The 121,896-nt window shown below is 37.1% G+C and overlaps 1 long non-coding RNA gene across 1 annotated transcript; it reads right to left on the reverse strand.

The window, feature by feature from the left end:
• Positions 1 to 50,801: 50,801 nt before the first annotated feature.
• Positions 50,802 to 118,631, reverse strand: LOC140523712 (uncharacterized). The gene is made up of 3 exons (XR_011973448.1): positions 118,538 to 118,631; positions 118,295 to 118,447; positions 50,802 to 51,275 (listed from the first exon to the last, which is right to left on the reverse strand). It is a non-coding gene; the product is annotated as an uncharacterized lncRNA (long non-coding RNA).
• Positions 118,632 to 121,896: the final 3,265 nt, after the last annotated feature.

Genomic DNA, 121,896 nt, shown 5'->3' on the forward strand with positions numbered 1-121,896 from the left:
AAAATAATCTTTTGAAACAAGTTTATATAATTGCACACATAGAACTACTAAATGTCCTGTGGAAAATGTTACATGAAGACTGTACAGAGAACCCTTTGATGCACAAATGAAATGAAACAAATTATGCTAAAATATAGATTTTAAAAATTACAAAGCAAACAACATGGGAGATAATTATATTCTCTGAGTACTGGAATTCATCCTGGAATGTAGGGGGAAAAAGTGATAATGCCTAATGAAGCTGCATGTTCACAAAATATTGCTCTGAGTTGTCCTCCAACCAAATTCTTGCTTTGTCATGTGTCTTCAGGCAAATCATGACTCTCTCTGATTTAATTTTGTGTCAACTAAGGACAGTGAATACCTCGCAAAGATTATGAAATGCTTTAAAAACATAGAAGAATATATAGAAACCCAATGGCTTCATTGTACTTGCTCCTCTAAGTAAGACCTGCTATTTGGGATAAACAGTGATCCCCTAGAGCATATGAAAGGTGGAAGAGACATTTTCCTCTTAATTTATCTTTATTGTTTCCCCTGGTGAAGAAATGAATGTCCACTTTAATCACAAAGCTCTTAAATCAACATCTGTCATAATTGCAATTTAACATCAGTCATCATACCCAAATATTAATTTCTGATAATTCAGAGAAGTAGCATAGCACAAAGGTTAGAGGAAAGAATTTGATGTCATGAAGACCTGGATTCAAGTCCTGCTTCTGACATATATTAACTATATGACCATAAATAATTTATTTAACCCCCTTCTGCTACCCAGTTCCCTGAACTATCAAGAGCACTGTTACAAATGAATCACTAGTCTGTATTATTGAAGGAGTTTTCATATTGGGAATTCCCCCATACCAATGAAATCACAAATCTGAAGCAGAATCATAGAATCTCAAAGCAGAAAGAGAACTCAGAAGTTATCTAATGTAATCTATACCTGAACATGAAAACATATTTCCATCTGGTTTTTATCTCTTTTATATATCTCTTCATTCTAGCATCTAGCATACTCAGGTTCTTCTTGTCCCATTATCCCATACTTGTTGCACTATTGATGTATATATGCATTATTGGAAGTATTACATGAAATGAGAATAATAAAACAGGACTTTGGACTGCAGACTTTCTGCCTCACATACATATTTGCTTAATCAACAGAAATGAAGGATCTAGACCCACTTTAATTTCTGGAAATCCACTTAGATGGTGAAAAATAGAATGAGGGAATCTGTGAGACAATGAAAAAATTTAATCTGTCCTATTTCTTTTCTCTAGTCCCATGACTCTCAGGAATATAGAAAGCCTAGTCCAGCATCTAGGTTCATCAATTTGGTAATTTGGGATTCTTCTGGGATATAGTACCCAAGCTTTCAGTTTATAAAGTTAGGTAATAAAAGTCATCTCCAGGGTTTGATGCTCTAGCCCTCCCTACAGTTGAAAGCTCCTTATGGTGGGTCTCAGAGTAAATATATTTGTCAATAGTTGTACCCTTGAATCCCAGATTAATGATGGCTGTGTTGATGTAGGTGTCAATCAATCAATTTACTAACCAAATGTTCAGAACCACTGTAGGACTAGAGTAGTAGGGAACATATAATGAAATCCTCTTATAGGGTACTTTTAATGCTGCAGTCCTAAAGACCCCTTTGAATGTGATCCAAGAGATATTTAACTATTAGTTAAATATCTCTCTAAGGAGAGTTTAGCTCATAAACTTCATTCTATAGTCAATCATGTTACGGAAAGACTCTCATGATTGGCTCAATGCCACTTATCTGCAGATACAGCATAAAGCAAAGCAAGTTGACCTCAGACTGGAGAGACTTTCTTTACTATCCACAAGGACTTCAGAATTGCCTGAGTTGCTGAAAATTTCCAGCCTGGATTAATAAATCAATGATTATATAGACATGACTTGAGTTGTTAGATGGTTTTATGGAGGAAATGGTTTTGAAAATGACCAGAGCATGACATGTAGCCCAACCATTCATTTGAAGGTGAAACATTGAGGTTAAAAAATGAGGGCAATGTTTAAAACAAAATGCCATTTATAGAGAATAAAAAGCAGGAGAATTTGCAGAGACAGACACAACTAAAGAAAGAATCGTGACCTAAAAGAAAAAAATCTGGGGCTAAATAAAATAATGGCCTACATAAATAATAAAAATAAGAGTGAAAAGTCCTTATCCATGAGCCAGGAATACACCAATCAGCCAGTAAGGCAAGAATCAGAATTAACAGAAGGATGTCCAAAGCCAAGCATCTAAACTCTTTACAACATTTTAATGAGTAGGTTCAACATATTGGATTGGGAAGAGCAGAGCTAAAGAGGACAAATTCATAGGCATCTCACAGATGGTGTTAGGAAGTAGAAAACTCAGTGGGAGATACCTCAAACAGTCTCTTGCAGCTTTCAAGCTACTGGAGAGGTTCAGTTCACCTTATGTTTGTGCTGAAGTATATTTGGCAAGTAGGTATGCAGTAGTTACTGAGTGGATGTCAATCAGTCAGTTGACTGGTATTGATTAGGAAATGAAATGTCCTCAGAACTGGTTAAATCCAAGGGACAAAAGGCCAAAGTGGAATAGCTTCTGCCATCAGAGAGCTTATATTTCCTGGCTGTCCCTCAATCCTGGAATTCTCTCCTTCCTTATCTATACTTCTCACCTTCTTTTGCTTTTTAAATCTCAACTAAAATCCCTGCTATAATAAAGTCTTTCCCAACTCCCCTTAATTCTGAAGCCTCCATTTTGTTGATTATCTGCAATTTATCCTGTAGGTATTTTGTCTGTGTATAGTTGTTTTCATGTTTTCTCCATTAGATTGTGAGCTCAAGCTAAATCCTTGCATGAGACTTCTAATTCTCACTTAGCCTGGAAGAGTTTAATAGCTAATCCCTTTGGATTTGTACTATACCCTTTCCTATCATACTTATTTCTTTTTATACCCCCTCTCCCCATCATAAGCTGAAAATGTTCAGGCAAGTAATCACAGTAGTTTTCCCTAAGGTGATGGCAACAAGAATAGGAAAGAGAGGTAATGTTGTCTTAAGTATATCTTATGTATACAGGAAGAAGAGTAGGTGAGCAAGAAACTGGGGTACTAGAGAGAAGGAAAATCAAGAAGCTCCCTCTTCTAAAGCCTTCACTGAGTCCTCTTCTCAAAACAAACTTTGCTTTCTCTGATCATGAATCACACTTTGGGATTCTCTTGGGATACTTTTCATCATTTATTCCCCTACTCCTTAGGACAGTTATGCCATTCAGGTTTCCTACCCTGGAAATGAGGTCTTCAATGGATGAGCATTAACGAAGTACAAACGCACCTAATTTATCTATCTAACTAACTCTAGACCACACTTCATATCTCATTGAGCTATCCACCATGAAAACAAGACCTATTAAAAAATCTGATTAGCCATCCTGTTGCTTTCCAACTCTTGTTCTAGGAATAGGAATTAAAGTCCTACTGCATTTGCAATTAGAAAGGTCACGATAATGTATTGCTCAAGAGCTCCATTCACAATCCCTGTGACACCCTAGTCACTAAACTCTTACTTTATTTGTGCTGTCTCCTTTTAGAATATAAACTTCTTGAAATCAAAGACTACCTCACCTTTGTATTTCTGTCTTCAGTGCTCCTTCTCTGACACATATATTCTATATGACCCTGAGCAAATCATTTAATTTTCTTATACCCAGACAACTCTCTAAGACCATAAATTGCAGAGCTGACATGAATCTGCATTGTAGAGAAAGTTTCCTCCCTGCGATTCCTTACAATAAAACAGATCTAAGGGGGGAAAAATCCCATCAGCTAGCACAGTTCCCAGAACACAGAAGGCACTTAATAATTTCTCTTGCATTCATTCAACTACTATCTATTATTGTGCACTATCAATTTTTGTGACTATACATCTCCTCCTGGAATATAAGGTGCAGGAGGAAAGGGACCATGTTTAAAGTGAAAGCACAGAGGTCTGAAGAATGATAATTCAGAAGAAGGAAGTAGGTAAAAGGAGTGAATACCATTATTAGATAACACTCAACTATCTGTCTCTCTGTAGATTAGAAGATGCAAAGAATGAAGAGACAAAAGCATTAGAGGTTCCAAGGTTATTAGAGACACACTTCTACTTTCCATTGTTATCCTTTATTCTACATACCTGAAAATTCTTTCTGGAATGTGCCCATCAGAGAAGGTCAGGGCCTCCACTGCCAGGGACCACGATGCTTTCCTTCTGCACTAGAATTTAATAGAACGAAAAAAAAGCATGGTGAGGTGAAAGGGAGAAGGACTGGAGGGGGCGGATAAGAAGGGTTGTTAAGGATCTCCAGGCTAAGAAAGCAACAAAGCAAAATTGGCCAGTATGGGTGCCATGGAATATTACCCAGGCATCCTTAGTTCTTGTCTGACATAGAGGGTATCTTCAGGATACCTTAGCTGATACTTCTAACATTTCACTTTTTTCCCTATCTTGTTGAGAAAACTTCAGCCACCTCCTAGTGTCTCTAAAATATGAAAATGAAAACCAACAACCAAAAAAAGCGTTCTGTTTCTCATTTAAGCACTTTTATGGTCAAAGTCTACCTTTACTGAAATCTCCCATTATTTCCTTATGGAACTCCATATTCCAGCTACAGAATCTTGCTTTGATATTTCCATGTATAAGATACCATCTCTTGCCTTTCCACAGATTGTCCTCTCCGCTCCTCCACCCCCTGACTAGAATGCTTTTTCTCCTCACCTTTAGCTCTTGGAATTCCTGGCTCTAATCAAGACTCAACCAAAGTAAAACAATTCAGGTGTCTGGATAGCATATTGGACAGAATGTTGCACTTAGAAATCAGGAAAACACAAGCTTAAATACTGCCTCTGATGATTCCCAGCTGTGCAACCCTAGGCAAGTTACTTGATGTCTCTCATTTTATTTCCTTATCTGTAAAATGGGGATAATAATAGTACCATCTATGAGAAATAATTCATTTAGACCTTTACTCTATTCCAATCAGTATTAATTAGTTTGATATCCTACACAAAACATATGGGAATAGGTAGTGGGCCTCAAACTTTAATGTAATGTTCACTACTTATTTACCAAGTTATGACACTCAAGTTTATCAAGTTATACACAATCACAAGAATGGTAACAAAAATATCTCCATCCTGTTTTGGTCAAATTCCATGCCCAAATCCAACAAAGATGGAATACCTTGATACTTTGGAAAATCTCCCAATTTATTTTTGTACCTCTGGACCAGTCTCTCTTATTCAACACAAGCAGGTGACCATCTTATGACTATTTAATCAGTGCAGAGGATCCATGCTTCACCCAACCTGTCTCACACACACACACCGCACACACACACACACACACACACACACACACACACATACACACTGCTAATATGTCATTTTTGGCTCTCAAGAGCAAGGTCTATCGACCAATGAGATTCTATATTTTTCCTTGGGTATCAAATTCTATAGAAACAAACCTTATAGATACCATAAGAAGGAGTCATTTCAGATCATGAGAAAGATCTACTTGATTAGAGGGGACCTTGGAAGTTTTAATAAAATACCATTGGCTCAGAACTCTGCCTCAGTCTCTTTTATTGTAGGTTGGACAATTTTAACCCCCATAGTACCACACAGAGTTGTAATCAAAAGAGAAAAATAAATAAGGCTCTTTGCAAATCTTATGGTGTTATATAAATATTAATTATTATTACTCTTAATCCCTTCAGGCCCCAATTGTTAACACTTCCCTCCCCGGAAAGTTGTTTTTTATATGTTTTGTGTTAATTTATTTGTATCCAGCTTGTTTCTTCTCCACCCTCTTCCCAAGAGACTATAAATTCCTTAAGCCTGGAGATTGTCTTATTTTTGATTTGTCCCCAGTGACTAGAACATAGTAGATGCTTAATAAATGCTTATTTAATTGAATGTGTCCACACTGAATTAAATGACATATTTAGATTTTTGAGCTCCAAGATTCTGTATCTAGAATTAGATAATTTTAGCGCTCAATGTGACCCTATACCACTTCCATCAGTACTCTCATTCTAGAGTCTTGCCTAAGACTTGTGGTAGAGCTGGGTCAAGAACCAGGTCTCCTGAATTTTAACCCATTGCACTTCCAGATGAAATCTTAGAATTTTAAAGTTCAAAGGAATCCCAATAGAAAAGTAGCCCTGCCCTATCTGAAAGCAATCCTACTCTTTACCTGAAGACCTCTGAAGGAGACAAACTCATTGCTCCTCAAGGCCACATATTCCTTTTTGGTCTCTAATTTGCCTCTTTACATCGGCTGCCCATTGTTTCTGGTTTGTTCTCTGGGGCTAAGCTGAGTGATTCTAATCCACGTTCCACATAACAAGCCTTCAAATACTTGAAGACATATTACCATGTCCCCTCTGAATTTTCTTCTCCAGGCTTAATCGCCTCTTTTCTTTCAACTGAGCCTAAGATGATATGGACTCCAGACCTTTCACTATTCTGGTTTATATCTCTAACTGCTTTCCATTATATAAACATCTTTCCTATGCTATGATGCCCGAATCTAACTACAACATTCTAGCTATTCTCTGAGAATATAGTAGACTACAGCAAAACTACTACTTCCTTTTTCTAGAAGCTATGCCTCTCCATGAAGCCAGATATCACATTCAATTTTTTGTCTATTAACTCAGACTTTTGATTCTTAGAGTATATTTTTCACTAAAACTCCCAGAACTTTTTCAGACAAACTGGTATCAAATGATGCCTCCCCCACTCTCCACTACACTAAGCTAAATCCACTTCCAGATGCTTCCAGCAAATAGGATCTCTGTGACCATGGGGTTGGTAGGTATTTCTTAGAGGTTGGCTCTGGTAAACCTCTCAAGTATCTCCTGGTAACCCCGTATAATTTGACTAGTTCAAAACTATTCAACAAACATTATTTGAGTTCCTACTACAAAATAATACCATAAAAAAAATCTAACACAGGTCCAGCCCTCCTACAAATCATTTGCAGAGGAGATAGCAAGTAGTCTGTGTGTGTTCGTCCTTCTTTGCTGAAGAAGACCATGCCATTAGAGAAATAATGACATAACTTGCACTTGACTTTGAGTGAGGGAGGACTGTGCAGGTCAACAACCTCATGGTTTCACCAGAGAATCAGAAACAGATACACTGGGGTTCTTTGTGGTTTTGTACTTGACTCTCCAGGAGCTATCCACACCAATTTCCTGTTCCACGTCTGAGGAATCCTGGTATTGAAGTCACAGATCATGTAAGTATTTTGAGGTTGTCAGTTGATGAGCTTTCTCAGGCAACCCTATGATGATTCAGACTTGTTTGCAGGAAACCTTCCTGTATATATTTCACCAATGATTGCCATCCACATTGATAAAAATGAAATAAAATAAATTCTGGATACTTACATGACCTTCCCTTTAACTCACTCTGCAGGGGTACTCTCTGAATTTCCTGGGTAGCTTTAGAAAGTCAAACAGAAATCTTTAGTACCAGTTTCTGGCTTATTAGGAATAATGTTCTAATTAAAATCCACTATTAGTCTTATCCCTATGGTACATTTTTCATATGTCACTGCTGCTCTCCCCTCATTATTGTAAGCACTTATTACCTTCCATTTATTACTTTACTATATGTCAAAACATGGTACTTTAAATATGTCTAATGTATATCATGACAGAACACTGGCACCTTAATTGAATATTAAAATGCAAATTAGTGGCTTTATTCTATCTCTGATCTTTGTAACTTTACTTAAATTTTATATGTGTGTATGTACACACCACACAATCTACACACACATGTATGTATATGTATATATGTGTGTACTTGTCCAATGCTTTGGACAAATTTCAACTTATTCCATAATCAGCAACCTTACTTTAAATTCACAACTAATCACCCACTTGTGAAGTCATGGTACCGACCTCTAGGTCCATCTACTTTCAAAAGGTAGCTACAATTGATTCTTGTTTTTCCCTTGAGGAGGGAATATCATAGGAATTCATGAAGCTCATAAGAATGGCCTCCAAGATGTTGCAGTTGGTTTTTTTTCCCCCAGCAGTTAAAGAAGGATGTCATAAATGGATACTGGTGGATTTTCTCTCCACCTTGGGAGGTGTGCTCTTTCTATCTGATGACTTTTCATCTCTCTGAGCCACAAAGAAGTATACACAATCCCATAAAGCTCTGTTTGTCCTGTTATTATTTTATCCTGAGGGCTGACATTGACAAGGAAAGTCAGAGGAAATCCCTAGGATTTAAAAGAGCACAGAGAACTTGCTCTTTCTTTTCTACCCTCGTAATTCTTTTTGCCTTAAACATATATCTCACAAAGGGAGGGAAGGCCAAAGATCATACTGTAAAAGGAAACATTAGATAACCTTACCTCTCCCTGCCCGTCTATAAACACCCATCCCACATGGAGCAGGAACTTGGGATTTAGCGTTGTTCTGTTCATTCTTCTTTCTCTGGTGGGGGAACTCTGACAGAGGACTCATTATTTGTAGTACAGGAAAACCATTCACCTTCTCACTCTTTCACTGATCTGATCTTTTTCCATCTCCAAAGATCTAGAGATAGTGCAATTATCCCTAGTCCCTTTAAGTCCCAGGATCTTATGCACAGAATTTCCCTCTTGTTGCTACATCCCATCACTTCCCCTTGTATGTAATTCCTTTTTCATCCCTTATGTATTCCTGCACATATATGTATATACATATATGTAGAGATATAATATATATATATGTTGCACATATACATATTTCCACATCTACGTATGTACATGCACGTATTTATATGTATTTTAAGTGTGTATCAGTCACCAATTCCTAATAAAATATGTGCTCATCTGTGTGCAGAGTGCCTAGAGGATGAGGAGTTCAATTTACCTTCTTACAGTTCACCATATTTCTATCAACTCTAGTCCCAGGCCAGACATCTGAAAACCTTACCCAGCTTGCAGTCCAATACCTGTTAACTTGATGCAGAGCTGCAGCTCACAAAATTTAAGTACCAACATTTGCACAAAATTAATATTATGCTATCTCCTGTCTTACTGACAATATTGTGCTTGCTACCTCTTTGTTTAAAGGTTCCAATATCAATTTTACAGCCCAGACAAGGATTAATTGGCAGTGGTTCCTATTTCTGCTAACAGGTACTATCCCCAAGATTGCCTCTTTTGAGTACATAGAGTGAATATAATCAAATGGATCATTTGGCTGGAATTGTCTAAAGCATCATGTTATATCACATATTTTTCATGGAGTTCCTCTTAACTGTTTTTCTATTCCCATCTCTTTTTTTTCTTGTTTATCTAAATCTGTAATATCAACTGGGTAGAGAATACTTTGTGTAAACTTCCTCCCTTCACATGTCAGCAATTAATTTGCAATTTATAATGGTAGACAGTTACCTGGGGACACTGATTGGTGAAATTACTTTCATAAAGTTACAGAGCTTTTATGCATTAGAGGCAGGGCTTGAATCTCAGTTATTTTATTGATAAGACTGATACTCACCTACTAGGTCACACTGCGTCTCACATCGGTTATTGAGTCATTATGTATTTAGGAATTTAGAAATCATATGTACTGCTTCTCATATTTAGGCAGAAGGGGAAAAGGATCAGGAGTCATACAATTATAAAACCTCAGGGATGGAAGGACCTACTGAACAAGGATACCTTGTTCAACCTGTACCTGAATAAAAATCTCATGTGTAAGATATTCAGTAAGTGATCATCTTATTTATGCTTGAAAACCAAACACGGGAGTATCACTACTTCCCAAGGCATCCCATTACATTTTTATATGGCTTCAATTCATAGCAAGGTAATTTGTAGCACTTCTTCTTGTCATATTATTCTCTAGGAATCACCAACATTGAGGTTATACACCATATAATTCATATTTCATCCCAAGAACAAAGTAATTGTTCTTTCTTAAAGGAATACATCCCAGAAAATATGTTCTGTAGCAAGGATTCTTAATCTGGAGTCAGTGAATTTCTATTTGAAAATATTTTGATAAATACATTTCAATATGTGTTTATTTTTGCAATCATTTGTAATTCTATATACTTTTTATGTGCTCAAAAACATTATTTTAAGAAAGATTCCATAAGTTTCACTGGGCTGCCAAAGTTGTCCATAACACAAAAAGTCTGAATCTGTGTTCTACATCCTGGCCATTAGATCACTGCTGTTGGTCCTTAGCTCATTCCTTTCTGGGCAAAAGACACATTATGGAAATTAGGTATACTGTACAAAGAAACAAATTAAAATCCCCAATAATTACTATGTTTTAAATATAAAAATACTGTGATTTGGATCTGGAAAAGACCTTAGGTGTTATTTTATCCAACTTCTTTACCAGGATAAAACTGAAAGCCCACAGAGGATTAATGACTTACCTAAGATAATAAATAATAGAGCTGAAATATGAACCTAGGTCCTTCTGTTCAAAATCCATCTTTTCAACAAACCTGCTGCCTCTCTTACACATCTTCCCAAAATAATGTTTTATCCCAGCCTTCAAAAACAGAATGCAGTCCAAATGATGCAAAATTCTGGCTGTGATATTCCAGTATGTATGGAATATTACTTTTTTTGGGAAAAAAATTACAATTAACCTAATTAGCCAGAAAAGTCATAGAAATATGTCAGCATTACAGTGAGAATAAACTTGTAAAGATTCTTCAATTTTCTTCTGACCACATATAACTTTAATAAGAAACAAAGAATCTACCTGTAAATCCAACTGGTCTTGATTTTTACCCCCTAGGGGAATTCATTTATGGCTTCTTTAATTTATTTTTTGAGATGGAGATTTGCTTTAAAAATTCTATTATTATTTTAATCAAGATATTTTATATTATTGTAAATGTTCATCTATTTCTTACATTTAAATTGTTTGATTTATTGGCATAGAGTTGGGCAGAATAGTTTCTAATAATTTCCTTTGTTTCCTCTTTATTTGTTATGAATTCTTTTTCCATTTCTGATACTAGCATACTAGTAACTTGGTTTCCCTCTTATTTTTAATCAAGTTAGCTAATGGTCTACCTTGGTGGGTTTTTTTTTTTTAACAGCACCTACTCTTTTGATTTGTTTTGTTTTACTAACTGAAACTGGGGTTTTTGAATTTTATTAATCCCTTTGATTTTTAGAATCTCTAATTTGAAATTTAATTGGGGTTTAGAAATTTTTTAAAAAGAGTATAAAATCCTATCTGCACAACAATATTTTAGCAACATTTTTTGAAGTGACAAGGAACTGAAAACTAAGGGTGTACCCATCATTTGGGGAATGGCTCAATAAAATTTACTAAATTAATGTAAGAGGATGCAGTAGTATTTTTTAATAGTATGCTTTAAGAAATCATGCAAGTGATAGTTTCAGCTTCAGTGAACAGAACAAGGAGAAATATTTATATTATAATATCACTGTTATAAAGATAAACAACTTTGAAAAATTTAAGAACTCTGATTCCAATCATGATTCCTGAGGACTGATGATGAAGAATGTTACCCATTTCATGACAGGGAAGTGATGAGCTAATGTGCAGATTGAGAAAAGGAAAACATTTTTGAACATGACTAATATGAGAATTTGTTTTGCTTGGCTATGCTCACCTGATAGGTTTTATATCTCTTCCTTTCTTTTCCTTTCTTAATTATTTTTAATCAATGTGTGGGAGGAAGTATGAGGGAGAAAAAAAAATGTTTGACATTTGGGGGAAAAAAGAAACTAAAGCTAAGAGACAGTGTATACACACACACACACACACACACACACATACACAAAAACAAACAAAAAGAAACAAAGAATGAGTATTTCATTATTCTAAGTTTGAACAAAACATGTTGGAGGAAGTGAAAAGAAATAAGTGTGACCTAAGTGCGTTTAAAATAACTTAAATCAGAAGAAACAACAGATTTTGAGAAGCTTTTTTTTTTTAATCATCATGTTGACTTTTCCCTAGAGGTCTAAATATGTATTTTAACTGCATTCAGGCTTTATTTGAAACTATAAGGTTTTCTTTACATTCATTTTCTTGAGGTTTCAAGATAAGATTCTCTTTCTTGAATGATTTCCCATATATAATATCTCAGCTCTTAAGAGGTTAAGGTTAGCTAAGTACAGCAAAACTGTACTTAGTGCTAAGTTTAGCTCTGCTGTTAGCTAATGTTAGCATGAAATGCTGTATTAGATTTTCTGGGCTATTTGTCCTTCCAGGAGGTGAAACAGCCTGTCATAATACATTATCACTTGGCCACTAAGTGACATTTGATGGAATATTTGAAAGGTGTTCAGCATGGTACTCACCATAGTTTAGCAGAAAGATTACTGGATCTTGAATGAGAGGAACCTCTATTTACTGTGTAGGTGACCTTAGACAGGTCACTCAATCAGACGAGTCAACTTATTCATCTATAAAATGGAAGATCCTTTTTTTACTAGCTTTCAATTCTATATTACTCCAAGAGATATAGCTATATAAGACAGGTTTCTGCCCTTACTGCATTTATAGTCAGCACTCTACAAGTTGTAAAGTGTTTTGACATAAATAATTTTATTTTATCCTCACATTAATCCAGTGAAATAGGTAAAGAAGAGACTTCATTTTCTTATATTTTTAGATGAAGAAATAGCATAACAAAGGTTGACATTCAAGATCACACAGTGTTAGCTTAGTAACCAGCTGATGAGCTACATAAGAAAGGGGAACCAGCAAACCCTTTTCTGAGTCCGTAATTCCTACAGCAAGTCAGAATTTATCTGGAAATTCTGTGAAGAAAAGAAGATCACTACTATTGTGAGCAGACACACAATATTGTTACCTTTGGACAGAATTGATTTTAACAGTGGAGAAGTGAACTAAAAAACCCTTGTTTGGGAAAGACGAGCACAAAACAACTGTTCAGGTAACTCATAGTCTTCCCTTTATTATTACTAAAATAAATAAATAACTGACATTTAAAGATTACAAATTGTTTTGCATTTCTTTCCTCTTTTGAATCTTACAACAACCCTATGAAGTTGATATCACAGACATTACTGAGTTTACAGAAAATAAAACTGAGACTGAGAGATGAAATGATTTACCCATAGTCCTACAGCTACTAAGTATGAGAGGTAGAATTTTACCCCAGGTCTTCTTGACTCCCAATCTAGTACTCTATCCACCTTTCTATAGTGTATTCCATTTTACCCTGAACCTCATAAAAGAAAGACAGATAGAAGGATAGAGGATACAATGTTGGTATTTCTGTCACTTCACACTCCTGGTGTCTTATGTACTGGGTCTGTATTTGGCATGCATTTGTACTTGGAAGTCAATTCACCATAGGGCAAGTATATGATAGGATTGTGTGTCCCCTTTTCAGATTTTGTCAATTTTGCCATGCAAAAAGGACCAAGATAAAGACAAATGTGAGCCTTGCATATAAAAAACACTAAGAAACTAAGAAACCAAGACAAAGCACTTGCCTGAGGCAAAGACTACTCAAGTACCTTTATTTCTGAGCTGTTTACTTATATAAGACCAACAGGAGAACTTTAAAATTAAAAATTACTGAACCCTGAATCCCAAAGCTGCTCTTGGATAACTGACAAATATCTGTTATTTGGTTATGGGCTAACCTTCAGAGATAAAGGTTTGTTTATTATACTAGGGGATTACCACAAGTCAGAGTAAGGTCTCTTTACTGAGAGGTCTTAGTTCTAAACCAGGAAAGGTGATCAAAGAAAAGACCTCAGAGAACAGTAAAAGAAAAAAGGTGCTATACCTTTCTGCACCATCATTTGCTTCCTGGAAGAGTCTGATTAGCAAAAGAAAGGCTATGCCATTATACTGCAGAGACATCTGCTTCCTAGATGGTGAAAATCCTTCAATCTAGCCAGTAGAACTGTATTGGAGGAACTTCTGTAAACCTCAGGCTAAATTAATATGCTCTTTTTAAAAGAGGGTAGGACTACTCTCTCAGAGAATAAGGCCAGTCCAACCAAGAAGAGTGACCCAGCTGCAGAGCAATCTGTCCCAGCACAAAAGTGGTCCAGTTCATCCCAGTTGAGGAGCATCCTATCCCTTCAGCATCAGAGTGGTCTAGCATTGGAGAAATCCAACCCATAAGTGGAGCAACCGGTCCCAGCATGAAGCAGCCCAATTTAATGATAGAACTAGTCCAACAGAGATACCATGCCCATCAGTCAACTTGTAAGATCAGTCTCTAAAAAAGAAAAAAAATACTTCCAGACCCTTAGTTCCAGGGTTATGATTTGTCTTTGCTACATGTACTTTACACATATGACTTACTAATAAGGTATGTTGTTTTGACTCATTCTACCCATCTATTGTTTTTTAAAGAGGGAGGCAGGCAAGTCCCACGTTTATGGGTGAAATGTTATTTCATTTTTTTTCTTATTTTGTCCATTTTAAGAGTTGAGTCAGCAAGCTTATGTTTGTGGATGGGAAACACCAGTGAGGGCTCAGGAGCAACAAGGTAATCCCTAGGATCCTGAGAGGAGTAAAATCCTGTACAAATACCCTGCCAGAGTGGATACTAGAGTGGGGAGTAAGCACAGAACATATGTGTGCTTTACAATATAATTCAGATTCAATACAGCTGGCATATTTGTGAAAGTGAGCTGACATTTCCTGAGAGACCTAGATATTACATATGATTAGTAACGCAGATCCAGCATTTAAGTCAAATATTCCTTCTGCTCAGCATCCCTACGTCTCTAGATGCATAAGAAATGATTGGAGTCTAGTCAATCAACAGGCATAAATTAAACACTTACTATATGTTAGGTTCAGTGTTCAGGAGAGGGGATACAAAAAATAAATAAATAAAAACAGTTCCTGTCCTCAAAGAATTTACAATCTAATGAGAGGGGCAGCATAACAATAAATAGGTATATAACCAACCCAAGTAGTATTTAATTAAAGGCTAAGTTGTATGGTAGAGACTAGAAGTTCCATTAGAGTTTATGAGAGAAAGAGTTTAAAGAAAGCTGAAAAAAACCCTCCTAGAAGAAGCAGTATTTGAATTGGCTCTGGGAGAATAGGGGCAATTGTGAATAGTTGGAGAGAAGAAAAAAGAATGTTTCAGGTAAGAGAAACAGTATGAGCCAAAGTTCAGAGATGGTGATAGTTCAGAGGCAACTAAGTTCAGAGACAACTAAGGCAACTGATTTGACTACAGTGGATATCATATAGTTGAGATAAATTAAAAATAAGCCTGTATTGGTAGGGTGGTTGGCAGCATTTTTCTCCCATAATTCAAAAGGTGGTTAATGGACTGAATAAAAGTGTATATCTATTCTTTTTTTCCAAAGCCAAATAAATATCATTATCCTTCCTTTAGCCAACAAATCCACCTGTTCATGTTTGGATCACTCAGACTGAACAGTCTGTTGGTGCCTTGATTGCATGTAAAATGTTGTAAATTCATGCAAATGTCAAATAAATATAGCATTTCCTTTTCAAAAGCTGACGGTCCAGCTACATAGTGCATAGCTGTCTGAAGTTTTGGGCCAAAGATAGAGTGGTAATAGAAAAGTCACATCGTCTCCACATCAGATTTGCCCTTTGTTCTACCAAGAAAGAAAAATTACAGATTTTCCCATGCATTTCAATTTTCATCTGCACTGGCTCCAAAATTTTGAGGATGTATAGTTTTCATAAGAGTCCAGAAAGTTGCCTTCTACACAATGATGAATCCCAGATTTTACCATATGCTGCCTATATGACTCTGGGCAAGTCATATGTTTCTCAGTATCCCTGCACCCCTCCCTGTTGAAGTCTGAGGGGTGCTGAGAATCCCAAAATACTGACATGCCAGGTTCTACTCAAATAAATTCGACATAAGCCTTCTTAAAGCTAAAGAAAAACAAAGTTTATTAAAGATTTCACCATATTGGGTTGACTCTTAAGGAGTCTAAGCATCTGTAATGCTCATATTCACAAGTGGGACAGATAGAATCTCAGCTAGACAGAGTGTGAGCTGGATTGAATCTGAGCACCTTCATGGAGGCGAGATGGGACTTAAATACAGAAAAGACTGAGGGAAGCATCCAGGTGTCACCAGATAGTCTGGGGTACCAGAGGTGGTCTAGATAGATCAAATCCAGGGAGTATCCCGATGGGAGTGGCTGGTAATAGGATCAAAAGGAGGAATATCAAAAGAATGCTAAATAGAAGATAGGGAGTATCTGTCCTGGAAGAAATGGAAGGGGAATCCAAGGAGCCCTACCCCAAGGCCAGACTTTCTGGGGGCCCTTCAGACAAATGGGACAAAAGCCCTCCCGATCCAAGGGAAAAAGTTCTTGGCTTGGTCTTGTACCTCATCATTCCCCCTTCAACCAGATGGGACCCAAATTCTTTTGTGATAAGGGGCGAAGATCTCAGCTTCTAAAACTGCCTCCTGAAGGCAAGGGTCATAAAGTTGTCCTTGCCTCTCCAGGTCCGGTTCAAAGGGTCAGACTTCAGAACCTGGGCAGTGCCAGGTCCCATGGGCTGGAGACCTTGGATTCAGTTGGAGGCTGGTATATAGCCTGGGCTGTCATCTGGAAGTTGATGACTTGCACTCTGGAAAAGACAAATCTGGCAAGGATGTTAAGCAAACAAATCAAACAGGTACAAAAGGGTTATAGCCAGTAGAGGAATAAAAATAGGGGCAAGTATAGAAAGAAGCCAGGATTCCCATGAAGAAGATGATTTGAGGGCAATAAGTTATCATGATCTGAGTTTGGGTGCCCCAAGGATCAGAATGGTTGCATATTAAGCTCCCAGTTGAGAGGGGTATCTTTAAGAGATCAATAAGAGTGTTGTAACTAGAAGGAGCTGTGGCATTGTGCCTTAAACCTACTAGGAGAGTAGGGGGAAGGATGGGTCAAAGGTGTAAGTAGGAAATACTCCCTTGGAACAATTAGTACAACTGGCCACTGTCAAGTTCCAGATACACTTGTAAGCAAGGTGTTGAGATGGAAAGAGTAGACCATAGAAGAGTGGCCGACATAAAAAGAGTGGCATACACCTCTGAGGAAGTCGTATTGGGGAGGGGTACTTGCACAAAAATTGACTCCCCCCCCCCCACCACCTAATGAGTTTCCCAGTTTGACCAAGGAGTTCTCCTCCCACTTTTGGAGGCCAAGTGTATTTAAAGTATCAGGGAGGAGGAGAAAAAGGGTTAACACTATCATTGCCAATTCAAAAGGAGAGAGTTTCACAAGAAAGAGAGAAGTAAAAAGAAAAAAATATTTTCCCTGGAGGGAATTAAAGAAGACTATGTCAAGGCCAGAACATAGAAGGGCATGTTTGAAAGGGGAGATTTTTTCTGTCAGGTATCCCCTTTCTTTCCAGATTGTTCCATGGGCTTATAGAACAAGAAAAACATATTTTGAGTAAATAAATACATCAGCTGGCCTAGGGCCAGGTACTAAGGAATGGGTTAAGACTCCCAAAGCCTGTCCTCTCCTTTCATTAACATACAGAGTGAAAGGTTTTTCTCCATTGGGTAGGGCTAGTGTTGGGATGATGGTCAAATTAGTTTTCACAGAGTCAAAAGCTTTAGCCTTATCCCTAGACCCTATTCTAGAGGGAGTAAGTCAGGGTCTTGAGTACAGCCATAAAGGAGCTTAGCAATAAAACCAAAATTAGGAATCCAGAATCTACAAAATCCAGTCATGCCTAAAAAGACTGGAACTTGTTTCTTAGTGTTTTTGATTTCAGAGGTTAAGGGGAGAGAGGTGGGCATGAGTTCATGGGCCAGATACTTTATGGACTGGCATGCTATCTGACTTTATTCAAAGAGACCCTATAGCCTCAAAGTGCCCAAGAAATTAAGGGCTTCTGTGACAGCAGCTAAAGAAGCTGCTTGGGTGGGGCTATGAATAAGAATATCATGTACATACTGAATTAAGCCACTGTCTGCTAGTTTCAGGTCCCTTAAATCCCTTCCTAAAGTCTGGGCAAATAAATGAGGGTTATCTCAAAACCCTTGGGGAAAGACTGTCCATGTTAGCTGACATGGACTTGATTCCCCAGGAAGAGTCCATTCAAAGGCAAAAATAAATTGTGAGTCTTTTCCATTAGGCTTTTTTTCTGGGAAGGATTGTAGTGTTGCATGGAGATGAACACAGAACATGGATTTTCTACTTAAGGAATTTTTCAATTAAAGGTTGCAATTCTTCCCAGGTCTCAGGTTTAATCAGATACTGGCTGAGATGGGGGAGCACTTTAGGGTCTGGGAGGCTAACAACAGCTGGGGTGGCAGAAGTACCTCTCCCTGGAATTCCCAGATCCCAAACAATTGACTCAACTGTCTCCCACACTTTCAAGCAAGCATGAAGAGACCTGGTGAACAGAGGCAAAAGGGAGATTAGAGAAAATTGACCACCCAATTTCACCATCAGGTCCCTTCCCAACAAGGGGGCAGAGTCAGAAGAGGGCATAAGGAAGGAGGATTTAAACAACAGATCCTCAAGTAGGCTGGGGAGGGGGTATGTCTGGAGACATTCCTTACTTTCCCTTTCAATGCCTATGACCCCAGGGGTCAAGAGGCAGGTAGGGACAGAGTAATTAGTTAAAACAGAGGATTTAGCCATGTTAAAGTGGGTAACGTTAACTTCAGTCTCAATTTTTGCCCCATGCTTGGTGAGAGAAGTGGAGAAAGTGGGGACCTTGCCAGCACCCAGGCTTTCTTGTCGTTCTGAGTCTTGAGAAGACTGGAGGACAGGTTACTGGGGGGCGGCTCCACCACTTTTCCAACCTGAGGGACAATCTTTCCTCCAACGTCCTTCTCCTAGTTACATGGGCATGGTTCCACAGGCATCGATTCCTGGGGTTCTATCTGGGGAGGTGCCCTGGAGGGCCACTCCTTGGACCAGTGACCCTCCTTGTGGCACTGAAAGGTTTCCCCACTGTCCAAGTAGCTGAGCTTCCTCGAAGGGGGAGCTCTGGAGGAGTACTTCCTGGGTCTTTTCCTGGCCATGGCAGCAACGAAGAATTGAACATGCTCCCTATCTCTTGCCCTTGCCAGGCATTCTCTTTCCTCTACTGCAAGGAGATCTCTGTTATTAAAGACTCCACAAGCCGTCTCTAGTAATTGGGCCTAAGGTGTTTGGGGTCCCATTGCCAATTTCTGCAGTTTCCTCCTAATATCTGAGGTAGACTGATTAAAAAAATACATGCTAAGGACTGTTGCCCCTTCTATGGAATCAGGATCCAAATTTGTACGCTTTTTAATAGCTTCTACTAGCCAGTCTTGAAAAGTGGCAGTTTTCCTTTTCTTCCTGAGTAATTTCCCTAACTTTTTGAAAATTTACTTATTTTTGAAATGCAGTTTGTAGACCTTCTAACAGGCAAATTACCATATAGTCTCTCTTTCCTCTATCCTCACTTTTGATAATCCCATCCTGGGTCACTAGTGGAAACAGCAGCTGCTCCTGGGGGATATTTTGTGGGATCATTGCTAGCCAATCGATCCTCAGACTTTTCGGAGTGTTCCCATATAGTTCTCTTCTCCTCAATAGTACAGCAGTCAGAGAAAAAAATATGCAGATCATTCCAAGAAAGTTCAAATTGTAGGGAAATGTCCCTAAAACCCTCAGTAAACAGTGAGGTCTTCTGAGTGTCTCCCCAGTTTCTCTTTAACCTGAACGAGGTCTGAGATGGAGAACAGGACATGAGGTACTTTGGGGTACTTTGGTTAGAGAGATAGGAAGTCTCAGTTTTCATGAGAAAGAGGTTGGGGAATGCTGACTGAAATGGATTGGGGTGCAAGGTCAAGGGATCGGGCTGGCAGGGGGAAAGATCAGCTGATACCTGAGGAAGGGAAGGGATCAGAGGGGAAGATACCTCAGAGAGTGTGGTGGGAGCGGCATCTGAGGCCTGAGTCGATGTTGCCTCAGGGAGAGGGTCTGCTGAGGGAGACACCTCAGCAAGACCTGTGGCTGGGAACTGAGTAGGGGTAGCCAAGGGGGGAGGGGCCATGGAAGGAGATAGAGGATAGGAGAGGAAAAGGGAAGAGAAATTAAAGGAAAGAAGGGATGCCCAGGGTTGGGGAAGGTAAGGGAGCAACAGGAGGGCCTGGGGGAGATTGGGGTAGGGATAGGAGTTGGGATGGTGGGAACGGAGACAGGGAAGGAGGTGAGGCTGAGGCCCCAATGTCCAGTTCACTCCCATTGCCCTTTGGTGGGCAGCTCCAGCTACAAGCATCTTATAATCATTTCTGAGAATGGGGTTCTCAGAGAGCTTGACGAAGGTCATTATGTAGAGTATTTCTATCCATTTTCCTTTTTGACAACAATATAACTCTAACTGTAAAAGAGTATTACATTGTAAGGTCCCCAAAATGGGCCATACTTCATGATCCTCCAGGTGATACTGAGGTCAAATTGTGTTGCAAAATAACACCAACTTTTTCTCTTTAAGTTCTTTAGAGAAGCCATTTTTTTTTCTAATTTTGTAAGAGACAACCCAAAGGCGAGTTTTTGGAGATTGAAGAGGACTGATCCATTACAGGTGTGGGGCTGGAAGTCCCTCTCTCCATAAAGGAGGATGTGGGAGTAAGCCTTGAAAAAAAATACAAGAGAAAAGAGGTAACTGACGTTTCCCTAATTCCCTAGAGATGAGAGGAATTCAGAGAGTTGGGCACACACTTCCCAGTAGGGCTTCCATCCTTGTCTATGCTTTGGAGGGTGTGCCCAGGTCCACAGCCTCAAACACAGCCACTAGACCGAAAACCTGAGTGCAAGACAGCCTTCTAGCTGACCTACTGGGACCTGGGGTCAGGTCCAAAAATCACTTCCAATGTGCTTGGAGAGTAAGAAGGGGATAGAGAGAGGGGAGGCTTACATACCTTCTGGTCTTGGCAGAAGAATCTGAGATTAGCAATTATTCCCAGTCAGGGAACTATAATGTTGAGGTCTGAGGGGTGCTGAGAATCCCAAAATACCAACACACTGGGTCCTGCTCAAATGAATTCAACTTAAGTCTTTTTAAAGCCAAAGAAAAGCAAAGTTTATTAAAGATTTGCCATATTAGGTTTACTCTTAAGGAGCCTAAGCATTTGTAATGCTCATATTCAAAAGCGGGTCAGATAGAATCTCAGCTAGACAGGGTCTGAGCTGGATTGAATCTGAGCACCTTTGTGCAGGTAAGATGGAACTTAAATACAGAAAAGACTGAAGGAAGAATCCAGGAGTCACCAAGTAGTCTGGGGTCCCAGGGATGGTCTAGATAGATCAAACCCTGGGAAGATCCTGATGGGAGTGGCTGGTCATAGGATCAAAGGGAGGAATATCAAAAGAATGTAAATAGAAGGTAGGAAGTATCTGGCCTGGGAGAAATGGAAGGGGAATCTAAGATGCCCTCCCCGCCCAAGGCCAGACTTTCTGGGGGCCCTTCAGACATATGGGACAAAAGCCCTCCTGATACAAGGGAAAAAGGTTTTAGCTTGGGCTTGTACCTCATCATCCCCAGGCAACCCCCTAAGACTATAAGTAATAGAGACATGAATCAGCATTGAAGGAGAAAGTACCTTCCCCAGAGGTTACCAATACCAATGAAATCCCAATTCCAATTGCTGTCCCAATTCTTATCCCTACAGTATTAGGTACTACCCTTATCAGTGATGATCACAGCTCATTTACACTTAAACAGATGCTTTCCTCAGATGTAATACTACAAAATTCATCATGCAGGTGATAGCCTTCTGAGAACGAGCCTGCATGAATTTAACTAAGCTCAAACTCTGATGAAAAACACATAGTCCCAAACTGGTGCTATACTCCAAATTCTTCCCATTTGGAATGACTTTCTGTTGCTTATAACTCACTGTCATAGTTATTAGGGAACTCACAGTCAGATCCATACCACAATAAGGACTTTGGTATAGACATTCCCCATTATCTTAGCACATTAAAGGCAGCAAGGTGGTATAATTGTCAGAGTATTGGACTTGGAGTTAGGAGGCCCCCAATTAAAATCCTGCATCTGAGGCTTGCTAGCTGTGCAACCTTGAGCAAGTCACAACTTATCTCAGACTTCTCATGTGTAAAATGATGATAATAAGAACAACTACCTCTCAAGGTTGTTGTGAAGATCAAATGGGGTACATACACATGTAAAGTGCTTTGCAAACCTTAAAATATTGTATTAATGCTTGCTATTAGCATTCATTACTCCTGCCTATGTTTTTGAATGGATAGCTGACTTCCTCTTCAGAACCCCTCATGTATCAAAGTAAAATGTTGTTTTTGTTCAGTCTTGTCTGGTTCTTCATGATTCCATTTGGGATTTTCTTGGCAAAGATACTAAGTGGTTTGACATTTCCTTCTCCAGCTCATTTTACAGATGAGGAGACTGAGGCAAACAGGATTAAGTGACTTGTCAGGGTCATACAGCTAAAAAATATCTGAGGCTAGATTTGATTCTGGGAAGACCCAGAATTCTATCCACTATACCACTTAGCTGGGTTTAATTTGAGAAATTTTCATGATAGACAATAGAAAATATAAATATTAAGAGGTAGTGAGGTAGCAAAAAGCATTCTTTGGTGGACAGATTATGATGCATGAGAAGAATTAGCAGAAGGATTACTGCACAAAATAGTTCCATCTAAAGAAAGTGTTTAAGTCTGGTCAGAAATAGATGAGGCAGATGTGGCATATAGGACATTCACTGTTTCACTTCCTTTTTTTTTTTTTTTTTTTTTTGCCAAATTTAAAAAAAAAAAATGTTTCTGCAGTCTGAATATTTGCGACTTGGATAGCAGAGTTTCTGCTTTATCTCGTTTTTTGATCTCCTGGTGAATTCAGTTAAAAGCATTCACCTGAAAGCTCATGGTTGTTATTTTCTCTGGATCCTGTAATTTCAGTAAAAAATACTGAAAACTTGAGCTGCTTAAGTCTAGACAGCTGTCATATTTATTTAATTTAGCTTTTTCTAATGCTTCTCCAGGTAGACTATTAGAGTTAGCAAAAAGGTTTAGTGGCACAATTATACTTGCTATTTAAAAAGGATTTGACTTTTTTATAGATCAGCTCCTTATATACTATAGCAGTTCAAGATATAACAGAAAATTACACAATTTGATAACTCTTATAGGTAATGGCATAAAGAGGGGGGGTTTAAGTTTATATCCATATTTTAGTTATTACTTGTACCTTAAAAACTAAGAAAAGCAATAATGTGTTATGAGTCTAATCTTTCCATATTCCTTAATGCTCATAAGATAATCTCAGAGAAGACCTTTTCAGAGTTTAAAGTTATTTGGCAGAAGCTATTATTCCAAAGATAAGTATGAATATGACATGATGAATAAGCTGCTGAAATCCCATATACTATTTTCTGTTAAAGAAGAGAAGTCCAAATTTATTCCTGATTTCTTTGATATGTGAAACAACTTTCTGGCATATACTTCTTATCCTGGAAAACAGCTGGATCATTCTCATCTAAGTACTCATTCTCCTTGACCTCTTTCCTTTCTGTTGCTGGGTACTTCTGTCTTCTCAGATGGTTAAATTTTATCCATGAAAATATTCCTCTCCTGTTATCCAAAACTGAGAGGTCCTTTCCTTGCTATTAATCTGTTTTAAAAACGTCTTTTATAAACAGAACATAGACCCAAGGATACTTCCCAAAGCTGACTTTCTTCTCTGGCTCCCTACCTGCAAATATCAGAAGTGACTGCACACAAAACTAAACTGCCCCCACCACCACCACCACAACATACAACTTTTTATCTATTAAGCTCCAGAATAACACCTGCAAGATTTCTTCAGTGTATTTGTGCTCAAATTTTGAAATATGACAATTTTACTACTCTTTTGAAATTGATGTTAGTCATTCTTGAAAATGGTTTCAGAATTTTTGAAAATTTATGCAGTTTTGTGTAAATAACACAATCATAATTTAAATTTCACTTCTCAATAGAGTACCTTTAATGAATGTTGGGGGAAAATTGATCTTAGTGGTAGTAGTCAACATTTGAAATTATTTACTCAAAGCTTTAGAAATTCAAATCAAAGGAAATTTTTATATGTGTTAGAATATACTAATATACTTTAGGCAACTCAGTTAACTCCCCTGGATCTTCATTTCCTCATCTAGAATTGAGGTTAGAGTAGATGACCTCTGAGGTGTTTTGTAGTTTGGGATTTTTGATCTTATGAGCCCACTGTTCGATCTTTCTATTATCTTCTTTCCTTCTCTCCTCTTGGTTGTTCTTTCTTTTTCCTTCCTTTGTCTCAGCTATTATATATCTACTCTTTTATATGCCTGTTTATCTATCTATCTAAGCTGTTCCTAATAATGTTTCATAAGCACATTTATGATGGATCATCATGTGTAATGTTCAGCTACGTACAACTGATTCTCCAGTAACTGTGGTGTACTGTGATTTATAGGCATAAGACATCACTGGAAAATTATTTTTGATTTGATTGTATTTATGATTTATGATTGCAGAGCGCTCCCACTGTGGAAATTACCTCTAACACTGCAGATAGGCAACTCTTCTATAATTTCTAATCTTAAAGGATTCCCTGCAGCCATTAATGGGCTTGCCCATTAAGAGAAGTTTAATTAGGGGAGGCCCATACCCTTTGTTAATGAGGGACTGGTTCTCAAGGGTTGTGATGCTCTGTGGCTTTGAAAAGTGTATAAATACTCTGAGATAAAGTTTTACTTTGGGACTTATTGGAAGTGTTTGTTTGGCCAGATGAGACTCTGGGCATCTGCTAAGGAGCCCTCTGGCTTTGAAAACCAAGATTTGGTGCTTCTTTCTCTGGTGACTGTATATATGTAATGGTCAGACAATTGGATCTGTCTGTTGATCTGTGATGTATGCATTGCTCACAATCAGACTAGTTGAATACCCTGTCCATTGGTTGATCTTTTTTCTCTGTTTATATTTTCTCTGAAGTTCAGGGTGCTGACTTTTTCCCCTGAGCTAAATGAATGATATATGTGCTTGCTTTAAGTGATTTGTTGAGCATATATATAATATATATTATATATATATGTATGTATGTATGTATATACACACACACACATACACATATACATACACACATATATATATATACATATATATATATATAATGAATCTAAAACCTTCTATTTATTCTCTATAATATGATACTCTTTCACTAGAAGAATGTTAGTGTTAAAATATGGAATTTCTTTGTAGGGAGAAGCTATGAATTTTTGGTGTTACTGTATAATTTCCCAAATATAATCCAATTCACTCTTTTTATATTTAATTCCAGATTCATCTCCTTGTCCATTTTCATTGCTTACCCAATATCATACATTGATGGACTTTACTCTTTATCTAATTTCCCGTCAAAATTTGTATAATATTCATTGCTCAACCACTTCAGTTTTCCTGAACAGATTACGAGAGATATTTTTAACCATAAAATTTGCATTTGCTTGAAATTTCCCAATAATTTAAATAGTGCCACTTAATGCAACACAGTTACTTCCAGCATGAATCCATTCATTCAAACAGCTCTTTCAAAATTTTCATCTCACACAAGATTAATTTCCTTGAGAAAAACAAGCAAAATGTATATTTCAAAAGTTGAAAACAGCACTACAAGAATAAGAGAAAGGGATGGTCAAAATTAGATATAAAAATAATTTTACAGGTGTCATAATAAAAAAGATCCTTTAAAATATCTAATCAGCCATAAACTACAAAATATTGAAGAACTAAGCCATGAACCTTTAGGCTTACCTCAATTTATTATTCAACAGCTGATATGTTTCATACAACCAGAGTAGACAGAATGCAATTGATTTAAATCTATTATTTACTGAGGTTAGCTCAGCACTAGCTGTAACAGTACATTAAGTACAGTTCACTGAAAGGAGGCCTTATCAGGAAACTAAGTGTGGGACAAAATAAAGCTGTTGTTACAATGATAATGCATTTTTTCATGGCATCAATATGCTGAATTAAATAAATGCTTCCAAAAGAACCCCTCCTTTGTTAGATAAGAATCCTATTCCTTCAAACAGAGCCTTTGGATTTGATAACATCAGACTGTTTAAAGTAGGAGGTTGGTGTTATAGGAGGAGGTCCAAGGCAGTGCTCAATTCTTTTGCTATGTTGGATATTTAGGTCTTGACAACTAGGATGTTACCTCTCAGATTCAAAGACTGCCTGCTATGTGCAGCAGAAGAGAGCTGAACTGCCTTGCAGTTTGAAAAAGCACTTTCATTCTACTGTATCACCTTGAATCCAACTTTTATCGCAAAATCTCATTGTATCTATTAGCAAATCATTTGTTAAAGTGTTGTTTCCTTCCTTAGACTGCCATAATTTTTATATCTGTAGCCAAGTCCCTTCCTAAAAGACTGATTTCACACCTAAACTCCTTCCTGCTCCTTTATTCTCTCGCTAAGCATCCTTTGGTATACATCTCAAGTAATTTTCTCCTGATACTACCATTCTTCTCTTCCTATTCCACCACTGATTTCCCCTTACCCTTCCAATTAAAGACTGGCTTTTCCTTCAAGGTACTAACCCCTATGAATAAAATATCTGCTTTCTCCTATTTCTCTCTCAAAAACACATTCTAAAATTTCTTTAAATTGCAGGTGCTACTGACCAACAGAAAGATTTCTGGTATAGTCTCCTGTTGTTATGTTTCAGTTTAGAATCACAGAATAAGCTGACCATTAATTCTCAAAACTGGAAAGAATCTTAGAAATCACCTACTTTGTCCTTTTCCCTTTATAGATCAGGAAAGAAAGGTGAAGGGACTTTTCAAAGATTATATGTCTATCTATACATAAATGATGTTACCTTAAAGTTCTCTCTAGTTCTAGCATTTGATCAATCAACCAGCAAGCATTTATTAAGTGCCTGATTTGTATCAGATACTATGCTAGGTTTCAGGAATACAAAAACAAAAATAAAAAAATCCCTGCTCCTAAGTAATTTATAACTGACTAAGGAGAGAAAATATGTGCATGTGCAGGTGTATAGAAAATGGATTTAAAATAGATACCTAATAATTTTGAAGAAAAAGCAATAGGAGGTACGGGTAAAGGCTTCAAGTAGAAGGTAGCATTTGAGCTGAATTTTAAAGGAAGAGGGATTTTGAGAGCAAAAGATGAGACAGGAATGCATTCCAGATGTGTGCTATAGTCAGTACAAAAGCAACACAATGAAGATGGAATGCTATTTGATTAGTCTATTGTAATGCTCATTGTTATCTATTTCCCTCAAGACACTTTTATAATCATTCCTTCTAAGTAGGCCTTCTGATTCTGTGTTTTCTCATTATCCTCAATTTAATATGAATTCCTGGAGACTAGGGACCATGCCTCAATAAAAATCACAGGATTTAGATTTGGAAGGAAACTTAGAAGACACAAAATCCAAATCTCTCATTTAAAATATGAAGAAACCAAGTCTTTGGGAGAAGAAATAATTTGACCAAGGTCAATCTCCAAGCCAGAATTAGAACCTAGATCCTCTAATTCCAAATTCAGTGTTTTTTCCATTATATTAATCTTCTTTAAGTCAACATTCTGTGTATCTTGGTTGGTTGGTTGGTTGTTGTCCATTTTCCAAGAGGACCAAAATGACATCACCATGATAAAGTGAAGTTTTGGTGTGTCCAGCTGTGGCTGATCAGAACAATATGAGCATGAACGCTCTACCACAGGTTGGCACAGATAGTCCCAGTGAATATTTGGGATGGAAATTCCAAATTTGCACATCCTATGTTTACTTTGTGCTGTCTCAATTCTGCTTTGCTCATAGAGTACATCACCCTTTCTGATGTGAGCATGCCATGCTGAGTAGTCCTTTGCCAATGTCTCCTATGTTGCACAGTCAAATCCAAAGTTCTTGAGAGAGACCTTGAGAGTGTCCTTGTATCACTTCTTCTGACCACCATGTGATCACCTGCCCCATGCGAGTTCTCCATAACACAGTTTTTTTGGCAAGTGTACATTTTGCATTTGAGCAACGTGGCCAACCTATCAGTTGCACTCTCTGAAGCATAGTTTGAATGTTTGGCAGTTCGGCACAAGCAAGGTCTTCAGTGTCTGGTACCTTATCCTGCCAGGTGATCCTCAGAATCTTCCTAAGATAGTTCAAATGGAAGTGATTCAGTTTCCTCACATGGCACTGGTAGACTGTCCATGTTTCACAGGCATACAACGAGGTCAGCACAACAGCTCTGTAGACCTTCAGTTTGGTAGTCAGTCTAATACCTCTTCTCTCCCAAACTTTTCTCTGGAGCCTCCCAAACACTGAGCTAACTCTGGCAATGCATGTGTCAACCTCATTGTCAATATGTGCATTCCTGGAAAGTACACTACTAAGATAAATGAACTTATCCACAGCATTCAAAACTTCTCCATTTGTGGTAACTGATGGTTTCATGTATGGATCGTGTGGTGGTGGCTGATGGAGCACCTATGTTTTCCTGGTGTTAATTATTAAGCCAAAATTAGCACAGTCAGCAGAGAATTGATCCATATTTTATTACATCTCAGCTTCAGAGGAAGCATTGAGTGCACAATCATCTGCAAACAGAAAATCATGCACCAACACTCCCTCCACTTTGGTCTTGGCTTGTAGCCTTTTCAGATTGAAGAACTTACCATCAGCATGGTAGTTGACGTTGACACTGTGTTCATCTTCCCTGAAAGCATTTGACAACATAGCTGAAAGCATCATGCTAAAAAGCATGGGTGCAAGCACACAACTCTGTTTCACTCTATTGATGCCTGGGAAGGCACGAGAGTATTGTCCATTATCCCCCACCCCAGGCAAACATGCCATCATGAAATTGACGTACAATACTGAGCAACCAAATTTTGACATAATTTTCCATAAACCCTCATAACTAACAGTATCAAAGGCCTTGGTCAGATCTACAAAGGCTGTGTATAGACCTCTGTTCTGCTCCTGGCATTTCTCCTGGAGTTGTTGGGCAGCAAATACCATATCGACAATTTCTTGGCCCTTTCTGAAGCCACACTATCTCTCAGGCATATGACTATCTTTCAGGTGAAGGATCAGCCTATTAAGTATCTTGACAGCAATGACTAAAAGAGAGATCCCCCATGTTTGTCACAGGACAATCTATTCCCTTTACCTTTATAGAGATGGACAATGGAGGCATCCTTGAACTCCTGGGGGATAACTTCCTCTTGCCATGTAACCTGGAAAATTTCAGTCAGCTTCTGTGTGAGCAGTGGTCCCCCTACCTTATAAATCTCAACTGAAATAGAATCAGCGCCAGGTGCTTTGCCACATGAAAAGAGCCTAATGATCCTTTTTCAGCTGGAAGTACATCTAAGGAGGGATTGACTTCAACCTGGGGTAAATAGTCAATGGCCTCATCATTGATTGATGATAGTCTGTTGAGAAAACTATGGAAGTGTTCAGCCCATCTCTCTAGGATCATGTCCTTATCATTATTCAATGTGGCTCCATCAGCACTGAGTAGATTTGATGCACCATAGGTTTTAGGTCCTTAAATAGCTTTCAGGGAATCATAAAAGCACTTTGGATTATTACTAGCAGCATAAAACAGAATTTCATCTGCCTTTTTACTGAGCCAGGAATCCCGCATCTCTCTAAACTTTACTTGTACTTTGCTTTTGATAGAATTAAATTCTGCCTTCTTAGAGGTAGATGAACTATCCTGTGGGTATATCCTGTGGAGTTCTCGTTTTTCATTTAGCAGTCTCTGAATTTCCCCATCATTTTCATCAAATCAGTCTTGGTGTTTGCAAGTGTTCTGACCCAGATGAGCAAATGCAGTGCTGTACACCAAATCCCTGACAGCTGCCCACTCCTTTTCTGTTCCACTCTTGCCATCTGTGTGTTGGCTCAATTTTCCCTCAAAGTTAACAACAAACTGTTCACGCTCAGAGAAGGGATCTAATTTGTTTACATTCATTCTTCTGGTAGTCATTTTGCCTTGGGGGCAGCGCTTTTGATGAATGAGAATATTTAGCTTGGAAAGGATAAGTCTATGATCAGTCCAGCACTCTGCACCACACATTGCCTTTGTCACTCTCACATCTCGTCTATCTCTTCTCCTTACGATCACATAATCTATTAGATGTCAGTGTTTGCTGTGAGGATGAATCCATGAAGTTTTATTGCATTTAGGTAAACAGAAGACAGTGTTGGTGATAAGGTCATGTGATGCACAAGTCTTCAGCAGGAAATGACTATTGCTGCTGCTGTTTCCAACTCCATTCCTCCCTAGGATCCCCTGCCAAGTCTCATAGTCTGAGCCTACTCTAGCATTAAAGTCTCCCAGAATTATAAACTTGTCCTCTTTGGGTGATTGATGACAAGGGTCTCTAGGTCATAAAATTTTTCTTTGACCTCATCAGAGTTTGCATAGGCACTGATGATGGTGGCATGGCATTTTCCTGCAAATGGCAATTGCATTGCCATGAGCCTGTCATTCACTCCTTTTAGCAGGCATATCAGCTTACTGACTAGATTAGTTTTGATTGCAAAACACACTCCAGCTTCACGGTGCTCCCCTTCACTACATCTACTCCAGAAAAAGATGTATCCAGCTCCAACTTCAGTAAGCTGGCCTTCATTTGCCAACCTTGTTTCACTCAGGGCTGCTATTTGGATGTGATACCTGTTGAGTTCTCTTGCAACAAGGGCAGTTCTTTCAGGTCTACTGGATTTTGTGCTGTCTATAAGTGTGTGCATGTTTCATGTACTGATAGTGAGTGGAATCATTTCTGCAGATGTTTTTGTACATTTTATACATTTTTTCTGGTTCAATCGCATAGTGGGATTCCCCACCTGCTGCAGTAATCAGGCCAGGGTTGGGTAAGCCGACAATGTTTAAGGCACCTTTCTACCTCCTTAAAAGGCTGCTCAGACACCCAAGGGGGTGCCAAGTCCCACTCCTGCTTCCAGCAATGCCAGGCCTAGAGGCCTGTGTGGGCTACCCGAGTCTTCTTACCTCACCTCCGAGGTCTTCGGTTGGCCAAAACCGGATGCTCATATGAGAGAAAGGACGTTCCAGAGTCGAACAAGGGTTGAGCTTTATTTCAGGGTCTTGGTTACAAGTGCAGGGGGGTCTTCCTTAGGAGGAAGAGGGGGAGATTTCCTAAGGAGGCTAAGATCTTAAGGGATTGGAAGTAGAAGTACAAGCGGGGAGAGAGGGGGAGGGGAGAGAGGAAAGAAGAAAAGCCGAGCCTACTGTCCTCTTGGCTCCTCACGTGCTAAGAGAGCTTTCAGGCTTCCTCAATCCTACTTAACCTTCAGCCGCATAGTTTGCATCTGAATACCGTGCTTTTAGGTAACTAGGTGTGCCCAGATCCGGGACAATCTCGAGGGCGGGGAGATCTCTCTCCCATCACGTTTCTCACGGGAAGAGGCAGAATTACTCGAGATAGCTCGGTTCACCTCGATCCCCTGCCGTTTCCTGGGGGGGTCTCGTGAGAACTCTAAGATTTAGAAGCTCCCACCTTTACCCGCCCGAGACTGTCCACACGGAATTGAGCTTCCAATCCCAACACAGCAAGAAATGACCCTATGGCCTGGACTGCCAGTGTTCAGGGTTGTGATTACAGCTCCCTGGGTATCCGCACCTGCTGCCTCATCACTTGCCTATTGCCACAGGACTTTGAGACTTAATAGCAAAATGGTTTGGGTGATGTCTTTCTATTTGTGGGTAAGTTGGATTTAAGTGAGACAGAGTTGCACAAAGTTGTCAGCCTCACTCTCTTCTCTAGAGTCAACATAGTCCATGACAGCACAGAGTCAAGAAGCCTGGTAATGACTCAGGATGCAGTGGATGACCTTGGTGTCTAACCAAGCTCTAAGTGCTCCACATGGCCTGCTTCAGCTGACTTCATGGCCATTACAAATTATTCTCATTCACCCATTCCACCAGAGAAAGTCTTCACATGCTTGAGGTAGACACCCCCCTTACCCACCAATGGGTATGAGACCCCTTGGTTACCCTCAAACTGGTTTAACGTACCTGCTGAAATGACTTACTGGGGTGTGGCTTTTGTGCATGCTGCAGCTTCTTAGAGCTACAGGTGGGAGTTGGGTGGAACCAGTGAACACCAAAGGTGGAAAAAGCCCCAAAGAGAGTGCTTGGCAGCCATCACACCAAAGGTACTGATCCTCCCTGAACACACCCTACACCCTTCTGTGTATTTATTACAAAACTGAAGATACTACATATCTTTTTCATCCTCCAACTGAACTAGAATTTTCTCCATTTCATTAGCCAGGATTGTGAACTCACTCCAGCAAGGCAGATGGCAAATTTTTTCTACCTTATTAGATCCGCACTAAGGAATTGCTTAAGATACTCTCAGGATCCCCAAATCAAGACCACTTCTCTCTTTTTTCCTATTTCTTTCTTTATATTCTTAGGAGACACCCTGTTTTCTAGAGCTAAGGGCCAGTAAGCAAGCTGTGCCCTGAGCTTGGCATAGCAGCAACATGTTGCACTCACCCTCCAGATGAACTCAGCTGCATCTAAATCAGAGAATTGGCTCAAGCCAGCCCCAAGTGGTCCCTGAGCTCAGTCAAGTCCTGCAGGAACCATGTTCTGGTCATTAAGCTTCTGCTATGAATAGTCTTTTTTCCATTAGGCAAATATGTCTCATTGTTACTGTTAATCCTTCATTACTATGGCTGCACCTTACTGCCTGGCTCTTTGTCTAGCCATGACTATATGTATCAAGGCTTAGCTTCACTGCCTAGGATTTCCTTGGTTCTAGAGAAGACTTTAGTACATGTATCTAGTTCCCTTCCTCCAACAGAATAAAGGCAAATTTTTTGCCTACAACTTCTGTGAGCTCTTTGGTATTTTCACATAACCTCTGAGGCTCTTTGGTCATTAATTTTCAGTTTGATAATACATACAATTGAAATGATTGCTCAGAATTACACAGCTAATGTCACAAGCTGAATTTGAATTCAGGTCTTCCTAACTTATAGCCCAACATATTGTCTACTATACCTTACTGACTCTCAAAAGGCTAGAAAGATAGGTGATGTGAGTTTAGGGAATATACTGCTGGGATTAGAGCCAGAAACACCTGAGTTGAAATCCTTCCTCAGACACTTATTAGTTATATGACCCTGGGTAAGTCAGTTTAACCTCAGGTTTCTCATGTGTAAAATGGGAATAATATTGTCACCTGCCTCATAAGGTTGTTGTGAGGATCTAATGAGATGTTGTTTGTCAAGGGATTTGTAAATGTTAAAGTTGTACATAAGTGCTAGCTAACAAAGGAACACAGCGGCATCAATCCAGCCAACTCCAGATTTCCCAATATTCTATGCTGTGTACATTCTAGGCAGCAGAAAAGAATGATTAAGATTTTATTTCCTTGAAGGCTTATATTTTCATTTCAGTAAGTAATGAAAAATCTGATCCTGTATAATGGGCCTTTTTAATACCAAACCAAGTCGCCCAGTTGTAATTTATGAGCAAAACAGTTGGTGGCACCTTTGAAGCAATCTTTCTTTCCACAGGGTCTGTGCTACCTGCAAATTGACAGACAATTACATTACTATACAAAACCTGCATATTTGCATTTATTTAGACAAATCTCCAGGTATCCAAATGACTCCTTCTTTACATAGTTTTCAAATACGCATTCCTAAAGTTGTTTATTGTATCTTCAGGGGAGAAAGCAACTCTATGACAGATAACTTAGCAAATGACATACAATCCTCATTCCCTGAGAATAGCTGTATTAATAACAGTTCACTTTTCTCTAGAATGTTATGGTTTATAAAAAGCCCTTCCTGTCACAGCTACCCTATGCAGAAGCTAGTATAATATTATTATCCCCATTTTATAGATGAAAAGACCTAGACTCAAGGACTTTCTGAGTCTTGTTCAATTACGTATACCATAAGCTTTATGATGGCTCTTTTTTTTTTTTTTTTTTTATAATCATATACATCCAAAAGTAGAATGAGCTGCCTTAGGAAGTGCTGAGTTTCCCCTTAAAGGACATTGGGAGGCATAGGCTTGATGATCATTTTTCTTGAATTTATTTTTTACTTACTTTTATTGATAACTTTTATTTCTGCATCACCTTCTCTATCAAATAGTCCCTTTACCCTCCTTTACTCAGAAAGTCACTTATTGTTACAAAGGGGGAAAAAAATGAAAGTTTTTTTTAAAGCAGTTTATCAAAATCAGTTCATCAATTGAGTCTAATGCTATATGTAATCCACATCTACAGTCACCTACCTCTAAGAAGAAGGGCAGGAGGTATGTTTTCTCATCTCTTCAAAGGCCTATTGGATCATTATAATTACACTGTATTCAGTTTCACTTTTCTTGTCCTTTTTCTTTTTAAGTCTATTTTCAAAGAAATTCCTATGCAGGTATAGGTTGGACTTAGTGGATGACTTCTGAAATTCCTTCCAATTATTCATCAATCAGTAAGCATTTATTAAGCACTTACTATATGCCAAGCACTGTGCTAAGTGCTGGGAATACAAAAAGAGACAGAATACAGTCCTGCCCTTAAGGAGCTTACATTCCATTTGGGGAGATACCATGCAAATAAACATACACACACACATATACGTATGTACATATACATATATACATATATGTATATACAAATACGTATATATGTGTATATATGTATGTATATACATATATATATGTACTTCATAAATAAGAAGTGATTAACAGAGGAAAGGTACAAGAATTAAGAGTGGTTGGGGAAAGGGTTTCTGTAAAATATAGATTTTAATTTGACTTAAAGGAACCCAGAAATATCAATAGGTAAAGCTGAAGATTCTGAGATTCTCTAACTAACCCTGATCCTCAGACTCCAGGTCAAGTTCTCATTCTTCTACCCCATGCTATCTCTCTTTCAATGTGTTTTGTAGCAGTCAGTCAATCAACCGAATATATATTAATGTGTTAAACCCTTTTATAGGCCCAGCATTATGCTAAGCACTGAGAAAAGGACAGTTGTCTTCAATTCAAGACCAAGAGAAGCAACCAGATGTTCAGGACTTAGGAATATTCCAGACTCTGTCCTCAGCTATGTAGATATGACAAAAGGTAAAAGCATAGTTCCTTATTTCAAGTAGCTCACATTCTTATGGGAGAAATAACACAAAATAAATACAGTGCACATGAAAGGTACTCTTGCTGTTGTCTTCATCCTTCATTGCCAAAGAAAACCGTGCTATCAGAGAAATGATGACATGACTTGTACTTGACTTCTCGATTTCATTAGCCGGGATTGTGAACTCACTCCAGCAAGGCAGATGGCAAATTTTTTCTACCTTATTAGATCTGCACTAAGGAATTGCTAAGGAGGGCTATGCAGGTCAATAGCCTCACTTGTCCTCCAGAGCCATCTGAATCCAGTGACCTGATATTCATCAGGATGACTGAAGATGACCCAGGATTCACTGGGAGATCTTACCCCCTTAAGGCTCTTAGAGAGAAAGGACTAGCCATTGGGGGAGGAGAGTTAAAATGGCCTCCTGAGGAAAGATTTGTGCTGAGACTTGAAGGAAGCCAGTAGGTGGACACAAGGGGAATGAGCATTCTAGGCATGGTGGACAACCAGTGAAAAGTCATGGAGTTGGGAGATGGAGTGCTTTTGCTAGATTTAGCAAGGTCAGTCATGCTGGGTTGTAGCACCCCTGGAGGGGAATCAAGTAGAAGAAGACAGGAAAGACACAAAGGGCCTAGGTTGTGAAGAGTTTTAAATGCCAAACAGGAAACTTTAGGTTTGATCCTGGAAGTAACAAGCAATTATTGGATTTTATTGAGTCAGACTTTTGATTTAGGAAAATTATTTTGGCAGCTTAGTGAAATTTGGTTTGGGAGTGGAGGGGAACTTGAGGTAGGGAGATCAATTAGAAGACCATTGCAAAAGTTCAGTATGGGATGAGGGTCTGTGCAAGATTGGCAGCTGTGTGAGTGGGGAGAAGGGGATATATGTGTATGTGCATATATACATGTACATATACATACATATGTATGTATGTGTGTGTGTGTGTGTATATTTGAAGAGAGTATGAGAGACAAGCTGAGAATGATTCTGAGGCTGCATGTATTGACTTACTGTTGATGCCTTTGACAGTAATAAGGGGCTAAACAAAGTTTCACCATTATGAGGCATGCCTAAAACAGCTGGTTATTTAGTTAAATTCAACATTTATTAAATGCCTACTGTATTCAAGGACCTATGATAAGTACAGAAATATAATGGGGATTGGCAAATTGCAGCACACTTCAGTGTGTTTAACAGGAGCAAATTCCCTATGTGGAAAGCCTATGCTTGAGACAGTCATAATGAAGTTAAATGGTTGTATTCTAGAGAGATTCTGGAGCATGAGTAGATAGCCTATAACTCCTTCTAGTCTGCTAACCATATGGTTAGGTGGAGAAATTATCTGCATGGCCAGAGCTTGTGATTTTTTCCAAAAGTCCTTAGTCAGTCAAATCTCTTTGTCATTTTTTCTCTTCAGTCTCACACTACATGAATCTTTTGGACTCTTTCACTGATGGTATTAGAGGAGAGAATATGTTATAGACAGAAACTTCTCCACAAAGGCTGTCATGTGGTCCTGAGAATATAGGTTCTGGGTTCTTTGCCTACTTTGGCATTAATTCGTTTTAGGTGAAGGGAGACTATTGTCTCTGTTTCCCAGAATCCAGGTTTTTGCAGGCAGTTGAGCAATGATGTCCCAAGAAACAAGCATCCTTCAGGAACTAGTTCAGGGTGACAGTAATGCTCTATCTGGACATGAACTTGATGGAACCAATTTTATTAGATGAAGTCTGCAATCGCTGGAGACTAATGGGATAAGGGCAAATGAATCCCTAAGGTGTTATGGGTCAATGTTTGTATGTTTGCTTTTGGTATGACTTCAAAGTAAAATCTTCATTTTAAAAAGCTAATTAATGTTAAGTTTTTAAAGGAAACTGGAGTCCTATTCACTGTAAGGTGACAGCTAACTAAGGTGTGTGTGTGGACAGATGGGGACTGGAGCTGATAGAAATAAAGGAGATATGTTCTGACATTACTTTTGTAACCTTGGCAAGTCACTTAACTTCTCTGAGCCTCAGCTTCCTCATATGTAAGAAGAGGGCATTGCTTGAGCTCTTCCTTGTTAAAAGAAATACTAAGAGGACATAAAAACCTCATAGTCCGATGCAGAAAGGCAGAAATATTAAATGCACCCTTTTCAAATCATGATGCAATAAAAATTACATGCAATAAAGGGCCGTGGAAATATAGACTAAAAATTGATTGGAAACTATATAATCTAATCCTAAAGAATGAGTGGGTCAAACAACAAGTCATGAAAACAATCAATAGCTTCATCCAAGAGAATGACAATAATGAGACAACATATATAAACTTATGGGATGCAGCAAAAGAGATTCTTAGGGTAAGTTTTATACCTCTAAATGCTTACATGAATAAAATTTAAAAAAAAAAGATCAATGAATTGGGCTACATAAAAAAGCTAGAAAAGGAAGAAATTAAAAAGCCCCAATTAAATACCAAGTTAGAAATTCTGAAAACCAAGGGAGAGATTGATAAAGTTGAAATTAAGAAAACTATTGAACTAATAAAAATTAAGTGGGTGAAGTATGATGTAATTTACATAGCAGTCAGCAAATTTCAATCTATATTAATAATTACTTGCATAACATTTGTAGTACCTACCTCCCAGAATTATTGTATCAAATGAAAGAATATATCTAACATATACAGACCTTAGACCGATAGACCTTAAAGTGTTATGTAAATATACATTACGCTATATATTATAGTAAGCTCAAAGTAGGTAAATGTCCTGAATCCTAAAATTTATGCCATTGAAAAATAGAACAGGATAAGATGAAGTACTTTTGAAGTGAAAATTTTTGTATTTTGTATTTTACAATTACATGTAAGAACTTTTAACATTCTTTCTTTTAAATTTTTAGTTCCAATTTCTCTCCCTCTCCACCTTCTTCCTTGAGAAGGCAAACAATTTGATACAGATTATACATATGCAGTCATACGAAACACATTTCCATATTAGTTATGTTATGGAAGAAGACACAAAGAAAAAATAGAGTTTTTAAAAGTATGCTTTGATTTGTATCTGATCCTTTGAGAGATCCTTTTTATTTTGTTTTATTTTTATTGTGTTTTCTTAAATCTCTTTGGGATATAGACTGAGTAATGGTATTACTGGGTCAAAAGGTATGTAGAATGTTTCAGCCCTTGGAAATGGTTCCAAATGGCTCTCTAGAATGTTTGAATTATTCACAACTTCACCAACATTGCATTAGTGTTTCAATTTTTTTCCATGTCCCCTCCCCAGCATTTGTCATTTTTGTTTTCTGTCATATTAGCTAATCTAATTGTTATAAAGTGATACCTCAGATATTTTTTAATTTGTCTTTAATTAATAGTGATTTAGAGCATATTCTTATTTAACTCAGTTCTTTATACATTTGAGAAATTAGAACTTTATCAGAGATATTTGCTGTAGCTTGATTGGTATGGCACTGAAAAAGTAAATAATGAAGGAAGAATTGTCATTTTATTATATTGGTTTTATTTTTTATATATTTATATATAAAAATGTATATATTTATATTTATTATTACATATAATATTGTTTTAATATTTAATATTAGATTATATAATATGATATATTTATATAATTACGTATGTTATATAAATATATATTTATATAAATATATACAAATATATATTATATCAATTTGACCTAGCCATGAGCAATTAATATTCCTCCAGTTCTTTAGATTTGACTTTATTTGTGTAAGAAGTGTTCTGTAATTGTGTTCACGTAATTCCTGAATTTGTCTTGTCAGGCAGATTACCAAGTATTTTATATATTTAAATGGAATTCTCTTTCTCACCCTGCTGGACTTTGTTAGTAATGTGTAGAAATGGTGATGATTTATTTGGGTTTATTTTATATCCTTCAACTTTACCAAGCTTGTTAATTATTTCCACTAGTTTTTTAGTCTCTTATTGTTATAGCTTGCCTTTCTAGTATAATGAGGAATAATAGTGATAATGATCGACATCTGATAAGGTACTTTCACAGCTATGGTCAGAGGGAGGATTCTTAAGTTAAACAAAGAATAGAAGAGATCACAAAAGATAACATAGTTCATTTTAGTTACTTGAAAGTGCAACACTTTTGCATAAACAAAATCAATAATAAGAAGGAAAGTTGTTGATTGGTTTAAAAAAAATCTTTGTATCAAATAACTCAAATGTGGTCCATTATCCAAGAAACTAGCACAAGTATATGAGACCAAAATCCATTTCCTAATGGATATGTGGTCTGAAAGTATAAAGTTTTCAAAAGTCCTTCAATTTACAACTTAAGATATGAATAATTGTTCCAAGTTACTAATAATAAAAGATGCAAATTAAAACTCTAAAGTTTCACCTCACATCCCGAAAACTGACCATACATTTTTGGTAGGACTCTAAAATGGTCCAAACATTTTTGCAAATCACTTTGGAATTATGTGGGGGAAAAAGCACATAGAATACCAATATTATTTGTATTGGGAAGATAGGTGGTACAATGGATAGAGTGTTAGGCCTGGTGTGAGAAAGACTCATTATGAGTTCAAATCCAGCCTTAGGCTCTTAATGTGCGATCCTGGATAAGAAGTCACTTAACTCTGCTTGCATCAGTTCCTCCTCTTTAAAATTAGCTGGAGATGGAAATGGCAAATGATTCCAGTATCTTTGACAAGAAAACTTCAAATTGTTTCACAAAGATTAAGACTTGACTAAAAAGTGACTGAACAAAAACAACAAAATCATATGAATCAGCGATCCCACTGCTAAGTATGTAAAAAATGGACATAATGGTCCCACATAAAACAAAATATCTATAGAAGCATTATTGGTAGTAGTACACAACTAAAAACAAAGTAGATACCTATTAATTGTGAAATGACTAGATAAATTTTAGTTCATAAGAATGGAGCAATACTCAACCCAAAGAAAATATGGATATGACTGATGCAAAATGAAGTACATATACAGAACAAGAAAAAAAATCCATACAATGATGTCAACAATGTAAATGAAAAGAATAACACAAACTTAAACTAAAATTTTTAATTATAATCATCAATCTTGGCTTAGAAGAAGAGAGAGAAAATGAATGTTCCTCCTTCCTTTTCATAGGTGGCAAACTGTGGGAGTAGAATGTTGTGTATACTACTAGACTTATTTGACATGTTGGTTGATTTTGCTGAAATGGTTTTTTAATCTCTTTTTTTAACCTTAGTTAAAAGGGAGAAGGTAATGATATATTTGGATAGAAGAGTGATCTAAAAACAAAAGACATGAATAATTTTTATGTGACAGTGTTATACAAATGTTATCTGCTAATGTTATTGTTATTATCATGTTCTTATTTATATGCAGTTCACATAGTAATTGGCCTGAAACAAGTTGCTATTTCACTATTATTCTTTTAAAAATATGAATGTTCTTTGAACTTTTAGGAAAATAAGATGTCCATTTTTTTTATAATGAAATAAAAAAATATTGTAAAATCATCTTCTGTAGGCTCATTGAAAGCATCCTTGGTATAAGGCCTGTAACCAATATAAAAATGGGAAAGATATGAATCTCATTCTCTTTCCAAATATTTAAAATTTCCTTTGGCTAGATCTCTACTTATTGAAAGTTTTTCATTCCACATAGTTTAGAAGTTATGAGTGTTTGGTATTATTATATACCTCTATTAAAACATTTTTCTTAATTTTTTAATTGTACTTGTGATTGTTTCAAAAATATTGTCTATTATAATGCTCTGGTTCTAAAATAATTTATCTGTAAAATTTTGAAGAATATTTAGAAATCTGTTTTTGTAGTATGGAGATCTTTTTTTTTCTGTTAGTTCTTAAATGATAGCAAGTTTCTGGTTTATCATTATCACCATCTGAATATGTTTTTCAATAAGTGCTAATTTTTGCAATCTATTGAAGTTTCCACCATTTTCATATACAACCTGCATCAATTAAAAAGTCTAGATTCCTTAAGGATAATCTTTCTGTAATTTCTGATAGTAATCACCTGATCTCAAATGACTATCATAAGGTATTCCATTTCTATAAATAAATTTATTTGACAACTTTATGTTCAACATTTCTCTCTGGACATATGGTTATTACTTAGACATCATGACTTTCCCCAGAATTATTTCAATACATCATAGGTAGTCATAAGAAATTAAACGGGAATTTGGGGGGGAGTTTTGTGGAAGCTGGGGATGACATACAAAGACTAGCAGATGACATAGAAAAGCTTAGAAACTCAGAAATGCATAACACACACACACATATATGTATATATATATAGATAGATAGATAGATAGATAGATAGATAGATAGATAGATAGATAGATAATTATATAACATCAATACATTTTATCTTTTAATTCCATAATAATTCAAACTTCTCTGTTGTCAAGGACAGGCCAAAAAATTTTACACAGATTTTCCAGAGCATGGGGGCACCATACTACTAACTCTGATGATGCTGTAGGGATAACTATATTTTTGCTTGAATTCATTTGGATGTTATCTAAGGTGAGCCATTTAGTTCCATGCTTGAATTTTTGCTTGCTTCTTTGTTTCATAGACTCCATTTGGAAATACTCCATTTTCACGAACATTAGACAAATCCAGTAGAAAATACCCCTTGTCTATTTTTACTATTGCTTAGTGACACAATGGTAATTTGTTCCAGAAGTATTTCTAAAAGTTTTTAAGCTATTTCTCATGAATCCAAATCATGGAAGACTTCGAGAGCTCAGCAAAAGAATTTAATTGTAATGTAATGGGAAACAGCACAATTCACAACAATAAGACAATCCTCCAAAAGGGAGTCTGTATAATAAAAGCAGTGTTTGAGGTATCTTAGGCAGTTAAGGGTGGACTGGAGAAAAATATCTCTGGGTAGAGGATTCTGGAAAGATGGTGGAGTAGGTCAGAAAATTCCAAGCTCTCAGAGCAAACATAGAGCAGTAAAAATAAGAGTAGAGGCAGGACAAAAGTCTTCCTGTAACAGTCAGATATCTGAAGAAAAATCCCAGGACAAGCTTTTGTCCCTTTGAAGAGTAAATATCTCCAGGCTAAATCCTAGGTCTGTTTAAATAGCAAGTAGCAAGCCCTGGAGTTAACTGGGTTGGGAGGCTTCCTAAACCCAAGTCACAGGAACTTCCACTCCTGTGACAGTGAGGGGAGTTGAGCATCTGAGCTGGGGAAGGTCAAGGGAACCTCTGCTGACAAGGAAGGGCAGACCCATCTGTGTTGCAGAGATGCAGCTGAAGTGAGAAGAAACCAGCACATAGCTGGTGAGTGCAGAAACAGTGGGGTGAGGATGCCACTGACTGTAAGCACTTATAGGAAGGTGAAGGTCTTGGTTTCATTTCCAGGCCAGAGGAGAGAACTGAAGGAGAATCTGAGGCCTGAGGCACCATCCCCAACTAGCAGAGGTGAAAAGTACAAAAACTACAAAAACTAAGCTACAACAACAACAGCAAAAAGCACAGGCAAAGGAGAAAGAATCCAACCACAGAGAGTTACTATGGGAATAGAGAATTCTGAGATTCATCTTCAGAGGAGGATACTAAAGTAAAGAAACCTTCTTTTGTCCCAAAGACTAACATCAAGTGGTCACCTGCCCCCCAAAAAAATTAATAGAAGAACTCTGAAAAGACTTTAAAAATCAAATGAGAGAAATTGAAGAAAAAAACTAAAAAAAAAAAATAAGAACAATCCAAGAAAAACAAGATGATTATGAAAAAAGTCAACCAATTAGAAAAGGAGATTCAGAATCTTAAGGAAGACAACAACTTCTTAAAAATCAAAATTGAGTAAAGGAAAACCAGTGAAGTTATAAGAGATAACAAAAGAAAATACAAAGAATGATGAAATAGAAGAGAATATGAAACATCTCAAAAGGAAAACAACTAATTTGGAGAACAGATCAAGAAGAGAAAACATAAGAATGACTCAACTACATGAAAGCTATCACCACCAAGAGAATCTTGATACAATAGTACAAGAAATAATTAAAGAAAACTGTCCCAAAGCACTAGAATAAGAGGGGAAAGTAGAAATAGAAAAAAAAATCCACTGATTACCACCTGAAAGAGATCTTATAAGGGAAATCCACAGCAATATTATAGTCAAATTGTGAAACCTCTAGTAAGGATAAATATTATGAACAATAAGAAAAAAATCTGTTTAAATATGACAGTACCACAATTAGGTTAAGCAGGAGAAGGTCAAGGTAGCTGGTAGAAGTAAAGCAGAGGATTTAGTAGGGATAGGACATAAGAGATATGTCCAAACATAAAAACAAAGATCAGGAGTAGAATTTGCTAGGGAAGATATATGTACCTATGTATGTATATATGTGTATATATGTATGCGCGTATGTATATATGCATAAGTATATATGCTATATATATATATTCTACAAGTAGGAAGTGCACAGCAGAGAACAAAAGAAAATTTACAAGGAAGCAAAGAAAAACTGAACAGCTCTCAAGATAATGCATAATATTTATGTATATAAATTGAAATGGAAATTTCTTTCTGTTTATTTGAATCTGGCCTTATATTCTACTGTGCATGACATGTTTTCTTTTCTCTTTCTTTGTTTTGTATTTAAGTTTCAATATTTTAAGTTTAAAATATGTTTCTTTTCCTTTCTTATTGTGTATTTAGGTTTTAGTTATAAAAAAAAATTTTTTTTGAAAAAGAGAAAAATACCTCTCATATATAACAGAGTCACCATTTGAGTAAAACAGGAATAAAGACATAGAATAGGATGACAACAGCAAGATTCTAGAAAAAGACACAAATAAAAGAGACCTTTCGAGAAAAAAAAAAGCTAACAGATGACTGTGACTAATTGGATATGGAGGATGAAAGAAAAAAGGGAGGCAAAAGTCACCCCAAGGTATTAAACTTGGATGACAGGGGAAGTGGCTATAGTTTGAACATAAAGATGGTTTAGTAAAGACAATGATAAGTTTTATTTCAAACATTATGTGTGAGGTGATGTCAAGACCTCTAAATCACTAGAAATAGATATGAGATACAATATAAAGAAATTCACTAGAGCAGATGCAAGAGTATCTTACAGCATGTGTTACATAAATTCACTTTAATAATCCTGTTTTGACATTAGAATGGTGAAGGGTTTTTTGTTGTCTTTCAGTCATTTTTACTTGTGTCCAACTTTTATTTTTCTGAATATAGGAAGTATTCAACTCTTCATGACCACATTTGGGGTTTTCTTGGCAAAAATACTGGAGTGGTTTGCCATTTTTTTCTCTAGTTCATTTTAAAGATGAGGAAACTGAGGCAAATAGGGTGAAATGAATTACCCTGTCATAGAGAAAGTAAGTGTTTGAGGACAGATTTGAACTCAGGAAGATTCCTGACCCCCAAGCCTGCCACTCTATCCACTGCACCACCTAGAAAGAGAGGTAAACAAATATCATTCCTGTCCAGAAATGTCCTGCTATGAATTAAATAAATACTAGAGGAATAAACAAAGCCTGGAAAAAAATGAAATGCTTGTTATCTACTCCACATAGTACTTAAATACCATTTATACTCCAAGTAATTGCTGTCATAACTCAAAGTAAAGTTGAGCTGATCTGATGAACCCTAATATCCTTCAGTAGGAAACTAGTACTGATTGCTGAGTTTACTTGCCATGATTTTAATGGTAAAATTTAATTAATTTTAAAAACACAGAATTTGAAGAGATTCCCTTTTCCAGGAATTTTCAAAACCTTCTGTTGTCTACTTGTAAACTTAGAGAACCTTGAAGTTCAGCTCATGGATTATCGAAGTCCCTGACTTTTTTCAACCAAGATCTTTTCCTGACACCTACAAAAAATGGAAGTTATGAAATTAGAGAAAGAAAGACTGTGATGGGTTTAAGAGCATATGAATTCCACCTGATTATAATGCTGCTGCTAATTATTGAGCTTTCAGAATATTATCTTTTGAGATTAAACACAAGGATACTCATCTAATGTAATTAGCCTCTCAAATGTTCTCCAAAACCCCCTCTAGAATTTTCCTCTTCTTTTCATTACGTTACCTAAGTAATTTACTTTATGTGGTCTGACCACATCACTACTTTGCTCACCAACCATCCGTGACTCCCTATTCCTCACAGAATAAAATTGACTGGTTGTTGTCTTTCCTTCTCCAAGAGGACCAAAATGACATTGCTACGTTAGAGACAAGTTACAATGTGTCTGATTGTGTCTGATCTGAGCAATTCGAACTTGGAACATTTGGGGTGGATTCTCCAAATTTATGCATCCCACATTTCTTTTGAGCTACTTCAATTCTCCTTTGCTTATAGAACACAGCACCTTTTCTGATGAGGGCATGCTATGCTGGGCAGTCCTGTAACAGTGTCTCCCATGTCACACAATCAATTACAAAGTTCTTGAGAGTATTCTTGTACCACTTTTTCTGACCACCTTGTGAGTGCTACAAAATCGTTGGTCTTCAATTTAAATCCTCTATCATCTATCTCTAACCTACCTTTCTACACTTCTTTCGAATTAATGCCCTCACTGTCTTATGTTTATCTTTGCATCTCTAGTACCTGACTGTTCTATGCATATAATAGACACTTAGTAAATGTGTGTTGAATTGACTCAGTTACTGAATTCCATGCTTCCACTAATTCAGACTATTTGCCTTTACCAATCTTGCCTTGTTATAAGCCCTGGCAAAATGACTAGCACATACTTAGCACTTAATAAATATTTGTTGACTTAGGATCATGGAATCATCCATTTTGAACTAGAATCATGCCTTTAGAAACCATCTAGCCTAATTTTCTTGCTTATAGACAAGACCTATGAAGGTTAAGTAACTTTCCCAACATTGTGCTGGTTGTGTCAGAAGCAGAATTTCCACCTAGATCTTCTCATTCCAAAGTCAAGGTTCTCTGCTCTATCCCATTCTGCCTCCATAACTGAAGCAGATTCCATCTACATTTTGTTAACATGTGCTACTGAATAAAGCCATGCCCAAACTGTCCCTGGAAAAGGAAAGCAAGACATCCATGTATCTGCTGCAGTTGTTATGTTTGAAATAGTGGCTGTTTGTGATGTAACTGCAGCTTCAGAATCCAATGCAGACTTTGCCTTTAATGAGCAAGTTAGGATGTCTTCCACCACTATTGTGCTCCTAGAGGTAGAAACCCCTCCTATCCCCAAGGGCAGTCAGCTTTCGTCCCAGTAGGCTAGAAGATAACACCAGGGGCTATGAAGAGATTATAATTGTAAGTACTTAGCTCAGTGCCTGACACATAGCAAGAACTACATAAATGTTATCATCGTCATCATCATCATCATCATCATGATCATCATCATCATCATCATCATCACCATCATCATCTGTTTTGTTTTTTTCAAGGCAAGCAGAAAAGGAGGACTGATAAAGACTTTCATGCCACCCCTAGAAACCATATCTGGCTCCATAGAATGCATTTTTCCCAACATGCTTCGTGAATGCCACCTAGCTTTGGTTCTAGAATTCCACAGCTGTTTGAAGTTGTGCTCTGTGTATTTACAAAACATTTCATCTACTCGTTGTAGAAATATCTTTATAGAACTAGAACAAAAAGGACCTTGGTGAACAAAAATTTGAATTTCCTCATAAGCGTAAACAGACTTGGGAGGGAAAAGTCTGCTATTAAATCAGGCTAACATCTGCCAAAAGTTTTATACTAACTGAAAGGTTGCCTTACTGAAAGGAAGGCAACTACTGTCATCAACTTCCAGATAATTAATTTAAGTAGGCAAGGAGCAGTTAGTCATACAATTAGCAACAGCATGGGAATTTTTGCTATATCTGCTAGTTACTGCCAAGAGAGCCCAGTTTTCTTTACAAAACACAGTAAGCTCAAAGATCAAATGTTCCTTAAGAAAGTATCAAGAGACACAGTAGAAATGCTCAGTGTTCCTTAACGCAGTGACTATCACATATAAGGCTGGTGATTCTGGCTTCTTATTAATTCATTTACTTGTTTAATTCAAACATTTATTAATATTCTTGCTTTATGTGAAGTACAGCTGTGGGGAGGAGGGATAGAAGGGTGAGGAGGAGTTGATACAAAAATATTAGACATACTCCTTGTCTACAATCTAACAGGGTTGATAAGACATCTACACAGATAAATATAATGCACATTGAGATATGATGATTACAAAAGAGAACTACAAAGTGCTATGTGATCCAGTGAGGGAGAGTTTGCTTTCTTAACTCATATTAATACTGTTATTTTCCAAGGCAAAAGTAATATAATATCTAAGAGTCTTTTGCTCTTCTGACATTTTCAAATATGATCACACAATTTACTGTTATTGTCTACATCATAGAGACAGCCACTGAGTTATGGAGAAAAGACTACTACAAAAGGGAGGAAGATTTGGTTTAAGTCCCATATCTGATACATACTGTTTGTATGACTCTGGGACTCTTTTAGAGTCCCAGCCAAATCTCTAAGACTATAAGATAGATTAAAGGTACTGTCCTGCAGTGGTAAAGGGATTTCTCTCATCCTGGAGGGAGCTACCTATACCAACTAAATCACAAGTCTAGAGTGCAGCTGGAGTATAATGTCCAAAATCAACATTCATAAAGTCATAGATGCTCAGATTTGGAAGGGTCCTCAGAAGATTTTCATAAAACACAATACTGAGTCTATGTCTTCTACCTCCACTCTCCTCCAGACATGTTCAATATTTTTGATATCCTCTCTAAACTACTCAGAACTGAACACAATGATGTACTTGGACCAAGGACTTCGGTAATTCACTTAACACACATTTATTAAGTACATACTTGTTGAAGGCAGAGTACTATGTTAGGGGAGATACAAAGATGATAAGACAAAATTATGCCCTTTATAAAGCATACAGTCTGGAGGAATAAGAAAGATAACTATATACCATATTATGTTAAATCCCTTGGTGAATTATGAAGTAAAAGACTTTGTGTAAGGAAAGGCATTATTTATGGTCGTATCAGCCATAGCTACAGTGAGCAGATATCATTTAAATGGGGCTTTAAAAAATTAGTACGAACTTTCTAAGACAGAAAAAAAGGAGGGTATTCCAGTTATTTGCAACTATCAAATTTGAGATTCCCAATGTTTTCAAAAGGACCTCAGATTCAATTTTACCCAACTCTCACCCAAAGTATAAGTCTCCTCTAGCACATATGTGAAAAATGGTTGCCCTGCCTCTGCTTGGACACTTTCAATACAAGCCAGTTCACTTTACTTTTGGAAAATTATAAAGGGAAATAATAACAAAAATAAAATAATCCATCATTGTTCCAAGAATAAATGCATAATGCATTATTAAAATAAGATCTTTTTCAGTCCCACTCCAATTGTCATCAATTAAGCCCACAGAGGGGTTTGTCATTCTTTTATTCTTTAGAGATGCCTACTAGCTATAAAGCAACAAGTCCACCACCAGATTAGATATCGCTCTTAAATTTCAAAAGTTGTTATTCCTTGTCATAGTATAACATAGGGTCATTTTATAGAATGCTATCAAATGCTTCAAGGCAGACATAATTTGCAAAAGTGAAACAGATACATGGTAATGTATTGAACTTGAGAAGTCCAAGAAACTCATCCTGACAATTCATTTTGGCCTAAATACACTGTATATTTTTTTCTACCAAGAAGGTTGTGAATGACAGTCCCTGACAACCTGATTAGTTTTAGTGATATTTTTTTTTCCTATTTGAGTCTTCTTGCTTTTGATAATAAAAGATTCCTCTGAAGAGTAGGTGAGTTTTAGTGAGTCCTCTGGAAAGGAGAAATAAACTTTTAGGACTTTGTTGGACCTTTAATTTCACTGGGATAATAAATAATCCCTTCTGCAATACAGATCATAACTCCTCTATACCTTTAATCCTATATAATTCTCACACATATCTTTCCATAAATCCTCCCTTGAGAATCCATCCAATGCATTGGAAACTTTCCACTGGTTCTTTTAATATCCCGGAAATAAACTACCCAACTATTGTCTCCCATTTTTTGATACATAATGGATAGCTAATTTTTTCTGGTCATATATGTTCCTGATATGATATGATATGATATGATAGGTTATCTCTTTTATTTTGCATGCAATTCATTGTTGATAATATGCTACACCTACTTACACCCACTATTCATCTTTACATCATTCTTTGGATTATTTATAATCATTCATGTTCCATTCAATATGTCATATTGGGGGAATATTAATATTAAAATAACTTTTGCAACAGCATGCAGTTCAAAATCATGGAGCACACTACATTATATCTCAAAAGCAATGCAAAGCAATCTTTTTCTATTCAATTCTGGATCTGGTTTATTGTCCATCTGTATTGTCTTTTTACATTGGTGATAAACTCACCTGAATAATTGTCCATCTAGCTCATTAATCTTTCCTTTTTTTTTTTTTGAGCCATTTGGAGTTAAGTGACTTACCCAGGGTCATATAGAAGCAAGCGTCTGAAGTCAAGTCCTCCTGACTCCATGGACAATGCTCTATCCACTGTGCCACCTAACTGCCCTTTAGATCATGGATTCTTAATCTTTTTTATGTCAAAGACTCCTGTTCTGGCCAGAAACTCTGAGGGTCTTCTCTTGCCAGACTGATTCTTTTATGAATGAAAATTAGACCATCATTTGCCTCAATTCTTACTTAGCCTTTAGCTACTGAATGGGTGCTGCCTCAGACAAACTGAGACCTTGGAAAGATTTTAGCTTAAAAAGGCCAGATTCTCCCACTGCATCCAGGGCCATCACCAGTTGTCCTGACCCATGTCTTGACATTCGAATGACTGGAGGAGAGAGTAAGGTTGATGACTTTGCACAGCTGTGCCTCACTTAAATCCAATTCACTTGCAAGTCAAAACATCACCCTCCTGAAGTCATTGGTCCTCTTCAAAATGAAAGATCAACAACAAAAGTAACAACAATGAAATCTATAGATTGCTTCTCACAATAATGTTTTTAAAGCATAAAATAAAATGCAGAGCATTACAAAGGAAATTAATTCTATTGAAGTAATCAAAATATTGGAAGAAAATGAATGTGTTGATTTCAAGTTGTTATTTTTTTCTGACTTTTTTTTCATTGTGGAAACTAGATCAATGTTTTTAGCACTGCTGTGAATTTTGCTAAGGTTTTCAAACAAGTTATGTTCCAGACCTCTATGAAATTACAATGTCATCTGAGAAAAGGAGAAAACCTCAGTACCTGGAAGGAATCTTGCTTTTGTTTCTACCCTATGAAGGATATTATCTAATATTTGGTAACATATTTTTGTTTCATTTGATCTCACTTTGATTCACTTGATACTCCAAAAGCACTTAGAAAAAGAGATTTTTAACAAAATGGACTAGGTTAACTGACTTTATATTAGGTAATACAAGAACCTCAGCTATTGTTGGTTGATTCATTTTTAAAAGTAGCTGGACTAAATTTTGTTGTTTTGTTTTGTTTTTTTTTAATGAATTGACACTTAAGGGAATTATTGCAACCAATCTAAAGCCAGAAACTAAAGCCCAAAGGTTGATAAGTCTTGACAAAGATTGTACTAAGAATACTGACACTATGATGAAAAGGAAGATACATAGACATGAATGATTAAAAGAATGAAAAAAACATTTATTAAGTGCGTACTATGTGCCTAGCAATGTGCTAACCATTGGGAATAAAACTAGAAAAGTTAAGCCATCCCTGGTTCTCAAGGAGCTCCTACTGTGATTGGGGGAGGTAACACATAAGAGAAAGTTAAGCTCAAGAGCAGATGAACAGTCCCAGAACTCCTAAAGATTCAGCATCAGGACATATAGCAAGACAGTCCTGGGGGATTGCAGGGTGTAGAAGTTGGGTAGATTGTAAGGCATGAAGGATTTTAGGAGATAGTGGTGGGACATATAGTGAGGCCTGACGGTCTTCTCTCTCACCAAAGGGAAGAGAGTTGTTGATTCCCATCTCATCCAATCTGTACAAGTAGTCAAACAGTAAGAAGACAGGGCAACTTGAGTGGTATTAGATTTTCCTGTTTTCTGGACATCCAGGAAGGGTTTCTGAGTTGTCTCAGGGCCAGGCAAGAGTCTGAGGAGAGAAAGAAAAGGAGGTAAGATGCCTCCAGTGGTGGTAACAAAAAATTAAGGTTAGAGACACTCAAATATGTACATACATGTGTGTATGTATGTATGTATATGTACATGTATTTTTAAAGATTTTTTTTCCTTCCTTACACCATTGAGAATTTTGGTAGAGAATCAGTAAGAAATAGACTCAATTGTTAGAAAGCTTGGAAGATTATATTACACAAGGCAAATAACCCTTTGAGAATGGAATAAGATAATAAAGATGAATCACATAATCTATAGAATCCTAGTCAGGAGGGAAATCTCTTGTTTTTCACTAACTGTTTATTAGATACATTAATTCAAGTATTGAATATTAATTCTAAATTATTTCTGAGAATTTAGGCTTTCCTAAACAGTGAAAGTAAATAAATCTTAATAGCCTTTATTTCTGACATACACCAATTTTCTTAACTGACTTTCAGAAAAGCATGCTCTTCAAAAATTTCCCATAGGAGACATCATGCTGTTATGGATCATTATAGAGATCGTTACATTGATCAGATTATGCAACATGAAAATCCTGGGAAAATGCAGATATTCTCATGAAACCCAAGGCTATGTGTCATTCAAAAAAACTGAAATAAAGAAATATATATACATTCTAGGTCATGGGAAAGAGTATTTCTTTTTTGCTGACAGCTTTGAATACTCTTTTCTGGCACACAGTAACCTCATAGGAATTCAAAGCAAGAGTCATTCTTAGATTTGGAAAGCCCTAATTTCAAAGAGGTTTAAGTTTGGCAGTGTCAAGAATCAGACTAAGAAAAATCACTCTTGCCCCTTAAAGGTCAACTAATCCAACTCTTTCGTTTTACAGAAGAAGAAATCGAACTCAACAAAAATTACATTGCTAGTAGTAGAAGAGCCAGTTTTTGAAGCTCAGGTCTCTGAATCCAGAACCAGAACTTTCTCTTTCAACCTTCCCTGTCATGTACTATTTTCACCTAGCACCCTTCCCAGAACAAGAAGGACTTCAGGAAACACTAAACAGATAATCATCTTCTGCTGAACATGAGTGCACAGATTCACCCAACCAGTCTAGCAAAGCCAGTTTCAGATGAAGGAGTGGTATCAGGGGAATGCCAGTAGGGCACATTCTGTTATTTTCCTTCCCAGGGGGAGGAGTCTCAGCAGAACACAAGAAATTACACACTGGGGAAAATTTCAAACTGCTACAGCTTTTCTTGTGTGAAGCCTTCAAATGAATCCCCCTTTTACTCATCTCACATGTTCATGATCTGTGTTCTCAGTATCATAAAACACCTGCCTAACGAACCAGAATAGCAATAATTATATTGACTTTCCTGAGGAGTGTAGTAGCCCCCTGTGGGTGTGTAATGAGGGTGGTCCTCCTAGTCACACACTTTTGAGCAAGTGCAGTTATCTTCTTACTGCTTACTTTTCATCATGAGGATTCTTTTAGCTAGCTGAAACTTCATGGGAACTCTATTGCTCTCCCTGCAGGCTATGTCCTTCCTACTTGCCTCAAGGAGTAAACGAGATTTTCTAAGGGTGAGTGAAGAGTGCCTTTCCCCTCACTCAGCAACAAACTATGAGCTCATGGTCTTCTGGACAAGTCTGTATCTGAGTTAGAATCATCTCTTCCTCTCCGCCTCTTTTTTTGGGGGGTAGAGGGAAGGTTTGGAAGATTCTAAAAAGCCAAAAATAGTGGCAAAGATTAAGGCTAGAGACACTTAAGGAGTCACCTGTGAAAAGAAGAACCATTGAAATATAAGCATTTGGTTTTCAATAAGCCATCCTCAGTGAAGAGGAAATATCAAATAGTTCCTCTCTATCAAAGGAATTATTTGCAAATATCCCAGAAAAGCTTAAATAGCCTCTCAACTGATTATATTTTTTCTATGATTCCTTATTGCTTAGAATTCTCTTTTTTAAGTGAGGGGATAAAATTTCCTGTTCAACACCTGAAACATGTTTGTATTCTAGGTAGCTAGGTGACCCACTGGTTAGAACCCAATGGTTAGAATGATTGGGCCCAGAAAGACATGAGTTCAAATATGATCTCAGACATTTACTAGCTGTATGAACCTAGGCAAGTCACTTAATCCCTGCATGTCTCAGATTCCTACTGTGTAAAATGGGGATGATAAAATAACACCTACTTTCCAGAGATGTTGTGATAATCAAATGAGAAAATAATTATAAAGCACAGTGCCTTGCACATAGTAAGCACAATTCAAGCGTTAGTTATTGTTATTATTTTTGTACTTTCCCTGACCACAACTTACTTTGTTGAGAGAAATTCATTAGACCTGAGCCCAAAATAGAATTGTTCCTCAGGACAATCAGGAATCTGATGTTAGAGTGAGATTGGAATACTGGATATCTCATTCCCCCAGTTGAAGAGACATATCCCTAAAGCAAAGAACCCAAGGAAAACTTCAAGGACAAGGAAAAATCAAGGATTGGCAAAACATTTCATATCCCATGACCTCATTCTAATAGTGCCTAGCTAGTCTCTCTGCCAGGTTAGGACTACAGGATCAAAGAGCTTGAGATGGAAAGAACTACAAAGTTTAACTGATCCAACTCTCTCATCCTGAATATAGCTGTAAAAATTTACTCATTTTTGTTGATTTGTAAAGTCTTCCTGTAGTATGACATGACATCAGGGAAGAGCTAAATGAAGCAGAGTCTGAGATCCTCTTTTGAGAAATAGTTATATCCCTATGGATTTACTAATCCTTTAGGGCTTTTTTAATTTTTTAATATTATTTTCTTTTTCCAATTGTCATTTTTTCTCCCTTCTACTTCCCTCTCCCACAGAGAAAAAAAAGAGAAAAACCTTTGAAATTAATATGTATAGTCAAATAAAACAAATTTCTATGTTGGCCATGCCCAAAATTGTGTGTTTCATTCTGCATATTAGTCTATCACCTTGTTGTCAAGAAGCAGGTTATGCTAATCTCTTTGTCAGGAAAGGCTTAGTTCTATTTCACTGTCTCTATCTCACTGGGACTTCAGGGACTGAATGTCTATTGGTGCTATTGATTTGTAAAGGTTTCCCCCAATTGGTCAAGGCAATTGTCAGTGAATTGACAAAATTTCTAGTCCTTAAAATGTATGTACTCATTATGTATGTACCTTCAGTACCCATTTGAGAAATTTATTTTCAAATACCTTTTTTCCTCATACCGTTCCCAAAATATTTTAATTAAAGAGAGTCCATTTAAATCACAGGTTCACAAGATGGTCAACACCACTCCCTGGGGAGGGCTGAAAAGTTCAGGGAGTGTCGTCGTAGCTTCAGATGCCATTGAAAGGTGTAGGATAACAATAAGTGGGAGGTGAAAGCATAAGAACAAAGAAGAATAGAGAAGAAAATTTTGAAAAATCATATGTTTCATCTGTTGTGTAACAGAGTTAAAGTCATAGTGATTACATTATTTTCCAAATAAACACACAAAATGCAAATTATAACCTATCATTGGTCAAGTCCACCAACAGGTCTTAACAAGCAAGTGTTGCCAGACAAGCCTGTCCTGCATTGTCTGGAAGGCCAGCATGCATCAGCAGAAATATGTGCTTGTAATGACTTGTTAAAATATTATACTGTCAGTTACATGACACAATATTGCATTATCAAAATTTTAATGAAGGAAAAAACTGCACAAATTTACAATAAATTATTAAATTTAAGATTCATCATTTTTTTTTAATATATTTTTTTTGAAATGATGCAATTAAAAAAACCCACTAAAGGAAAGTAGATTTCCAGGGTCTTCTGAGTAAATTTTTTTAAAGGTGGTATAAGGCCAAATAAGTTTGGGAACCTCTGATTTAAACAAATACTTGCTTGACAGTGTTTCTATTTCTCCTCATTCTTCCCTCTTGCTCCTCTTCCAGTATTCTAGGCACATCAAGAATCTATTTCAGTAGCTGCTTCATCTTCTTTTATGTACTCAGGATCTTGTGAATCCTGTTACTTTTCCTGCCCCTCAATTATTAGTACAAACCAAAGTTAGAAACTAAATTTCATGATCTTCCCAGTCACTGGAAGCCCCTCAAATTAGTAATAAAGGAGTTTTGGATCAATGAACTCCTGGGGAGAGGAGAATTGATTGGCTCCCTGATTACTAGAGCCATTCCTATATTTTTCCCTGATACTCTGGGGACCTCTTGGCCCAAATAACCCTGCCACAACAGAGAGGCAACCAATGCTATGGCAAATTCTTTGTAGTGCTAAAGTTGAGCCCTAATGAGGGTATGTGTATATGCCTACACACATGTATGTGTTTGTATGTATGTATACATACATATGCACATGTGTATGTATATACACATGCATGCATATATATGGAGACAGTAATTGTATATATGTGTATATATCTGTATATGTATATATTTGTACATATATAGTATGTTTTGAGCCAAGACTCAAACGTTGAAAGGGATTTGCTGCCTTAATATCTGCAACCCAAACATCATTCCTGCCACAGTCTTGCTGCCAGGATACTCTGAGTGATCAGTTAGGGAAGACTGTTCCTGATCAAGTCAACTTCCTCTCCAGATTTCTGTTCCCTACCACCACAGTCAGCTCTGTAATACAGTAATTGCTCTTCCATTTTCACTGCTATATTAAGAATAATGTAGTTACCTAGAACTCTCAAAATGATTACTACCTAGAACCATTCTCTTTGCCCTTGATCTTGGTCCACACTTAAGTTCAATCATGGAAGACACTTTATTCAGAGCAAGGGATCTACACACACACACACACACACACACACACACATACATATCTGGAGGACTTCCTTCCTCTGATTGGGTGTTATCTACATCACTGAATAAAGTGACTAGTGCCATTGATGTAAACACACAGCTCATGATAAAATAGTATTCCCATTCCTTGTAAGACTAAAGTCTCCAGCAAACCCCAAAATGGGATTCACTCAGGGTCCCTTGCAGTGCTCAACAGTTCTTCCTCATCTGCCAAGATGCAAATATCCCTTCTTCTACATGGTCATTCTCTTGGACTAACACATCTATTAGAACTGCTAATTTATCCAGAAAGAGTCATTTTACTAGTTAGCACTTCATTTCCTCACTTAACTGTAAAAAAAATCACTCTTAACCCTGTTCCCATCCTACCTAGGAGGGCTCCTAATTAGTGAAATTCAGTTAAAAACTCTTTCAAGAAATATCTTCTCTTCGATCTACTGTATGGTTGGGGTCATATTCCACTTAATAGTGGAAAAAAAATCATCCAACTAATAGAAATTCTCCTTTAGAGAGCTCATAGTGCTCCAGCAGAAAATTCTTTGCTTTCCACCATCAAAGGAAGAAGCAATTCCAAATTTATTCCTAATTCATCAGAAACAATGGATACACTAGACTGGTATGTTTAAAAAGCAAATTGTTGGATCTGAAATGGCCATTTTCACTGACACCAAGGACTGATGTCCTTGGAACATAGGATGGCTCAAACAGTGAGTTAGGGAGACAATATGGCATAGTGAAAAGAGTGCTGGGCTTGGAATCAGAAAATCTGGGTTCAAATTCTGGCTCTGCCATTTATTATTTATTGACCTTGTGCAATTGTTGTTGTTGTGTTTGTCCTTCACTGCCAAGGAAGACAACACCATCAGAGAAATGATGACATGACTTATACTTGACTTTGTTTTGAATGAGGGAGGGCTGTTCAAAGTCACCAGCCTCACTTCTCTTCCAGAGCCAACTGCATCCAGTGACCAGATATTCATCAGGATGACTGGAGATGACCCAGGATGCACTGGGAGACCAGTCAAATATTTATTAAAAATATTTACTATGAGCCAAAAATTGTATTAAGCCCCACAGATATTTTTAAATATATATATATATGTTCTTGGCTTCAAGGAGATGAGATTTTTATTGAAGGAAATAGAATGTACATAAATGGATATATAACAGATTAGTATCAATGGAAATGTTACCTTTTTTTGAGACATGGATACCTTTGGCAATCTGGTGAAACTGGTAAAAGCTTTCTTATAATAATGCTAAATCACTTAACCCTGATTGCCTCAGTTTCCTTATCTGTACAATGATTTGGAGAGGGAAATAGCCAATGACTCCAGTATCTTTGCCAAGAAAACCCCAAATGCCATCATAAAGAGTCAGCCATGAATGTATTGCCAAGGCAATATTCACAGCACCAAGGGTGACTATGAATATGCTGGCATAGTTCTGAATCCAAAGTATAGTAGACTCTCCATATAGAAGGCAGAAGAAAAACATTTACAAAAACATTTAATAAAAAGCCAAATCCCAACACCAGAAGGCCAAATTGATCATAGTAATCAAGAAGTCAATATACTTTAGCACTACAGAGGACAAAACCATTCCCAAGCCTCCCCCACCACTGCTGGGGCCTTCCCACAAACCAACACTCACAAGCCTAGCTGTGCCTGCCTGTGTCCTCTCCTCTACCCTCACTGCTCTCACCAGCTTCCTCTCAGTTCTACTCCACCCTTCCTGTTCCACCCATTCAGAAAGTTCCTCCTACCACATGTGACTTAGACTTACGCATGATTTAAGCAGGTCACATGGGCCTATTAATGAATGGGAAAGATCTTCCCATTTAAATTACCATTACAATGACTGAAATGATTGAACAATAACAACAAGAAGAAAATACAGAGGATTATAACGGCAACCAAACACATTAGGAAACAGTGGATACAGTTCTGTGAGTGCGTGAGTGTGTGTATATGTGTGTGTGTATGAGTGTGTGTGTGTGTGTGTGTGTGTGTATGTATTTAAATATATAGACTCCAGGTTAAGTATCTCTACCTTCAAAGAACAGATAGTAATAGCTAACAGAGATGGAATGGCATAAGAGCTTCATCTTGAAGAAAGTTACAAATTCCAATAGGCAGCAGAGAGGGAAAAAGAACATTGCAAGATTGGGGGACAGCTAATACGAAGACACAAAGGAAAGATGGAAGATGAAGTGTCATGTATAAGGAAGTACAAGTAAGCCAGTATTAATGGACCACAGCATATGTGAAGGGGAGCAATCAAGAATGGAAAGGTAGCTCAAGTGGCAGAAAACTTTGAATGTCAAACAAAGGAGTTTATATTTTTATCCTAGAGTTTCTAGGGAACCATTGGAGTTGACTAAGTAGGGAGTAGCATGGTTATAATTATTCTCTAAGAAAATTACTTTAGCATCTAAATGGAGGATGAATTAGAATTGTGTGTTGAGGCAAGGAGACCAATTAGAAACCTATTTCAACATAACAGATGAGGGGTGATAGATGCCTGAACTATAATAGTTGTTGTGTAACTACAAGGAAGTTACAACAGATGCTGTGGTGATGGAAGTGACAAGGTTTGTCAACTGATTAGATATGTGGGGGAAAGAAACTTGGGAGATGGAGATTCCATTAAAATGATCACTCATAATAAACTAATAATAATATTACATGACAATCATTATAATAACTAACACATTAAGGTTTGAAAAGTATTTTATATAAAATACTTCATTTGATCCACCCAACAATTCTATCAGGTAAGTACTAAAGTGGGTATTAACATTCCCATTTTTCAAATAAGGAAACAAAATCTCATAGAGATGAAATGTCTTGCTTATGGTCACACAACTAGAAATATCAGAAATGGTATCTGAATCTACTACTGTCTTAATGCCTAGCTCGATGCTATTTCTACTATTATCAGGCTGTTTTTTTTCTTGGCACTCTTTTAAATATGAATGTGGTTCAACAAGGTACTAGTTAGCTCTGTAGAAGCTGAAGCTGAATGCGCAGGTTCATCATAGCTCATTTTCTAGGGTGCCAAATATACCTAGACCTTTGGTAATTGGGCAAACATAGACAAAGACTTATGAAATACAAGAGAAAATAGATAACATGTTACTTGGTTTCCCTGCTTAAAGTGGAAGTGTCCTGGTAGAGCATAAGGGAAAATGCTCCTGTGACACACAAAGTGTCATGACTACACTTTTTTCCTATCTCTACCATTCCATTCCTGTATGTGTTGTTGACAGTCTGACCATAAGATCAACATTAACATTAGGTTCATTGTGTCTTTGCTTAAACAGGCATTTAAAATGCACTGGGCCCAGATAGGACATGAGTGGAAATGATGGTGAACCCTCCAAAAGGCTGAATTTGCTCTCTTCCTTCTCCACTGTGTCTTCCCAAAAGTTTTAACATCTCTAAGGCTGAATATTTCTACAACTGTGGAGACAACAATTATTTGTAAAGTGATTAGTACAGTACCTGGTCTATTACTGGTGTTTAATAAATGCTTGTTCCCCATCTACATGCATAACAGACATTGCTTCTACCTGCTAACTTCTTTTCCATCCATTAATAGGCCCATGTGACCTGTCTGAGTCACATGAATATGTGGTGAGAAGAGCTTGCCAAAGGGTTGCAGCAGAGCTGAGAGGAAGTTGATCACAGCAGTTAAAGCTGAGGGAGAGAGAGAAAGTAAGCAGCGAGCTATGAATGTTTGTCTATGAGAAGGCCCTAGCAGGGGGGATTGGGGATGGTGATACCCAGTGCATTGTTACTGTGTTTAGATTTCTTTGTTGCTACTATGGATTTGGCTTTCTGATGTGGGGATTCACCTGTAGGCACTGTGAATATCATGTTGGTGCTACACCTTCTAGTAATAATAAAAATCTGTGATAATGAGAAACTGAGGCATAAAGTTCCCAGCATGATCAATTTATTGGCAAGGCTAGCAAATGACAGTGAAAGAGGTGCAAGGCTCACCAATAGCCAACTATCCATTCAACAATCAGATCAGCTCTTTTATACAGTAGAAAGAATAATAGTGTACCAAAAATAGTTCAGTGATGCAAACTAAAGTAAGACTGCAACTGGTCTGACACAGACATGAAGAGTAAGTTTACACTCATTTGACTCAGAGAGGTGATTTCCATAGCCCATGGCAATGGAAAAAACAAAGAGCTAACTAACATTTTCTGGAGAGTTCCATGGTAGGCACCACTTATCACCAGATTGACTCATGATCAACAAATTCAAAGATTTGAGTTAGAGGCATAAGGAAGCTCAAACTCACCTAATGAGGAAGCCAACCAATACATAGTGGATTCATCATTAATACAGAATACACTGATTAAGCCTAGGCAGGAAACCTAGCCAAAGTCAGAATCAAAATGAAACTAGATATGAATGCCAAAGTGCATTCCTTTGAAGATACTTTTTACTGGTTCCTTATGATAGTGCCTGGTGGTGTTACTTCTCTGCCTGTCTCTCCAGTCATTAATGACCATGCCTTCAGAACTCACATAGCACTTTGTTTTCCCCTGTTGGTAAATGTAAGGGCAAGCAAAGTAGGGTCTTTTCTGTTTTTGTTTTAGTATAATAAAGAAATACAATGTCTCTGATTGAAACCTGCCTTTATCAACCAAGGGTCTTTACTAGGAGTAAAGTACAGTAACAAGAGTTTCTTTCACTAGAAACAATACATGTATTTGTATTGTTAATGTGATTAATGATCTTCCCCACCTATTAATGGGCCTGCCATTAGGGCCCATTCAAGTTTGATGAGGGAAGATTTGTAGGAAGTCCCACACCTTTTGTTAATGAAGCACTGGTTCTCAAGATGCCCTCTGGCTCTAAAAAGAGTTATAAATACTCTGAGGGTGAAGTTTTACTTTGGGGTTTAGTTTTTGGAAGAAGGTTTGTGTGCCAGATGAGACTCTGGGAAGCCAATAAACAGACCCCAGGCTTTGAAAACCCACATGTTGGTGCTTCCCTCTCTGACGACTGTGATCAGACAATTAGACCTGTGTGCTGATTTGTGATATATGTATTGCTTATGTCAGACAGTTTGGAAGCACTGGCTGTTGATTTTCTGAACTAAGTGAATGATATATGTGCTTGATTAAAGGAGATTGCTAACCCCTCAAAAGTTGCCTTTCATTTTAGAAAAGCAGATCAAAGAATCTGTGATAGCAGGCCCCCCCTATGTATGTTGGGGAGCTTATTATTACAGTAAAATACAAAGACAGCCAGTGGAATAATAAGGACAAAGCCCACTGACTCAGACTTTGCAGAGGCAAAAGTATGTTTGACTATAGTTCTCAGAGAAAGAAGCAGAAAAGTGAGAGACAGCAGGACCAAAGTGGCAGCTCTGTGTGTGCTATGGAAAATTGTCATGGTGACATCTTTAGTAAATTACTTTGTTGGAATGCAAGTGTTCTGTTTGATTTGTACTTCTGAGGTTGTATTCCATCCTACTTTTCCTATAATATTCATCACTAAGAAATGTTTGCCTAACCATTATCCATTGTAGCTTACTGACCTTTGAAATTCTGAAGGATTCAAATCCTCAAATGAAATTCCATTCCCTGTATGCCAAGAACAGCTGTGCAGATGGTAAATAAAATTCCCTGATGAAAAAGATATCTGTGGTGTTAAGGTCCTTGAACTGAAGCTCAAAACAGAAATATCACCTAAATTAAATATATCAAAATTCTCTTCCAAGGTTAAAAAAATCCCAGAGGATTGACTATCTTATGAGGAATACTTGACTAAGAAGAAATTGTATTATTTGTTTTCTAAAGATTTTCCCTAGGAAATATCCTTCAGGGAAGAATTCTGATGTGTGGCTCCTGAAATTGTATTCTAAAGATAAATAGAAGGTTCTCACTGAGATCATAACAATACTGCATGAACTGACCAGACCTTTAATCACATAGGAAAACATAAAGGTCAGAAAGACACAGAAAGGAAGAAGATACTATTCAAGGTAACAAGTCTGGAGAAAATTCTATAAATTCTCTATTTACTTACGGTTCATTTTGATGTACAGATTGAACAGATGAGTTATTCAAATGAACAAGATCTTTGCTAATAGAGTGGAGAAAAAAATGGAAATGATAGTTGGGAAGGAGGTATTGAATTTTATCAAATGAGAATTAGTATTTCTAGTGAATTAGCTGCTTTAGGGACAGAAATGGAGTAATCCATCATCTTTTGGTTTATAGAAAATCAAATTACCAGGCAGCAATGGTGCTACCTAATTTTTTCCATATATGGAAGTAAAATGTTGGGATCTCAGATCTATAGACAATTGAAATTAAGTAATACATGAGGCTTAGCTCAAGTTGATTGGGCCTTTATATTTAAAAGCTACTGGCATTGAAAAAATCAAAAAGTCTATATGAAGTAATTAGCATTTCATTGATTGGGGAATGACTAAAGAAATTAAGGTACATGAATATAATTAAATAATCCTATGCTATAAGATGAAATAAATAAGATGAATATAGAGAAGCATGGAAATATTTACACAATAAAACATAGTAAGCAGAGTCCAGAAAACAACATATAGAATAAATACAGCCAGGTAAATAACAGGAACTAAAAAACAATCAAAAGAGAATGTTGCAAAATTACAAAGAATAAGCAATGAGTGTAGCTAAATATGTTTTTAGTGCCATAAGCAATCTCTCTTCACCTGGAAAGGAGAGAGAGAAGGAACCAGAGCCAAGGATCAGCAAGAACATCATGTCTTACAAGAACTCTGTAGGAGATAAGCAGAGTTTTGAGGATCAGTCTTTCCCTTTTGGATTCAAAGCAGCAATCCTCCCCAGCCAGACTCTATCATGCATTGTGACCTCTGCTGGTTATATTTTTATGATGATTTCTACAAAAGTATACCAGACCCAGAATTCTTTTGTCTTTTGGAATGCTTAGTTGATAGAGATAGATCTCTTTGTCTAACTAGCCAATCAATAAATATCTACTACAGTAAGGGTCTACTATGTGCCAGACACTGTGTTAAGTGCTGGCGATATAAATAAGAAAAAGCTCCCACCCTCAAGTAGCTCACAATATAATAGGGAAACAATAAATAGATACAACCTACATATGGGATAAATAGGAAATAAGAGAAGGAAGTCACGAGAATTAAGAGGGGTTGGGAAAAGTTTACTGTAGAAAATGGAATTTTAGTTAGAAGTATAAGGAAGCCAGGAAAGGCAATAGGCAGAGAGTATCCCAGGCATGGAGCAGTAGACAGAGAAAAGTCTGAAACTGAGAGATGGAGGGTTTGTGGAACCAAAAGGAGGTCAGTGTCACTGGATCAAGAGTACATGACAGAGAATAAGGTATAAGAAACATTTCAAACTAAGAAAGGGACAAGGTTATGAAAGTCTTTGAATATCAAGAAGGGAATTTTATATTTGCTCCTAGAAGCAATTGGAAGCCAGTAGAGTTTATTGAATAAGGGATATGGGTGACGTGGTCAAACTTTCACTTTGGGAAAATCACATTGTGGTCAAAAGGAGCACGGCTGAGAGTGGGATGAGACTTGTGTCAGGTAGACCCACCAGCAGCTGTTGTAATATTGTAGGCATGATGTGATGAAGGCCTGTACCAAAGTGGTAGCACTGTCAGGGGAGAAACTGGAGTGCATTTGAGAGATGTTGCAAAAATGAAATTAACAGGCTTTGGAAACAGATTGTATATGGGAGGTGACAAAGGGACTGGGCTGCCAACTGGTGTTATCCTCTACAGTAACAGGAAAGGTGAGAAGAAAGCAGAGGGTTTAGAGGAAAAGATAGTTCCACTTTAGACAACTTGAGTTTAAATTATCCACTGGACATCCAGTTTGAGATGTCTAAGACTCTGAAAGGCAATTGGACATATGAGACTGGAGGTCAGCAGAAAGGTTAGGGTAGATTTGAGAATTTTCAGCATAGAAATGGTATTTAAATCCTTGGGAGATGGTAAGATCAAGCAATCAAGTAATATAGGAGAAAAAAAAGAGAGCTTACTAGAGAAATCTGAGAAAGATCTATAGTAAGAGGTCATGATCTAGATGAGGATCCACCAAAGGACACTGAGAAGGAGCAGTCAGTTACAACAGAAGAAAACCAAGAGAGAGCAGTGTCCTGAAAATCTAAAGAGAATAGGAGGAAAGGGTGATCAACAGGCTGCAGAGACATTGAGGAAAATAATTGAGAAGGGGTCCCTGGATTTGGCAACTAAGAGATCATTGGTACCTTTGGAGAGAATAGTTTCAGTGGAATGATTGGTTTGGAAACTAGATTTTAAGGGCTTAGGAAGAGAGTAGGAGAAGAGAAGGTGGTGGTTCCAATTGTAAAGAGCCTTTTCAAGGAGTTTAGCTGCAAAAGGCAGAAGAGATTATAAAATGTAGCTGGAATAGAGGGATATGAAGTGAGGGTGTATTAAAGGTGGGGGGATTATGGGCATGTTTGTAAGCAGTAGAGAATGACAAAGAGAATTTGAAAATAAGTAATAAAGTAGGGATGACAGAGGAGACAATCTGTTGGAGGAGATCAGAAGGAATAAGATTATTGAACAGAGAGAAGGAATAAATAGTCTTGGTTAGGAGAAAGGCTATTTCATCATATGAGACATATCAGTGAAAAAAGAAATGGTGGCAGAAGGAATGAGTAATATGAGATGTGAAGAGGGGGAAAAGGAAACTTATAGCAAGTGAGCTCAATTTATTTCTGTAACATACAACTAAGGTTCTCAGCTGAGAAGGTGGAGGAAGGGAGAGCCATTGGAAGTTTGAGGAGAGAAAAAAGCCACTGTGGAAAGTGGGATAATGAGTTGAAAAGGATTGCCTAGTAGCAGTGAGAGCTCAATTGAGGTTCTGTAAATATAGTCAGAATGGATGTATGATTTTCTCCATCTTCTTTCAGCAGTATGTATGTAAGAAAAATAGAAATGGATGGTGGGTGTTCTAAGACTGAATATTGGCAGGAAGTAATTGGCAAACTCTTAAGGGGTATAGGATTTCAAGAGAGGTGGACACCACAGAGTTGAATTGGTTCACCACGGAATCAAGATGGGGAAAAGAGGAGAAAATTGCTAGTACATATAAGATAACCTAGTAGAGAACTCAGGTCAAGAGATTGGAGGTCACAGTGCAGACATGTTATAGTTTTGTAAGTGAAGGCATAGGGAAAGGTAAAAGCCCCAACTGCCCTCCAAACAGCTATTTGGTATGATGTAAACATAATATCTAATAATTTAATCACCCAAAACAAAGCTGAGTAATTCAGTTTATTTGCTTCAGTATGGGGGATTGCCAAATGAAATATAATTTTGAGAGGAAACATCATCTTAATTGACACCAAGGACACTGTCTGCGTAAGAGATGACATACAAATGTTCACATTATTTGCACAGAACTGAAGAAGAGTTTTCTTTTTTTTTTTAACATATTTTTTATTTATTTCATTAAGTATTTCTCAATTTTATTTTAATTGTTTGGGGAGTGGTTTTTTGTTTCTATTTATTCTATTTTTAATTTATGGAGTAAAACAAACATTTCTGATGCAGTTTAGGGAAGCTGGGAACCCCAAAATGTCAGAGGACAGGTTGGCATCTCCTGGAACAAATTCACACACTCAAACTGCCTGCCAGTCAAGTGGTAAAATTTATTGTAGTGCCAATCAAGCAGACAAAGTTCTTAGGGAACCAGCAAGCTAAGGAGGATGATGCTGATGCTTATATGCAAAAGGGATAATGAAAGAAATGTCAAGTAGGTTAATTTGGTGATCTGGGTGGGATTAAGGAGAGGTCAGTTTATGCAAGTAGTCTGGGGAGGGCCAGGTGCTTTGAGTGGAGGCACCAGTGGTCTGAGCTGCAGGAATGTATAGGAAAATTCATGGAGTCATCAGAGATAGCTTTGTTAAAGGGACAGAATAGTTCTTTTTATACATAGCTTTGCCAGAGGCATGGTCCTTGGGCGGGCAATCTATGCCTGCACTGATAGATTTTATCTGAGTAATTACAAGGGCAGGCCCACTGTAGGTAAATGGGTTTCTTCCAGAGACATGATCTTTCCCTTTATGGAGGTCCTGGTCCCATCACCTCATCATTTCCATAACATAGTAAAATAAAAAAGATGATTGCATATGAAACTGCAAATCTACTAAGCACAACTTGCTATTCCTTTCAAATATACAACAAAATTTATCATGCAAATTTCTTTCTTTTTTTCTTCACCCTCCCCCTTCTGCCTTAGAGATGGCTACCATTAGACACAGAGAGGTATATGTGCGTGTATGTGTATGTGTACACATACACATACACATACATACACACATATTTATATACATATATAGAGAGATGCATACATATATAAAATTGTTCTTTTCATGCTTCTAGTTATCAGCTCTTTCTCTGGATGAAGATATTGTCTTTCTTCATATGTGTTTTGTAGTTAATTTGGGCATTTATAGTAGACAAAATAACTTATTCACTCAAAGTCATTCTTAAAACAGTATTGTTACTATATACAATGTTCTCTTGTTCTGCTCATTTCGATCTTTATTATTTCCTGTTGGTCTTTCCACGTTTTTCTAAAATCATATATAGATATACATACATATATATATACACAAATATATGTATATATGTATATACACATACATACTCACACATGTATATAAATCATTGCATTTTTCACATTTATTTCTTAAAATTTTGAGTTTCAACTTCTCTTTTTCCCCTCACCCCTCTCCCATTCATTGAGAAGATGAGCACTATATCAATTACATTTGTGAAGTTATGCGAAATTTATGTCTATATTAGTTATGTTACAAAAGAGAACACACAAAATAGCCACAACAACAAAAGAAAAGGAAAGTAGAATGTCTGTTTCAGTCCTCATTCAGTTTATCAGCTTTCTCTCTGGAGGTGGATAGTATTTTTCACCATGGGTTGTTGGGGGTGGAAGCTCAATTCCATGTGGACAGTCTCGGGCAGGTAAAGGTGGGAACTTCTAAATCTTAGAGTTCTCATGAGGCCCCCCATAAACACCAGGGAATCGAGGAGTGAGACCGAGCAATCTCGTGTATTTCCTCCTCTTCCCGTGAGAAACGTGATGGGAGGAGCATCCCCCTCGAGACTGTCCCGGATCTGGGCACACCTATTGTTATCTAACAGGCACGGTATTCAGGTGCAAACTATGTGGCCGGAGAGCTTAATTAGGATCAGGAAAGCCTGAAGGCGCTCTTAGCTCGGGAGGGGTCATTACAGGACAGAAGGCTCCGTTTTTCCTCTCTTCGCTCTCCCCTCCCCCTCTCTCCCCACTTACACTTCTACTTCCAATCTCTTATTATAAGATCTTTGCCTCCTTGGGAGATTCCTTGCTCCCTCCTAAGGAAGAATTCCCCCTGCACTTGTAACCAGGACCCTGAATAAAAGCTTAACCCTTGTTCGACTCTGGGAGGTCTCTTCTCTCATACGATTATCCAGTTTGGCCAGCCGAAGACCTGCGAGAGGTAAGGTAAGAAGACTCGGGTAGCCCTCAGGCCTCTAGGCCTGGCAATGGGTCCTTTAGAACTGTCTTGGATCAGTCTTGATCACAGTAGCTAAGTCTTTCCCAGTTGATCATTCTTACAATATTGCTATCACTCTATACAGTGTTCTCCTGGTTCTGCTCACTTCACTTTGCATAAATTCAAATGAGTCTCAGATTTTTCTGAAACCATCCTGTTCATCATGTCTTATAGCACAATAGTATCACAGTCATATACCACTTCGTGTTTAGCCATTCATCCCGTGATGGGCGTCCCCTCAATTTCTAATTCTTTTCTACCACAAAAGGAGGTGTTGTAAATATTTTTGTTCAAATGGGTCCTTTCCCCTTTCCTTTCATCTCTTTGGGCTACAGACCTACTAGTATTATTGCTGGGGCAAAAGATGTGCACAGTTATGTTTGTCTATTTAATTGCTAATGATTCCAAAGACACTGTGCTAAGTACTGGGTATTTATTTTTTTATGGTAGAAACCTCACCCTCAAAAAGATTACATTTTACTGGAAAAGAATTTGATAAGTAAACAGATAAGTGTATCACAAGGCAGAATACAATAAGGGAAAAGTCAAGAATGAACTTGACCTGGTGCCAAGGGTGTGAATCAGGAAAAGTTTCATAGAGGATATGATACCTAAATTGAGCCTTTAAGAAATGGAAAATTCTTCATATGTAGAGATCAGAGAGGGGAAAAAAATGAATTCTAGGTATGGACATTTCAGGCCTGTATAAAAACCCAAGTATTTCTTATTCAGAAAACTGGAAATAAACATTCCTAGAATTATATGTCATGCAGAATGGAGGAAAAAAAAAATAACCTTAGTCGAGAGAGAAAGAAAGCACTGAAAAATGCTTGTGAAATGTCAGACTAAAGCAAAGAGATAAATTGTTACAGGTAATAGAGGAATATGGGCTACTGTCACATGGTTTTAGAGAAACAAAAATAAGCTGAATTTTACTAACTATACCCTAGGAAGCATGAGAAAAATAGAAATATTCATCATCCACAAAAGAATACTGAAAAATGTGTATATGTATGTATATGATTTGTGTATGTATATATGTTATATATGATATGTTCATATATTATATGTAATTGCATTACAGCCATTATATACATATATTATATGCTCATATGTACACATATATAGATTATAATGTATACCCACTCCTCAAGATTCATATATATTACATATATATTATATAGCTATACATATATATGTATGTCTATAGTGAGATCACAATATATATATATGTATATATATAACATATATATGTCACATGTATATAATCTGAAAAGATATTGCCAAAGACACAAAGTTTATTTGTTAGAAGGTGAGAACATTCCTAATGGAAGATTTGCTATGCTTAAAAAAAAATCTGCATATGTTAGAAACAATTTTTTTAGCTCCTTGCTAAAAGGAGCTCTGAAAATAATAATCTTCAGATACAATCAGTTAAGTCTGATGTTAAGGTTTTATTCATCAGAAATGAGTCCCATGACAGAAATTTCCTTCAAAAAAACAGCACCCAGAAGAGTCAGACCTCCTTTGGGGCAGAAGTGTTTATTCTATACATAATCCTCTTCAAATTGCCTATTGTGTTTTTGCCTCTTTGATTCTTAATAGCTCTGGGACTACTACTTGAAAGGTTAAATTTGAGTCTGATACATTTAATGAAATTATTCAGAATTTTTTCTAAAGGTGCTATACCACCTTAGCTATTTTTCTGTCAAGCCATCCTGATTTTTTTTCCTTCTTTCACTTCCAGTCCAGTCCCCTAACTCCCACTGTGGAGTCAGGCTACTGACTGGTACAAGATCACCACATCTAGTCAGACTCAGTCCCAGGGTGCTGCACTCTATCTTCTGTCTTTGCCACTCGATCCCCTTACATATTGTTCTGACAACAGTAATCAAATTTACACTCTTTCCTAAAAGATTTCTCAATTGAATGCCCAAAGACTATACTCACTAATCTCATCAGCTCCTAGACAGCAGGAAATAATTTTTGTATTTGTACCCTAAGCAATTAGCATAGTGCTTGGCACAAAATGACTCTTAATAAATGCTTTTTGATCCATTTGATTCATTCAACAACACATTTTATAGCAATTTATATTTGTAGTAATTTTACCAATTTACAGTTGGAGAATTGAAATTTGAATAATATGTACTTTACATAATTTATCACATTTAATCCTCATACCCATTCTAAGATAGAACCTTAATTTCCAATCTCACCTTTCAGCAGGGATGCAACTAGAAATCAGCAAACCAGTCCTAGTCCAGAAAAATAAACATAGTTTGGGAGTCAATGCCTTTCCCACACACATAAACTACATACATGTATAATTCTAATTTGCATTGCATTATATTGCATTATGCTGTACTTTCACCTCCTTCAGGAGTGATTTAAAGTTTTAATGTTAAGATAAAGGAGAGTATGTTGATACAAGTGTCAGGTAGGTCCTATTATTTTCTATTCCCCTTGCATTTTAGCTTTTGGAATGGTACACAGAATTTATTTGGAATTAGAATTTTGAACCAAGACAACAGTCAAACTAAAAGAAAAACTTAGCTCAGTGACTTTTCAGTCTTTCAGACTTTCCCTTCTGAAAAACAAATATGCAATAGGGTCTTTGGAGCATACCCGGATTACTAACATGAAGGCTCCCAGCTTCTAGGAGAAGACCTCGAGAGTTTCCTTATCATGTGAATAGGAGTCTCTTTCAATGGGCTACATAGCCAGAATAGGATGTGTCTATAAAACTGCTAGACTGGCACAGTTCCACTCTCTTTCTTATAGCTCTTTAGCAGAGAAGCTCAGTGTCTGGAGAAACCAAAGATCAAGTTCATTCACAATGAGCTGACTGGGTGGGGAAGAGCTTCCTTCCTCTCCTCCTTTCTATTACCTGTAACCCTGAGAGTCAGACTGGTGATTGGGTTTGGTTTGTTTCATTTATCCTTTTTGGTTTCAAGTGCAGTATAGAGGCCCCATGGATACAGAATTTTCAACCATAGTAATCTTAGAGTCAGGATTCTGGCCAACACAGCAGCGAAGTCCTGAGAAGCCAAGGTGCCTGAGATTTGAGCCCAAGGGAACTTTGCACTTGGATTTGGGGACTATGCTGAATAGGAGCTGAGCTAAACTGTGTACCTAATCCATTTTAATTCCTCATAAAATCCTCATTCAGAGTAGGATTAGAATCCCATGTATTGAGGAAATGTTTGTTTAGTCCTTATTATATACCTCTGCAGAAAATATTCTTTTATAAAAGTTGTTTATTAGTGGTTCAATAGAATTAAGGTACAGGAAAACCCCTACAATGGAGGGAATGCTGTAGGCGGGGGCTGGAACCAATAGCAGAGAGCCTTAGAGGTAGATATTGGAGAAACCTAGAGAAGGGACAAAATGTAACATACCTGGCCTTCAGGCAGTGGGGACCAAGGTAGTCACTGCTACACATTGTTATTGTTGTTCAGTCATTCAGTCATATCCATGGAGTTTCCTTGGCAAAGATACTGGAATGACTTGAAATTTCTTTCTTTGGTGGATTAAAGGCAAACAGAGGTTAAATGGCTTACCCAAAGTCACACAGCTAGAGTATCTGAGGCTGAATCTGAAGTCAGGTTTTTCTGACTTCAGGCTCAGTACTCTATCCACTGAGCCACCTAGCTGTCTACTGTTGTTACATATCGATTCATAATTGATTTAAAAAAAAAAAACTTTTTTATGTACTTATTATATACCAGTCATTGTATTAAACACTGAAGACATAAACTTTTTTTTTCTTAAAGTAGTCTCTCTCTTCAAGAAGTTTACATAGTGATAGGGAGAGAGAAGTCTATAAAGGTAGAAATTGACCAGGGATGGGAGTTTCATTCCAAGAAAGTAGAAATGGAGAAAAGAAGAGGTATAAGGGTGCTTAGACAGATTATGGGATGGCCTTTGTAGAAGGTTAAATAACTGGATTGGATGGGGAAATAATTGGTCTGGGGTCAGTCAGTAGATATAGTGGGCTAAATGGGCTACTTTCCAATTTCTCAGTCACCAATCTTTTGGGCTGGGCCATATGGCAGGAGTTCCAAAGATGAGTGGATTCATTTCTCTAGGGCCCTGGGCATGGCTTCTAGAAAATCTGGATAAGAAGGCAAGTTCTCAGGTCTGGTGAGCAGGTTACTACCCAAGAAGCAAGAGTGAGAGGATGGGAAGATAAGAGGAGCAGATCAGCTGTGGCAGGCAGATGATGATATGACCTGTGTGCATGACTGGATGGGATACAAAACTGAAGAGTAAAGAAATATTTTTTATTTCTATTTATTGTAGATACAATATAGGATAAAACCAATCTTACAGGTTTTGGGGACCATTTCATGCTAAAATAAAGATAATGATGGGGATGAAAAATTTATTTGGATCATTTTGTTTCTTCTGCAACTTACTTTTTCCCAATCCTCCCTCAAAGAATCATAAGAATTAAATTCAAGAGATCATCTGATTCAGTGCCCTTCCTTAAGAAAGATAAGGAATTTTTATCTCAGTGTCTGAGTAAGACAACATATGCAAGGTCGCATAGCTGAAAAGTGATGGATGGTGGGAACAGTCCTCCTTCCTCCTAGTGAATTTTATTTTTCTAGGTTTCAAGGGGAATTTGATAGGAACAATAAGTCACCAAAAAATGGGATACTGGCAACAAGGTGACAACACATGCAGCCAGAGATTTCCTCAAAGGGGACTCATGTCCATGACCATTTACCCATCTTTTATGACCTGGTCACTGTTCACTCTGATTCAATTTTTACCATAATGAGGACTGGTAATATTTCAGAGCCACAGCACTATCACATTCTTTATAATCTGAGTGGTGATGGCTAGGCTAAAACCAGTCCAATGATTGACAGTGAACAGGAATCTTTCCCCACCCATCAGAGTATATTTTTCTTAGCCAGTATGTCATTCTGGGTAGTCCCTGACAGGTGGAAAATATGTGCCACTTAGGGAGTTGGTTGGCCTAGGAAACCCAAGCACTCAGCTCTGGCCTGGCATTTAATGATTGCTTCTGATGGAGAGCCAAGAGAGGATGTGAGGGTTTCATGTGTTGGCTGGCAGCCTTCCTTACAGGATAAATTTATTAATAAAGCTGAGGTCAGCAACACTGAAAGCACTTCTACTGTGAAGTCTATTTGTAACGTCCCAAAGGTGGCACTTGGCAAGAAACACATCTTTCCAGTACAAAATAAAGGTATTGTATGTATAACCATACAAGTCCACTCCAGGGATTCTATTTGCTCTGGCATCTCATTTAAAAGTGTTTAGTATTCCATATTTTAAAGATCTACTTTTAGTGCAAAAAAGAATACTCTAAGTATCTTTAAAATATTTATTGAGATGTTTTTGTATCACCTACGTTTCCCTTTGTATTTTTCTCCTCCCACCTCCAAAGTCGTTTCTTATAACACTAAAAAGGAGAGTACAACACAGTAAAACTAAAAAATATATCCAAAAAAATGACATTATAAACAATGTTCCACAACTAGAATCCCCCTCCAATATCTCCCAAGAAATGGAGTGAAGTATCTTCTCCTATCTCTTCTTTGGGGCTAAACTTGGTCATTATAATTTCCCAACATTCAGTTTCAGTTCTTTTGCTAGCTACTGTTATTCTTCCCATTTACATTGTGACAGTCATTGCATGTATTATTTTCCTGGATTTCCTTACTTCACTTTGAATTATATATCTACTATTCCTTCTCTGCCTTCATTACATTCATAATTTTTAAAAGCATTACATTCATGTATCACAGTTTGTTCAGCCATTCCTCAATCAATGGGTATCTACTTTATTTCCAGTACTTTGGCACTACAAAAAGTTCTGCTATAAATATTGTGATGTAAATTTGACTTTCTCCTTGTCTTCCATGGAGCACATATTTAGCAGTGGAATTTTTGACTTAAGGAATATGGAAATTTTATTCCATCTTTGCATAATTCTAGATTTTTATAGAAATGAGAGGACCACATCACAACTCCATCAACAATACATTAGTGTGCCTTCCCAAACATCACCAACATTGACTATCCCCATCTTTTCTCCTCTTTGCTAATGTGTTTAATGTGAAGTAAAATGTCAGAGTTATTTGGATTTGTATTTTTCTTATTATCAATTATTTGGAGCATTCTTTTATGTGTCTTGTTTACTTTTTCATGCTTGTTTTGAAAATGTTGTTCTTATCTTTTATCTAGAGGGAATCTAAATTTTTTTGTGTTTTTTTAAAGTCTGAGAAATATGTTTTCTTTAATAAAGTTGATAAGGCCTCTATTTATAGCTTCCAATACCATCATGGAAAGATTACCTCATGAATGTGTGCACAGACAACCCTTTCATATCTACCAATCCTGTGCAACTTCAAAGCAACAGATTCTATTTATAAAATACCTAAAAATATCAAAACACTTGAAAGGCTTGTTTTTTTATAAATCACTTCAATCCTCATTAAAACTGGAGATGACATGATGAATTAATTGGATCCTTAAGTAAATTATGAAATTTTTCTGAGGGCAAAGAATTGGCTCCCTAATTTTTTCAATATTCAATGTTTTCAGAGTAGATTTAAAGTCAGGAGGAGGAATTGGTATTGATGGCAATTATTTTTTGCTCCATAATACTCCAGGTCATATTGCTTATAATCTTGCATCATCTTTTTCTATCATGTTTTGCAAATTAATTTATGATCTAAACTTGTGTTGTCCTTGGCTTCCAAGTCTCTCCATTTGGCAAGGAAATTCAGTTTTGTTGGCTGACTTGGTTTCTAGACTGTTTGAGTACTCTCAGTTGTGATGATGATCTCACATTAAACTTTTATAAGAAAACTTAATTGGAAAAATAAATTTTATTTATCTTTATATATTTTCCATTTTTTGGCCAATAGCTTATTTAAAATAGCTTAGGTTGCAGCTACTATTGTTATTATTATATAGTGTCCTCTCATCTTTACCCTGTCTCCTATGACATCAATTTTTACCTTTACCCTAGCTAGTCTATGACCTCACAATGATTTTGGAATGTTTCCCTTAAAAGTTGTGAGTCATTTCCTATCTATTAAGATACAACTAGCTTCATTTTTTGTGATATCTTTTGATGTACACCATGTCCAGTGTCTTCTAAATCTTTTATTATAAACAGCATTTGTACCAGACTATAAATATAAGATTTCCGAGTATCTTATAATCCTCTGTCTTCTTTCCTTTATTAATCCTGAATGATATTTTCCAACATGTGGTTTTTGGCTACCCTCTCCCCATGTGTCATCTTTTACAGTGGAATGATTCATTATCAAGATACATACATACATATCATGTGTGTTTATGTATATATACATATGTATGTGTGTGTATATATGTATGTATGTATTTATACATATATATACTGGTGAAATTGTATTCTTTTTACCCTCTACAATAGAAGTTGGTGGATAACCTGCACCCATACTCATGGTAATCTCTTTGCCTGTCCTTATCATGGGCACTGCAAGGCAATAGTAGTTAATCACCATAAAACTATGTTTCTAGTTGCCCTTAGGTGTGTAATGAAATTAGCTCCCCAAACTCACAGTATGTCACTGGTATGCACAAAATAGCAAAAGACCCAGAAGAAGGCTTCCAACGAACTAAGTAGATCCTTTAAGACGTTTCTCTGGAAAGACATCATATTCAAGAATCACAGAGGACAATAGGGCAAACATGTCATTTCAAGGAGAGAAGTGGAATCATAGATCTGGAGCTGACAGAGACCTCAAAGTCCCCCTAGTCCAAAGTCTTTATTTTTACAGAGGAGGAAACTGAGTCCAGAGAAGATGTGCCTTGTCCCAAGTCACCCAGGCAGTAAGAGTCAAGGGAGCGATTTGAAGTCAAGTCTTCCAAATCCAGGTATAATAAAAGTTGTATTTCTCCCTGTTACAAATAGAAACACTTTTATATTCTTTTTTTCACAGTTGTATGCAAAAAGAGAAAGGCTGATAGGAGTGTCCTGGGATAATTCTTGGGAAATTGGCTATATTCTTTATGAATTTTATTTTTCATTGAATTCAAAATTGTTTCAACTTCCCGGCTCTTCTTCCTCTTCCACAGGCAATGTAACAGGAGGAGATTTCATTAGAGACTGAAGGAAAACCTATTCCTGAAGCATAAGTTATGAAACTTTGTTTTCAGGTATGAAACTGTCCATTAGGGATGGCAAGCAAAAATCCAACTAGTTTCTCCGAGCTTTGAGAGGCTAGATTTGTGGTCAGAGGACCCGGGTTTGAATGCCACTTCTACTACTTGATACCTGTGTGATCTTGGACAATTCACTTAAACTTCTCTGGGCCATCTATAAAATGAAGCAGTCTAAGGTCCCTTTCAGCTGTAGGTCTATGATCCTATGATAGGTTTCTTTATATTTGACAGCTCAAAGGTGAAAAAGTGGTCATGCCCTATCATCAATGACATATGGGAATAAGGCCTAGCCCTAGACTCAATATTTCACTGGCATAAGGAGCTATCAGATGAGGTAACTCTACCAATGCAGGTTGGCATATTCTCTGGAACTTATAGTCTTAGAGGCTATTTATAGCACTTAACTGTTAATTGACTTGCCTATGGTCAGAGAGCCAGCATGTTCAATAATGGAACTTAAACCCAGGTCTTCCTAGTTCTCAGACCAATTCTCTATTGACTATGCTAATACGCTAGTACATATTAACTACAAAATTGGCATAGTTCTCCTGAAAATACTGCCATCTCCATTCTTCTCCAAAAGACAGACTTCAACAACATCAGTCTGGAAAAAGCAAAAGCAGAGAGGGATGTGATATCTTGTATTCTAGTATCATAAGAGCTGGAAATTTAAAGTTATAGGCCTGATATAGAAGTGTGTGTATCATATGCATGAGAATTATATGGCACTGAAGATTATCATGGTTCTCTATTGCTATATATTTTGCCTCACAATTTCAATATCCCTGCAGAAAGTCCTCAGGAAACAAGGTATGGGAGTTACTGCAGAAAGCATATTTTAGCCAATTAAAATGGTATATATTTAATGATGGAAATTCTTTGTGTACTTGTTTATTATGCAATCAAATGATCTGTGGTTTGTGATTAGCAATGAAGCATGCTTATTATGCTGTATGATGCCCAGATGAACATTTGGAGTGCAATGGCTGATTTACAGCTTGTGTGTAAAATCAGAGGGTATGTGCTGATTATGCTAATTTTGTGATTTGAAGGTTAGAGAATGGAAGACTCCAGCCCTATTTTTCCATGGTGGAACTGGAGGGGTAAGGCATCATTATTTACAGTATATCCATGTCACGAGGCACTATGCAACAAGGCCTGATAGTAGGGAGAAGCTTTTTAACCAGGGAGTGTCTAACAGGAGAGACATTTTCAAATGATCAATTTCTAATATTTGTATATCGAGTTCTAAATGGACAGACTTTATCTACAACTAAACTTTTTGGGGAGATTAGATCCGTAATGTCATTAGTATAAAAAACCTGTCTCTAAGCATTTAGATGCCTACCTGTTCTGTGACTTAAATCTTTGAGAACTGCTTATGGCCACAAGAAGTTAAGTGAATTTTCCCTGGCTCTTACCAAACTACGTTTTAGTAACATTTACATGTGATATGTAACAAGGGCCAGGGCATTCCTATCTGTGACCTGCAGGGACCAAAGGAGATAAATATGAAAGGCTTAAATCTTCCATCCCCATCACTTGTTTTTCCTACCCTAAGTTTTAAATCAGTGAATGAAAAAGAATTTAAGCACTTAAAAGGTGCTAGGCATTGACTAGATGTTGCAATACAAATACAAAAGCAATATGGTCCTTGCCCTTAAAGATATTATATTTCAGCTTGGGGGTGGAGAGAAACTATATATTGGAAGAGACTATATATATATGGAATATGTGGTCTGAGAAGGGACTGGAAAGTCATAGGGACAATTAGTAGGGCTGGGAATGATGATTGCTACAGTTTTTCCAAAAGAAAAATTATAACATAAATTTTATTATTCTTCCCAGAAAAAAAGATGGACTGGGGAGAGGGGAAAAACAATACGATACGGTTGGTAGAGCGCATATCAAGATGCCTGGGGCAGATGGATTGATGGGACAGATGTGAAACATTATCTAGGGGCTGCAAAATAGAGTGTGTTATCCTTTTGTCTGATATTCAAAGCCCTCCCCAAACTGATACTATCCTTCCTTTCTAGTTTTAACTCTCATAACTCCCTTGAACCTCCTTTATAATCTAGGTACACTGAAATAACTTCTCTCCTAATATGCCCAGCCTTTTATCTCCTTCTCTGCTCCTGCCCTGCTCCATATTTTGAGTTGCATTGTTTTTTGTAGCTGAAGTGAACTTCTCTCTCTCTTTATCTGTTGGTTCCCTATCCTTCCTTAAAAGTTGATCTCATGTGCTACAAGCTTCATGAAATCTTCCCTGATGATCCCAGTTACTTACGACCATCTTCCTCTGACCTCACATAGCACTTTGCTTTATAGCTAATGCACTCAATCATATGTCCTCAGATGTCAGTATAATTCTTTCTCCTTTAATCTTAATAGACTGTAAGGTCAATCGGATCAGGGACTATCAATTTTTTTTTCTAAGTTGTTGCTCTTTCTATTTATTTTTACGTAACTCTTATTTTATTTTTAAAATTAACAAACATTTATTTTCTTTCTTTCCCTCTCAACCCCTCCCATAAAAATAAAAGTATAAGCAAAATCTTTGTAACAAAGCAAAGCAAATTCCATATTAGCTATTTCCAAAAATGTTCATTTCATACTGCATCTCAATTCCATCCCTTCCCTGTTAAGAAGTGGATAGCATGATTCATCATTTGTCCTCTGGAATCATGGCTGATCATTGGAGGGATTAGTGTTCCTAAGTCTTTCAAAATTGTATTTAAAACGCTATTATTTCTTCCTCTCATTATGCTTGCTTCACTCCATCAAATCTTACAAGTCTTCCCAGTTCTATCTGAAAGTGTTCCTTTTGCCATTTCTCGTGGTAAAATAACATTTAATCATATTCATATTCTATCATTTGTTCTCCAAATTATAGTTACCCCCTTAGTTTTGAACTCTTTGCCACCACAAAAAAGAATTGTAAGAAATCTGATTATACACGTGTGTCATTTTCCTCTTTCTTTTATCTCTTCAGGGTATAGACTTGGCAGTGGTTTCACTCAGTCAAAAGGTATTCACAGCTTAGTAAACTTGTAGGGCTAGTTCAAATTGCTTTTTAGAACATCTGTGCCAATTCATAGATTCATCAACAATGCATTTCACGTGCCAGCTTTTCCATAGCCCCTGTAACATTTGACATTTGCCCTCTTTATCACCATCACCGATAAGGTGGATTTAAAGTGGTACCTCAGGGTTGCTTTAATTTTTGTTTCTTTAATTATTAGTGATTTGAACCAATTTTTCTGTAGGATATATGATATCTTGTAATTTTTTTCCTTTTCTTTATTAAATTTTATAACACCCCAATGCTTAGCATGGTGCTTTGCAACCAGTAGACACTTAAGTCTTTGTTACACTGACTTAAATGCAATAAGTGTTCAATAAGATTGCTAATAAAATCATGTAATTCACAGTATCATGTGGTATCTGTAGGAGCAGAGATATAATTAGTATTTTTTTTCACCCTAGGAAAGCAACAGTAAAGATACCTAAAAATCTACCATGTAGAAGAAAGACCCTGAACACTAGATCCATGGCATGTGGGGAAAATAGGAAAAGACCAGAGCAGAACCCCTATGAGGGAAGAACTCACAACATAATCAGGTTGGGAGTTCACTTAATATAAAATTTTGTACCCTCTAAGTATCAGTGCCTTTGAGTAAAGCTCCAATTGTCCTGCCATAGTTATAGCTCTGCTTTGGATCTTAATGAACCTTTTTGGTCAACTGCAAGTTTGCCATTGACAGAATATAGACCTACAGATGATATTAAATACTCCTAGGAGGTCAGAGAATGACTTACTTTGCGCACAATTATGTTATTTGAATTTTTCTGTGTTTGATGAACTGCAAAGATCAGATCTACTATGCCAGTTTGTAGCTAAAAAACAATTGCAATTTTGGGAGCACAAGGGTGATGTTTCACTGTGAACAATCTTTTATATCTAAAGATAGTATATTGCTGGAGACACAGAAAAGTGAGAAGTTACTGTAAATATGACTCTTCACTTTTCTTCTTGCAGGAAATAATGCTATAGGATTTTAGAAATACTCTTGTTCTAAAAAGCATACTTTTCTCCCTGCCTTCTTGCCCTACTAATCTTGGTTTGTTTGCTTTATTAAGCAAAATCACAGTTGCCTGTCTAATGTGTACCATCATTGAATCCCAAATGTGTATGCATTTTCCATAATAAAATATAATTTACATAATTAGAAAATGATTAAGTGCATTAGCATTGAACAACCACAAGGAACTAGCACAACCAAACCTATCATTTAAATTTTATTTTCTCTACCTACATATGAAATTTGCACAAAAAATCAGCCTGTTTTCAGATAATAGAACTTCTCTGTACTAGCATATGTCTAGTGTATAATTAGGAGAGACTGTAGTGCATGGGTTATGGCACCAGGAAAAGGGAGTTCAAATTCCGCTTCAGTCATTTCTTGACTATGGGCCCACAAACAAGTCACTTATCCTCTCAAGGTTCCAAGCAACTCTCTAAAATTATTTTAGAGCCAAGTTGTTTATTTGCATCAGTGGAAGCAATTTCCATGCTTGTAACTTCTTGTCTGGTGAAACTGTAAGTCTAGATATAAGCAAACAAATTAAGGAGTGAACAAAAAGATAGAAAGCAAAGGCAGATGGATGAATGGACAGATAGACAGATGGACAGATAGATGGAGATATAGATAGGAAAACTGATGGATGGTATATGAAAGGCATTATGTTATTTCCATAATATGGCATGTTATGTACTAAATAAATATTTGTTTATTGGTTGTCTGTTACTGAAAGGAAGAATAAAAAACTGTCAGCAAACTTGTTTAGGATACAAGTATTGCATTCTCATGCTTACCAAATTTTTTCTCTTACAGGAAAGATAACTTTATGCTTCTGTTTTTTTCTTTCTCTGTCTTTATTCTTCATTTCAAATGAGAATAGTATTCACTAAACTAACATATAGAGATATTTAAGAGTGAATTTTAATATGATCACAGAATAGGTAATACAGAAATGATAGTACTGCAATGATTTTTACTTAAGGAAGCTGTCCAGATCAAGAATATTGGGAAATTGAAATAAGATGATGCATATAATTTTAAAGAACAAGTGGATAGGAACAAGAAAAGTTTGTTTTTTTTTTTTTATCAAAACAAAAAACCCAAGAATTTTCCAATGTAAAGAAATTCTTCTCTAGGGGAAACAAGGTATTGTTTCTTCTTATTTGGTTGTGAGTAAACTGTGGGATGGTATTATACTATAGTTATGAGTATTCCAGATTGTGCAGTTAAAGTTTGTCTGATACTTTAAGAGGCTATCCTGTCTGTTACCCCCTTATGCTTACTAAGTCCCAAATAAGAGAATACATAGAAGAATGTTAGGACAGAGGTGTTTTAAAAAGACACATGCCACTCAACTACAAAGGCAAAGAGAAGTCACAAGAATTTCAGGAAGAATTTTATCAAGATCACTCATGATATCTTTGTGGGTAAATTGGAGGGACATCTATTTGAGAGTAGAGAGTGTTTTTTTTTTTTCTTTCTTTGTATCTCCAACACTTAGTACAATATCTGATACTTAGCAGGTAAATGATAAATGGTAGTTAAGTGACTGATTCATTTACTAGATAACAGGGAAGTGATATGAATCCAGAGCTAGGTAAACAAAGGGTTGCAAAAAATGTCAATTGATGGATCCTTTACCCTAGATGATGGGCTCAGTGTTGGCCATATTTTATTCAACTTCTTTTTTATCATTTAATGAAAACAGAAAATATGTTCTTTAAATTTTCAGTTCACCAGCAAATGTTGGGAAGGAGAGCTACCACAGTAAATAGAACTGGGATGTAAAAATTAATCAACAGACTAGAATTGTGGGCCAACTTTAATAACACAACAATTCATGTGGATAAATGTAAGGTTCTGCCCTTTGATTAAAAAAGAAAACCTGCACTGTGGCATAGTATGTAAAATACTTGGCTAAACAGAAATTCATGTAAAAAAAATTTAGTTAAGTACAATGTCGACTGGGGGCTGCATTGTGATGTGGCAGTCAAAATACTAAATGTGACATTAGGTTGTGTATATTATATAAAGAAGATAGTAGTCCCAAAGATTTAGTGTCCAGTCAGACTATAAGTGAAGAATCACTCAGCTCTGGGTTCTTTATTTCAGAAATGGCTTTGACAAGCTGTAATATGTCCAAAAGAGGGTGAGGGAACAGGAAAATATATAACAATCGTTTTAAGGAATTGGAGGTATTAAGGATGGAGAGGGGAAGATTTAGAGGAGCCATGATCATTATCTCTAAGTATTTGAAAACCTTTCAGTTAGAAAAGGCTCTCCACTGTTTTGTTTGGCTCCTGAGGACATAATTAGAAAAAAAAATGCATGGAAGGTGTAAAGAGGTATGTTTCAGCTTGAAATAATAAAAACTCCCTAAAAATTAATTCTATTTCAATGACTTTCTATTTCATAGGAGGTCTTCAGGTAATCTAGGTGACCATGTTTCTAGGATACTTTAGTGGCAATTAATGCAGAAGTAGTAGTGGCTGAACTAGATGATTTTTAATTTTTATTTTTTAAATAAAGTATTAGTCTTATTAATTTATTTGTTTTCTGTTTTCTACAATCATTTTCATAAGTTTTAGATTTTCTCACCCTTCCTCCCCCCTCCCTCCCAGAAATGGCATGCAATCTTACATGGTTTCTATACATACATTCTTATTAAGCACATTTGTCATGTTGCATAGAGGAATTAGAATGAATGGGGGGAACCATGAGAAAAAACAAACCAAAACAAAATATAACACAAGAGAAAATATGTTGCTTCATTCTGTGTTTCAGTTCCATAGTTCCTTCTCTGGATGTGGATGGCATTTTGCCTCAAGAGTCCTTTGGGAATGTTTTAGGTCCTTGCATTGCTGTGAAGGGCTAAGTCCACCAGAAAAATTCCTTGGCACACTGTGGTTGTTACTATGTACAATATTCTCCTGTTCTATTCATTTCACTCACCATCAATTCATATAAGTCTTTCCAGGCCTCTCTGAAGTCTTCCTGTTCATCATTTCTTATAGCACAATAGTATTCCATTACATTCATATACCACAACTTTGAACTAGATGATTTTTAAATCAGATTACAACTCTAATATTCAATGATTCTAAGATTTTATGGTAAGACTTCATGACTGTTTCACCTACAAATATATCAAAGGCAGAGAGCCTAACATGCTTCTTTATGGGCAAGGAAAAAAGGAGAGTTAATCCACCAAATCTGGTATATATATCAGACAATTAGCCAGGCTGGTTTGAGAACAATCAAAAATAACTTCTTCACTATGTCTTGTCTCTAGTTATTATGTTTTACTTCTTTTCATTTTTCTCACCTTAAAATCACAAGAATAAACCTGTATACCCTATCAGAGGCAATCTATGATGAAACATTTCCTTCATAGAGATTAGGTCTTCTTAGAAGTTTCCTTAAATTCCTCTCGATACGATAACTACCTGATACCTACCTCCCTTACGTCTCTTGGATATCCTTCTCATTTTCTTATGTATAGCAGCATGTTAATCTAGCGTTTTTTCACTGAACCCAGTCTCTTCCTATAGCAGGGAAAGTAAAGGTACAGTGATGTAACTCAAGTTGGAGAAAGTATTATAGATACAAATGTCATCATTGTCTAAATTATATTGCAAACCATAATGTCAGGAATGCATTTTCATACCACATTTTAAACATCCATAGTCCATAAAGAGATTATATCAACGTTTTGCTGAAGCCAGTTTATATTTGCTTGGAGAGTCTATTGCTAAATTTTCAGTGTGAGCATTTATACCTCAGCAACTGGCAAACATTACAAGTCAATGCATGATTTATTGTTTGTTTTGTCAATTGTCTAGATTTAAGTGATTAATGGAGAAAATGTCAATAATGCAAATTAAACTTAACGGTGTGTTAAGTTTACATTTTGTACATACATTTTGTTTTTAGCAGAGTTGGTTGTTAAATATTTACCAGCACACAGTATACCATCCCATGATACTAAACAAATGATAGAGAAGTGATAGAAAAAAATACAAGGGCAGATTTTTGCTGTAACATCTATGATTCCATTAGTGTAGATATTTATATTGGCTTAGTCCAACAACTCTCCCGTTTGTTGATTGTTACCCATATTTCTCCATAAACTTCCAACAATCCATCAGAATCCAATGCTTCTGTGAATCCAGTGAACTGGAGACTTTCCTCTAGTTATACTAATTCTTCGATACTATTGTAACACTCAACCTATTCAGCTATTGTCTCCCAGTCTTTCTATATGCTCAGATCACCTGCTTTTCCAGTCTTGCATACATTTAACAACATCTTTTGCACTAATTCTCACACCTCACAAATAATCACTACAAATAAAAATGTAAGTAAGAACAGAAGGGATAGAATGTTATATGTATTTATAGGCAATACACCACTGTATCAGTTCCTGTTGTCTGTTTTTGTCTTAAAGAAGACTTTGATGCTGGGGGGTTGGAGGAAGAGAAATGTATGGAAATGACTATGACATTTCAAAACGCATCAGTAAAAGAAGCATAGTGAAAAGTGCTATATTTAAATGCAAAAGATCTAAGTTCAAATGTTGATAGTTATTTCCTGTGTTGCTGAGACAATCTTAGCTAGAGGATAGATAGAAAATCCAAAATATTGTTTTAGCCCTCAAGAAGCTGAACATCCAAATGGGGAGAGGATCCACATGGACATGAAACTTTCAACATATAATGATTCTAACATTTTTATAAATTAGGAAGTCAGCACCAATGGTAAAGAACAGTAAAAAGGACTCTCAAACTTTCAGTTTATCTGTGTATGAGATATAACCTGCAGCCAATTTGAACAGGGAGTTCCCTTATCAATCCAAAAGGGAGATACATCATAATACATTCTGCAGTTTGTGGAAATGAAATAGAAAATAGCCTAACATTTTCATATTAGAATGGCACTTCATCAATATTGAATTAGATTACAAAAGGGTGTATATTATTAATGGATAAAGGGATTAAACATACAAAAAAAACACAAAGAAAAACAGACAAGGCAAAACCTAAAGGGATAAAAAAGAAATCTAGGGGAGGAGCCAAGAGGGTAGAGTAGAAAGACAGACATATGCTAACTCCAAAACCCATAGCCCATAAAATACCTGTAAAGAAGAACTCCCAACAAATTCTGGAGAAGCAGAAGCCACAGAACAATGGAGTGGAGGAGATTTCTGTTCCAGGGAGCCCTGAAAACAGACACCAAAGGTCCATCATGCACTGGACTCGCAGGAGAGCCTAGCCCTGCCTTGGCCACGCTGTACCCAGAGGAGCAGATCCGAGCAGACTTCGGGGATGGAATCTCCAGAAGCCATGCAGTTCTTTCCACCCACAGGTGCTGAAGGTTGATGAGAGGGTCTCTTTGGCTGGTCGAGAAGGGAGTGGGGTGTCCCCATAATTCAGGCCCCCTTGGGAGACAGCAGTGGAGGTAGTAGCAGACAAGGGCTCCCAAAGCAGACAGGAGCTTGGATCCATTGTTGAAGGTCTCTGCATAAACCCCTGGAGGGAACTGAGTCCTGTGTGGTGGCCCTGCCCCCACCTGAGCACCTGAACTTAATCTCACACTGAATAGCAGCCCTGCCCCCACTCAAAGCCCTGAGGCTGGGAAGCAGCATTTGAATCTCAGACTCCAAGCGCTGGCTGGGCAGATCTGGAGGTGAGGTGGGGGTGGACAGGACACTCGGAAGTCAAGTCACTTGCTGGGAAAATGCCCAGAAAAGGGAAAAAAATAAGACCATAGAAGGCTACTTTCTTGGTGAACAGGTATTTCCTCCCTTCCTTTTGGATGAGGAAGAACAAGGCTTACCATCAGGGAAAGACACAGAAGTCAAGGCTTCTGTATCCCAAACATCCAGAACAAATATTCAATGGGCTCAGTCCATGAAAGAGTTCAAAGGATTTTGAAAATCAGGTTAGAGAGGTGGAGGAAAAACTGGGAAGAGAAATGAGATGCAGGAAAAACATGAAAAACAGGTCAACACCTTGCTAAAGGACACCCAAAAAAATGCTGAAGAAAATAACACCTTGAAAAATAGGCTAACTCAATTGGCAAAAGAGGTTCAAAAAGCCAATGAGGAAAAGAATGCTTTCAAAAGCAGAATTAGCCAAATGGAAAAGGAGGTTCAAAAGCTCACTGAAGAAAATAGTTCTTTAAAAATTAGAATGGAGCAGATGGAGGCTAATGACTTTATGAGAAACCAAGAAATCACAAAACAAAACCAAAAGAATGAAAAAATGGAAGATAATGTGAAATATCTCATTGGAAAAACAACTGACCTGGAAAATAGATCCAGGAGAGACAATTTAAAAATTATGGGACTGCCTGAAAGCCATGATCAAAAAAAAGAGCCTAGATATCATCTTTCATGAAATTATCAAGGAAAAATGCCCTGAGATTCTAGAACCAGAGGGCAAAAAAAGTATGTAAGGAATCCACAGATCACCACCTGAAAGAGATCCAAAAAGAGAAACTCCTAGGAACATTGTGGCCAAATTCCAGAGTTCCCAGGTCAAGGAGAAAAATATTGCAAGCAGCTAGAAAGAAACAATTCAAGTATTGTGGAAATACAATGAGGATAACACAGGATCTAGCAGCCTCTACATTAAGGGATCGAAGGGCATGGAATATGATATTCCAGAAGTCAAAGGAACTAGGACTAAAACCAAGAATCACATACCCAGCAAAACCGAGTATAATACTTCAGGGGAAAAAATGGTCTTTCAATGAAATCAAGGACTTTCAAGCATTCTTGATGAAAAGACCAGAGCTGAAAAGAAAATTTGACTTTCAAACACAAGAATGAAGAGAAGCATGAAAAGGTAAACAGCAAAGAGAAGTCATAAGGGACTTTCTTAAAGTTGAACTGTTTACATTCCTAAATGGAAAGACAATCTTTGTAACTCTTGAAACTTTTCAGTATCTGGGTAGTTGGTGGGATTACATACACACACACACACACACACACACACACACACACGCAGAGACAGAGAGCACAGAGTGAATGGAATAGGATGGATCATATCTTTAAAAAAAATGAAATTAAGCAGTGAGAGAGAAGTATATTGGGAGGAGAAAGGGAGAAATGGAATAGGGCAAATTATCTCTCATAAAAGAGGGAGGCAAAAGACTTTTTAGTGGAGGGAAATAGAGGGGAGGTGAGAGAAAAACATGAAGTTTACTCTCATCACACTTGACTCAAGGAAGGAAAAAAATACACACTCATTTTGGTATGAAAACCTATCTTATAATACAGGAAAGTGGGGGAGAAGGGGATAAGCAGGGTGGGGGGTGGATGGAAGGGAGGGCAATGGGAGGAGGGAGCACTCTGAAGTCAACACTCTTGGGGAGGGACAGGATCAAAAGAGAGAATAGAAGCAATGGGGGCAGGATAGGATGAAGGGAAATATAGTTAGTCTTACACAACATGACTATTATTGAAGTCATTTGCAAAACTGCACAGATATGGCCTATATTGAATTGCTTGCCTTCCCAAAGAGAATGGGTGGGGAGGGAGTAAATGAAGAGAAGTTGGAACTCAAAGTTATAGGAACAACTGTCGAGTACTGTTCTTGCTACTAGGAAATAAGAAATACAGGTAATGGGATACAGAAAGTTATCTGGCCCTACAGGACAAAAGAGAAGATGGGGACAAGGGAAGGGAGGGATGATAGAAGAGAGGGCAGATTGGTGATAGGGGCAGTCAGAATGCTCGGTGTTTTGGGGTGGAGGGAGGGGACAAATGGGGAGAAAATTTGGAACCCAAAATTTTGTGAAAATGAATGTTAAAAGTTAAATAAATAAATTTTAAAAAAAGAAATATAGAGATTCTCTGGTAATAAAGAGACTAAAACAAGAGCAAAGAGGCAAGTAAAACGAAAGCAGAAAATATTTAAAAATGTTTTCCTTCAATAGATCAAAATTCAGTTAGCATAAAAGAAAAACTATGGGGCAAGTAGATGGAAGAGGTTTCCTGAAAATAAAGGGTATATAAAAGAAATGCATATACTTTTTGTTATTATTTTTGTTTTTGAGCCATTGAAATGTTCATGAATAATCCCAAATCTCAATAATCTAGGTACAAACTTAGCAATATCTGATTAGCACTTGGATTGATTTGACACTATGAGGTTGATAAATAATATTCTTCATGCAAAATTTTGCACTGAGAATTCAGCAGCCTCTTTTGTCCCAAAAACTACCAGACTGGTTAAACAATACCTGTGGATATCACTAATAAGTCTAAAACCTAGAATATAGAAATGGAAAAAGAGAGAAAGAGAGAACTGAAGTCAGAGAGCTAAACTACTCAATACTCAGACAGCTCTTGCATCTCAATCAGTCAATAAATATTTTATTAAGTGTCTACTATTTGCCAGGCATTATGCTAAGTTTAGAGGATACAAAGAGAAGCAATGAGATGGCCTTATTTGGGGTTTCCCGCCAGTGATGCTGATCACAAACCTAGCATGTCTGTACAACTTATATGATTCTTGTCATGTCCTCCCCAAACCTCACTTCTAGGGTTCCACCCAATGTGTTGTCTCCTGAGATCAGGGAGGCATCATTAGAGCATTTTGGGTCTCTACCTATTATTCTTTGCTCTTGTCATATGATCAGCCCATATCTTCCTATCATACAATTTCCTGATGACACTCTCTCCTGTTCTTCATTCTTCTGTACTATTCTTCAGAATTCCTTGGTGATTATATTGTTGTAGCCTGCTCATACTGACCAAAAGTCTCTCCATTTGACCTCTATGTAATACTTATATTTAGTCCTTTAAAGGTAATGGTGTTTTATATTTTCTGTCCATATAGCAATACCATTAAAATGTTAGTATTAAAAAGGTAGACCTTTGTTTTTATGAAAAGCTCAAGGTTAGCAAAAGAGCTTTGCATTCCCCAGAAGGCAACCCAGCCAACTTTTCTCCTTTTCTCTTCTGGGTTCAGATTATTGGTCATCTCTACTATCTGTTCCAGACAGCTCTATGGTATGTGTGCATGTTCAAATCTGGGTGATAGATTTTCCTTATAGACTTTTTCTTCCCCATGGGTCTGGACAGGTCAGACTCCATTGAATGCTTATAGACTCTCTTCTAGGAAGCTCTGGAGTATCTTGGGGCTAAATGCAATCAACACAATGACCTCCACAAATGGGATTGTCAGGGAGTAATAAGTTGAATAAAGAAGTATATAACACTCAATAAAAATCTAATATGATCTTGAGTTGCATTAATAGATAAATAGTAGCCATAATGAAGAATCTGAATATTTCACTGTATTTTTTAGCCTGATCTAAAAATATCTCAAGAAAAAAAGTGGCCCATTTAAATAAGAAAACACCAACAGGTATACAAGGGAGGGAAGTGAAGCATCCAGGGAGAAAAGGGAATAGGTTATTTGTTTAGTAGGATAAAGAGGGCTGTTCAGTTTTGGGTATCATGTGTTAGGAAAGACAATGACATGCTATGGTGAATCAAGAGAGCGGACAGTCAGGATAATGAGAGAACTGGAAACCATAACATCCAAGAATAGGTCAGAGGGACTAGGGGTTTAGAAAAGAAGACTTAAAGAGCACATGGTTTCTCTCTCCAAATACTTGAAGGCATGCGGAAGATGAATTCTTCTGCTTCACCTGATATGGCAGAATTAGGATTGATGGGTGAGAATACAGAGAGAAAGATTTAATATCACTAACCTAAGGACAAAGATTCTAGGAGTTAGAGTTGTCCAGAAATAAAATGGAATGCCTTTGATTTCCTTTCCCTAGAAGCTTTTAAGTGAAGTTAGATGATCACTTGTCAGGTATGATGCAGAGGGAATTTTTGTTCAGCTGAAAGTTGAACTAGAGGTCCTCTGAAGTTCTTTCCAACTCTGAAAACTGTGATTCTGTGAATATTAGGATAGTACCAGGAACAAATGAGCTCTCAGAGACAGAGACAGAGAGAGAGAGAGACAGAGAGAGAGGACAAACAAACAAGTTGGTTATCGTTGTGTAGTTCAGATATTGATGTTCTCTTTGATTCTAGATTTGCCAAGACATCTCAAGTTAGAATCATGGAAGACCTTTATCCTCTTTATATGGGTAAAGGTGTCCAACTCCAGAATGATGTGAGTCACACATTGACCTTATTCTATTGATCTGAAGCTTGAAAATCGCCCTGGAGGCACAAAGTATTGTTTGCTAGCTCTGCATTTAAAAATGGAAAGAACATGAACAGTCAACAATATTCTTGTTAAACATGGACACTGAGATTTGTATTCACTTTTTTTTTTTTTGTAATACACAGAGAGGTTCCCTGAACAGAGATGGACTGTCTTTTGTTTAGCCCAAGCTGCAATTTCCATCAACAGAGTGGGGGGAAAGTTATACCATCACATATTTTGCTTTATTCACAATAAAAAAAAGATGTTAATGTAGAATAAATAACCTAGAGTAAATAAAAAAATAAAATTTGCTCTCCTTTTTTGAGATCATATTTTGAAATAAAAGACACCATGTCTTCATCTCTATCTCATAGCATGATGCCATATGCATACTTAATAATCTAGCTCTGGTGTCAAGGTCCTTCATTCACATCCTATTTCTAATGCTTACTACTCAACTTCTCTAGACCTTGATTTTCTCATTTTTAAAATGAAGGATTTGAACTAATTGACTTCTTAGGTCCCTTTCTGCTCAGAAACTATGAACAATAGATCTGTGGACTCATTGATGTGTGTTCATTTCATTGATGCAGTTTGCTGTCTATTTTGCTTGGCCTTATGTATAGTTTATGTTTAATAAACTGAATAATTGATCCACTCAATAATATCCAATGAATAGCTTTCCTACTAGATCATTTGGTTTCATGTTTATTATTGTTGCTATTATAATAATTGCTTAAGTCAAAGTTAAGGATAACTTGAAACTATGCCTTCTGTTCTCATTATGTTTCATTATTACCTGCCAAGTTTTTTTCTGATATCAAAATAAAATAGAATTCGTACCAGATATACCAAGTGTTCAATGAAAGGTACAATGATTCAGTGACATATCTAATAAAGCAAGAGCATGCATGTAAATTTCTCCTTCCTTAGATTTTCTCATTTTATTGTGATCAAGAGTGCACAAGTCTCCCTCAGAGAACAGTCTGAGTCATTAGTGATAATGTGTTCCAGGCTGTCATGTTACCTTCTAGTAGCCACTCTTCCTATCTGAAATATGAATGAGAACATTTTCCCACAAATTTGTATCTAGCCACCTCTAGAGATGCCATCTGTTTTCCAAACACCATTACTCATAGCCTCTATCCTCTCCTCTCTGATTTTCAGTACCATTATTTGGAACTCTAAGGCTTCATAAAAATGGAAAGGAAGTAATATCCCAATGAGTAAGCTGAGACCATGTTGTCCTATGATGACTGCATGCAGTACAATATGGCTATTGAGCAAAATCCTGCTATAAAGCTAACATACGCAACATTCTTTATCTGTATTTTCTCATTCATTTCTCATAACAACCCTTGAAAATAGGTAATTAGGGGTATCATTATCACAATTTTATAGATGTGGAAATGAGCCTCAGAGATATTAAGTGGCTTGCCCATTTTAAGCTAGTAAGGGTCAAATGAGTGATTTGAACAAAGCATTATGATAAATTTGATGATGGAAAAATTATTTTCAACTAGCAGTTGGGGGAGGAGGAAAGGTATTTAGGTAAGGCCAGATGAAAGACATAATAGTTTATTTGGGCTTAAAGGAAAAGAGAAATTTCAACAAAGCTGGAAAAGACAAACGAAAGTTCATTTGAAAAATGGGAAATATCAAAGACACAGAAAGGGAAGAAGATAGAATGAGGACAGAGGGTGGACATATTGTACAAAATTCAAGTTATATGAGGTAAGTCTAGAAAGTTCCTAAATTGCCTTTACTGATAGTATCATTATTGATTTAAGTTGTATTTAGCAGGCAATGGGAAATCATAGAAGGCTTAAAGTAGAGGAATGGAACAATGTTTAATAGTAAAAGCTCAGAAGTGGTGTAAAGGATGAATTGGAAACAGGTTATGCTGATACTGGGAAAAACATTAAGAGGGTTATTACAGTGGACTATGCAAGAGAAAACAAAGATCTGAACTTGGGGAGTTGTAGTGACAGAGGAAAAGAAATGGATGGATTATAGGTGGGATTCACATATATTAAATAACATCCCATAAATAAAATTTGTTGTATTTTAATAGATACAAAACAACCTATTACTCATGTTGGAGTTATTCCTGAATCAGCTGTATGTGTACAGTCAGATTACCAAATTACTAAAGCAAAAGTCAAATTAATTCAAAGTAATAATAAAAAATAAGAAAGATATGGTATATAATTAAAATAACTCCAAGCTGACCCATTTAAATGAATTCTTGATGTTCCCAAAACATGAAAAAATGAGGATCGCTCTAACAATTTCATAGATAAGTTTAACTAATACAAATCAATTACCCATCTTTTTATACAAAAAGAGTTTTAAAACTGTTTCAACCAGAAAGCACTTAATCTCCAAACTACTATATATAAGAGCCAAGAGCAATACCAATTTAGAATCTAGCCTAATATGTAAGATTTTATAGAGAATGTTGAAAGATGATGAGCAATTTCAACTCATTAAACAGCGAGAAGCATTTTAAATGAGTTTAAAGAAAACTCAGGAAAAGACTCAAGTAAAATCACCACAGATTATGTAAAGAAAAAAAAAATCGGACTCACTAAATAATCTTTTATTAAATGCCCATGTGCCAAGCACTGTATGAGGTGATAAAGATACGAAGACAAAAGTTAAAACAGTCCTTGCCCTCCAAGGACTCACAATCTTACAGAAGGAGACAATATGTACATCTACTGGAAGGATTCTTAATATTTTTCTGTGTCATGAATCCCCTTGTCAGTCTCATAAACCTTATGGATCCACCCTTTCTTAGACTATATTAAATATATTAAATACATATTTGAGAGAATATATTAAATACATAAAACAAAATACCTATAATTACAAAAGAAACCAATTATATTGAAGTACAATTATCAAAATATTTTAAAAAACAAATTCACCCACATCAGATTAAGAACACTTGATATAAAGATGAATTAATATACATTATGAAGCAGGTATTTGATCTGCGGAGGAAGGCATAAGTATCTGGGGAAGATTAGGAGATGCCTCATGTGGAAGGTGACAGGAGCTGAACATTAAAGGACAAATATCCAAAGTTTCCAAAAAAAGGGAATAGAATAAAATATGCAAAATATTCTGCAAACCATAAACTAGTTAGCTTGAATCTTGGTAAAATTCTTCACTAGATAATTAAAAGAATTGTTGATAACATTTAGGAAGGGAAGCAATGATTACACAGTTTCATCAAGAACAAGTCGTGCTCAGCTAACCTTATTTCCCTTTATTAGAGGATTACTAAATTAGTACATGAGGGAAATGCTATGGATAAAACTGACCTGGATTTTTAACAAAGCTTTTCATGAAGTTTTTTCATACTATACATGTGGAAAAGATGGAAAAGTATGAATTAAACAATATAATTCGATGAATTCAGAACCAATTAGATGTCTGGGCTCAAGTTGTGAATGATTTAGTGTCAAGTGGGAACCTAGGAATCTGTATTTGGTCTTGTGTTAACATTTTTATCAATTGCTTGGATAAAAGCAGAAATGTCACGCTCATCTATTTGCCGATGACACAGAGCTAGGATAGATAAATAACACACTAGAGGACAGAGTCAGAATCCAAAGGAACTTGAAAGGTTAGAGCAGTGGGCTGAATCTAATGACATGAAATACGATGGTGATAAATGTAAAATCTTGCATTTGAAGACAGAAAAATCATCATAAATATATGTTGGGAAAAGCACGGTGACAGCAGGTTTTTGTTTTTTTTTCTGAAAAAGATCTCAAGTTTTTAGTGCACTACAAGTTCAATATGCATCATTGTGATGTTTCATTTCATATGACAGACAAAAAGTTTAGCAGTCAAACATAGTTTGGAAAAATAGGGAAATAGGACTCCAACTGTACTTTATCCTCATCACATCTCATCTGGAGTGTTTTATTCAATTCTGAGTACATTAAAAAGGATAATAGATTGGAAAACATTCAGAGAAGGGTAACTAGAACAGTGAATGACACCGAACTCATTTCATAAGAGGATCATTTTAAGGATTTGGACATGTTTAGCTTCAGTGTGAGAAGATTTAGCAAGGGCTAGATTAATGTTTTCAAGTGTTTGACAGACTGTCACATGGAAGAGGGGTTAGACTTCTATTTTCTTTTTTTAAAATTTATTTATTTTTAGTTTACAACATTTAGTTCCAAAAGCTTTTGAGTTCCAATTTTCTCCCCCTCACTCTCTTCTCCCCTCTCACCTCCCAAAGACACATTCAATCCGATATTGGCAATCCGATATTGACAATCCAATATTGACTACATATACATTTACATGAAACATATTTTCACATTAGTCATGTTGCAAAGAAGAATAATAACCAATTGAATAAACTATGAGTAAGAAGAAACAAAACAAAAAGAGAGTAAATAGTGTGCTCCAATTTGTATTCAGACTCGGTAATTCTTTCTCTGGATGTGGATAGCATTTTCTACCATGAGTCTTTTGGAGTTGTCTTAGAACCTTGCATTGCTAAGAAGGGCCATGTCTATCAAAGTTAGCTGGGATTACACTTTTTTATATTTGGTCTGAAAGGGTGGAATCAGAAGCAGTATGTGTACATTTAAAGGAGTCGAGTTTGTGTGGGTTTGTGTTGGGGGAAAAATTCCTAATAAACAAAGCAGGGAATATGTTTCTTAGAAAAGTGGTAGATTCTCTTCCATGAGCATCCTCTGGGTGATGACTTGTCAGGTATGTTATAATGATGATTGCTTTTGCTAGTAGGATAGCCTCTGAGATTCCTTCCAATTCTCAGATTCTGTGAGAATGAAGACTAGAGGATGACATCAACTTTGTAAACCTGGGTGACTAGGAGGATGGCAGTGCCCTTGAAAGAAATAGGAAAGTTTAAAAGAATCCTTTCGGAAAAATATATTAAGTATTGCACCTGCTAAATTTAAGGTGGATCTTACAATTTGAAATGTCCAGGAGGCATTTGGTGATATGAGACTGGAGTTCAAGAGAAAGAATAGGGTCATGGATCTGAGAATCATGTACTTGAAAATAAAAAATTGAATCCTTGAAAACTGGTAAGGTTACCAAGTCAAAAGGCAGATATAGAGAGGAGAAGCCTCAGTTGAGAAACTTGGGGTTATGCTTACAATTAGCTGTAATGACATGGATGAATATATTCTTTGAGACTGAGAAAGAGTGCTGAGATAGAGAAGAGAAGCCAGGGTAATGAAAATTCAGAGAGAACAGAGTATCTAGCAGGAAATTGTGATCAATAGTGTTAAACATTGAAGAGACATCTAGGAGAATGAGCACTGAGAATAGATCATTGGTTTGGTAATTTGTAGATCATTGGTGACTTTGGAAAAGGGAGGTTCATTTGAATGATGTGTACAAAAGCCAGACTGTAGTAGATTAAGAAGAAAATGAAACAAAGGTAAGACAAGAGAATGATTCTGCACAATTTTTTAAAATTGTTTGACCCAGAAAGGGAAGATGAATATGAGATGATAGCCTTCAGGTCTGATAGGGTCTTTTGAGGGTGTTTTTAGGACGAGGAGACTTTAGAGTGTTTTTAGACAATAGTAAAGGAACAAAGTTGTGAATTAGATTAAAGACTGGGATAAAAGAGAGGATGGCTATTGGGGCAATTTGCAACAGAAGAAAGGAAGGTGTGGAATTGAAGATATGAGTAGGATTGGCCCTGATAGTGGAAAGACCACTTCTTTATTAGTGGTTGGAATAAGGGGAAAGAAAATATAGGATTATGTCAAGGAATTGTGAAATGAGGAATGCCAAGAAAGATCTAATAGCATATATATATATATATATATATATATATATATATATATATACATACATATATACATATATACATATATGTAAAGGATGAGGCAGGGTCTTAAACTGTGAGGAGTGAATGATATAGGAGGTTTGAGAGATGTTTTTGGAGAGTTGCTGTGGTGTATAGCCTAGTGAATCAATTATGTAGGAATAAAAGGAATACCTTGCTACAGTGAGGGTCTATGTGGAATTATATAGTATAAATTTATAATGGACTCAACTCCATTTAGTAGCATATGAGAAGTGATGGAGAAAGATGGTGGGAACAATCCAGGTTTAGGATTTGACGTTGCATAAGTGGAAATAGAATGACAATCAAGCATAGTGTAGAACTGAATAGGTTATTCTCTGGTTGCTTATAGGACATAAATTAATTCCTTTGGCACAAAACAAAACAAAACAAAAAATTCATCACAATCTGGTCTCTTTCTGCCTTTCTAATTCCCTTAATTGTTACTTCCCTCCACACACTCTACACTCCACTCATCCTGTCTTGCTTGCTATATACAATACTCTGTCTTCTTTTACTATGTTCTAGCACTGTGTTCCCCATCACATGAATGGGGAACATATAGTAACATAGTGCTAAATTCTCATTCCTGGAATTCCTTCATTCTCTCTTCATGTTGGCTTCTTGGATTGCTTGGCTTCCTTCAAGATTCAACTTAAGTGAGTCTATGTCCAGAAGGCTTTTCCTATTCCTCTAAGCTGCTAGTACTTTCTCATTCAAGGCTACCTTGCTTCTCTTTATTATATACTAATATATTATGTCTATATTATCTCCTCTAATAGAATGTAAGTCCCTTGAATGCACAGATTGGACTTAGCAAGTACCCACACCAAAGGTGCTAGTCCTCCCTGAATACCCCAAATATACCTGAGAGTAATCTACACACCTACCAAAGGTAGTACCCTTTATAAAGATATCAGAAAAGGACAAACAGGCTTTCACAAGTGATATTTCACAGTAAACTAAATTATTACAATCACCCTGACTTAAGAGTATAGGGACCAAAAGATTCTAGTTTATTGGTTGTTTGTAAAAAAATTATTTTGATTCAACTGAGCAAAATGAATCTTAAATCTCTCTTTCCATAAGGTTTGCTCCCATTCCTGTGCCAATGAATATGTCAAAATCATACTAGATTAACTGAAAGATATAAAAATAGAGTGATGCCTCTGTGCAACTCATCAGTACGTACTGATGCAATTTTATAAATAGAAAAAACAATTATATTTTCAAAATGTTTCACTACTATAATCTGAGTGGTGAATAAGGCACTGACTTTCTTTAGTAGATGGAGTTTCCTTGATACCAGCTAAATCCCAGTCAAGGCCTCTTCCTAACTCCGTATCCCTTATAAGTTGAGTAAAGCATTGACTCTAAAGAAAAGTTTTCCCATAACCATTACATTAATATTTCTCTTCAGTATGAATTCTCTGATGATCAATTAAGTCCTATGCTTAGGTATTTCATAAGAATGGATTCATTCCACTTTTTTTTATCAGCTTGAACTTTGTTAGAACATATATCCTTACATTAACCAGAAAACCAGGTCAACTTCTACCCATTGTTCCTAGTTCTGCTATAAAAGGCCAAGGAGAACAAATCTAATCTGTCTTCCATATGGCCATCCTTAAAATACACAAGGACAACATTCATCTCCCCCTTTTGTCATCAGCCTAAACATTCTTAATTCTTTTGTCAAATACTCATGATTTCCAACCCCTCACCACTTTGACTGACCTCCTCTAGCCTTCCTGAAAATATGGCGATCTAAATTGAATGCAATATTCCTTATGTAATATGTTCAAGATAAAGAATAGTGAGCTTATCACCTCCTTAGTCCTGTATACTATGCTTTGCTTAATGAAGCCCAGGATAGAATTAGGAGACTTCTGGGGGCCATGTAACAATGTTGATATATGGTGAGTTCGTTGTCCACTAAAATTCTCAAATCTCTTCCACGTGAATTGTTGTCTCTCCCTGCATCCCATATTCTGTACTTGCAAAGTTCATCTTTGAATCATGTTTATATATTCATTTCTATTTTTTCTTATTAAATTTGGCTCATCATGCTAGCCTTTACAGAACCTTTGAATTCTGTCAGCAAATGTGTCCTTCCAACTTAAAAGGAGATAATATGATACCATAGGAGGAACATTAGACCTCGTTACCTTTTAAAGCTTTGGAAAACCTAATCTTAGCCTTTCTTTCTAGTCTCACTGAGCATCATACTCCTTCCCTCACTCTGTAATCCAGAAAAATTTGCCTTCTTTTTGTTTCTCAAACAGAATACTTCATCTTCTGTTTCCATGTCTTTACACAGATTGTCTCCCAGTTTTAAATGTACTCCCTCATCATTTCTATACCATTGAATCCTTAACTTCCCTCAAGAAAAGTTTAAAAAGAACATTCTACATGAAGCTTTTTTTCTGAAATACCTTGTATAAAACTATTTATTTGTATTTGCTTCCTTTTAAAATGCATTTTTTTTACTTTTTTAAAATTTTGAGCTCCAAATTTTCTCCCTTCCTCATCACCTTCTTGTGCAAAGAATATTTCCATATTAACCTTATTACAAAATAAAATAAATCAAGAAAAAATAAAGTGAAAAGCAATATGCTTCAATCTGTACTGAATTCATCAGTGCTCTCTTTGGAAGTGGATAGCATTTTCTACCATGAATCCTTCATGATTGTCTTAAATCATTGTATTGGTAGAGTAGTTGTCTTTCATTATTTATCATCATTATAGCATTGTTACTGTATATAACATTCTCCTGGCTCTGCTCACTTCACTACGCATAAATCCATGTAAATCTTCCTGAGCTTTTCTGAAACAGTCACCTTCATCATTTCTTACAGCACAACAGTATTCCATCACAATCATATAACACAATTTGGTCATCTAGTCCCCAACTGATGAGCATTCCCTCAGTTTCTAATTTTTTTGCCACCACAAAAAGAGCAGCAATAGACACTTGTACAGTCTTTCCCTTTTTCTTTGATCTCTTTTGGGTGCAGAACAAGTAGTGGTATTGCAAGGTCAAAGAATATGCATGATTTTATAGTTCTTTGGTCATAGTTCCAAATTCTTCCCCAGAATGGTTGGATCAGTTTACAGTTCTACCAACAATGCATTAATGTACCTATTTTCCCATATCTCTTCCAGATTTACTTATTTTTTCCTGTCATTTCAGCCAATTTGATAAGTATAAAGTTGTACCTCAGAGTTGCTTTAATATTCGTTTCTCTAATTATTAGTGCTTTAGAGCATTTTTGTATGACTATTGAAAGCTTTGATTTCTTCTTCTGAAAACTTGCTGTTCATATCTTGGACCATTTATCAACTGCAGAATGGGAATAGGCCTTACATTTATTTTCTTAATATGTATTCTATATGTATGTGTATATATATATATGCATGTATGCATGCATGTATATATGTGTGTATATAGATATACACATACACATACATATACATTATATGTTATACATATACATATGTACTTCTTGTCTACTCCATTAGAATTTAAGACTTTTGTGAGTAAGGATTATTCCAATTTTTTATTTGTAATTCAAGTCCCTATGTATAATGCTTTGCACATAGTAGGCCCTAAAAAATTAGTGCTGGTTGATTAAATAAGAAAATAATAGCCGTCATTTATGTATCACTTTAAAATTTATAAGCACTTTAGTCATTTCATTTCATTTGATCCTCACAACAACCCTGAGAAGTAGGTCCCATTATTAAATCTTTTTACAGATGAGGAAACTGATCCTAAAAGTGGCTTAGTGGTTTACCCAGCATAACACTGCCGACAAGTGTCTATGGCAAGATTCAAACTAAGTTTTCCTACTTCAGTAAGTCAACTTGCATTTATTAGCTCTCTATGTACTCTGCTACCTAGGATTTCTAGTTTATCTAATTTACTAGCCATACTGTATGTATCAGCATCAAAAGTCCTGATTCTCTCCCTGGATATTGTCTTCTGTGAATTACTGGTCCTCTCTACTAATGTTTTCTCACTAATATTCCTTCTACTCTTTCTGGCATCTAGAAATATACACATACACACATACATGGGAGGGTGATAGGGACTGGTCTGGATCTATGATTTTATCAGTATAAAGAACTCCTAGATGATGAAAATCTATCTACTGTAATAAATCACCCTCTCTGCTACAATGTTAGTGTTGTTTAGAACACTGGGAGGTTAAATTTGTCCAGAGTCATATGGTATACATAAGTCTCATGGGCAGGTTTTGATCCTATGTCTTCCTTGCTTTGAGGCCAACTCTATCCACTAAAGCTATGCTGTCTTTCACATATAATATCTGACTGATTGTGTCTGTATATGCATATGCAATAAAGTTTGTACCCAAGACATAGTGGACAGGGAGCCAGACCTAGAGTCAGGAAAACTCATCTTGAGTGCTGTAACACACTGGCATACCCAGGATGGCTTGCTAGTACAGGTTTTTGGATCTGCATTACTAGGTAAGATAGCTGTTTAAAGAGTCAACAATCTTTTTAAATTACATTCAAAACAGAGAAAATATAAGCAAAGAAATAATGACCAACAGACAGAGTTCTAACTGTCTGACCATAAGCAATACGTACATCACAGATCAACAGACAGCTCCAATATCCAATTACACATATACAGAGTTACCAGAGAAAGAAGCATCAACATCTGGGTTTTCAAAGCTGGGGGTTTCCTTAACCAGAGTCTCATCTGGTATATGAACCTTCCTCCAAAGAGTGACCCCCAAAGAAAAGCCTCACCTCAGGATATATATAACAAGCACTCAGCTCCTCATTGGCTCAGAGTCAGTAAGCATGAAACCTAAGTGACTCAGCACAGTTGTGAACTATCAGGGCTTGAAAGAGACTGAACCTTCAGATGCTCATGATTTAGCCTAAGCCTGGGAAACTGAACTCCAAAAAGAAAACAACCAAATATTCGACTTTCCTTGCTGTTACAAGTACAATTCTGGCCTCAGACAGTTACTAGCTTTGGGACTCAGGACAAGAAACTTACGCCTGTTTCCTTCACTTCCTCATCTATAAAATATGCTGGAGAAAAAAATGGCAAACCACTCCAGTATTTTCTTCAAGAAAACCCTAAATGAATTCATGAAGAGTCAGACATAACTAAAATGACTGAACAAGAACAAAAGTAAAGTTTTATTCTTCCCCCTCTATTTTCATCAGATTCACAAGACTCCCTGAAAACATATTAGGTGTGATTCATTCCTGTTTAAGACCTCATCCTTCTTATGTTTCAGTGTGATCCAGAAATCTAAATCCTGTCCTCTGAAAATGCTGTAAGTAGCTCTTCACTTTCTGAATTTCCGTTCTCTTCTGAAACCCTTACTTTCATTCTATTGTAGTGACTAAACACTATCTGTGTCCTTAGGGTATTTGGTTTATTGTCCAATATTTCAAATATGCTAACAATGGTTTTTCTGTTCTTTCAGAGAGTGTAATCACCTTTTGAATCACTAGAAATGGTTAGGTAGTCATCAGATTTGATAAATCTCAGGAGTTGTTCTGTCATGTTCCAAATAGAAACCCATGGAAGAAAAACCTTTCTATTGTTCATGTCAGATCAAAATAGAGTAGGTGTGTCTTGATCTGCTTCATTAAGAAGGCTTTGACCAATAATGTCATATCTTCTTCTTTTGACTAGTACTGGTTGATATTTCCCTTGGTGGCACTCATGGACCCATAATGATTCCTTGGAAGAGAAAAAAACTCCTCCTCCTCAGAAGCTCCAACACTTTCCTCTAGGGGAAAAGTACCAGATCAATTACCTAGCTTCAAACATCTAGGGACATGCCCCTGCACCTGTGTGTTATATTCTCTTCCACATTCCCAAGGGCAGGTAGGTGGTACAGTGGATAGAGTGCCAGATCTGAAGTCAGGAAGACTTACCTTCTTGACTTCAGATCTTGTTTTAGACACTTAGTGTCTGTGTGACTCTGAGCAAGTCACTTAACTCTGTTTACTTCACTTATTCATCTACAAAATGAGCTGGACAAGGAAGTGGCAGTATTTTTGTCAAGAAAATTCTAAATGGGGTCATGAAGACTCAGACAGACACAACTGAACAACAACAGCATCTAGTTTTGGGCAGGTAGGTGGTATAGTGGATAGAGGGTCAGGCCTGAAATTAGAAAGATTCATCTTCATGAGTTCAAATCCAGCCTCAGACCCTTATTAGCCATATTACCCTAGACAAGTCACTTAATCTAGTTTGTCTCCATTACTCTTCTTCAATGTTGCAAAAGAATCAGAAATGTAAGATCTGTGAACTAAGGTAAGTTGGTTGTGATCACACAGAAGATGGAAACAATAAACGTCAGCACCTTCTGTGTTAGTAAACTCAAATGGATAGGAATGGGTCGATATAATTCAGGTGATCATTATACATACTACTGTGCATAAGAATCTTTTAGAAGAAACTGAGTAGCCCTCCTAGTCAGTAAAAGAATAAGAAAAGCAGTATTTGGATATAATCTAAAAAAATGACAAAAGAATATCTGTCTGAATCTAAGTCAAACTGTCCAATATCACAGTAATACAAGTCTGTTCTCCAACCACTCATGTCAAAGAGGCCAAAGTTGATCAATTCTATGAAAACCTACAATAACTTTTAGAAATAACATCAAAAAATGTCACATTCATCATAGGGAATTGGAATACCAAAGTAGGAAATCAAAAGAAAATTGGTAATGTAAGCCTTTGAGTACAAAATGAAGCAGGGCAGAGGCTAATAGAGTTTTGTTAAGATAACTTGCTGGTCATAGCAAACACTCTTTTTCAGCAACTCAAAAGGAGACTCTAAACATGACATCACCAGAAGGTCAATATTGAATCAGATTGATTATATACTTTGTAAGCAAAGGTGGAGAGATTCTATAAAGTCAGTTAAGACAAGCTCTAGAGCTGTCTACGGCTCATATCATGACCTTCTTGTTGCAAAATTCAGACTCAAATTGAAGAAAGTAGGGGAAACCATCAAACCATATAGGTATGATCTAATTAAAGTCCCTTACGAATATGAAGAGGAGAGGAGAAGAGCCAAGATGACAGAGTAGAAAAAAATGGACCTGCTGTACTTCTCCCACCATAGAGCATAAAACACCTGTACAAAATGACTCTAAACAATTTCTAGAGCAGCAGAACCCACAAAATGACAGAGTAAAAGAGACTTCCAGCCCAAGACAGCCTGGAAGACTGACAGCAAAGGTCTATCACACCAGGCTCAGGGCAGAGCAGAGCCTAGTCTTTACCATGCAGCACAATATGTCTGGAGCAGGCTTTAGGGTGCAGAATTATGAGTAGCAGCTGTGGTTCTCAGATATCTCAGCCCTCAAATGCCAAAGATAGTTTCAAAGGTCAGTGAGAAAGCTCTTTCATCTGGGAGAGAAGGGAGCAGGATGCAGTCCTAGCCCAGACCCCAGAGTGGCGGAAATCGCTGCAGCAGCATCCCCTTTTGGAGCTCTTGGCCTAAAAACCCTGGAGGAATCAACCTGCTGATCTGGGTTTCAGTTCTGAGTGGCAGTCCTGGGGTAAGGAGGAACTCTGGCATGATGGAGCTGGTGGTGATGGTAGAGAGGGAAGCCTACTCACAGATCCTGGGCAGAAAAGTTTGAGGTTATTCCCAGACCAGAGTGCAGGCCAGGAGTTTACTCCTCTCCCTCAATTGTGCCACCTTGGAGGAACTGAGAATTTACAGGTCCCTTGAGTATACCCTCCACTTGACAAAAGACTCAAAAGCCAAGTAACAGGCTGGGAAAATGCCCCAAAAAGGTAAAAAACAGGACTATAGAAGGTTACTTTCTTGCTGAACAGGTATTTTCTTCTATCCTCTCAGATGAGGAAGAACAAAGTATGCCATCAGAGGAAGACATAAAAGTCAATGTTTCTACATTCAAAGCCTCCAAAATAAATATGGAATGGTCTCAGGCCATGGAAGAGCTCAAAAAGGATTTTGGAAATCAAGTAAGAGAGGTGGGGGAAAAATTGGGAAGAGAAATGAGAGTGATGAAAGAAAATCATGAAAAGTGAGTCAATGGCTTGCTAAAGGAGACTCAAAAAAATGTTGAAGAAAATAACACCTTTAAAATAGACTAACCCAAATGGCAAAAGAGGACCAAAAAGCCAGTGAGAAGAAGAATGCTTTAAAAAGAAGAATTAGCCAAATGGAAAAGAAAGTTCAAAAGCTCACTGAAGAAAATAGTTCTTTAAAAGTTAGAATGGAGCATATGGAAGTGAATGACTTTATGAGAAACCAAGAAATTACAAAACAAAACCAAAAGAATGAAAAAATTGAAGACAATGTGAAATATCTCATTTGAAAAACAACTAGCTTGGAAAATAGATCCAGGAGAAACAATTTAAAAATTATGGGGCTACCTGAAAGCCATGATCAAAAAAGAGCCTAGACATCTTCTTTCATGAAATGATCAAGGAAAACTGCCCTGATATTCTAGAACCAGAGGGCAAAATAAATATTGAAGGAATCCACTGATCACCTCCTGAAAGACATCCCAAAAAGAAAAACTCCTGGGAATATTGTAGCCAAATTCCAGAGTTCCCAGTTCAAGGAAAAAATATTGCAAGCAATCAGAAAGAAACAATTCTAGTATTGTGAACATACAATCAGGATAACACAAGATCTAGCAGCTTCTACATTAAAGGATCAAAGGACTTGGAATATGATATTCCAGAAATCAAGGGAACTAAGATTAAAACCAAGAATCACCTACCCAGCAAAACTGAGGATAGTACTCCAGAGGAAAAAATGGTCATTCAATGAAATAGAGGACTTTCAAGTATTCTTTTTTTTTTTTTTATTTAGCTTTTAACATTTATTTTCACACAATTTTGGGTTACAAATTTTCTCCCCTTTTATCCCCTCCCCCCCCAAACCCAAGCATTCTAATTGCCCCTGTGACCAATCTACTCTCTCTTCTATCCTCCCTCTCTGCCCTTGTCTCCGTCTTCTCTTTTGTCCTATAGGGCCAGATAGCTTTCTTGACCCCTTAACCTGTATTTCTTATTTCCCAGTGGTAAGAACATTACATTTGATCCTAACACTTTGAGTTCCAACTTCTTTAGCTCCCTCCCTCCCCACCCCTTCCCCTTGCAAGACAAGCAATTCAATATAGGCCAAATCTGTGTAGTTTTGCAAATGATTTCCATACTAGTTGTGTTGTATAAGACTAACTATATTTCCCTCCATCCTATCCTGTCCCCCATTACTTCTATTCTCTTATGATCCTTTCCCTCCCCATGAGTGTCGACCTCGGATCGCATTCTCCTCCCCATGCCCTCCCCTCCATCCTCCCCCGCACCCTGCTTGTGCCCCTGTCCCCTACTCTCCTGTATTATGAGATAGGTTTTCCTATCAAAATGAGTGTGCATTTTATTCTTTCCTTTAGTGGAATGTGATGGGATGGACCTCATGTTTTTCTCTTGCCTCCCCTCTTTATCCCTCCACTAATAAGTCTTTTGCTTGCCTCTTTTATGAGAGATAATTTGCCCCATTCAACTTCTCCCTTTCTCCTCCCAATATTTCTTTCTCACTGCTTGATTTCATTTTTTTTTAAGGTATGATCCCATCCTCTTCAATTCACTCTGTGTACTCCGTCTCTATGTATGTGCGTGTGTGTGCATGTGTGTGTGTGTGTGTATTCCCACCCAGTACCCAGATACTGAAATGTTTCAAGAGTTCCAAATATTGTCTTTCCATGTAGGAATGTAAACAGTTCAACTTTAGTAAGTCCCTTATGACTTCTCTTTGCTGTTCACCTTTTCATGGTTCTCTTCATTCTTGTGTTAGAAAGTCAAATTTTTTTTTCAGCTCTGGTCTTTTCATTAAGAAAATTTGAAAATCCTCTATTTCATTGAAAGACCATTTTTTTCTCCTGAAGTATTATACTCAGTTTTGCTGGGTAGGTGATTCTTGGTTTTAGTCCTAGTTCCTTTGACTTCTGGAATATCCTATTCCATGCCCTTTGATCCCTTAATGTAGAGGCTGCTAGATCTTGTGTTATCCTGATTGTATTTCCACAATACTTGAATTGTTTCTTTCTAGCTGCTTGCAATATTTTCTCTTTCACCTGGGAATTCTGGAATTTGGTCACAATGTTCCTAGGAGTTTCTCTTTTTGGATCTCTTTCATGCGGTGTTCTGTGGATTCCTTGAATATTTATTTTGCCCTCTGGTTCTAGAATCTCAGGGCAGTTTTCCTTGATAATTTCATGGAAGATGATGTCTAGGCTCTTCTTTTGATCATGGTTTTCAGGTAGTCCCAGAATTTTTACATTGTCTCTCCTGATTCTATTTTCCAGGTCAGTTGTTTTTCCAATAAGATATTTCACATTATCTTCCATTTTTCGAATCTTCACGCTATGTTCTGTGATATCTGTCTTTCTCATAAAGTCCTTAGCGTCCATCTGTACCATTCCAGTTTTGAAAGATCTATTTTCTTCGGTGAGCTTTTGAATCTCCTTTTCCATTTGGCTAATTCTGCTTTTGAAAGCATTCTTCTCCTCATTGGCCTTTTGAACCTCTTTTGCCAATTGAGTTAGGCTAGTTTTCAAGGTGTTAATTTCTTCAACATTTTTTTGGTTCTCCTTTAGCAGGGAGCTGATCTGCTTTTCATGCTTCTCTTTCATCCCTCTCATTTCTCTTCCCAGTTTTTCCTCCACCTCTCTAACTTGATTTTCAAAATTCTTTTTGAGCTCTTCCATGGCCTGAGCCCATTGGGTGGGCTGGGACACAGAAGCCTTGATTTCTGTGTCTTTGCCTGATGGTAAGCATTGTTCTTCCTCATCAGAAAGGAAGGGAGGAAGTGTCTTTTCTCCGATAAAGTACCCTTCAATAGTTTTATTTCTTTTCCCTTTTCTTGGCATTCTCCCCAGCCAGTGGCTTGACCTCTGAATATTCTCCTCACACCCACCTCGCCTCCTGGTCCTCCCAGCCAGCGTTTGGGGTCTGAGATTCAAATGCTGCTTCCCGCCTTAGGGCTTTTGGCGGGGGCAGGGCTGCTATTCAGTGTGAGAATTAAGTTCAGATGGTCAGGTCAGGGCAGGGCCGTCTCTCAGGCCCAGTTCCCTCAGGGGGTTTATGCACAGACCTTCCACAATGGATCCAGGCTCCCACCCACTTGGGGAGCCCCTGTCTGCAGCCGCCTCTCAGCTTCTATCTCCCGGGGGGGCCCGAGCCATGGGGGCACCCCACTCCCCTCTCAAGCCGCCAAAGAGACTCTCTCACCGACCCTTATCACCTGTGGGTGGAGGGGCTTGTACCGCCACTGGAGATCCCGTCTCTGAAGCCTGCTCGGATCTGTACCTCTCGGAGCCGAGGCCGCCGCAGGTCTGGGCTGGGCTCCGCGTCTGCAGCGCAACGGACCTTTTGCAAGAGGTTTGCAGTTCCCTCTGTGGGTGGAGGGACCCGCGTGGCCACAGGAGATCCCGTCCCCGTAGCCCACTCGGATCTTTTCCTCATGGTGTCGCGGCCGCTGCAGGGCTGCACTCAGCTCCCAGTCCCGGAGCCCAGTCTGCAGCGCGAAGGACCCCCCGCGAGAGGTTTGCAGGTCTCTCCGGAACAGAAATCTCCCTCGCTCCAATATTCCATGGCCTCTGGGTGCTGAATTCGCCGTAAGTTACTCCCCTCTAGCCGTTCTGTGGGTTGTGAGTTCGGAGCTATGTGTATGTGCGTCTTTCTACTCCGCCATCTTGGCTCCGCCTCAAGTATTCTTGATGAAAAAAATCAGTGCTGAGTAGTAAATTTGACTTTCAAACACAAGAATCAAAAGAAGTATGAAAAGGTAAACAGGAAAGAGATATCATAAGGGACTTACTAAAGTTGAACTGTTTACAATCCTACATGGAAAAATAATATTTGTAACTCTTGAGACTTTTCTTAGTATTTGGCTAGTTGGAGGGATTATAAACATATAGACAGAGGGCATAGGGTGAGTTGAATAGGAAGAATAATATCTAAAAAAATAAAATTAAGGGATAAGAGAAGAATATAACAGGACAAGAAAGGGAGAAATAGAATGGGGCAAATAATCTCTCATAAAAGAGGCAAGAAAAAACTTTTTCAATGGAGGGGAAAAGGGAAGAGTTGAGAGGAAAAAGTGAACTTTACTCTCATTACATTTGCCTTAAGGAGGGAATAACATGCACACTCAATTTGGTATGAAAATCTATCTTACACTACAAGAAAGTAGGGGAGAAATGGAGTGTGAGGGGATAATAGAAGAGAGAGCAAATGGAAAGAGGGAGTAATTAGAAGTAATTACTTTTGGGGAGAGACAAGGTCAAAAGAGAGAATAGAATAAATGGGGGACAGGATAGGATGGAGGAAAATATAGTTAGCCTTTGACAACATGAATATTATGGAAGTCTTTTGCATAATTATACATGTATATCCTATATTGAATTGCTTGCCTTCTCAGTGGGGATGGGTGGGGAGGGAAGAAGGGAGAGAAGTTGGAACTCGAAGTTTTAGGAACGAATGTTGATAATTGTTTTTACATGCAATTGGGAAACAAGAAATACAGCTAATGGGGCATAGAAATCCATCTTGCCCTACAAGAAGAGAGAGAAGATGGGGATAAGGAAAGATTAGGGGAAGGGATAATCAGAATGCACAGTCTCTTGGGGTGGGAGGAGGGGAGAGATGGGAAGAAAATTTGGAACTCAAAATCTTGTGGAAATGAATGTTGAATACTAAAAATAAATAAACAAATTTTTAAAAAGAGGAGAAAAAAGAAAAATATGAACATGAAGTGGAAATGATGAATAGATTTAAGGGATTAGATCTGATAGATAGAGTGCTGGGATAGCTATGGGTGAGACTCACAATATTGTACAGGAGATAACAACAACAAGCATTCCAAAGAAAAGAAGAGCAAGAAAGCAAAATAACTGTCTGATGAGACTTTACAAATAGTTAAGGAAAGTAAGACAGCTAAATGGAATAGACAAAGGGAAAGACATGCTTAACTGAATGCAACATTTAAGAGAATAGTGAGGAGAAATAAGGAGGCTTTCTTTAAGGAACAATGCAAAAAACAAAAGAAAACAATAGAATGGAAAAGATAAGAATTCTTTTCAAGAAAATTAGAGATATCAGGGGAACTCTTCATACAAAAATAGGCATGATAAGAGGAAAAAATGGTAGGTACTTAACAGAAGTAGGAGAGATTAAGAAGATGTGGCAAGAATATACAGAAGAACTCTACAAGAAAGATTTTAATATCACTGATAACTATGATGGTGTACTTACTGATCTAGAGCCAGACATCCTTGAGAATGAAGTCAAGAAAGTCAGGAAGCTCTGCTAACAGTGAGGCTAACCAAGATGAGAGAATTCCAACTTACCTATTTGAAGTGATGTTAATGTGCTGCACTCGATATGCCAGCAAATTTGGAAAACTCAACAGTAGTCTCTGAATTGGAAAAAATGAGGTTACATCCCAACCTTAAAGAAGGACAATGCCAAAGAATGTTCAAATTACTAAATGATTGCATTCATTTCTCACACCAACAAGGTTATGCTTAAGATTCTGCAGGCTATGTTTCAGCAATATATATGAACCAAGGATTGCTATAAGTACAGGCTGGTTTTTGAAGAGGCAAAAGAACTAGGGACCAAATCACCAATATTTGCTGGATTATGGAGAAAGCAAGGGGAAGCATATATTTCTGATTCGTTGACTTCACTAAAGCCTTTGACTGTGTAGATCACAATGAAATATAGGAATTTCTCAAAGATATAGGAGTACCAAATCATCTAACTTGTCTCCTGAGGAGCCTATATGCAAACCAGGAAGTAACAGAATTGAACATGGAACAACTGATTGGTTTAAGACTGAAAAAAGAGTACAAGACTTTATTTTATTACCTTATTCATTTAGTTTATATGCAGAGTGCATCATAAGAAATGCCAGACTGGAAGAATCGAAAGCAGGAACTAGAGTTGCCAGGAGAAACATTAATAATCTCAGATATGCAAATGACAGCATTTTGATGGTAGAAAGTGAAAAGGAATTAAGAATTCTCTTGATGAGGTTGAAAGAGGAGAGTATAAAAACTGGCTTGAAGTTTAACATTAAAAAAAAAAAAAAAAAGCAAACCTAAGATCTTGGCAACTGGTCCTATCACTTCCTGGCAACTAGAGGGAGAATACATGGAAGTAATGTCAGATTTTATATTCTTGGTCTCAAAGATCACTGCAGATAGCAACTGCAGCTATGAAATTATAAGATGCTTGCCCCCTGGTGGGAAAGCTATGGCAAATCTAGTTGAAATACTATAAAGCAGAGACATCATCTTGCCAACAAAGTTTCACGTTGTAAAAGCTATGGTTTTTCCAGTATTGATGTATGGTGGTGAGAGTTGAACTTTTAGGAAAAGCTGAATGCTGCAGAATCAATATTTTTGAATTGTAGTGATGCAGACTTCTGAGATTCCTTGGGATAGCAAGAAGGTCAAATAAGTCAATATTCCAAGAAATTAACTCAGACTCTTCACTGGAAGATCAAATACTGAAGCTGAAGCTTAAATACTTTGGCCACATCATGAGAAGAGAGGATTCATTGAAAAAGATCTTGATCTTGGAAATATTGAAGGCAAAAAAAAGAGGATAGGAGAAGATGAAAAGGATAGACAGTATCATGGAAGCAATGAATATAGTTTGGACAGACTTTGGGAGACAGTGGAAGATAGAAGGACCTGGCATTCTATGGTCCATGGGGTCATGAAGAATCATACATGACTGAACAACAACAACAACAACAACTCCCAATCTGGCACAGATTAGAATTCCCCAATGCCTCTTCAAAGTCTGTTTCGTTTACATTTTCTCTTTACAGCATTTCTTTCAGACCTTCCAGAAACACATCCTTTCCTCTGATAATCTGGAAAGCTTTAGTGTAGAGATCATAATATTTTTTTAGTTGTTTTGATTTTTTTCTAACAGAAACACAAGTAGTATACTCTGGAAATCACTGCAAAATACCCTTGTCTTCCATACTAGCAGAAAGCCAAATTACCATTCCTATTCTTCTTATTGGTAACTCTTATGACTAACATGATGAAATTCTCTGGCAGAATGCTTATTTTCCATGCCTGTCCATTACAGTAGAGACTCCATTGTTAGGTGTTTCTGAACAAGGCTTTGTTTATTTAAGACAAATTTCTCATCTTTTTATCACAAATAATAGCATCAATGCTCATCTGTCTTTCAGAATTGAATAGCATTGAGTTAAGGACAGCTTAAAAAAAGCATTAATTGTCATCAGCTGTTATCAGTGAGAGGGTCTTAAGTGTTAACACAAATACCAGTAACTTTGGATCATATACTATTTTTTCTTTCAGCCGAGTTCAAAGATCAGATATCTTCTCTCATCTATGCTTCTGTATCAACTCTCTTAAAATATTTTCCAGATGACATACATCACAGAGTACTAAAGAAACTTATTACAAAATGCAATGAATAGATAAAAGTAATTTCCAAAGGCACTGTGGAACAAATTCAACAATAATCTCATGTAAAATAAAGCAATAATCACAGATTTTAAATGTACATGTACAGTTAAAGCAAGAAGCATCAAGATGTAACTGTTAGCATTCAGTTTTTTAAAAACTTTTGCATATGGGAGGGATAAAGATGATGCAAGGAAAAAATGAAAAACATTTTCCCACCTCTAAATCTATGCCTCTCATTTCAGGAAAAGCAAAAACAACTATGAATTGATTCTTTCATTTTATCCTCTTATCATATACCACTGAGAAGTATCATATTACAGAGAATAGAGAGCTTGCTTTGGAAATAGGAAGATCTATATTCAAGTACCATCTCTGACGCTTACTGTTGTGTGACTCTAGGCAAGTTGCCTAACTTCTCAGTGGACTAGGAAATTCTCTAAGAATACACATTTCAAAGAAGTTGCCAACTGGCATTGAAAGGGGGGAGATTCCCTATTGGGGATTCCATTGTCAAAGAAATTACAGGTTGAAGCCCTATTACCCCCACCCCACCTAGCAAGAGATGTATGGTGGATATGAGAAGAGAAAGGGTAAAGGCTTTGAATAGATTATGTGAAAGTATTCTTAAAGGTACAAAATTTTAAAACTATAAAAAGAAAATTTTTTGTTATTATTCTTTCTCATTATTCCCTAAAGCTCTGGCAGAGGGTAGATGATGGCACTATGTCAGTCAATTGATATTTAAAAGTATTTTGAAATAACTGATAAAATAAAGATTAAGAAATCACTTTGAAAAATCATAGCATCCAAACAAATGTATGTTTTGAAAATTTGGAATTTAATTATAAAAATATGTTGTCTCAACAGCCCTCTATAGTTCACACAAAATACTTTATGCCAGTGACTCCAAGATGCATTTTGAAAGAAGTATATTTTTAAATATGAAGTAATTCCATAATTTCTCATATTCCAAAGTTATTTATTAAGTACTTCCTATCTTCTGAGGATACAAAAAGAGATATGACAGAGAACTTGCCATTAAGGCACTTCAAATTTAATAGGTGGTAAACTAACTGAATACAAATAATTGTGATACAGAGGAGAGTGGAATAAGTTCAAAGGAAACATCTACCACTTTGCCAGGCCTAGAGGCCTGTGGGCTACCCGAGTCTTCTTACCTCACCTCCGAGGTCTTCGGTTGGCCAAAACCAGATGCTCATATGAGAGAAAGGACGTTCCAGAGTCGAACAAGGGTTGAGCTTTATTTCAGGGTCTCGGTTACAAGTGCAGGGGGGTCTTCCTTAGGAGGAAGAGGGGGAGATTTCCTAAGGAGGCTAAGATCTTAAGGGATTGGAAGTAGAAGTACAAGCGGGGAGAGAGGGGGAGGGGAGAGAGGAAAGAAGAAAAGCGGAGCCTACTGTCCTCTTGGCTCCTCACGTGCTAAGAGAGCTTTCAGGCTTCCTCAATCCTACTTAACCTTCAGCCGCATAGTTTGCATCTGAATACCGTGCTGTTAGGTAACTGGTGTGCCCAGATCCGGGACAATCTCGAGGGCGGGGAGATCTCTCTCCCATCACGTTTCTCACGGGAAGAGGCAGAATTACTCGAGATAGCTCGGTTCACCTCGATTCCCTGCCGTTTCCTGGGGGGGTCTCGTGAGAGCTCTAAGATTTAGAAGCTCCCACCTTTACCTGCCCGAGACTGTCCACACGGAATTGAGCTTCCAATCCCAACACCACTTCCTCATAGTGGTACAAGAAATTTGAGGAAGGGGAAGGACTAAGATCAAATAAAGCTTCATGTAGAATTGTTTAATTTTTAGTTTTGTATTCCCAGTACTTGACCCATTGTAAATGCTCAGTCAAAGCTTCTACAATTGAATGGAGGTGGTATCTGAGAAAGAGTAGAATTCAACCAACATATTTGTGGGGAGGAAATGTAAAGTACAAAGGCAAGGAAGAGAAATTGCATGAATTAAAGCACAGGAAGATGGTAAAGAGTAGGATGAGCAGTGGGAGTAGTACGATTTGACTATTATATATAGTACATGAAAAGTAGCATGAATTAAAGTTAGAGAATGTACATTCTGTAAGTATGAAAGTGCTTCATTTTTACCTTGTATTTCTAGTGACAATATGTTTGACACATTGTGAATATTTAGTAAATGCTTTTTAATTGTTTTGTAGGATTCTGAAATTTCTGAATCAGGAATTTATACCTTATTCCATAAGCAATAAGGAGCTATTTGAAAGGGTTTTTTTTAGTTGAGAGACATTATCAAAAGTGAAGAGTTCTAAACATGAAAGGAAAAATGCTATACTGAACTCAAAACAAATCATTCAGCTATGTTTCTTTATATGCATTAGCCATTGTATAAATATACTAATATACCTTTATTTCTTCAAAGCACTTTGCTACCTCAGCAGATCTATGATCTCACTGATGTGGGCATCCCTTCCAATGATGCAAATAATAATTCATTTGTGCTTGCCCTTCCTGGATGACTCAAGTATACACCATTCCATAAATCCTCCACAGGGTATCCACTCAAACTATTGGAAGCCCTCCTCTACATCTCTTGATATTACATGGATACCAATGAAACTCTGGACTATTCATAAAATCCAGAAAAAAGAGTCCATAGGACAGAAAGTACTTCTGAGAACTTCAAATATTTGAAGTTCAGGGATGTAATGAGCTTCTAGGATGAAAAAGTTTTATGTCATGGCAGAGAAAATCTGGAGATTCATTAGTGTAACCAGGAAAATAATTCACCTTGAAGGATGAAAAATTAGTGCTTCATATAATTTATTTTCTGACTATCACAGAAAGATAGTTAATAGAAGCAGCAGCAGAACTATCTAGCAGAACTATCTTTCTAGGTCCTGCTTCTATTGAGTGAAATGAGAGTGAGGTATTTCAGACTCTCCCACATGCACTGAAGACCATACTGCCTGCTATCTCTGTTCCTCTCACACTTCTTTTAATAATTGCTGTCAATCCCTTGCCACTTAGCCCTTAACCAGAGAAGGGTCTTATGAACTTCAGAGGTCTGGATGTTTTCCCATCTTTCAATTGTCGTTTTAGCCATGGCAGACAGGTAACAATATCTGCTTCTGAATCCAAGGACAGACGACAAAAATTCACATTTCTAGAAACAGTCAAAAGGTGTTACACCATGCCTATGGAGCACATCTTGAAAACTTCAATAGCAGAAGTTCCAGAAGTTATTAGTTATCCCTCTTGCCACTGGTGCCCTCTAAACTTAAATTCATATTTCACTGGAGACTTTAGATTACTTGTAGGAGAATATGGAATGGAGTTTTACTATACCACCTTAATAAATATGTCTTTCTAAAAGATAATTAATTAATTAGTTAGTTAAATGATACCATAGAGCTAATCACTGAATCAATCAATCACAGAAATAACCAAATGAATGAAAAATATTGATTGCCCAGATTTGGAGGAGGTTGTCAGTTTGTACATTTCATGACAAACAATAAAAATGAGCAATAAGTTAAGCCCAGAGTTGAACAAGAATTGGAGAGCAGGTTGCATTGTCTTCCCCAGTTTGCCACACTCCTCTACTGACCCCCATTTCCCATAAAAGCAAAGATTCATCTTTGTAATATTTGCATTCTACTGGTGTTGCTATCTGGCAGCAAGATGTCAACTGGACTATGATGAGTAACACCAAGAGGTCAATGGAGAGGAAAATGCTGAGTGTGAGAAGGAATTTTAAATAAGATTCTTAAAATGGATAATGAAATAGTTGTATGACAAGAAGAGGGACTGGCCATATAGGAAGAAGAAAGGATCACAGATAAACAAAATATTACACTTTTATCCTTCCAAAGCCTGGAAAAATTGAAGAAAGCTTTTATCAAGTGAAGCTCAATCCCTATGGGGAATTCGTGTGAGAACATATATAATCCCATATGCCAGGAAAACATGGATGGCATATAGGAGATTAAAGCTATATTTGACTACTGTGAATATTTTTGGTAATTGAGTGCTATGGTCAGGTGTTGTTTTTATTTTCCTTTCTATCTGATATCCAAGAAGCCCAATTAATTGAGAGTAAGTATGCTTTTGTAACCTTTATAGAAAACAGATATCTTTGGGGAGGGGGCTGAAAAAGGCTTTTAAGCCAATCCTTCCCTCTCTCCTTAAAAAATACATATATGAGCTGGAGAGAATCATTCACTCCACCGCCTTCATTTTAAAGAGAAGGAAACTGAGGCACCAGAAAGAAGTGATTAGCTGCAGAAAAAAAAAAAACACCTCATTTAGCTTTTATTGAAATTGAGGCTGAGCTATAATGAAGCCCAATGTAGCCCAAATGATATACAAATAGACTATTAAAGCTAGAGGGATCTAAAAGATTTTCTTATCCAACAAGCTCATTTTATAGAAGAAGAAATAGACACCCAGGGTTAGTGTCAGAGCTAGGACTAGAACTTTGTTTTCCGTAGTCCAGTATAGTGTACTTTCAGTAAAGTTGCTGAAATTTTAGTTTCTGTATGACTGGGGTTTGCTTAGGGTACTTCACTAAGCATTGGCTCTTGTTCAAGAGAGTGAGTTTGAGTATCAGAACAGAAAGCAGGGTCCCATTGAGCTTCTCTGGGTATACTGTGGTCAGGAAATCATCTATCCTGGTGGAGGTTTGCATCTGTACCACCCTATGGCTAACGGTGAACTGGATGACGTATTATCTCCTCTATTCTTTATTATTTCCTTTTTCCTTTTTAGAGTGGATCTACCTATCTATCCAAAAGTGCTATCTCCAAGGGCAGATCCTAATACCAATTACCATGGAAGGTTTAATCTGCTCTATTTTTTTTCATATGAGTGAAGCAATATCCCCCCCTCCTTAGGCAGACTGGTCTGCTGCTCACGGGAGTTCACTTATTTTTTGTGAGAAATAATGTGGATATCCAATCAGATTTAGGCCTACTGCAGCTCAGAACTCCCAAACTCAAAAGATCCACCAGCTTCCCTAAGTACAAGGAATTATAGGCATGAGACCCACCTCCTTACCTACCCCCATCTCATTCCTACCAGCCCTGTCTCTACTTTCTCTTTCTTTTCAAAGGTGGAGAAGCAAAGCTCTCCTGATAAGCACTTGATCCCCTACACTATTATGTCATGTGACTGTCACCAGGCTTACTCAAGCCATTTTAATTTCTTCCTTAGAGAAAAAGGAACAAAGACTGTCAGAGCCTTCTAAATTTCCTGTTCTCAGTCAAAGTACCTACTAACTTCTTATGGCTATAACTTGACCTAAAAGGAAAGGACCTAATGAAGTTTACTGAGGAAACATTCAAAGCATGGAAGAACTATTACATGCTGGAAATTGTTAAAATGATGAAATACCTGGAATCAGATATATCTAAAGGTTTAACACAACTAAAAATCATGTTAAAACTATAGCTATTTTGTTGTGCATATTAAATAATGCCAAGCCTCCATTTTAAAGTGGGACTTGTCCTAGACAATTTACAAAATACAAATTGTTCTTTGCGCTTCAAACTTTTTTTGTAACGCTTTTGAATGAAAACAGCCAGTTGTCTTACTAAACAATGTGGCATCAGGTCAATCACAATGAAACTTGATAATGTCACATCAATAATGTGACATTTCATTATGCCAACAATTTGGAACAAATTGTCAAATGGAGAGGAAGTGATTTGTATTAATAGAGAGATATTACAAGCAAATGTTATTTTGTCAGGTTGCAGCCCTTGACTCTAACTTTCAGAAGCAATGGGCTTACTCCAGTTATGCCCTTGACACACTCTTTAGTATTTCAATTGAGCAATACAGTTCCTTAAAAACAAGATGTCATGCATTCTTTTTTTTTAATCATAGGATAATAAAATCGTGGATGTAGAGCTCAGAAGTGATTTGTCCCACACTCCCCACTGTCTTACAGAGGAGAAAAAGTGAATCCCAGAGAATTTAAGTGACTTTCCTGAGGTGATTTAAGTAGTAAGTGCTAAGCAAATCAAAATACTTTATGTCTCCCAGTGCAAAAAGTCCTTACTTTCACAGCAAATTATTAGTAGCTTCCTGCTTTCCTCCCTGAGAATTGTTATAGATATTAGGGCACACTAAAATTGCAATAAGTCAGAACTTTTTCTGACTTGGAATTTTTTTTATTATCTTAAGCAATGGATATGCTTAGTGGGTTGAACTGACATGAATAAGAAAGTAAATTAGGTATTTAGTAAGAATTAACAAGGCCAAGAAGAATAGCATGACATAATGGATGGAAACTGGCCTTGGATTCAAGAAGAACTGGGTTTACAATCTGCCTTTAACACATGCTGGCTCTGTGACCCTGAGTAAGTCACTCACCTAACTTCACTGTCTTGGACAATTGTAAGATTGCAAATCGCACAGCAGATGTTTATGTGTATTTGTAGAGGGAATTTACTAACCAAGAAATCCCTATGTCAACAAAGTAAAAGAGATTGAGAGACAGAGAGAAAGAGACAGAGAGAGACAGAGAGACAGAGGATAGATAGAACCAGGCAGAGAGAGATGGGGAGGGAGGGAGGGAGAGAGGAAGAGAGAGACGAGACACAGAGAGAAAGACAGAGAGAGATGGAGACAGAGAGATAGAGAACGCACAACAGGAACATCTCTAGCTCAGTAGCAAATATGCAAATCTAACAAAATGACTATAAATTGTGAACATAAGTATTAAAAGTAAATCTAAAGATACACAGCAAATATTCATGAACAAATGAGGGTACTGTATTACTTCTCTTGAACTCAATAAAGCCTGCAAGATGGTATATGGACTTACTATTTGCAGAGAGCGAGGGCTGACAGAGAGACTGAGAGCTGTTGACTGCCAGGTACCAAAAGCAGTGCTTGTACTCATATTTGTGGTACTTCTAAAGGCTTCCTGTAGAAAAGCAGAGCTGTTGTGAACCTTGCTTCTCTGTCCTTGTTTTCTCTGACAAGGAAAAAAGAGAGATAAGGAAAGCTGTTTCACTGCCCTTCAGGAGAAAAAGTAAGGAAGACTGAGAAGTGCAAGATCACTCACTACTTTCTTTGTCCATCAGGGAGAGAGTTAGGGAGGAGTGAAAGAGAGAAAAAACAATTTTCTTTATACCCAAACAGTTCACATGCTCCAAATCAAATTCTTTGGTTCTTTCTTCTAAGGAAGACCTCCTGCTGGCTGGAAATGCCTTCTCTATGTTTCAAGCTCTGAAAATAGTCAGTGCATGCTTCCCCTCACTCCCTTTTCTCAAGGGGAAGTTAATTTTGAAGTAATGAGGTTCTTGCTCTTTCAGCAACAGAAAGCTATTGTCTGAATCCATTCCCATGATTTGTTGGAACCCATCTATTCTTGTGGCTTATTCATCTATTCAAGTAGGGAAAGTAAGATTTAGTGTGCTTTCCCTTCCAAACAACAAAAGGTAATAGTGTTAGCTTTAATTACATTATTACCAAGAATAACTAATCAGGCAGTCTCCTAACACAAGAGAGGAAAAAAAATAATTCTCAGGACTAGTGATCTAGTACCTTGGTTAATGAGGCACATTTAGGCTGAGACCACATAGACTAATGACCTGTACCAGTCCCTATCCTGGCAGCCCACATAATCAGCTTTTGCAGCTCAGAAATCAAATGAAGGTACTCAACTCTGAAAAAAAACTACACATTGCCAGAAGTAGGCAGATATCTCTGCACACTAAAAGGGATGAGAGAGTAGGTTAGAGAATCCAGCGTATTTGACTGGAATGCCATAAGGGTGGGACCATTAAAGGATGATAAAGTGATAAGAAATTGTTTAGATAACGAATGATTGAACCCTATCTCAGAAATCATTGTTGCCTTCCATCAAATAGATATTAGTAGGAAAAACAGCTCCAAAATTGTGGGGAAAAGGGTGAGGACTCCAGGACTGAATCAGTGACAGGAAATTTTTAAAGATAAGCAAGGCTGGACATGAACAAAATTATACTGGCTAAGAATGTGTCTATAACATTAAATGCAGATACATTGCATAGGTACGGTCATTTTCTCATTGATATCATTGGTATGGCTCTCAGATTTTTACCATTTAGAATGGAACAAGCATTTTGTTCTCCAACAATGACAAAGGCTTCTTGTATGCCTCCAGATTAAATATAGATTACTTCAAGGGTGGTAGTTATTCAAGATTAGTGCAGCAGTATAGTTTCCAATCTGACATAACTATATAAACATTGAAGGAAGCCATTGTGTAAGAGTTCAGCAGTATCTAGTATATACTCTGATGAGGCAATATGAACAACTTGCCAAGAAAATAATATGACATGTATTTTATTTCTTATAAAATTAAATGGCAAGTCAAAACCATGAAATCAAGAAAGCTGCCACCTTCTCTTTCCACTCTCCCTGTCTCCCTAGCTATCTCTACCAGTCATTTTTTTTTTAAAGGAACTATTTGGTAACAAATTTAAGCAAAAAAGTGGAGATATTTTCTAAGTGCTACCATAATAGTTCCCCCAAAAGCTATGGCATCACTACATATATGAAGAAAAGTGGAAAAAACCAACTAAGTTTTCTCCAAAATATCTCATTTCCACAATCTTTAGTAAAATTTTAGCTCTTCTGGAGTCATCGTACTGAACAATTAGCATCAATGAAACTCTCTCTTTCTGCCCTTAGTCAGTGCTTCCCCAGTCAGTGCTATGTGGCATGATGTCACTACTTTACTATGTCCCAGGTCACCACACGTAGGATGGCCTAACCATGTTGCCTCCCCTCCCCAAAAGCCTGCAGGGGCACAGGCCAAATCTCAGGGGATAATTCCTGGCATAACTCTCTTCTAGGCTGCCACTGACTTCTCCCCTTCTATCCAGCTATCTTCCTTATTGCTGTTCCTACACACTATGAGCCCATTCACTCCTCTGTACCATCCCATAGGTTACCTCTCACCACTCCCTCCTTCTTGGACTGCTATCTTTGACTTAACTATCCCAACTCTTTTGACCCTACAAAAAAGAATTTCTAAAGATATATACTGCACTACATGTCTTTAAATAGCAATTATGACTATATAGGGGAAGATGGCCAAAGCACATCAAGACTTCCATAATAGTTTGTCTTATTTCCCGTACATACATTTTTTTTCTCCCTTAAGTAACTTTTAAATTCTTCAAGGGCAGAAACTACCTCTTCTGTTTCTTTTAAATGTCTTGCCTGACCTCATAATATAGTTTTCTGCACCAAATAAATATTCAATAAGCTCTTATTGAGTACTGTGTAGTGCAGAATAGCAGATGTTTAACTAGGAACCACAAAAATGTGATCCTGTTCCTATTCACCAACGTCCAAATGACAGAGATGTATATTTAAGAAGATGGTCATTTACAATAACATCTGCTTCATTTTAAGACTTCAAGGATACAAGTTTGTTTTAACTTTAACTCTTCTAAAATAATTTAGTTGGTCAGCAGATTTTTGATTTGCCTTCTCCAAGAATACGTCTTCTCTCAGAAGAGAAGAGTAACAGATCTTCCGGAAACATCAACATGAGAGGGGAAAAGAGTCTGACAGCGTCTGCAATTTTATTTCATGATAGAGCTTTGGTGGAGTTAGGCTGTTCTGGTGAGTGGACAGATTGGGGACAAATGCTCCCAAGGGATCCTTCCCTTATAGGAAATACCTATAAGAGAGACTATACTTCTTTCCTTCCTCCTTTCCTTCTTCCTTTCTGTCGTTTCTTTCTTCCTTCTTGCCTTCCTTCCTGCCTCACTTCCATCTTTCTTTCTCCCTCTTTCCATCCTTCCTACCTGCCTGCCTTCCTCCCTCTCACCTTCTTTTTCTTCTTTTATTTCTCCCTCTTTTTTTCAAAATTGTTCATTGGGAATTTCACTGCACTTTCCCCAATGCCATTTATCTAATGGTTCACTGCCCTGACAAAGAGCAGAAAATGTGTCTTATGTCGTGTCCTACCCATTAGTTTCTTCCCTACTTAAGCTCTAGTCTCAGACAAAGCTGAAAGTTATTGATTGTGATTCACAGAAGTCCTTGGATTTATCACCAAAATTAACCTTCTAGATTGCCCAGTGCAACAAGGCTTGCATCATAATCATATAATATGACAAGATAAGGCAAAGCATTCCTGATCATGAGCTCTGGTATGAGAGTTCACACAATTCTGCCCTATTTCCATTTCAATAAGTGTTTGTTATATACTAGCTAGTGTGCTAGATGCTAGAGATGCAAAGACCAAAACAAGATTTCTTGTCTTCAAAGAACTTACATCAGCTAGGGGAGGGGTCGGAGAGAATGCAAGATGTGCACAGATAAATAAATGAAAAATGTACACTATATAAATAAGGTAATTCAGGGAAGGATGTCAAACTAACAACTAAGGCATTTGGGAAAGTCCTTTATTAGAAGGTAGAG

The sequence above is a fragment of the Notamacropus eugenii genome, chromosome 2 (assembly GCF_028372415.1).
Source record: "Notamacropus eugenii isolate mMacEug1 chromosome 2, mMacEug1.pri_v2, whole genome shotgun sequence".
Taxonomy (NCBI): Eukaryota; Metazoa; Chordata; class Mammalia; order Diprotodontia; family Macropodidae; genus Notamacropus; species Notamacropus eugenii.